Raw genomic sequence first — 141,002 nt, 5'->3', positions numbered from 1 at the left:
CCCAGCAGTTCTTCGTCTCCGGCTCGCGTCGAAAAAAATAAAATAAAAAATTAGTGTCCCGTTGTACCACTCTGGATATGCCGCGGCAGCCCCCAGATGTGACAGCAACATAGACGGCGTACCCAGCTTAATCATTCGTCTGCTTTTCGACATTTCCCCTCACAGAGCCACACAGCAGGGACGTTTTAACTGCGTCTAATACCTGAAGCGTCAAAACTTGCTTCTACGGATGCGTAAGAATGCCTCGCCAGACCGGTCGTGATGTGCCCTGGCTACCATGGCTTCGCATCCGTCTCCGCGAAACGGCGGAAGTGGCTCTGTCACGTGAGCACATCTCGGGGCCGCTCCGACTTTTTTCTCGGAGCGCCTCAGAGCGCTCTGAGCTGGAGGCGGGCGCTCTGAAAGAACCAGCCGAATGTAGTCAGAGCGCTTGATTTCGACCAGCCGAACGTGCGGCTGCATCTCAGAGCGCTTTAGAGTGATCTGAAACGACCAGTCGAAGACACCATTAATTAACTAATCAATCTACAGTCATCATACTTGACTTCGAGATTCATTTTTTCCTGGCTTTCTTCTGTCTCTTTAGTTCCCGAGGCAAACGCGTGTGACACGCTTTTTTACGGTCATTAGAGGCGTTCGCCTTAAAATAACAGGATTGCACTTGTCTGTTTAAGAGCGGAAATTCGAGCCTTTCCCTGCACTTTTTTCAGAAGCGTTTGCGGGACGGCAGGCTGGAAACGCTGATTGGTCGATGGGATGCGCTTCTCCGTGACGTTTTTTGACTTCGCCCTCGTTCTCAACCGGACGTGGCGTCAACGCGCCTTTCTCGACCTCTCCCTAGAGCGCCTGGGGAATCGCTAGGTGCACCCGCCGCGCCGCGCGTGCGTGGTGAGCGGGCATGCCGCATTCGTTTCGTGATCCTCGGCGCGCTCGTTTCGAGGCGTGTGCAGCTATGGCGTTCGTGCGTGGTGCGCTCGGCGGCGACAGCCAGCTGAAATTTCTGTGCAGTTTTTGCTTGCGGCTTTCGCCGTTTCCCCAGGAGCACGTGGCTAGTGTCGTGCTCGTATTTAAAGTTTTTGCCGCGGCACTACAAGGATCCGCATCAGGCGCGCTTTGAGGACCGCCGTTTGACAGCTACGCTGACGCGCTTGTCGGGGGTGCGCATTCTCAACCCTGAGGTAAGGACTGAACTACATTGTCGCAAGTTTTCTCGTGCATTGAGGACTCACCAAATTGCGGTGCTTGTAACGAAACTTTTTTTTTTTTTTTTGCAGCGTCGTTCCCTGGATATGCTTCTCGGAAGCCGATGTCATTGTTCGCCGCGGACGCTGGGCCTACTGCTCGCCGCCACGCCGCTGTAGGTTGACGTTGAAGAGCTGCTCCAAACGGCCCTTTTCAGGGCCGCTTCATTGCTTCCTGGAAGATTGCGGGCATCAATCTCGCGGCCGTGTTCCCTCTCTTTGTCGAAATCGGCGCCAGACATCAGAACCCGCGCTAGGCCTCGTTGCAGGGTTAAACGAGTGCAGTGTGGCTTTAGAGAAGTTATGACTTGCGCTTAGTCTATCTATATCATTCATTCAGTGCAGTGTGCCTTTGCTTCTTTAGCGACTTCTCACGCCTTGTCGAAATCGGATTTAAAGCTCACGCCACGCCTCGTTGAATGGGTTAACCGAGTGCAGCGCCTAGCTTTGTTTTTGTGTTCTAACCTGTAAGCAGTGCACCTTTCTTCGCTCCTTACTTTTGTTCTTTTCAGTCGTTTCCTGAATCCGTCGAAAGAGCCAGGCTTGCCGGATGGTTGTTCGCCGTGAATGGAACCACGAGGCGATCGCATCTGCATACACAGCACGACTTTGTTCCCTCGTGTTTTTTTTTTACCAAGGATTGCTTCGACAGCTCGTGCAAAACGAGGGCTGCGCACGCCGTGTCGTCGCTGCTTAGTGAAGAGGCACAAAACGGATGTCGTCCTTACTAAAGGCCCTTCTCGGGGCCACCTCAGTGTTTCCTGGCAGACCACGCGCTTTCCGCCCTGTGCACATGTTCCCCTCATTTCCAATCATTTGTAAGTTGCATATCAATGAATTAATAAATCAGTCAATGCACTTTATTTACCAGAAAAATCTCGCTGGTCACCCTGGGCTAAAAGCTGTGCACACAGCTTGACAAGGCCCAGGGGACCATTAGATGACAGTTTTGAACGTAGGAAAAACAAGTTGGTACTTTAAAAGAACATGGAAAGTACACCAAACAATATAAGAGATAAACATTACAATCGCGCATTACAGTAAAGAAAAAGAAAACACTTTGACAGCAGACATACAGTATCAATATACACTATAATACATACAAGAATCACGACATTCAGCATTATGGCAAGAAATATAAGAACAGCACATAAAGCAAAAAAGAATGCAAGTTACAATAGTACAGATAGATTAGCTGTTTACATTTGCATATGCATAAAATTAGTCCTCGTCTCCTTGGGCCTCCTTCAAATCCTGCAGAAGGCTTGAATTTGCAACTGCTAATATCAAAGAAGATTGTACTTGAGAAAGTACTTGAGAAAACAAACAATAGCGCCTACAATGACACACACAGAAGAATAACTATGCAGCACAAGCGCTATCCTGCGCTCTACAGTATGAAACTGTGACTGAAAAATGAACCTTCACGTCAGTGAAATATGAGCCTTTAGGCTGTCTACAAATTGTTATTACAGAAAGAAAGAAATATTAGTGAATGTTGTGTGAGAGGCTTGCATATTACTCTATTTATTTATTTATTTACCCCTCAAGGCCAGTGGCATTACACAGATGTTAGGGTGGGCTTGTCTAAAAGGAAAGTAAAATAATAGAGCCCGGCCCGCACCGCTTAGAGCACAACGGGCTAGTGGCATTACACAGGGGGAATGGTAAATATACTAAAACTGAGAGAAAAATACAGTTGATTACATGAACATTAAACAGCGCCTGAATATACAATGTTAGCTAGTGCTACGCGGAACTGCTCGTAATTTTCAGTGCCGGCAACTTCTGCGGTAAGGTGGTTCCAGTCGCATGAGGTTCGCGGCAGGAATGACTGCGAGCAGCATTTTCTGTTGCATGACATACTTCCAACTTTGTGATCATGATCAATGCGGCGGGATACAGAAATTGTACGGGGGATGAGGTGATCACGAAGAGCGGGATGATGGTACAGCTTGTGGAACAGGGTGATACGAAACACTTTTCTACGCGATGTCAGTTATGGGAGGCAGATATTAGACTTCATAGCTGTGCGGTTGTAGTTAACAAGGATTAAACGCACAGAGTTATTTTGCACCACCTCAAGATCATTAATGAAGTCATGAGCAGGGTGCCATACACGTGTTGCATGCTCGAGTTTTTATCGTATTAGTGTTTGATAAAGCAGTAGTTTCAAATTGGAAGGAACGTTAAAGAAGTTGCGACGTAAGTAGCAAAGCATGCGATTAGCATTTTCAATTATGTTCTCGGTATGAAGAGACCAGTTAAGATAATAAGTAATGTGGACGCCGATGCACTTATATGATGAGGCTGATTCCAACGAAATGTTATCGATGTAGTAGTGAGGTGGGACGGAAGTTTTTCTAGATACACGCATGACTTTGCATTTGTTCATATATAGCTGCATTCACCATTCTTCGCACTGAAGTCAGTGGCGGTCTCGTCAAGTAGTCCCCTGCTTTGTACGTTCACCTTGTTAGCGGCTGTCTTATTTCACACAATTCCACGTTCTACACGTTGATAGGTATCGTGTTCCTGCCTTGGTGGTAGTGGTTTATTTTTTTTAAAAAAAGGAAGCAAAAGAGTGTTGCCGGCTGCGGCAATTGCTATCTAATATCTTAAGCACCCGAGCTGCAGCCGGCGGAAACGACAGGGAAAGGGAGAGGATAGTAAGGAGAAGTATAGAGGGGAGCGACAGCAAGAAAGGACAGGGGAGAGCTTTGTACACTATTTACAAAATACAAAAGTAATCAAGTTCCCGCCACCGTTGTCTTGCCATGCCGCCGGCGCGGCGGCGACGGCGGTGCCATTTACCTGCGGTTGCGGTGGCCAACAACCTCGTCGGCGGGAGGGGGGGGGGGGGGGGGAGGGGAGCCACCCATTCATGTCTTTATCCCACCAGGGACACAGCGACGCAAGCGAGGGGACCATCCCTTTCTGGCTTGACAAGGAGCGCCGACCAGCCGCCTTGGGGACTGAGGGCAGAACAAATTAAGCCACTTCCCAGAACTGATAAATGAAGGCCGCTAACCCCACTGGTGAAATGTCCGGGCAGGTGCTTTGACCTTAGTGGACATGTCGTGGCAATTATCTCAGACGTCGACTCGTTTCGCCTGGTATCGAAATGAATATTGCTCGCGTAAGCGTTAACATTCAAAGATTGAGTAATGGTATAACGTCTATACCTTTCGCCATTTATTTTTCAATAACAAAGCGCAAAAAAATTTTTGTGCAAATAAAATGAAAAATCGTTGTTTCATTTTTTCTTTTTTTATATACAGCAGTCTGTCCGCTCCCCCTAAAACCACTCTCTGTGACCGCCACTGACTGAAGTAATGTAAGGTTGTTAGTGTTGGTTATTTCTTTAAAAATGACGCAAACATCAGCGAATAGGTGAATATGAGAATCCATAAGAGAGCGGGGATCATTAATGTTAGATCAGGAACAGTAGCTAGGGTCCAAGAACTGAACCTTGTGGAACTCCGGAAGACACCTCTGTAAAACAGGTGTTATAACCGTAAGCAATAACTAATTGTGAGCGATTAAGTAGACATTCAATCCATTTCAATAAGTTACAGTCAATATTAAGATGTTTTAGTTTGTGAGCCAAAAGGTTGTGACATACATCGTCGAAAGCCTTTGAAAAATTCAGAAATATACAGCCAGTTAGTGATGATAGGTCTAGAATACAGTGCAATGCATGTGTAAACTATATTAACTGTGTTTCGCAAGAGTAAAGTTTTCGAAAACAATGTTGCGCTGACATAAAAAGTTGTTCAATGAAAGGAAGTTAACAAGGTTGGTGAATATTATATGTTTGAACATTTTGGGTCAAGTATTGGTAAGGGATATGGGACGATAATTAATAGGGGATGCTTTGCTGCCGGATTTGTAGACTGTAACCACCTTTCCGATCTTCCACTCAGTAGCAGCGTTGACTGGTCAATGCTGGAAAAGTTTGGTTAGTATAATGGGCGAATAAGCTGCAGTGCTTTTTAAGTAACGCAGTCATAACCCGGAGCGGAATGAACACTGAGTCCATCAATAAGCTTATTCACACCAGTAGGAGCAACAGTTATAGGTGGCATGAAAACATAGTTGAAGTGGTGAGTTGTAGGCATATGTATACATCAGATATGGGTGTAAAGTTGTCAGTGATTACGCGGTTAAGAATCGTGACGCGAACGTCGGAAGGGATGAGGTCGCCTAACGGGTCAGATAACGCAAAACTATCGTCGGTGGAAGGATTAATGACCCGCCAGAATTTTTGACATTGGTGGTTACATGTGAGTGGAAGTGCTTTTAGCGCTTTTGAGCGCCTGAACATACATGTTGGAAGCCGCTGAATACGAAGTCCGATCGCTCACTAGTTGGCGAGAACTTTGCGATGCGGTAGAGGCTTTCTTTTTGTTAGATAAACGTTTAATGTGATTATTACACTAGGGAGCTATTGAGTGGGTGGTAGCAGTGCGTTCAGGAGTGTATTGTTCTGTGAGTTGGGTGATTATAGCTGTGAACATGCTCCAGTTGGTTTGAATGCTGCGGACACCAAAGCTATGGGAAAGCATCGATAAAAAAAAATAGTTCATTATTTATCGCCTGAAAATTTGCTCCATTGTAGTCTCGTATTATTATTTTTTTTCTTTTTGTTAGTGTTCGGAGTGGCTAGATTAATGTCATAGTGCATTAGCAAGTGGTCGCTGATGCCTGGCAGGTATGTAATAGGTGAGACTGTGTCAGATCGATTTGTCAGGATTAAATCTAGCGTATTAGCCGCGTTGGCTGTTATAGTCCCTTGTGAGCACAAATGCACTAACGAGAATACTGAGCGCACATCTAAAAATTCGCGACTTCGAGACGAGAACGGGGACATTAAAGGGGAGTTGGTATCCCATGTTATCTTCGAAAAAATTAGATCGGCAAATAAAACAATACTGAAATAGATCATGGTGCTTTGTTTTTAAGTGTTTCCATAAAAAAGTATGGCAACAGATAAGGAAAGGCTTAGGTGATCGTGATCGAGGAGGTTAGACTGAATTATAGTGCAACAGCTTGAAACAGGTCTTCACATCATTCATATATACTTTTGCATCTGAGCCTTGTATTTATTGCTGTATTTTGTGTTACAACTTGTATTTAACATTTTTCAATTTTGCTAAACCTGTTCTTTTTTGCATATATTATGTATTCGCCCCTCCTGCTTGGGCCTACTGTAGGCCTGCAGTATGTTCTAAATAAAATAAAAATAAAAAGAACATTGCAGGAGCCCGGACAAAGCAAAATTACACAAATTACGTTTGAATAGAGATTATGGCAGGAAAGTGGATGAAATATAGCTAAAAGAAGAATTGTGAACCGAAGCAAAGTATGTAATGAGCCAGAAATATGCATATCAAAGAAGACACTGCACTGAGAAAATGGACAGCATGAAATAAATGAGCAGCACAAGTGCAGCGTACAGGCCTTTATCAAAGAATTTATTTTTTGTTTATTTACCACGTCCTGGTAGTGTTAGCTCCATAAAGCATTATCAAAATTATCACAATTTTCAGTTTTATTTGCTTAGGAGAACGTTAGAGCATTAAGAACTTGGCTCATAAATGCACCTCAAATATTGCCATAAATCATCGTACTCTTCGTCCTGGGCCACAAGAGCTGGGGCTTCATGAGATAATTATTACGGTGCATTAACGAAAATTTCAACATGCCGTCAGCATGCAAAGATTTTATACTGGCGCTGAAAAAACCGCATTTTTTTAATTTTCGCTGGCAGGAGGGAGTAACTTTCTTGACTGCGCTGCTTTCTTCCTAAGCAAATGAAAGACGTGTATGCCGAGCAAAAACAATTCGAAAATATGTAGCGTAAGATATAACACTAATGCACTGTGAAGCTTGATGCCTTATTGGTCCAGTAGAGTGGAGAGCTGGGCGAGTTAATTGGTTCACGATTGTAGAAAGAAAACCAGCGCAAAAGACGGGGACACAGAACTCGGAACACAGAATACAGGAACACAGAACACAGCGTCGTCCTGTGTTCCTGTTGTGCGTCTCCGTCCTTTGCCCTTGTTTTTTTTTTCCTTAATTGGCCATGCACTTGTGGCAATTTAAGTGCACTTCCTGTGAATTTTGCACAAAAGTAGTGTATTTTTGCATTCACCTTTTTTACACGCTGAGTTGTTTTATATTTTGGTCACTTCAGAAGGGAGGAGTTAGTATAGAAGTAATTTACTTGGAGAATACAAGGAAATATATCTTGCGATGAATTTTCTCATATTTTAATTCTGCCTGATGGGAATGCATTACGCGCCATACGGTGTTACTTGGAGAATACAAGGAAATATATCTTGCGATGAATTTTCTCATATTTTAATTCTGCCTGATGGGAATGCATTACGCGCCATACGGTGTTACTCACAACCAAACGCCCAAGGCTCTAAGTTGGGCAAAGCATGTATCATATATGTGGAAGTGCGAATATGGCTGTGGTGCGCTGGGCGTCTTGCATGCACAGCAGGAAGTGATTTGTGTCTAGACCATCCAGGAGGGCATGTACAAGGACGGGAAGATAGTACAAACGCTAAAAAAAAAAAAAGCTAGCTGGGGCTAGAAACGCATTTTTCGTTCTAGCAAGTACCAACGTTGGGGCAAAGCAACCAGTTTTGGGCGCCTTGTAAGAAGAAAGGATGGTTCTGGGAAGCGGAGGCAGGGCTGCGTACGGCGCACGCGAGGTCGCGGGGTCACGGAGTAGCGCTGCAGCAGCACATCGGGAAAAGGTTAAATTCTTCCACTCGCCACTCGCAGCGTACCGCAGAGCCGGCAGCCTTCTCTCTTGTCCGCCTACCCGGCAGGTTCCGGCCGGGGAGACGGACAATAGTCGCGGGCGAGAGCGAAGGAGGGGGGGGGGGGGGGGGGGGGGGGGCACCACATGAAAAGCATTAGAAGAATGTCACTGGCGCCTCCACTACGGCTCAGCTTGTACTATTCTGGCGCAGTGCTGCGTTTCGCCGTAATCGCTTGTCAGCAAAGTGAACACAGCACCGTGCCTTCCCGTGAATAGTACAAGCAGGGACGTCGCGGCCACATCGGCATTCGCGCCGCCCTGTCGCTTATTTGCTCGCTTATCCTCTAACAAGTCAAAAAGTCTTCCTGTTGTGGCACGCCATCCATGGCTTACGACACCACGTCTGTCATTCCCCTTCATACTTCAAGCGTTTCTCTTGCTATGGAAGTATTAGCCGTTGCGGCCACCAATTCAAGCAGCGAGAAAAATTTCAGCGCCGCAGGATTCGTAATGAAAGAGCGCCGCTCTTGTTTCGATCAAGCCATCATCAATGAACAACTTGCATATTTAGAGTGATAAATCTATACCTTTATGCGTTGTGTCTTGTGTATAATCCCAAACTGTGATCTGGAATGCGAGGTCAAAATTTGAATGTCATTGAAATAAACTCATTTTCCTGAAATTCTCTTTTTGTGTCGTCGCCGCTTTGCAGGTCGGGCCGAGCACGAGCGTGCTCAGGGTCCTTCAGTGTCGGGCCGGGCTTCCTGTCGGTAGGTTAAGTCCCGGGCCGGGCGCGGGTTCGAAATTGCGGCCCGTGCACAGCTCTATTCAGAAACCTAATCACATTTCCTTTTGTGAAAAAAGAGCTATGTGCAGAGTTTAAATGGTGCAAGTATGAAGCTACAATGAAGTCAATTACCAAACACATCGAAACATCAGTTGTGATGCCTGAAAAAAGATGTACTGCAACATATAAATACTCAAGTCTCGATAAGCAGGAATACTGAAGGGGAATAAAAACAGTTTTCTTTTGTTCGGGCTCACGCACCTGCTACAAACATATTCTTTATACATAGCAATAAAACTTGAAATAACTGTTTAAGAAGCCTTTTGGTCAAAGTATAGCTAAGTATGACTGAAAGGAGTCCGCAAGAAATGCACGGAAGCAGGCATGCAGTGTGACAGCGCAGCGCGACAGGTGCGCTTTTTAATCTCGCGCGCGCACTGAAGAACATGGGTTTATGGTTTATTGGGGTTTTAACGTCGCAAAACGAGTCAGGCTATGAGGGACGCCGTAGTGAAAGGGGTTCGGAAATTTCGACCACCTGGGGTTCTTTAACGTGCACTGACATCGCACAGTACACGGGCCTCTAGAATTTAGCCTCCATCGAAATTCGACCACCCCGACCGGGATCGAACCCGCGTCTTTCGGATCAGCGGCCGAGCGCCATAGCCACTGAGCCACCGCGGCGGGTCGAAAGACATGACGGGGACACGCCGAGGAGGCAACGCTGCAGTGCACGCTGCCTCCTCGCCTCTCGGCTCCTCGCGAGCAGCCCCGTCCGCTGACGAGCGGTGGCGGGGGAAAATCTAGGGAAAACATGCCTGTCCCCAACCGGACATGACGTCATTAAATATCACGTGACCTATGACGTCACGCGTATGACGTCATAATTTTTTGACCAATCAGCGTTTCCAGCCTGCCGTCCCGCAAACGCTTGTCTTTTTTCTCCCTCCATTTTTGTTTTCTTTTTTTTTTTTTAATTTTGAAAAACGTCCACATACTACACAAGCGTTTGCGGGACGGCAGGCTGGAAACGCTGATTGGTCAAAAAAATATGACGTCATACGCGTGACGTCATAGGTCACGTGATATTTAATGACGTCATGTCCGGTTGGGGACAGGCATGTTTTCCCTAGATTTTTCCCCGCCACCGCTCGTCAGCGGACGGGGCTGCTCGCGAGGAGCCGAGAGGCGAGGAGGCAGCGTGCACTGCAGCGTTGCCTCCTCGGCGTGTCCCCGTCATGTCTTTCGACCCGCCGCGGTGGCTCAGTGGCTATGGCGCTCGGCCGCTGATCCGAAAGACGCGGGTTCGATCCCGGTCGGGGTGGTCGAATTTCGATGGAGGCTAAATTCTAGAGGCCCGTGTACTGTGCGATGTCAGTGCACGTTAAAGAACCCCAGGTGGTCGAAATTTCCGAACCCCTTTCACTACGGCGTCCCTCATAGCCTGACTCGTTTTGCGACGTTAAAACCCCAATAAACCATAAACCCATGTTCTTCAGTGCGCGCGCGAGATTAAAAAGCGCACCTGTCGCGCTGCGCTGTCACACTGCATGCCTGCTTCCGTGCATTTCTTGCGGACTCCTTTCAGTCATACTTAGCTATACTTTGACCAAAAGGCTTCTTAAACAGTTATTTCAAGTTTTATTGCTATGTATAAAGAATATGTTTGTAGCAGGTGCGTGAGCCCGAACAAAAGAAAACTGTTTTTATTCCCCTTCAGTATTCCTGCTTATCGAGACTTAAGTATTTATATGTTGCAGTACATCTTTTTTCAGGCATCACAACTGATGTTTCGATGTGTTTGGTAATTGACTTCATTGTAGCTTCATACTTGCACCATTTAAACTCTGCACATAGCTATTTTTCACAAAAGGAAATGTGATTAGGTTTCTGAATAGAGCTGTGCACGGGCCGCAATTTCGAACCCGCGCCCGGCCCGGGACTTAACCTACCGAAAGGAAGCCCGGCCCGACACTGAAGGACCCTGAGCACGCTCGTGCTCGGCCCGACCTGCAAAGCGGCGACGACACAAAAAGAGAATTTCAGGAAAATGAGTTTATTTCAATGACATTCAAATTTTGACCTCGCATTCCAGATCACAGTTTGGGATTATACACAAGACACAACGCATAAAGGTATAGATTTATCACTCTAAATATGCAAGTTGTTCATTGATGATGGCTTGATCGAAACAAGAGCGGCGCTCTTTCATTACGAATCCTGCGGCGCTGAAATTTTTCTCGCTGCTTGAATTGGTGGCCGCAACGGCTAATACTTCCATAGCAAGAGAAACGCTTGAAGTATGAAGGGGAATGACAGACGTGGTGTCGTAAGCCATGGATGGCGTGCCACAACAGGAAGACTTTTTGACTTGTTAGAGGATAAGCGAGCAAATAAGCGACAGGGCGGCGCTATACTGCGAATGCCGATGTGGCCGCGACGTCCCTGCTTGTACTATTCACGGGAAGGCACGGTGCTGTGTTCACTTTGCTGACAAGCGATTACGGCGAAACGCAGCACTGCGCCAGAATAGTACAAGCTGAGCCGTAGTGGAGGCGCCAGTGACATTCTTCTAATGCCTTTCATGTGGTGGCCCCCCCCCCCTCCCCCCCTCCTTCGCTCTCGCCCGCGACTATTGTCCGTCTCCCCGGCCGGAACCTGCCGGGTAGGCGGACAAGAGAGAAGGCTGCCGGCTCTGCGGTGCGCTGCGAGTGGCGAGTGGAAGAATTTAACCTTTTCCCGATGTGCTGCTGCAGCGCTACTCCGTGACCCCGCGACCTCGAGTGCGCCGTACGCAGCCCTGCCTCCGCTTCCCAGAACCATCCTTTCTTCTTACAAGGCGCCCAAAACTGGTTGCTTTGCCCCAACGTTGGTACTTGCTAGAACGAAAAATGCGTTTCTAGCCCCAGCTAGCTTTTTTTTTTTTTAGCGTTTGTACTATCCTCCCGTCCTTGTACATGCCCTCCTGGATGGTCTAGACACAAATCACTTCCTGCTGTGCATGCAAGACGCCCAGCGCACCACAGCCATATTCGCACTTCCACATATATGATACATGCTTTGCCCAACTTAGAGCCTTGGGCGTTTGGTTGTGAGTAACACCGTATGGCGCGTAATGCATTCCCATCAGGCAGAATTAAAATATGAGAAAATTCATCGCAAGATATATTTCCTTGTATTCTCCAAGTAAATTACTTCTATACTAACTCCTCCCTTCTGAAGTGACCAAAAGATAAAACAACTCAGCGTGTAAAAAAGGTGAATGCAAAAATACACTACTTTTGTGCAAAATTCACAGGAAGTGCACTTAAATTGCCACAAGTGCATGGCCAATTAAGGAAAAAAAAAAAACAAGGGCAAAGGACGGAGACGCACAACAGGAACACAGGACGACGCTGTGTTCTGTGTTCCTGTATTCTGTGTTCCGAGTTCTGTGTCCCCGTCTTTTGCGCTGGTTTTCTTTCTACAATCGTGAACCAATTAACTCGCCCAGCTCTCCACTCTACTGGACCAATAAGGCATCAAGCTTCACAGTGCATTAGTGTTATATCTTACGCTACATATTTTCGAATTGTTTTTGCTCGGCATACACGTCTTTCATTTGCTTAGGAAGAAAGCAGCGCAGTCAAGAAAGTTACTCCCTCCTGCCAGCGAAAATTAAAAAAATGCGGGTTTTTCAGCGCCAGTATAAAATCTTTGCATGCTGACGGCATGTTGAAATTTTCGTTAATGCACCGTAATAATTATCTCATGAAGCCCCAGCTCTTGTGGCCCAGGACGAAGAGTACGATGATTTATGGCAATATTTGAGGTGCATTTATGAGCCAAGTTCTTATTGCTCTAACGTTCTCCTAAGCAAATAAAACTGAAAATTGTGATAATTTTGATAATGCTTTATGGAGCTAACACTACCAGGACGTGGTAAATAAACAAAAAATAAATTCTTTGATAAAGGCCTGTACGCTGCACTTGTGCTGCTCATTTATTTCATGCTGTCCATTTTCTCAGTGCAGTGTCTTCTTTGATATGCATATTTCTGGCTCATTACATACTTTGCTTCGGTTCACAATTCTTATTTTAGCTATATTTCATCCACTTTCCTGCCATAATCTCTATTCAAACGTAATTTGTGTAATTTTGCTTTGTCCGGGCTCCTGCAATGTTCTAGCATATATGAATGATGTGAAGACCTGTTTCAAGCTGTTGCACTATAATTCAGTCTAACCTCCTCGATCACGATCACCTAAGCCTTTCCTTATCTGTTGCCATACTTTTTTATGGAAACACTTAAAAACAAAGCACCATGATCTATTTCAGTATTGTTTTATTTGCCGATCTAATTTTTTCGAAGATAACATGGGATACCAACTCCCCTTTAATGTCCCCGTTCTCGTCTCGAAGTCGCGAATTTTTAGATGTGCGCTCAGTATTCTTGTTAGTGCATTTGTGCTCACAAGGGACTATAACAGCCAACGCGGCTAATACGCTAGATTTAATCCTGACAAATCGATCTGACATAGTCTCACCTATTACATACCTGCCAGGCATCAGCGACCACTTGCTAATGCACTATGACATTAATCTAGCCACTCCGAACACTAACAAAAAGAAAAAAAATAATAATACGAGACTACAATGGAGCAAATTTTTAGGCGATAAATAATGAACTATTTTTTTTTATCGATGCTTTCCCATAGCTTTGGTGTCCGCAGCATTCAAACCAACTGGAGCATGTTCACAGCTATAATCACCCAACTCACAGAACAATACACTCCTGAACGCACTGCTACCACCCACTCAATAGCTCCCTAGTGTAATAATCACATTAAACGTTTATCTAACAAAAAGAAAGCCTCTACCGCATCGCAAAGTTCTCGCCAACTAGTGAGCGATCGGACTTCGTATTCAGCGGCTTCCAACATGTATGTTCAGGCGCTCAAAAGCGCTAAAAGCACTTCCACTCACATGTAACCACCAATGTCAAAAATTCTGGCGGGTCATTAATCCTTCCACCGACGATAGTTTTGCGTTATCTGACCCGTTAGGCGACCTCATCCCTTCCGACGTTCGCGTCACGATTCTTAACCGCGTAATCACTGACAACTTTACACCCATATCTGATGTATACATATGCCTACAACTCACCACTTCAACTATGTTTTCATGCCACCTATAACTGTTGCTCCTACTGGTGTGAATAAGCTTATTGATGGACTCAGTGTTCATTCCGCTCCGGGTTATGACTGCGTTACTTAAAAAGCACTGCAGCTTATTCGCCCATTATACTAACCAAACTTTTCCAGCATTGACCAGTCAACGCTGCTACTGAGTGGAAGATCGGAAAGGTGGTTACAGTCTACAAATCCGGCAGCAAAGCATCCCCTATTAATTATCGTCCCATATCCCTTACCAATACTTGACCCAAAATGTTCAAACATATAATATTCACCAACCTTGTTAACTTCCTTTCATTGAACAACTTTTTATGTCAGCGCAACATTGTTTTCGAAAACTTTACTCTTGCGAAACACAGTTAATATAGTTTACACATGCATTGCACTGTATTCTAGACCTATCATCACTAACTGGCTGTATATTTCTGAATTTTTCAAAGGCTTTCGACGATGCATGTCACAACCTTTTGGCTCACAAACTAAAACATCTTAATATTGACTGTAACTTATTGAAATGGATTGAATGTCTACTTAATCGCTCACAATTAGTTATTGCTTACGGTTATAACACCTGTTTTACAGAGGTGTCTTCCGGAGTTCCACAAGGTTCAGTTCTTGGACCCTAGCTACTGTTCCTGATCTAACATTAATGATCCCCGCTCTCTTATGGATTCTCATATTCACCTATTCGCTGATGTTTGCGTCATTTTTAGAGAAATAACCAACACTAACAACCTTACATTACTTCAGTCAGTGGCGGTCACAGAGAGTGGTTTTAGGGGGAGCGGACAGACTGCTGTATATAAAAAAAGAAAAAATAGAAACAACGATTTTTCATTTTATTTGCACAAAATTTTTTTTGCGCTTTGTTATTGAAAAATAAATGGCGAAAGGTATAGACGTTATACCATTACTCAATCTTTGAATGTTAACGTTTACGCGAGCAATATTCATTTCGATACCAGGGGAAACGAGTCGACGTCTGAGATAATTGCCACGACATGTCCACTAAGGTCAAAGCACCTGCCCGGACATTTCACCAGTGGGGTTAGCGGCCTTCATTTATCAGTTCTGGGAAGTGGCTTAATTTGTTCTGCCCTCAGTCCCCAAGGCGGCTGGTCGGCGCTCCTTGTCAAGCCAGAAAGGGATGGTCCCCTCGCTTGCGTCGCTGTGTCCCTGGTGGGATAAAGACATGAATGGGTGGCTCCCCCCCCCCCCCCTCCCGCCGACGAGGTTGTTGGCCACCGCAACCGCAGGTAAATGGCACCGCCGTCGCCGCCGCGCCGGCGGCATGGCAAGACAACGGTGGCGGGAACTTGATTACTTTTGTATTTTGTAAATAGTGTACAAAGCTCTCCCCTGTCCTTTCTTGCTGTCGCTCCCCTCTATACTTCTCCTTACTATCCTCTCCCTTTCCCTGTCGTTTCCGCCGGCTGCAGCTCGGGTGCTTAAGATATTAGATAGCAATTGCCGCAGCCGGCAACACTCTTTTGCTTCCTTTTTTTTTTAAATAAACCACTACCACCAAGGCAGGAACACGATACCTATCAACGTGTAGAACATGGAATTGTGTGAAATAAGACAGCCGCTAACAAGGTGAACGTACAAAGCAGGGGACTACTTGACGAGACCGCCACTGACTTCAGTGCGAAGAATGGTGAATGCAGCTATATATGAACAAATGCAAAGTCATGCGTGTATCTAGAAAAACTTCCGTCCCACCTCACTACTACATCGATAACATTTCGTTGGAATCAGCCTCATCATATAAGTGCATCGGCGTCCACATTACTTATTATCTTAACTGGTCTCTTCATACCGAGAACATAATTGAAAATGCTAATCGCATGCTTTGCTACTTACGTCGCAACTTCTTTAACGTTCCTTCCAATTTGAAACTACTGCTTTATCAAACACTAATACGATAAAAACTCGAGCATGCAACACGTGTATGGCACCCTGCTCATGACTTCATTAATGATCTTGAGCTGGTGCAAAATAACTCTGTGCGTTTAATCCTTGTTAACTACAACCGCACAGCTATGAAGTCTAATATCTGCCTCCCATAACTGACATCGCGTAAAAAAGTGTTTCGTATCACCCTGTTCCACAAGCTGTACCATCATCCCGCTCTTCGTGATCACCTCATCCCCCGTACAATTTCTGTATCCCGCCGCATTGATCATGATCACAAAGTTGGAAGTATGTCATGCAACAGAAAATGCTGCTCGCAGTCATTCCTGCCGCGAACCTCATGCGACTGGAACCACCTTACCGCAGAAGTTGCCGGCACTGAAAATTACGAGCAGTTCCGCGTAGCACTAGCTAACATTCAGGCGCTGTTTAATGTTCATGTAATCAACTGTATTTTTCTCTCAGTTTTAGTATATTTACCATTCCCCCTGTGTAATGCCACTAGCCCGTTGTGCTCTAAGCGGTGCGGGCCGGGCTCTATTATTTTACTTTCCTTTAGACTAGCCCACCCTAACATCTGTGTAATGCCACTGGCCTTGAGGGGTAAATAAATAAATAAACAAACAGAGTAATATGCAAGCCTCTCACACAACATTCACTAATATTTCTTTCTTTCTGTAATAACAATTTGTAGACAGCCTAAAGGCTCATATTTCACTGACGTGAAGGTTCATTTTTCAGTCACAGTTCCATACTGTAGAGCGCAGGATAGCGCTTGTGCTGCATAGTTATTCTTCTGTGTGTGTCATTGTAGGCGCTATTGTTTGTTTTCTCAAGTACTATGCACCGTGTATCCCAAACTGAAGTTCTTCTAAATCTTCTTTGATATTAGCAGTTGCAAATTCAAGCCTTCTGCAGGATTTGAAGGAGGCCCAAGGAGACGAGGACTAATTTTATGCATATGCAAATGTAAACAGCTAATCTATCTGTACTATTGTAACTTGCATTCTCTTTTTTGCTTTATGTGCTGTTCTTATATTTCGTGCCATTATGCTGAATGTCGTGATTTTTGTATGTATTATAGTGTAAATTGATACTGTATGTCTGCTGTCAAAGTGTTTTCTTTTTCTTTACTGTAATGCGCGATTGTAATGTTTATCTCTTATATTGTTTGGTGTACTTTCCATGTTCTTTTAAAGTACCAACTTGTTTTTCCTACGTTCAAAACTGTCATCTAATGGTCCCCTGGGCCTTGTCAAGCTGTGTGCACAGCTTTTAGCCCAGGGTGACCAGCCAGATTTTTCTGGTAAATAAAGTGCATTGACTGATTTATTAATTCATTGATATGCAACTTACAAATGATTGGAAATGAGGGGAACATGTGCACAGGGCGGAAAGCGCGTGGTCTGCCAGGAAACACTGAGGTGGCCCCGAGAAGGGCCTTTAGTAAGGACGACATCCGTTTTGTGCCTCTTCACTAAGCAGCGACGACACGGCGTGCGCAGTCCTCGTTTTGCACGAGCTGTCGAAGCAATCCTTGGTAAAAAAAAACACGAGGGAACAAAGTCGTGCTGTGTATACAGATGCGATCGCCTCGTGGTTCCATTCACGGCGAACAACCATCCGGCAAGCCTGGCTCTTTCGACGGATTCAGGAAACGACTGAAAAGAACAAAAGTAAGGAGCGAAGAAAGGTGCACTGCTTACAGGTTAGAACACAAAAACAAAGCTAGGCGCTGCACTCGGTTAACCCATTCAACGAGGCGTGGCGTGAGCTTTAAATCCGATTTCGACAAGGCGTGAGAAGTCGCTAAAGAAGCAAAGGCACACTGCACTGAATGAATGATATAGATAGACTAAGCGCAAGTCATAACTTCTCTAAAGCCACACTGCACTCGTTTAACCCTGCAACGAGGCCTAGCGCGGGTTCTGATGTCTGGCGCCGATTTCGACAAAGAGAGGGAACACGGCCGCGAGATTGATGCCCGCAATCTTCCAGGAAGCAATGAAGCGGCCCTGAAAAGGGCCGTTTGGAGCAGCTCTTCAACGTCAACCTACAGCGGCGTGGCGGCGAGCAGTAGGCCCAGCGTCCGCGGCGAACAATGACATCGGCTTCCGAGAAGCATATCCAGGGAACGACGCTGCAAAAAAAAAAAAAAAAGTTTCGTTACAAGCACCGCAATTTGGTGAGTCCTCAATGCACGAGAAAACTTGCGACAATGTAGTTCAGTCCTTACCTCAGGGTTGAGAATGCGCACCCCCGACAAGCGCGTCAGCGTAGCTGTCAAACGGCGGTCCTCAAAGCGCGCCTGATGCGGATCCTTGTAGTGCCGCGGCAAAAACTTTAAATACGAGCACGACACTAGCCACGTGCTCCTGGGGAAACGGCGAAAGCCGCAAGCAAAAACTGCACAGAAATTTCAGCTGGCTGTCGCCGCCGAGCGCACCACGCACGAACGCCATAGCTGCACACGCCTCGAAACGAGCGCGCCGAGGATCACGAAACGAATGCGGCATGCCCGCTCACCACGCACGCGCGGCGCGGCGGGTGCACCTAGCGATTCCCCAGGCGCTCTAGGGAGAGGTCGAGAAAGGCGCGCTGACGCCACGTCCGGTTGAGAACGAGGGCGAAGTCAAAAAACGTCACGGAGAAGCGCATCCCATCGACCAATCAGCGTTTCCAGCCTGCCGTCCCGCAAACGCTTCTCATACTACATCGACGTCGTGGCTATTCTGACGTCCAACTGCTACATCAACGTCCATGGCATTATATGGCATTTAACATGGCCTCCATGACATTTAATTAATTACTCGACATCAACCAAATTTCGAATTTAGCGAGGTTTTTTCACCCGCTACCTATTGCAATCGAGCATTTTTTCATATACCTTTACAGGACGGCAAGAACGTGCAGACAAAATTTGCAGATACTTTTTGATGACGCGTATGTACATCTCTCGCATAAATGGAAAAAAAAAAAAACTTGCGCCACACTGCGCGTTATGTACCAACACAGCCTCACGCGTGGCTAACATGAGCGAATTTTGCGACCACACGTGATGGCTCCGTGACTGATCTTGCACCTTACCTCGGGCGTGCTGCGCTCGACAAGACATGCGCTCTGGGGGCGCTCGACAAGACATGCGCTTGGGGACTTCGTTTGACGCCCATTAGAGGCACAGGTGCGTGCAGAGACCACAGCGTTACTCATTGCAACTGCTGCTTGTATACGGTGCTACTTTAGCGCCTTATATACTCCCCCAGACTCAGCCGTCAATATATCTCGGTGACATGGTGGGCATTTTCGAAGTATTTTTTATAGCTACACGTTTAAACCAAACAGAATTTTCTCACATAATTTTAATTGTGTCGTCACACATAGCTGTTAGTTGAAAACATGTATTTATGACCGAATGCAATTTTGTTCGAGATTTTTACACGCACTTTTGTAGCAATTGTAAGTGGTGAGACCACTGGATGTCGTATTCCCGGTTTCCGATGCAGGCGCTAGTGAAGCCACCGGAAGTTGAACGGCATATCCCAAAAGTAAACGTCCGGTGTCTGCTACTAGGGGCCCTACTCCTGCGTCTTTCGCCCTTTCGTCCTGCTTTTTTTTTTCGCGTTGTTCTTGTATAATGTGTACTGTTTTATCAAAGGAATATGCAAGCTGAACGTAAGAAATGTGAGCATTGTTTGGAGAACCCTGTAATTTCAAAGAAACCGAAGAGAACAGGTTCTCACCCTGCGGCGGCAAAGGAGTACATAGTTCTCGTCTTCTGAGCATAGAGTTAATATAACCAACTCTTCTGAGCGTAAAATAGTGGCATGACGATGAGGCTAGGTAATCTTAAAACCGAATTTTCGCGTAGCAAGGAGAAGGCGAACGATGGCGCGAAAATCCTGACACTCGAAGAGTTTCAGTTTCGAGTTGCAGACCGCCGATGTCTCGTCTTATCGATGATGGGCGATGTATATCGCTTTAGGGTTTCATTTGCCTTCGAAACGTGCGTTTAACCTAACTCCATATCACAGCCATGTTTCAGCTGCACAGCTCGAGAGAAACAACTGACGAGAAAGGCGAATGCTGCAGCGCGCGGAGTCATGACTGCACCAACATCACGAACAAAAGTCCGTGGACTTTTGTTCGTACTGTACCAAATTATGCATGCATGCATAATTTGGTACAGTACGGAACAGTACTTGATAAACTCCGTAGAAAAAGCAGTACCATACCTTATGGACGCGCTAATGTGAACCAGCAGAATAGGCACCTAGCTCACAGGATACCCTCGCTCCGGTCGGTAGAAACATAATTCGGTGAAGTGGTCCGCACCGAATCATATGATTCGATAGTTGCGAGGCGAGCAAGCGCCGTCGGCTCAACGCGCGCAGCTGTGGCGAAGCATGGCGAGACGTCAGAGCCAAGCCTCCGCTCATGGTTTGAAGGTCGAATTTCATAGCCACATGACCTTCAGCTTTGCACGGGAAGAGTAGAACTTTCGCTTTAAAACCGCTCGGAGGTCCTATTTCGTGCGCTGCCAAACAATGTTACTCTAGTAATAACTTGTTCTATAATAGTAACATATATTGCTGCCAAAGGCTGACTGGCTGACTTCTGGCCTTCTGGGTCGAGGTCGCTTAATTACTTCCGATGGCTTCATTTTCGAGCGCCCGATGCACCATGCAGATAGTGGAGATCAGTGGCCAAGACTTCAAGTAGTCCGTTACAGTCCGGGAATGGGAAATCGAGTACGACCTGTGGGTGTTTGGTTACAATTGTTGCATGGATGACCGCTGAAGTAGCAACCGAAGAATGTGAGATGAAAGAATTCGTTCGTATTGTTATGTGACAGCAAATCGATGAAAACAGAACGACATGACAGATGGCAGTGGCATGATTTAATGGCTGTGGGCCTGATGCAAGCGCTCCGTCCCACACTACTGCCCGTACGTGTCATCTGGTTTGTGACCTGACCTCGGGCCCCCGGGTCATCATGATCATCCTGATCTCGCGAACTGGAAGAATGGCACTTCCGATGAAACGCAGCTTGTAACAGTGAGCATGACAGAATGTTTTGGCAGAGAAGCGAAGATGAAGGGCTTGCTGTCATGATGACAGAGATGAGCCGATGATAAGCGGATGAAGCCAGGTATACGAAAATTGAACAACCGTTCGCCGGAAGCCAACGCTGAAGCCCATGGACACACCCAATGACAGGGGCGAGGGTACTGTGTATTCATGTATGGCTGGTTAGTGGGGTCTCAGGTTAGTGGCGGCGATGTCGGATCAGGGGGGTCATAGTCATATTGTCATGTCCTCTGCATGGTTTCTGATGTGTGGGCTGTCAGTGGCGTTTCAGGTCAGTGGCGGCTGTGTTAGACCAGTGGAGTTGCAGTCACGTCATCGCGTCTTCTCTAGGTTTCTCATGTGTGAGCGGTCAGTGGAATTTCAGGTCAGTGGCATCGGTACGTATCAGGTTTGTGGGATCGTATGTTGTCGTGTATTCTGGTTGCTCATGTGTGGGCTGTCAGGTGGGTCTCAGGTCAGTGGCGGTGGTCTTGGACCTGTGGGGTTGTAATCATGTCATCATGTCTTCTAGCTGGACAGGGCTGGGGCGAGGTGGAGGAGAGCAGCGACGTCGGGTCATGCCTGGCAGACTGGTGTAAGGCCGGGAGGTGCGAAACCACGAGCACTGCACAGAAGACCTTTGTGGACAGCAAGCTGCGAAGCTTTGGGACGATGATGAAGGTACCCCCTGCACCTCACACCAAATGTTACATGTTGGCACATCAATGAAAACAGAACGCATGACAGATGGCGATGGCATGATTCGTTGTTGTTGTTGGTTTCTGGTGGAATGGCACATACCCACAATGGAGGATCGGCCAGGTTGCCTTGCACGTTCAAACAGTAGGAACACAACACATTTAAGTTTGACGTCGGTGAAATTTTGTGCGGAAGGAAAAAAATTAATGGCTGCAGGCCCGGTGCAAGCACTCTGTGCCACACCACTGCCCATGCAGTCTTCTAGTCTGTGACAACGTAAACATGCAATTGCCTGTCTTGTTTACCATTGTATCGACTTTGTAAAAAAGAAAGTGACATATACTACCAGCTGCAGCATTCCTAGGGTGGCCTACTATTTAGATATGCTTGCATGTACCTACCACAAAACATTGGTACAATGTACTGAAATATTCACTATAACATTGGCACACTTGCAAAGATTGTTCCCCTATTCTTGAGAGCATGTTTATAAGTAGGAAAAGCAAAGAAATATCGCACGAAAAATCATGAAATCAATGCAGATATGTAATCTTGGGGAAGCCTGAGTCAGTTCTGCGTCTATCACCCTCTCTGACAAAGAGCTGACCTATTTGCGCTTGCACTAGATGATCACCACGGCTCAAACAGAATGTGGAAGCATACACAATAAAACCAGTTGGAAGTTCAGCGCTGTCCTTTTCTTGTCTCTGTACTTTTTTGTGCTGCTGTCGCTTCACGCATAATTGGAGTTATATTCATATGCCATGTTCCACTGTGCTCGATGACACAACATTCACAGATCATTCATATAAACTGGTTCATTCAGTCCCATATAAAAGATCAGTGGGTTCATACACAAACCATGCACTCTATAGTGAGCTTTTTGCAGTGTTTTGTTGAACCCATTATATGCGCCCTTTTGTTTAATTATGTTGTCACAGGGTATCTGCGTGTCACGAGCGATATAGACCCCTACGTCGCTGTTGACACGCGTGTCACCATCCCTTGCCTATATTCTTTATGGCATATAACATGCCAGTTATAGCATATGCAAAAAAATAAGCAGTGAACACTGCCTTACTTTCTCGCATCAACAAATGGCAGAGTTGCATTCAAGAGCACATTGTCAGAAAGAAAATAATATGATACTATGTATAGGTTTAGGTTTATGGGGTTTAATGTCCCAAAGCGACTAAGGCTATGAGGGACGCCGTAGTGGAGGGCTCCTGAAATTTCGACCACCTGGTGATCTTTAATGTGCACTGACATCGCACAGTACTCGGGCCTCTAGAATTTCTCCTCCAAAGAAATTCAGCCGCCATGGCCGAGATCGAACCCGTGTCTTTCGGGTCAGCAGCCGAGCGCCATAACCACTGAGCCACCACGGCGGCTGATACTATGTATAGGTGCATCACATAACCGTACTGTTGGGAGAACATTGAAAGTATTCTTACTACACATATATGCTACATGGTCTGTGCATGTGCCATTGAAGCTTCGAGCATGCTAGCCAATCCCAAGATGCAAGAGAGCATGCCACCGTATGTGTTAAAATATAGGCTTCAAAAGTTTTTTTTCTCTTCAGACATATTGGTTGGAACTATAGGGGCTGAACTATAATTGTGATCAAGAAAGCAGTATCAGCCCAAAGTGTCTACCAAAACAATCAATGACTCTGCACGGTCATTGAGCATCTTTGCCCCGTTTCCCTGCTTCAGAGAGGACTATAAAGTAGGCATATGCATGTGTCGATGTAGTGGCGGTTGCCTCAAGGGTTACTTACGTGCACCTATAGCGACCTAAAGTAAGTCTCTCTCTATAGATGTTAAGTGAGATAAATTGATATCTTCAAATTGCCAGAAATGAATGCTTTACTGGTTAATGCCGCAGAAAGCAGCAAACATTGCAAAGTCGTGGCAACTTACTGCTGTCATTCACAAGCCACTGCGTTTACAATCATGATGTGTGTGTGCATGCAAACATTTCTTATGTGGTTATGTCCCAGTCTAAGGTGCTTAATTTAGTGGCAAGTGTTCATGCATGCTAAGTGTAATACACAGAGCAATATCAAAACACTAACCTTAATTATCATAAAATCATGAACTGCACCGTGTGCCTTAAGCCTAATCACCACAAATTGCGAATAAAAACTGAGCCTCGGTTGCAAGCAGTGTACCAGTACTGCCTTTAACTTAAAAGAAAAAGCAAACAATGTATGGAAATGGCATTCACTGCAAATGAATACAAGGGGAGCTCTTTACTTCCTCAAACAGTAGAGGAATGGAACAAATTAGAGATTGTTATATATCAACAGGCGAGATTGGTGTGAGAAAGGTTCAGATTGTGCAAAAAGGACAAGAAGATACGAGTGCCACAGAAGTTATAAGAAATTATTTCAAGCTGATTGTCTCCTTCCCCAAAAAACAGAAAAATCTGGCCTTAAAGTCATTCTAGAGCATGCAGCTTGAGGCTTTAAGCAAGATCGAGTTGAGAACTGCTCCAAAAGTGTTGTACTCGTTTCTTTGCCCCTTGCCCTCGGCCCATTTTTGCAGTCTTGACCTTTCTCAAACATGAACCAACTAGCCTGCAAGAACATAATTCTACTACAACGATCATGACAAGTTTGATCCTGTCTTTGATTGAGGTGTAAACTTTTTCAGGCTATGTTTGGTGACGAGTGTGAGAATTTTAACCTTTTTTTCTCTATGTCTGTATTCGCATATTTCTGGTTTTTATGTTTTGTATGCTTGTATATTCTAGCTTTTGCATTGGTTGGTTCATGGGGGTTTAACGTCCCAAAGCAACTCAGGCTATGAGGGATGCCGTAGTGAAGGGCTCCAGAAATTTCGACCACCTGGGGTTCTTTAACGTGCACTGACATCGCACAGTACACGGGCCTCTAGAAATTCATTTGTATGGCTTGTAAAGTTTGTATTGTGAGACAGGAGACAGAGCGCAGGATCGAGCGAGCTTTAATGGCACCCGCAAGTATGGCGACCAACCCGTCGAAGAAGAAGATGATCGATGATGATGGATATGTACAGATGAAGACGAAGGTCGCATGTTGTGCTTTGAGCGATGATGATGGATATGTACAGATGAAGACGAAGGTTGCATGTTGTGCTTACACTTTCTCTCCTCGCGTACGAAAGCGACCGGCCCGGGCGCAGATTAGAGCACAGTAGGGCGACGGGCAAAGGGTTTGAGGCGGGAAACATGAACAATCTCGGCACCTCGGCAACGACGATCATTAACAGGATGAACAGGGGCAACGCGATAGTTCACCGGGGACGTTTGTTCGAGTACAGTATACGGACCAATATAACGGCTCAAAAATTTTTCACACAATCCCGGGGTACGCACTGGAGTCCACAGCAGTACCTCATCACCAGGGTGAAAAAATATGGCACGGTGGGAGAGATCATAGGTGTTTTTCCGGGAGGCTTGGGAGGCGTCGGTATTCAGGCGGGCAATGGCACGGCAGTAGGTAAGACGAGAAGTAAACTGTTCGTGAGAGAGTCTGGAAGAGGTTGAGGGGGCGGAGAAGAAAGACGCTTCGAGGGTGAAGGCAGGTTGACGTCCATACACAAGGAAGAATGGGGAGAAGTTGGTGGTTCTTTGCACGGCACTATTGTATGCAAAGGTAACGAAGGGAAGCATGGTGTCCCAGTTGGTGTGGTCGGGCTGGATGTAGGTGGCTAGCATATCGGACAGCGTGCGATGAAAGCGCTCTGTGAGCCCATTGGTCTGAGGGTGATACGCTGAAGAGGTTTTGTGCACGGTTCTGGAGGCGTGAAGAACTTCGGCAAGGATGCTGGAGAGGAAGGACTTGCCGCGGTCACTAATAAGGACACGAGGAGCTCCATGGCGCAGAAGGATGGCGTTCAGGAAGAAGTGGGCGATCTCTGAAGCAGAGCCGGAAGGAACAGGGGCCGTTTCAGCGTATCTAGTTAAGTGGTCGATGGCAGTGACGATCCAACGGTTGCCCGTTGGTGTCAATGGTAAGGGACCGTAGAGGTCAATCCCAACGACTTCAAAAGGGGAGAAAGGACAGGGGAGAGGCTGTAGAAGGCCTGCAGGGGCAGACGTGCTGCGTTTACGACGTTGGCAAGAGATGCAAGACGCAATATATTTTCTAACAGCGGTTGAGAGGCCAGGCCAAAAGAAACGGCGCTTGATGCGGTCATAAGTTTTCTGAAAGCCTAAGTGGCCAGCCGGGGGGTCATCATGAAAGGCCTGCAAAACTTCTCGGCGAAGAGAACGGGGTACGACAGGCACCCATGAGTCACCGAAGGGGCTGTAATTGTGCCAAAGAAGGATGTTGTCGACTAGCTTGAAAGAGTTAAGTTGGCGACGTAGGCGGGCATTCGGGGGCCGCGTAGCACCGCTCAGACGGTCGATAAGAGTCCGGCAGTAAGGGTCGGCCCGCTGCGCTGAGGAGAGATCGCCAAGACTGGGAGCTGGCATCAAGTCAATGGGTGCGGCGGTCAAGGTTGAAATAGCCGTCGAAGGGGTAGTTTGGCAGTTTGAGGATGCGGAGGACACGGGTTGCGGATGCGGAGGTGGGGTTTGGGCGAGGGGACAACGAGATAGCGCATCGGCGTCCTGGTGTTTCTTGCCCGATTTATAGGTGACGGTAAAGTCATATTCCTGGAGACGGAGAATCCAGCGGCCGAGGCGGCCGGACAAGTTTTTCTGCGAGGACAACCAGCACAGGGCATGATGGTCAGTGACAACTGTGAACTGGCGGCCGTACAAATAAGGGCGAAATTTCTGAATGGCCCAGACAACAGCGAGACACTCTTTCTCAGTTATCGTGTAGTTCTGCTCCGCTGCAGTCAGTGTACGACTGGCGTAGGCGATGACTTGCTCGCACGAAGAGTGCTGCCGCTGCAGAAGAACTGCACCAATGCCGTGTCGCATGTTGTGCTTACAGTATATTTTTCAGTATGAATTCTTTGCTGTACAATTGTCTAAATGATCTCACTTTTTTGTATTACTTTTTTTCTTTCCATCTTGTCTTTGTCGATGCACTTTTCTACCCTGCAACATCCTATCTATGGTGTTAGCAGTATTACAAATAAATAAGCAAACGGCACCAGCAGCTGACAAAAGGGCCAGAAGAGAATGATCCCCAACAACAGGCATTTCCCAAACGTTCTTTAATGTGCAACAGAGAAAGGAGGCTCTTACAGAATGATTTATCTGCAAGTAACAGGTAACAGTTTGTGGGAACAGTAGCGTATATGAACAACTTTTATTACAAAAAGAAAAGAACCCAAATGCAGTCCAGTAACAATCGCATTTAAAGCGACTCAGAATAGGGACTTACCTCGGTGCTTGAGTTTGACAGTTTCAGAACTTTTACACAATGCTTGGTTCACAAATTGTAAGTGTGTGGATAGCATTTTTTTTTTTCAACACACTGAAACACTGACCAAGTACTTGCAATGCTAGATCATTTAAAATTAGGCCTCACAGCAAGTATCCACTTGAATTGTTATCCCATAGTATATACAAGTAATACGAAGGGTGAAAGCCTCACGGAATGTCTTTGAGTAAACATTCTTAACAGGAACCAGAAGCAATGTTGAAATTTGTCAAGACGATGCTGATAATTTGTGGCTCATTAAGCCTTCAACTTTGCGTTAGTGGACCTTGCCAAAGACGTACACTTCAGTTTGCACAACATTATATGGTTCCAGATGTGTCAATTGGAACAAACTGGAACTTGCTGTCTTGGAACAACAGACAGCCTGAAAGACAACTAACAGAGCTGGGGGCAGATGTAGACATACCAGCATGCATGTTTGTATCTAATGCCTGTCATTCACAACATTACAAAAGCCAGAATAATATTCCAACATATAAATTTGCTGAATTGACACGGCATTCTAAAATTTCAATAGTCGCACACCCTTGGATTATGCTGGTGCAATGCAGAAAAAAGACAGACAAAGGTGCAGTGCAAAAGTCACAAGTATGTGCCAGTAACATTAAGACCACAGCTACAGTTCCAAGCAGTAAAGGAAACCATCATGCTGCAAACACAGTGCAAACGTGGTCTTAATTTACCCGAGCAGGCCCTTTAGCTGAAAACGTCAGTAAACCTGGCACTGCCATCTGTGAGGTGAACAAGACTCGAAGCACCTGTATGTCCGCAGAGAGGAGATGCATGAAGATGCCATTCCACACAGTTGCACATGCCTTTCGACAGTGACAGCTTGTTCCCAACAAAATGTTTTGTTCTCGCCATAGACTGCACCTGCTGCACACTTTTCAGACACAGTCATAACCATGTTTATTCCAACTAACACTCTCCTCGATTATAACGCACACCCCATTCTCACAATTAAAGGCAACAGAGTAGAATAGTACCCCTTTTAACACCCACTCATCACATTAAGATGCTTTTGCTGAAAACAAGTTGATCAAAATGAGGTAAATACAGTATACATTTTGAATAACCATGCAAGCCTTCTCCAAAGTATGAAACAGTGCATGCACTCGTAATGCTTGATCAACTCACAAGTGTTAAAGGAACACTAAGGACATTTTCAAATCAGCCTGGACTAATGAATTCCTCCTTTTAAATAACGAAAGAGGCTACACGCACAAACATCTCTTGCAAGGAATAAAAAAAAGAACAAGAAGCGAAGTACAGCTGTTGCCACACTGGCCATTTTCACTAGTGCACTCTGATGACATGAAGTCAGATTTTCTGTTGAATATAACAGAAAGTGCAGAATTATGTGTCCAAAGATTGAAGTAGCTTTTGCATAGTTACCAGTAGTGCACTTTCATTGTACAAGGAAGACAAAATCAACAACGAAATGTAGAAAATTAAACGAAGCAAACCCACAACACTCAACATACCTATATCACATGTATGAACCAGCTTAACTCCATATTTCTCAGTAATGAAAGCATCTTTTCCAGCGAACCAAACATCATTAAATTGTTAATAAGAATAATTATTGGATTTAATAAAAAAATAAAAACACGACAAAGATGTCCTCAGTGTTCCTTGATTAAGTAGAAACATACCAAGCCAAAGGCAATGTTGCGCATTTACTGGAACATAATGCGAGTTTTTTACTAATACTTGAAGTGGAATGTCAGTCCTCAGCTTATAAATGAAATAACTGAGTGATTTTTTTTCCCGTCCCATGCCGGCAAAACCCAATGGGCACTGAAACTCGCTTGGACATCCTGTGGATGTCTATGGGACATCCAAGACGTCCATTGGGAAGTGGCCCTCACATTACAATGCAGTTGAACTCCTTTTGAGCAGATACGGTCCCCTGCAGTGCTATAAGAGCTGATTAACAACTTGGTGCAGGTCTTGCCTCTGAGAGTTGTATATCATGGAGAGTGGCTTGCATCTGTTTTTCCCCCTGACGCTGAATTTCCATGAGCCAGCTCGAACCTTTATCTCAGTTTCACAATGCTGTACATTCCCCGTACAAGCTTCCTCGTACTGTTCTGTAGAATGCAGCATCTTCAGGGAAAAAAGCTAACTTGGCACTTCTTAATAACTCCTTGAGAAATGGCTTGCTCGGTGCTGGCAGAAAATTCAAAACAGTGGTAAAAATATGTGGTGCACATAACCTGAGAAGAGGTTGACCAGGGAACAAGAGATTGTCACAAGTGATACCAGTACTGCTGCTTTTGCAAACTTGTTAAAGCCTTTCAAGCAGCAACATTCATGCATTGAGGACATATAAAGTTATTTCAGCCTAAAATTTACATGCTTAAATTCGAAAGGTGCTGAACGCAAACCCACATAATGTTTCGCAAAAAAAAAAGGAAAACACTGGCTATTCTATTCCAATGGGCTCAGATGTAAAATTAGGCAGGCTAAAAGAAGCTACCTTTATTAATGCTCATATGGTGAGTAAGTTGCAATGTATTGTCTGGTGCACTGGAAAAAAATCTGCAGGCAGGTATGTACTTATGATAAGGGAGCAATTACTCATTACCATCCACCCAAGTGTAGCCATGCGGCTGCAAGTAAAGTCATATTTTTTTTTTTCAACTATGAAGTTTTTGTGGAAGCTGCATAGCTTTCCTTTATAGCCATATTTCTATAGGTGTGTGTTTATATGTGTTTATAACGGTGTGATGTGTGTGCCTGCTTTGACAAACAGCCTTTGCCGAAAGAACCAGGCAACAGGGTTTGTTTCTTAACCCTGTAGCACTTATGGGACCCCTTAAGCTCTAAATCTCTGTAACATGAGCGGAACGCTTCTCCTTGCCTTGCGAGACCTTTGGTGTTTAGGGCCGCAGTAAAGGCTCCACTGTATGGCTGAGAAGCAAACCTCTTTGCCTGGTTACTGTTGAACAAGGTTGTACGTGCCCCGCTGCTAGAGCGAATTCATTTTAGACAAAAATTGGTAACAAAAATACGTACCAATACATCCGCAAAATTCTGTGGATGAAAATTGTGAACGGAATTTGTGGACAAAAAAATGTGTCAGTGCAGCTATTAAACCAAGATTTACCTTGAAACTACATGAAATCAGTCACACACTGTGTAAATCACCCTAAATCTAGTTTTGTGCTGTGTGTTACATTGATTCTTGTATTTCATTTGTGCTTGGCATGCGGCCAAAACAAAGCATTAAATATTCACAAACGTGTGTTAACAAAAAGACCATAACAGAAGCCCTGCTGCCTGTAGTAATAGAGCACCTCATTTCCACAAAAATGTAAGCACTGCAACAGGTCACAGTAACTTCATCGCAAAATTAAGTGCTGACATCCAAATTAAAACAGCTACGCCTATGGCTGGTTTGCAAGGTAAAACCCATCATCGACAGAAGCTTTGACTTCGTACACGCAAGTACAGCTGCAGACAAGTACTAAGAATTACAAAGTGAAGATTGTGCACCACTGCTCATGAAATGAATTCATTGATTTAAACACCATAGCATTCCGTGGAATGCTCTGGCTCTCAATGTATGGTGACCCAAGCCATCAGATCACCAGATCATCAGCCGACAAACAACACCTTTACGCAATATACAGCCAGAATGCACAACACAAGATAAAACATAGAACACCTGCTGGTTCAATATGAACCACATTGCATACTCAAGCTCTGCCTCATGCTTCCATGAATCAAAGCTTGCAACATGCACCCAGATCTTGCAGGGCATTGAGAGGACAGAGCTCAAGCTTGGAAAATAAAAACAGACGTGGCTGTCAACAACATGTTTGCAAAATATAGACGTGTGTCACAAGGCCCTACAGTGGGACAACAGGCAAAAAAAAAAAAAAGGCTCCACACTCCCATAGGGACAACCAGCAGCAATGCTGAGCATCTCGACCCAAAGGTGAGACAAAGGTACTGCGTCCACGGTCGGCACATCTCTCGATTCGAAAAACTGTGCCTGGGGACCAAAGATTTTCACACGCAAGAGATGCATGCGCGCACATGTATGCACACGGGACACTTAGTGCCTGGAAAGAGGCAAGGGTACAATGTAGCTACAGGTATATCACAACAAACTACACGGAATGCTAGCCTGGAGTGTCTACCGATTCCACGGCAAGCAACGCAGAACTCTCTAACATCACACTTGTTCATAATATTTATATGTTATGCACTCAAACGATGGCGTTCTGTTTGCACCTAACATTTTCAAAACAATTCACTCTACAACTCTTTCTTGCTTTTTTACTCACTACTGCTCTTTACTCAAACTCTTTGATCTATGTCTGGGCAGTAACTGGCATTCTTTGACAAATATTTTTTTTCTATAACAGGGTCCTTCAACTAGCGTTCACATTGAAACTCGCCTGTTCGACAGGTCAGCACTAAATAAAAAAAGAAATGCCAAAACTTGACATGAACAGGGCTACGATATGACAGACATCCATTAAGAAAAAACAAACCTGATGCCCGCCCATTGAGAACACTATGTTTTGGCCTACAGCCCAGAATGCACACCACACAAGTATGCAGCAAACGATGACACAGGAACGAAGCACATTGTGGAATAAGAGAAAGAAAAAGAAAACGGGTGAACACCTCTAAACTCTATCGCAGCAGAAATGTGTCACTGCTATGTACTGCACAAATTGCAGCCTCCATATTCACACAGCGAGAACACAGACATTTTGCATACAAACCTTAAAAGGAAACATCACTTTGCACACGTACGGAAAATGTGTACCACGTGTACCTGGAAGGCTCTTACCATCTCTGAGCACAGATATGTCTGAGTATACTTGCCTGCAGGGAGCATGCCCACGTGAACTTTCATATCCCTCTGAAAAGTGCTTTGGCTTATTTAGATGACGCATGGCCAACTGTACAAACATTAATGACAAAAAACACACATTGTGTCTACATAGTAGCTTGACAAGCTCGTTTTGCAAAAAAATCGGATACCTCAAAGCACTGATGCCATAGTGCAAAAGGTCCCGACCGATCTGCCTTGGTGGTATATCAACAACGTCAGCAGCGATCTTTACAGCCCTTCATTTTGGTGCGAGCATAAAAATGTAACAGTTTTCTAAAGCTAAAGGCAAAGAAAGTGGTGACATACATCTGTGTCATCTCAGTTCTTAGCCCTGGTTGTTTTAGTTAGAAACAATGTGAGCAGCAATCTTTACAGCCCTTCATTTTGGTGCGAGCATAAAAATGTAACAGTTTTCTAAAGCTAAAGGCAAAGAAAGTAGTGACATACATCTGTGTCATCTCAGTTCTTAGCCCTGGTTGTTTTAGTTAGAAACAATGTCAGCAGCAATCTTTACAGCCATTCATTTTGATGCGAGCATAAAAATGTAACAGTTTTCTGTGTCAGCTACAAAGCCAAAGGCAAAGAAAGTGCTGACATAAATCTGTGTCATTTCAATTCCTAGCCCTGGTTGTTTTATTTAGACAGTAAAAAAAAAAAGCAAAGAGAGCTGTCGTTTAGAAAATCTGCATAAAATACTTCATTCCAGTCTGTCTGTGACTAGTAAAAAAAGGAAAATTACAGTCAATGACACATTTTGCAAACTCCTTGCAAGAGGAGTGCATGGCTTGAACATGGAGGGGAAGGTTGGGAGAAAGCAAAATTTCTTCCGCTGCCAGGGAAGAGCCCAAAAACATATTGCCTTCAGTGCATGTAAAGGTATTGTGCACCTCCAATACGTTCAGGGGCAGGTGCTGAGAAGGCCTTCCCACCTTGATGCTACTGACTAGACTCTGCAGAACTTGTCCTTCTCTTCAGCGTCGGAAGTGAAGTTGTCCTGTGGACAGTCTCAGCTTGCTAGCTGTCCAGTAGCACATGCCATCTGCACATCTGGTTGGACAAGCAAACATACTGATTAAATACATCGTCATGTCGCATGCGACGTAACGCAACTAAAGTTGGATACAACTCATGTCTGCACTGAAGTTCCGTCCGCATTCAGGACCTCCCACAAAATTCCTCCATGACGAAAAGTATTGTTGTTGAAGCTTTTCTTGTTACCTACACAAGAAGCAAAATTATCATGAAACAAAATTATTAGCGCAAGAATTTTGATGCCTCTGGCTTGTTTGATAGTCAAACATTAAAAAATTGGTTCTGTTCACTGTTGTAATTGGTCAGCAGAAGGACGCCGCAAACCATGGCCAGTGTTATCAACCACTGTTTTTTTTAAGTTGTGTCCTATTACAGTGCTCCTTATCGTTCATCCTTATCATTCAGGCTCATTCCTTCGGTCACCAAGTGGGTAGAAGTACAACATGCATGTCATCTCTCGGAGACAACGAATGTAGAAAGAGAGAAGACTGATCAGGTCAAAGGCATTGGCATCGTCTCTCCCTAATTCTACTCCGTTCCTCTTTTTTCAGTGTTCCCCACCTGAGTGTGCACCACCGTCTGACTCACAACAGTCTCAAAATCTACTGCACATCTTCTTTTAGTGCTGAGTATCATTAAAATACACGAAGCACTAAAAATGTAATTTCAATACCGATCCCCCATTACTTTCATTTTTTGGCAAGCGATACAATACCGACACTACTCAAAATGCATCGAAAGATAAAAGTTTGGTTTGGTTTATTAGGGTTTGACATCCCAAAACGACTCAGGCTATGAGGGACGCCGTAGTGAAGGGCTATGGAAATTTCGACCACCTGGGGTTCTTTAACGTGCACTGACATCGCACAGTACACACGGGCCTCTAGAGTTTTGCCTCCATCGAAATTCGACCGCCGCGGTTGGGATCGAACAGCAGCCGAGCGCCGTAGCCACTGAGCCACCGCGGCGGGTGAAAAATAAAAGTGAAGATACATGTATATTCATTACTGCTCATGTCTGGTATAAAACAATGTGTATCACCATGGACTGTAAAAAAAGAAGCAATGGAAATTAGTAGCTCTCAATAGTTACAACGAATGACAATGCTCTTTTGTACTGCTCAGTACATACTCAAGGCACAGTAATGGCATGCCACAGTATTATGACACACATCATGACAACAGCACTGACCCTCACTCTGACCCTGACAAGGACATTTTTGAGCAACACTTGTTGTTGGGCTAGTTGGTAATACATACTTCTGAAGGAACCAGCGCACAAAACACAACGGACAGCGCTCCTGTCCGTCGTGTTCCACCTTTTTCTTGTCCGTTGTGTTTTGTGCGCTGGTTCCTTCAGAAAAGGACATTTTTGACACTTCAGGTTCGTATGCCGACAGAATGTGTGCATGCAGGCCTCAAAACCCACCTGTTCTCCTTTGCTCTCGCGCATGTCATTCCAGTGGGAGAGTTCCTCTTCGCCGGAACTGTTCAAGCCCAGGGAGAACCAACCAATCATCTCCTTTCGCTTCATGGACCGCTTGTAGTAGACAGAGACCATTAACGTCACGTCCGGCAGCTGGAAGAGGGCGACCTGCATGGGACGAAAATTCCAGAACGTTAACCTGTTTCTTGGCCTTTGCTTTTAACAGTGCAGTTTGCATGCACTTTGTTTGGAGACAATACAATTTCTGAGCACCAGAATGAGTGCAAAATATGCGCTTGATTTACAGCGCTCAAAAGGGAGTTTTCAGCTGCGACATCTGATGGTGAAACTTTTACACCCAGGAACCAGTCCCCTATACAGTTATTGGTGCAGAACATGGGAACTCTGTGTGGTGAAAACTCCAGATTTGCATAAAATCATACAGGAGTCTACCAATGTGCCAGATTTCATTCATAATCACAGTGTTTTGACAGCATAGTGCTCTACTGTTGCAAGTCAGCACTAACTGCAAGGGAGAACAGCACAACTAAAAAAAAAGCACGTACCTGAAATACGAAGGTCTCCTTGAAGAGAGGGTTCGGCTGGCCCCGCCGAACAGATGTTTTACTTCGTGTTATTTCCTGGCCACTCGATGACATCAGTGTCAATTTCACAAATGTGTCTGCACAAAGAGAAAGAGAAGAAATGAAGTTTCACAGCTATGATAAATATGAGCTTAGGATCACATTAACAAGCATGCAGTTATGTGTATACGTCTTAATTAGGACTCTAAAGCCCACAAATGAACACTGCATTTAAGACAGTCGTGCTGTTTACTTGCTTGAAGAACATTTGTTGTTAATGTTAATTAATGCTAAGCGCACACATGCCACAAAGTAACAGCTGCATGCAACCCATAAAAGAATCCTACAGAACCCAAGAACCCCAACTACTTTGAGCTAGACCCCAGTGCCTCCAGGTACCCCATGGCGATAAAATGTGCTCAGGTCTTCCCCTGGCCTGGTGCTCAGCTTCTGTTGGGTGAAATGATCAGAAAGCGGGCCTTTGACTCCGCCTTGAGCTAAGAAAAATACCTTAAGCCATGGCGCTCTTTGGCCAAAGCTGCCGTTGGGCCATTAAAACTCAACTTCATCATCATGCTTTGAGCTAGACAAGGAAGGTGATGTCTTCATTAAAGGTGCAGTGAAGAGGAACCTGAACTCGCACGTCTTTTTGCCGCGGAACTCAATCTACACGTTCTGAGCATTCTTAGAAACCTCGATTTATTGCCCTGCGTGGCCGATTTCCCTAATTAAATCGGATTAACGTCCGGCTCCCGCCTTTTCTTTTCGAATTCTCCCTCGTACGGTGGGCGGAGTCGACCAACGTGTGGAGTGCCTTTCAGCCAGCTCCGTGGAGGCTTGCCGCTCTGCCATTGGGGGAGCAATACGTAGTAACCCGTAGTAGCAAATAGTCCGCGCCTATTTTTATGTCTGCGGGCTTATTTTGCGGCTACATTATCTGTGAATGAAACTATTTAATCACGGAAACCTAAAAAATCAAAATAAAGCAAAAGCAAAGCCTCCACGGAGCTGGCTGAAAGGCACTCCACGCGTTGGCCGACTCCGCCCATCGTACGGTGAGAATTAAAAAAAAAAGGGTGGGAGCAGGACGTTAATCCGATTAAATTAGGGAAATCGGCCACACAGGGCAATAAGTCGAAGTTCCTAAGAATGCTCGGAACGTGTAGATCGAGTTCCTGCGGCAAAAAGACGAGTTCAGATTCCTCTTCACTGCAGCTTTAAGATTATTTCATTTATTATATTATTTTATTTTATTATTATTATTTTATTTTTTTATTTTTTGCCGCCGCGGTGGCTCAGTGGTTATGGTGCTCGGCTACTGACCCGAAAGACGCGGGTTCGATCCCGGCCGCGGCGGTTGAATTTCTTTGGAGGAGAAATTCTAGAGGCCCGTGTACTGTGCGATGTCAGTGCACGTTAAAGAACCCCAGGTGGTCGAAATTTCCGAAGCCCTCCACTACGGCGTCTCTCATAGCCTCAGTCGCTTTGGGACGTTAAACCCCATAAACCAAACCAAACCAAACCTTTTTTTTTTGTTTTTATATTTTTTTTGCCCCCATAAGGATATTGTGTATAAGTATACCACAAGCTGGAAATGGCTTCACTTGACATTCCAGTGGTGTGTTGTGTCTTTATCTGCATGTTTTTCATGTTTTTGTCTCAATATGATTGAGATATGCGGTTTGAGTGAGACCGAGCTAATGGCTAATGGTCAGGTGAGATGTTCATGACCGCTAAGCATGCTGCACTCAATACACGACGGCATATGTGGTACGCACCTGGTGCCCTGTTCATGGTGACGTTGCGGAAGTGGCTGCCTTTTATGACCTCGGCAGCCAGGCGGCCGGTTGTGCCATTGTAGGCAAGGCCCAGCAGCAGCTCCGGCAGGCCTCCATGCTGCATCGACTGCGCTGAGCTTGTCGAGTCTGATCGGGCCAAGCTTGAAATTTCACACTTTGAGTCCCAGTGCTGCGATACGGGTGGAGTGGAGGAGAATTCGTAATTTCTGATTATATTCATTAGAATACTTCGAAAAGCAAAAATGCAGTGTGGATTTTTTTTTTTTATTCACATACCCTAAAGGCCCTTTACAAGCATTACATAGGGGGTTAAAGAAAAACAATAAAGCAATCGTATTACATAACGCAGTGAAAAATATCACAAAGCACAAACAAATAGGGAAGACAACAGGATAAATAAAGTATTTGAAAACATGCACACACGTGGACCACATTGTTCAAGACAATCTAAATAAGAGTACACTTCTGATAATATTCCATTAAGGGCCAGCAAAGAGTAAGCTCTTCAGTTTGTTAAGAAATGCGTCGTAAATGCTTTCAGAAACGATTTCTGCAGGTAGTTTATTCCAGTGATAGATGGCAAGGAACAATGGCAAATGACGCATAAGTTCAGTGTGCGCTATCTTGGGTTGCACTTTGAAGCAGTGGTCTAATCGGGGGAAAATGCGATGTGCTGGTTTGATATGAGAATCTGTGAATGGCGAGTGATTGTGATAGATCTTGTGAAAGTGACATAGCAGGGTGACAAGTCTTCGCTTTCCAAGAGAGCTTAAATTTAGAGATGATTTAATATCTGCGATGCTGGAGTAGCGCGTGTATTTCCTAGTGATAAACACAAGGATTGAATCAAACTGCAAAGACTATGTGCAAACTATGAAAAAAATTTTAAATGTTTGAAAAGGAACAGCACGACTTTTGACAGGGACCAAAGGAGAGAGAGAGCTGAATGGAAAGGCAGGAAGGTTAACTAGGCGATGCCCAGCATGCTACCCTACACGTGGGAAAGGGAACGAAGAGAGAGATAGAAAGGGGAGCGAGGAAAGGAAAACTTTTCCGCGTGTCCGTTCGCCATTACTTACAGGGTACAGAGGGCGCACGCTGAAAGTTCACAACCTTGCACTCAGTCCCAAGTCCTTCAAGAATTTGAAAAGGAAAGATACACAAGGACAGGCGTGTCCTTGTGTGTCTTTCCTTTGGTCCCTGTCAAAAGTCACGCTGTTCTAGTTTGAAATGGCATACCGATTCGCCTAAGCATCAGTTAAATAGTTATCCACCCCTACTAGTAATGCAAGTCAACGTAAGGAGAGAATTTTTTATGAGAAACAAGAAACCACAGCATTCTAAGCAGCTCAGTGCAAGAATATCGGCTGCGTTATGGTAATCAAATCATGTAAAATTGAAATTTCTGTCTAATTGAGAGGTAATGGAAGAGTGCTAGTCATGTCATGTTTGTACACAAAATCAAATCAAGATTATCTGGTTGGTGGCAACTAAAGTGACAGAATTCCTTGCAATTCACATGCAGTAGATCAGCATAATGGTGCAGTGCAAAGGACCAAGGCGTGCAGGTTTTAATGTCAGATGAGCGCGAGTTGAAGCATGAGGAGGTGAGAGCCTTACAGCCAGGTTAGACCTTGGCTCGAGCATGAGCCACATGGTGGAAGGCTGGTCAAGAGCCAAGCACTGGAAAGGCAGCACAGTCTCGCCAACCAGATGTTCTCGACGCATGCGTTCACATCCGTACAATCGCACACGCAAGCCCATGGTGTTCACCTCCTCTGTGAAGAGCAAGAATAGAGCATGCAAGTTATGCATTATTGAAGAGGAAGCATTTTCTTCTTTCACTCTTTGAAAGCATTTGTTATAAGGGATTTTCTGTGGATGCTGTATAACTTTCCTTTATAGCCGTTTGGATGAGCTTGGGTGCATGCTAATGAGTGATTACTCCCTTGATTATTACAAATCAACTCCTTGGGGGATACCCCCAAAGCATTGGACCAAAACTTATGTTATACAAGTATGACTGCTTGTCTAGTTAGTAGTCATGCACAGTAGCCACATTCAAGCATACTTCACTAAGAAATATATCATAATTGTAATAATCAACAGGAAAGACACTTCCTTCAGTACCAGCTAACATCACTGCAAATGCAGCTAATACATGTGCACAGGTTTGTGTTAGTTTCTTTTAGTTCTAAACTGTCTTACCAGGACTGATGCGTGTGAAAGCGAAGGTTTCATTGAAGGTCATGTCTTCACCAGCTTGCTTAATTTTTGTTCTAAACTTCTGCCGCTTGTGAGGCAGCAGCAAAAGCCGCACCTTGAATAAAAGCCAGAAATCAAGCCAGAAATCAGAAATCACAGCACGTACACCATCAAAGCTAAAGAAAAATGTGACATTCAAATCTGGTGGCAGTGTGCAGTCATATATAATACCATATTCATATACTATACTATAATCATACATACCATATTCATATATAGTCATATATACCATACTACCATATTTATCGCACAAGGAAAAGAAAAGCCTCCCACATGCCTAAACACAACCAGTGAATGGCTGCACTATGAGCAGTGCGCATGAAATATTTTTAAGCTCAAAATGAATAATTCGAACTCTAAATGGATAGTAAATACAGCTAACCTTGCTGATACTTGTAAAAAAAAGAAATGGGGGGGAAATTTGGGGAAAGAAAAGTATTATCTGGAAAAATGTATGATCCAAAAGCCTAATAGCGAAGTAGCCGTTGCATTTCTCCCGCATATGTCCCTGAGGGAATAGCCTGCTCGAATATTAGCGCACCTTTGTCATTCTTGATGTTTCGCCTCATAGCATGCAAGCACTGCAGAGAACATACCGCGGCGGAACGTATTTTGCTGTTATAGGTTATCGAAACCTTCAACGATATTTCCGGGAAATCGTATTATACGGGAAGACATTAGGATGAAAAAAAAAAAAAAACTATGCAACTCTAAGGGACATTTTTATTGCGCGCGATTTTGAACATATGAACCGGGAACGCACCAACGAGGCTCTATATTTTTCAAATTATGTGCAGTGCAAATTAATATACTTACAAATTATGTGCAAATTAATATACTTAATGATAGGACAAAAATGTCAATTTGAATAAACAGGATGTTAAAATTAGGCGAATTCAAATTAATGAAAAACACCCTAATAATTTTAAAACTTAAAATAACTTTTAGGCTAAAAATTGACTGAACAATAATTGGACGCACCTGAAGCTTCATGTGGAAAAAGGCTCCACAATTCTTTGTCACACGGCCACAGGTTCTTCCAAATAATTGTTTTTAATTCAGCAACTGGCACAGCTTACCTGAACGCTATTAGCTCCTCCACGGTCTCGACTGGGCAGGTCATGAGCTCTCAGGACAGTGACCATGACCTTACGAGCCGGCTCATTGTACTCAAACATGAGCTCCAGAGCGCCACAGCGAGTGGTCTGCTCTGAGGGACCAGGGCCACGCAGACCAGACGCTTCCGCCACACAGCGCAGCTCTTCTTCAGCCAGGTCCAACAGCATTGGCTCCTATGAACACCACACCAACAGGAAGGTCAGGCACACACACAGAGAGAGAGAAATAACATGGCACTATACTACTCTGAAAGCCAAGTGGCAAGACTGGCACCAAAGCACCAAGAGGCATGCAACATGAATAACGCTGAACTGTGCATGAATGTATAACTATGCATCTGTCCAAGAAACGAGAAAACATACATGATGTTTTATGTGAAAAAGCTGCATCCATGCTATGAGGGATACCGTTGCAAGAGGCGGGCTCCAAGGTTGATTTTGGGCACCTGAGGTTCTTAAATATTCCCTGACATTACACTTGCATTTCGCATAGATCGAAATTTGGCTTCTGCAGCTGGGGTTTGATCCCATGGTCATAGGCTTAGATGCCATGTTCCACGGCCACAGAGCCACCAAGCTGGGTGTGTTCAGAAACAGTTTCTTCACTACACATGGGTCTAACTTTGCACCTGTCCCTCATTCGAGCCATTCACATGCATGCTTTCATCGTTCCTTTCCAAGAAGTACTTCATACTTCTTCTATGTCTTGAAATTTTGGGCAGAAAACGAAGAAAAGGAGCTGAATTACCACATGCACAACATTCCTAGATAAGGCTTCAGGAACTGCACGACGACAGTCCACGAGTTTTTAGGACCCTCACGGATCTGCTGATGTGACAGGTTCTTTACCATTTTTTTCAGTGTTTGCCACAGTTCAGACACAAAGAATGACTTGACATTGCCAACCTGCTTTGCTCTGTAGCAGGGAGACGCACTGAAAGTGATTTTATAAGCCCAGTGCTGCCCCCAGGTGACCATGCATGGGCACCAACATTCACAACATGCAACTTGAAGACTATGGGAACCAGGTCACAGGCTCACACCATTGTTGCGTTCATTGTTGCGTTGCTCTGTGGCCTTCCCTGCTACCTCTTTTCTCCTTTTACTCTTCCAAACACTTCTCCAATGAACTTCTCTGCACATTTTGCACAAGAGCTCCCAAAAGTAGGTCTGGCCTAGGCCTCTTTCAAAAGGCCAAAGGCTGCAGTACCCATGTACCTACATAAAGCACTTACATCAGTGCCGCCGCACGCTGCTAGAGAAAGTGGGGAGTCCTCGGCCTTCAGGAAAGCACCATTCTCGTACTGCAAAGCAGTGCGGACAGTCGCGGTGCTCTGCGTTGCCTTCGAAGAAGCTTTGCTTGTGTCTGCTCTCTCAGCTGTCTCTGCTCCAGCGGATACAGCGTGCCCATTCTCGGCAAGGGAAACCAGATCCGGTTGTGTCAGATGCCCATTGCCTGCAACAAGGTTCACAATATGGGAAAGCAGTCAATTACAATCAAAGCTCAATAATCGAAACTCAAAGAGGGCCGAAATTTTTCATAATTGGGTACGGTTCAAATTAAGCACAGCTTTTTCAGTATCTACGCGGGAAATAATTTCACGAAAAAACAGGACCAACCAGCCCAAGTAGCCACTCTTCTCATTTTCAATATACTTGATGCTGAAAAACTAAAGCTTCAATTCAATTCATTCAGTTCAATTCAAGCTCGAATAGAGTAAGAACAAAAATCTACTGTAAACTGTGAAAAATGAGGGTACCATTTAAATGAACTGCTACAGAACAGGGTCAGTTCAGTCTTCATTAAAAGTATGACTCAGGTTAGGTTAGGTTAGGTTAGGTTAGGTAAGGTATGGTGTAGTTTTACAGAAACAGCGTCAACATCCACAGGATGAGAAATGAAGAAGTCACCACTGCCTCCAATTCATGCTTGCCTTAAGAAAAAATTGGCAAATGGTTTATGCAAGTACAACTTTTATGCACTTCGTGGTTACCATGTGCTTGATCTGTGGAGTGGCCCATGCTTGACACTTTTCTCGCTGTGGTGCTGTTGAGGAAACCGCCTTGCAGGCTGGCTGAATGGTGGAGTTGCTGAATTACTTCTTCATCACTATCTGTCGATGACTCAACATCTTCATAGGCATATGCTGCACCTATGTATAGCATTGACAAACGAGATGTCTTATTAATGTGATCTTTGCCTAAGCTGGTAATACATGCATGACTATTCAGAGGTGTATGGGACAGAAAAGATTGAGTGTATGCTAAAAAAATTGCTTCACTCGACTGTCAATGTGCAAACTATAAATTTTGCTCCCTTGCATGGGGATAAAATTTTCACCAAATAGTGCCATACTAGGAATGCTGGCAGGGTAAATACTATACGGTGTTAAAAGGAGTTTCATCTCTGCAGCAAGCATTTGCACACAATACTCATGCTTTACTTTGAGGCTACATTAGTTAAACTTCTCCAAAACTGCAGCGACACAGATTAGTCTAAACCTTGCAAAGGCCCCACAATAAACAAATTGCGATGTTCTATAGCTGTTGCATGCAACTGCAACACGCGTACATGTCATGCGATTGCGATGCCTTAATATAACACTGTGGCTATCTGCACGATGAAAATATAGCGCTTCAAAAATTAAAGTGTATGCGAGTTATCAGACACAGCATGTAACCAATGCACTCGAAATTCTAACGAACGGAACGTACACGGATCAATTACGGAGTGCGGCTATGCCACGCTGCACGGTTCTAATGCCGTGAAGCCGACTTTACGTGCGCGAAGCAGGCCTTACCCAAGTTCCTGGCGATCACCTGTCGCTCCCGTTCGCGAGAAGACACAGAGCCGTCGCAGCATGGAAAGCCTCCTATCGTGGTGAAGCAAACCTTTTTGCTCAGGTAGAGGTAGAAGACTCCGAGCATCACCAAAATTACGCCCACAGCTCCGAGGTAGACGGTCGTCTCGACCGGCACTGCGATCAAAAGATGCGGGGAAGGAGCGCGAAGTTGCTCGTCAGCTATGCAGTTCACTGATCGCACATTTAAAGATCGCAAGCACGTTATCGAGTATGCATGCGTTGTTTACGGATATCCTCCAGGCGCACAAATGCTGCGCAAGCGAGATAACATACGCATCTGCGGAGGATGCCCGAAGGATGCAGCTGCAGGAGTACGACGAGAATGCGCTCGCGGACGGAGAGCTTGGAGAGACTACGGCGAGCATTCGCAGTCTTCCGGGGACTTTTCGCAACGCACCCGAAGCCCGCTAACTGCTCGTCGTCGTCCCTGCTTTAGGTTTCGCAACGTGCTTTTTATTTACGAGCAAAACCTAAGCCTAACGCGCCCTACTTTCCGCGCGCCCGTAACCGCCGATATCTGGCAGCGGACGCTTGCAACGAATGCAGGAGGATGTCGCCAAAGCGGGTTCACTTGCCTGTTAGCATTTGCATCTTGGGAGAAAGCGGTAGCGCCGCAGGCAGAGACGAGCGTGTGCAGTGACAGTTGTGCTAAACCAACATAAACAGAAGCACAAGGCTCATGAACGAACTGGGGTGTCGCTGACGGCGCCGAGCCGGTCAGCGATTGGCTGTCCCCATTTTTTTTCCGAGTACTCCTAGACGCGCTGCTGACGTTCACGGCGTGTTGAATGAGGCAGTGGCGATGCGATGAGCCCACGGCCAGCAAGTCTCTCAGGAAAAAAAAAATAATACATAAGGTGCGATATGTTCGTTGGCAATGTTTGCGCTCTCGTCGAGTACTTCAAGCACGCAATTTAAGTGTGTTTGACGAGGCCAAATTTCCGATGCGAGAGTGTCGGCTTCACGGCAGTAAATGTCGCTATGAGGCGGAGCCGAACTGCAGTGATAACGAAAAATTTTCTTTACAGCAGCGCTTCGCAACCATTTGTTTACAAACTCTGCCGTGTCCATACGAACAGAAGAAATGATCGTCGCTGCTTAAGGTGTAGTTTTGTGAACAAGCACCTAAGATATTGCATCGTTACTATAAGCAAAAAACATTGCACGTCACTATGCGAGCCACTCAAAACCACGACAGCGCTCTAAACACGTGCGGTACATGGAGTGCACTGGCACAATTTTTTATTTACCCGAGAGGCTTCATAGAAACCTCACAGACCGCGTTTACATTCCTATTCCTATACAGTATAACGTGCGGCGACCACAACCGCCTCCTTAAAAGTACATGGATGCCTTGGCCAGTTATCCATGTTGACTGAATTGTACTTCACACATCGCTCAAGTGAACTTAAGGTAGACAGAAAATTAGTTTTATCAATCCATGATCGATTACAACCACAAGAGGTTTGGTTTATTGGGGTTTACCGTCCCAAAGCGACTCAGGCTAGCGAAGGGCTGTAGTGAAGGGCTCCGGAAATTTTGACCACCTGGGGTTCTTTAACGTGCACTGACTTCGCACAGTACACGGGCCTCCAGAATTTCATTTTCATCGAAATCCGGCCGCCGCGGCCGGGATCGAACCCGCGCCTTTCGGGTCAGTAGCCGAGCGCCGTAACCACCGAACCACCGCGGCGGGTACAACCACAAGAGAGGACGGACACCAAAAATGAACTTGCAGCCAACACTTCACCTTCTTTACAACAGACGACGTATGATTTACCAGGCACAAGGAAATATTCCAGATATAAACTGCTCCTTCAGAAAAAGTGTCCCCAAAAATGCATCAGCCCATTCATTATATTATGATCAAGGCACCTGTATAGGAGTCGAAATTATCTTTTTTTTGTGCAATCTTTAGAGAGATTTTTTTTTTTTTACCGATCACAATAAACCTTTCAGCTTTCTTGAATGCATGCACCCCCGACTAAAGTATCCAACACAGCAGTACAAGCAAATGAGAAGTACCCAAAGCAGGTTCACAAGATTATTCCAATTACTAAAGCATAGCAGACACCAAGAAAAACTTCCTTGAAAAATTTCACACCTTCAAAATTGACAGCGAAATGACGTGCTGTATGGTATAGCACTTCACACATCATACCCAGTGATAAAAGCCCCAGTCACATACTGATAATGTTCAGCAACAATATCACCTGTCTCTGCAGAGGAACAGCAGTCTTCAGTAAACACAGTTAATCTATGGGGTTTAATGTCCCATAGTGACTCAGGCTATTAGGGTCACCTTAGTGAAGGGCTACAGAAATTTCGACCACCTGGGTTTTTTTTAACGTCCACTGACATTGCACAGTACACGGACCTCTAGCATATCGCCTCCATGAAATTCGACTTACTGCCGCGGCTGGGATCGAACCTGTTATTTGGGTCATCAGCAGAGCACCATAACCCCCGAGCCACCGCAGCATCAGCTGGGTCATGTAATTTCTGGAGATGGTACAAAGGTCATCGAATTACACATGCCCAGTAAATGTCACACTATTCCTGGCAGTCAAGTTCGGCGCTAAAATGAAGTGCTGAGACACGTCAGAAAAGACATTTGAAATTCACCTTACAGGAATGACGCGATAACATTAATGGGCTAGTGCCCATTAATGTGGAATTGGTCATTCCCAACTTTACATGCATACATCCCTGAGAGTCCTGCTTCCACGACCAGTCATTAACTGCCACTTGCCATGCTGGTCAGTTTGCTTATGATCCATTAGGCAGGTTGTGATGACTCCATGACGTCACACGACTTAGCTGGCCCACCCAGGTTGTTTCTTCGGGAACTTTTCGCTCACACGCCGCCATGATGACGCTGGATTTTCTGCGGGAAGGGAGCCTAAACACTATTGCGGTAACAAAGTTTTGCTGCGAATGCACATTACGAGTATGTAACTGTGTAAAAAGAAGGAACATAGTCGCTCATGTCAGACATTTTATTGAATATTCCAGAAGAGGCAGTTCTCGTTGCTGCCAAAGCCAGCTAAGAAGCAAGCGGCCTTGGACTGTACATTAGAGGGAGAAAAAAAAGTGCGCGCATTCAGACTTTCCCCGCACAATGGAAGTGTATGCGTCCCAATGGCCATGAACGACGATGACAGAAAATTTGCACCCCTGTGGTAAGAGAGATGGGCTCCATTCCCCAGTGAAAAGTGTTGTCACCCCCCCCCCCCCCCCCCCCATCCCCACCCCCCCTTTCTAAAAAGGTGTGTGGCCCGTCTTGTTCTTGCCGCTTGATCAGTCCTCAAACTCCAGCAGGTAGCGGAGACACACCTGGGCTGGCTTGTAGACTACATACTCATTGTAATTCAGGGGGCTCTGATGAGGCTCTGCCTTGTTACTGGGACCCAAAGGCACAGTGGAACCTGCACACAGGTGAAAGAGTACAAGTGCACGTGTCAGAGGTTACAAGCAAAAGCACAGCAAATCAAACCTGACAGGTATGTAGCACATACTATGCTGAATGATCTAGGATGGGTGGTCAGTTGCAAAAAAGTCAGAAAGGTCCATTACAATAAAAATTACACTCAATACTTATAATCACCACAACATCATGGCACCAATGATGTTCAGCTGTGCACCAGTTTCCATCTATGGCAGTAGCAACAACTGCGCAAACTGCACTCACTGTGCCACGTGACTGTGCCCAGGATGTGTGGCTGCCAACGACCGAGCACTCGTGTGCTCTCGTGACTTCCAGGCGAGCCTGGCTCCGTGTTGCCTGAGGGGCCCAGGTCCAGGTCTCGACATCGACCGAGCGCAACCTGAAAGAACAAAGGCAGGGGAGTGAGCTCAGGATGCTGCCAACACCAGCTACATTGTGCACAGGAGATGGAAAGAAAAGGGAGAGGCCACAGCAACATGTGCAACCCAGCTTTTTCTAATGCTAGAAGAGTTACAGGGCGAGCGAGGAAAAGAGAATGAGAGAGAATGGGAACTGAATGTGTAAAGAGCGGACAGGACAAAAGAACAAGTGGGGGGGGTGGCCAGAGCGGCGAAGGCCGGAGGGGGGCAGGAGTTAGTGCCGTGTGTGCTTCTGCCACGTCTAAACATCTATGCTGTGGACACAATAGATAGTGCACAAGGACTGTGGCTGTTCATGGGTGGCAAGATGAAAGGTTCCGCGATAAATGAACCCTGTGTGTGTCATGAAACCGTGTCATACTCATGCATTCCCATCATATCGAACCACCGATTGACCAATTTATTTTTTTTCAAACATGGCTTCTGCATATCAAAGCTATCCAATTTTTCACCAGTGAAAGATCAACCCTTCCCGAGTGCTCCAAAATATAAAAACATGCATGCACACAGAAATACACGCACAACCGTGAGGTGAAAAAGAAGCAGCAAAATATCCAAGCGAACTAAATGGTTTGATACTAAAATACCAGCTCCTGCCAACCAGTTAAAAGTTACGGCCAAATACGCAGTACATTTGCATATATCGCGACTGAATTCAACGATAAACAGTGGTCGGCAAGTCAACAGAGGTAGACAGTCCGAGAATGACAGCATGCGTTAAAATCCCAAGAGGCAAATGAAGGTGTATACAAAAATGCATGAAAGCTGCTCACCTCACACAGCAGCATGTATTTGGGACCAGGGGTCATAGATCCCGACTGGCATAGCCGACGAGCTTGCTCAAAGCGGTCAGCCAGGCAGATGCCCTGTACAGAGCCAACAAAATCCACAACGCGATGCTAAGTACGTGCAGACCACTCCTTACTCTCAACACCAATTTTCGCTCACTTCCTGCCATCAGTAAGCCATGGTTGTACGGCTACAAGCTTTTCAGCAACAGAAAGCTTCTTGGACACACAGTACAACTGGTCTACACAGTAAGGGTAAGCCAAGAGCATTCATGTTCATATTCATAGCATATTCAAGGAGATCAGCATCAACCAGGCATTTGGCAATTCAGTAAAAGAGAAAAAGAAACTAAAATGTGCAATTCATTTCATTATGATGCTGAACAGGCAATGACCGGGTTCATATAATGCCGTCTCCGAAGTACACGGGTGCCATTCAATGCTCTAGAAATAAAACGAGGACCAGTCAATTGGTAATCAAACGCTTAAGTTATCGCACACAAAACACATTACAGAAGTAAGATAATTGGTACTGTTGTTCTACCCGCACAACCTTGGCCGCATTGTCTGCCACAGTAAAAATATTGAAGTACAGTAAAACCTCGTTAATTTGAAGTCACCAGGACTGCAAAACTATTCAAATTAACCAGGTTTTGAAATTAACTGAGCACAAAAAAAAGAAATTGGATCAGCCAAAAAATTTGCTCAGGAAACACGCTACCTTTATAGGATGAACTTTGCGACTACCGACTCTGTCTTGGTTCTGCGGCATCGTTCACATAACATAAACGACAAACAATGAGAGACAACAAGGGGAGAGTGGCCATTCTCTGCGGGTTGGCACAAACAAATCTTTGTGCCCTTTGTGCCTCTTGGTAGAGAGGCGCCACTCCGTGCTGCAGTGTAAAAGCTTTTCAGTGAACAGCGCATTCATCGCCCAAAACAGCAGACACTGTATCTCGCGTTCCACAGGCGTGAAAAATGGTATTGTAATTTTTTTCAACGGCTGACAAGGAAGCCTTATACAAAAGTGCACACCTTGGCCTGGTGGTCACCCATCCAGTGGCTGACCAGGGGCCGCGGTTCGAGCCCCGAGGCTAGGATGCCCAACAGGCTGTATGGCTGAGCTGCGTGCCATAGCAGCCAGTGGTTGTCTACTCCGCACGAGGCCAGGCGCTGGGGCTCGCCATCACGTGTCACTCGGAACATCCTCAACACCTTTGGCGGCGTCTCCGCTGCAGGCAGAACCCAAGAGGAGGCGAGTGAAGACAACGTGCAGACTAATGATTCCAGGAGTCACTTCAATCCTCAGCAAAGCAAATTTTTGTTCTATTTACAGTGCTATTTTTCATCCATTTCCAAGTCCGTTACCTTCATGGCAATGAAATAAAAATGCGGTGATGACGGTCTCAATTTTTTTTCTCCGTCACTCAACGTACATTGGTGAAACTTAGCATGCCGGTAGTACATCACTGAATTCCAACATCAAATATGCATTTATATTTATATTATCTCATGTCGTTACTTATATTATCTCAGGACATTAAACCCCTGAAGGTTTCATTTCAGTAACCTCCTCAGATAAAACGTCTGGAGCAATTCTTGAAAACTCATAAAAACTCACTGCCAGCCTCTACGAAAACTAATATCCCCTACAAACCTTGATAATGCTGCTGCAGCAGCTGCTGATACCAGAGAACAAACAAGTACCAAAATGTGGTTGGAAAACAAAGCACAGAAGGACTTTAGTCCAATGGTCACGGGCAAAAAAAAAAACGGTTACAAATTTTATTAGGAACACCACGCAAACAAGAAAACTCACAAGAGTTGTGTACGTATTGCATCATGGTCTGGACTTCGGGGCACTCTTCTGACATGAGCTGTATCTTGCAGTGAAGACTGAGGTACACATAGTCCAGGGGGTGCATCTCTGCATGAGAAGGGAAATGCACTGCCTGAGAATGGCCGGCTGGTTTCATTTCACTTTCACAGGCACTTGCAGCACGTTCATGACCATCTTTCTCTATGTGTGCCATTTTCCTAATGAAGGAAAAGAAAGATGGACTTAACACCCTCCAAAAAGCACCATCTCAAGATAATTTCGTCCGTCCGGTCTCCTCTTATGTGGCAAGTGTACACGGCTAAAAAATCGCGTTTGCCGCTATGAAAGATATGCAATCGAACAGCCTTTGTCGAAGACACATGAATATGCGAGTTGGCTATGTAAGAGCGCCCTTGTACCACCCTTGCAACTCCCAAGCTATGGAAAGGAGTAAGGGTGACAGATCCCGTCAACCTAAGAAGATGTGAAACGTTGGTGATGCAAGACGAGCTACACTGCACACTCTGGGTGTACTATCAGCGTCAAATGAAACGCGAACAAAACACCTGAAACGCGAGCACAAAAAATCAAGCATATTAGAGGCTGGAGATGAAATGCAGGCGTGGGCTGTTAACATTTCAGAAGAGCGATCTTTTCGGCTTCGATGGGAATATCAACTGCTCATGTATTTTGCCTCCCTAGTATAATATCTGCGAGTTGTGCTGTTCGCGTTTCAATTGACGCTGATAGTACACATGTTTGCCTGCTTATTTTATATGAAGGCTGTGCAGTGACTGCTAACGCCACTGTCGATAGTCTGCAGTAGATCACACTAGCTGGGCATGTTCCAAATTAAATTTCAACCCTCAGAGCGCTGAAGCAAGCAGTGTTAAAGATGGCACCCTCCCCCTTTATGCAAGGGATAGGACAAAATGCTGCTCAAGCAGGACAAGTAATCCAATATTGGAAATGTACTGGCAAAGGCTCAGCCTACAAAGGACTGCGGTGAAACCATCCATTTCCAACATTGGGCCGATTACCTGTCCTACTTGTGTGCCATTCTGCCATGGGCCTTGTGCCTTCAGCTGAAACGCACTACGTACCTGCAGCCCTGAGCTGTGCCCCCGTGAGCAGCTGGTGGGCGAGGTGGAGGTGGACCAGGGCGTGCACCAGGTCCGTATGACGCGAAACCCCCCGCTCCTCGAACAGGGGCTCCAGCCGCTCGAAGCGGCGACCCCGCACGGGGATCAGGCAGTACAGCTCCTCACTCTTCTCCACAAGCCGGGACAGCAGCTCCTGCAGCTTGCCCTCCTGCAAGAGGAAGAAAAGACAAGAGGCACACAACATGAAGGCCCACCACCGTACACTGCCAATCATAGGCTGACCCCAAAACTTGTGACCCTCTCTCGGAAATATAAAGTGGCTCTGAATATAGGTCAACACTGCCTCATCCTGCAGCCCTAGTTCGCCAATAAGGTTCCCAGAAGACCGAGTCATGCAGAGAAACTTATTTATCCACGAAGCATCTGTTCAGACTCGTTGTCGCAAACGCCGCACAGACTATGTCGGTTGGCAGCCCATACCAGACATCACTGAACCACTGTGCCATGTCATTCAAAGAAGCCCTCTTCAGCCGCCCTCTTGGTGTCTCTGGATTTTCCTGCTGGAGCCGTTCACTGTGGAACATACTGATGTGGTCTTTGAATGGCTTGATCAGCGCCACGTCCAGAGGGAAGAAAAGTAGGTGTCAGCCTGCCCGGAACGACTCCGCGTAAAGGTAGACTCCGACTGCAAGTTGACCCCCCAACTTTGGATGGCCACTTTTAAATATATGGCAATTCTCTGTTCAATTTCAACTTTCATTCATTCTAAATGACCCTGCAGTAGTAGTAGCAGTAGTTTTGGCTATTGACACAGCAGTAACTGAGGCCATATTGTGCCAAACATAAGGTAACAGAACTAATAGTGGTTAATAACTGTTACCGTCTAAAACACAAATCTAAAATGTTTTGTACCTGTGCAAGAATGACTACGATGGCTTAGGTTTGGCTTTGACGGTGATGGCTAGCCAATGTTGGTTAATTTCCAGGAAACAGATGGTATGCACAACTGGATGTCATCGGAGGAAGGTTGCAGGTATACAGTATCTCCATGCCTTCTTCCCAATAAACCTTAAGCCACAACTTGGTGCTGTTTTTGTCTCTTCTCCATTGTTCTGTCCAATGTGCTGTCCACTTACTTCACAGCGGACTAGACTATACAGCTGCTCAGAGAAGTATTTGGAATCGGGCAGTTACGGAAGAGCCACATTTCTCCGAACACACTAATCGAGAAGGCAGGAGGTTACAGTTCAGGTGCCACCCCCACCTGGTGCTCGGAGTGCTCCAGGGACTCCTGGAGGGAGGCCTTCTCGCGCACCAGCTGGTGGATGTCCTCGAGCAGGGCCAGTGCGGTGGACAGAGACTCCCCGCTGAGCAGCTCCAGGGCCACCTGCCCCTGGGCACCCAGCTGCAGAGGGGCCCCCACCAGCATCTCCGGGTTGGCCTGCGTTCATCATTCACAGCGTGCCTGTAGCACACCACCACAAGGCACGCTCCAACGACTGGCGTCACACGGGCAGTCTCAAACAAAGGCTGCAAGAGTAGAGAAAGTACAGGCCACCCCCTCACAACCCTGGTGCCCCTGGCGTCACACGGGCAGTCTCAAACAAAGGCTGCTAGAGTAGAGTAAAGTACAGGGCACCCCCTCACAACCCTGGTGCCCCTGGCGTCACACGGGCAGTCTCAAACAAAGGCTGCAAGAGTAAAGTACAGGCCACCCCCTCACAACCCTGGTGCCCCTGGCGTCACACGGGCAGTCTCAAACAAAGGCTGCTAGAGTAGAGTAAAGTACAGGGCACCCCCTCACAACCCTGGTGCCCCTGGCGTCACACGGGCAGTCTCAAACAAAGGCTGCAAGAGTAAAGTACAGGCCACCCCCTCACAACCCTGGTGCCCCTGGCGTCACACGGGCAGTCTCAAACAAAGGCTGCTAGAGTAGAGTAAAGTACAGGGCACCCCCTCACAACCCTGGTGCCCCTGGCGTCACACGGGCAGTCTCAAACAAAGGCTGCAAGAGTAAAGTACAGGCCACCCCCTCACAACCCTGGTGCCCCTGACAGCAAGGGAAGGAGAAAAAGAAGAGAGGCAGGACTGGTGGAGAGAGTTCTGCCTCTACATGCACACCACCCACCATCTTGCGAAGCAGGTCCAGCACTGGAGGCGGAATCATCGACTTGCACGGGTCACCGAGGCTGATGGGGATCTTGCTGGGTGGTGGACTTCGGCGTTTCTCCCACTGCACTGCCCGGAACTTGCGAGGCTGGGCCTTGAAACTGGGAAGGAGAGGGGGCAGCGCTCGCAAGTTCAGCAAACACGACGCCGCTGTAGTGCGAACATGCACCATCCGTAGGCCCCATGCAAACATGCATCATGCTACTGCAATACTTTTTTTTTTGGTTTTATGAAGGTTTAACGTCCCAAAGCGATTCTGGCTATGAGGGATGCCGTAGTGAAGTGCTCCGGAAATTTCGACCACCTGGGGTTCTTTAACGAGCACTGACATCACACAGTACACGGGCCTCTAGAATTTTGCCTCCATCGAAATTGGACCGCCGCGGCCAGGATCGAACCCCCATCCTTTGGGTCAGCAGCCGAGCGCTATAACCACTGAGCCACCGCGGCGGCTTGCTACTGCAATAGCTACTGCCGATTAAAAAAAAAGAAGACTTGGATGCTTGCTTCCTGCCAGGATGTGAACAAAGCTTCTGACAAGTGCATAAAAGTGGGGTTGGTAGAAATTAGAGTTGCCTTTTTTTCTAGCTACAGACAAGACAGACTGTGAGTGCCACTTTAATGAAGAACTCCGAATAAATTTCGACTACCAGGGATTCCTCCAAATACTCCACAGCCTTACTACACAAACATGCTTGCATTTTTGTTACAAATCAATCAGGCGACTACTTGTTTCTGCACCACAATATATAGCCACGCACCTAAAGAATTCACCACATATGAACAAAGACTCGGAGCTTGACAGCCCGGTGAAACTGGCCATTCCGTTCGACCCACCTTTGCTGGTCCTCCCAACCGTTTCCAGTCTTTGAGCGGAAGAGGCGCGCAAATTCACGAGTTGCCTCGGGAACAGCAGCGAAACTGGTCTTGGACCACTTGCCAGAGTCGCCAACGCGGCCCCAGCGACAGAATAGCACCACCAGCCCTCCTCGTTGAATAAGCTGAGACAGAGAGGGCGCAAGCAGTGAGAATGTATTCGCACCAGCACTCCACGTGCCTCGCAATTATAGTAGCCGACCGATTTTTCGGACTCCAATAATTCGGACTAGCACGATATTTCGGACTTCGCTGAGGAACTGTCGCGCCCCTCATAGGAACGTGTACATTTTCACAACCGATATTTCAGACTTTGTGGAGTAAATGTTCGAATTTTCGGACTAAAATAGACGCCAACAATATTGTGGTGACCGTTTTTCAACCGAAAGTTCGTTATATTGGCCTAATATAGATGTGACCGGGCATCGCTGTCACAACCAACCCGTTCCCCGCCACCATGAGAGGCGCCATCTTGGATTTAAACGGAATCGGCTCGGCGGGCACAATCGGACTGGCTTGGATAGGCTTGGCCATTTGTTCTCCATTGTTGCCCTTCGAGATAATGAGATGCTCTCAATTGTCATCGAGATGGACAACAAAGAAGAGCTCGCGATCGCATTGAAAACGGGACAATGAGACAGCGGGTAGCTGCAGCGTCCACCCGCGGCGTGGACGACGCACCCCGCGGTGCAGGGCAGCAAACGCGGTAGAGAGGGGGAGGGGGGGGGGCTGCACTCGGAGGCGTTTGCTTCCGCTCGCGTCTTCCCATGGGTTACCTCTTGGTCTTTGCAAATGTCATTGCCCCATGCAAACTGACAGTTCTTGCTTTGTACCGTGAGTGCATTCATTCGCGGCATGACTGCGGCCGCCTCGCACTGTCGGGTATCATGATGTGATAAGGTGCGGACATGAAGAAAGCATGGCTACGACTCAGATAGCGTCTAATATTATCGCTTGTAGGCGGAACATAGAAAGCGGCGATTCCCACGATTTTGAAAGCCAGCTTTTGTTTGTTTGTTTATTGTTTCACAGATTCTCTCCGTGCAGGGGGCAGAGGTAAAGGCAAAATGCCTGACAGAGCCTCTGCGCCCCCACAGTTCAAGGCAGAATGACATGTCATTTACACAAATATTTGCTAAACGTATTTTTAACACACAACAGAAAGCAATAAAAATTCAATTATTCAGATCACATGTTTTCAAAGCATTAGTTTTTCTTGAACATGATAGATTTTTTATTTTTCTTTATGTTCACGGATTTTTCGGACTGTTCGGTTATTCGGACCATTTTTTGGGTCCCACCGAGTCCGAAAAATCGGTCGGCGACTGTACAAATGTTGCGCATGCGTGCAGCGAGTGCTCACCTGCATCTTGTAGAAACTGTACAGACCGAACTGGCCATAGCTCAGGTCCACCATGGTGAGAAGTGCATCATATGGCACGTTGTGAGCTTTGTCCATGACCACCTCCCTGCAAGCAAAAAGGAAAAGTGCGGTGCCCTGAAGTGATACCTAAAATGCTTTCTCACTCAGACAGATTACTGGACGACAATAATCACAAAGAGACCAAAGCATATCAGCAAATATACAATAGGCTCCCTTCGAGAACCCTTTTAAGACAAAAGAGAGAAAGGAATTTTAATGAGAGGTAAGCACTATGGTTTGGCGAGCTTTGTTTCATGCTACAAGGGCACAGTGGAGAAAAGAAAAATCTGGTTAACACTGACCATCCAACAGCAACAAGCAAATACGATACCTCACAGACATTCCCTCCCTGCAACTCTGAACATTAGCATGAAGCTACATGCGCATCTATTTTGTTATGCAGCTGGTGGTCGATGTGCAAAAGACGAAATGTGGGTTGAGTGCTCAAGAACACAAGACTTTACTCCTTTTTGCTACCATACAACTTCAGGTAAGCTTGAGATAAGCTTGAAGATCAGAGAAAAGAGCTCTTTCAACGCGGCATGCAAGCTGGAGGTGCCGAAAGTCACTCACCCATCATCCATGCTAGCGAAAGGGTCGGGGACCGCCTCGTGAGAGTCCCTCTGGTTGGGCGAAACATCGGCAGTGGCCTTCTCCAAGAATGCCTTCGAATCCTCGACGAAGTTGTGAGTGAAGGTGATTTCAGTGAGCTCCTTGGGGTGCATAGCCGGAGGCAGCGAGTGCACAGCAACCTTCGGCACCTGGTCGTGGGATAGCTGCATGGCGCTCTGGAGGAAGAGGGCAAAGAAGACAGCGGTACATCCATCACTGGCCCTCACAAAGTGTGATGCTAGCACTGCTATGTGTATCGTTGGTGGCAAAAATTGGGGGGCACTTTGACGATTTAAAGTGCACGAGGCAAAAGCCTTTCCCTGCAACTTTGGCTGCTACTGTGAGTTGGATCGGCCAGTTAGTCATGTCACATGACAAACTAGTCATGATTAGTTAATGACTAACTAGCAGTGACTAACTAGTCATGACACATGGCTAACTAGTCATCATTAGTCAATGGTTAACTAGTCATGACTAAATAGTTGATGACTAGTTAGTCATGACTAATTATATGATGACTAGTTAGTCATGACTAGATAATGACTAACTAGTCATGACTGGTTAATGACTAGCTACGCACTTTCACTTCCGATGTAACGGACGGACAGACAGTCATGGCTGCGAGTATGAGCATTAAAAGGCTTTCTCCTTAATACCTGAAGGGCATGGGTGATGGTGGCGACGCCGCGGGCAGCGGCCAGCTGTAGCGGGGTGACGCCGTTGCTGTCGGGTGCGTCCAGCGGGGTGCCCACGTGCACCAGCAGCTGCAGCATGGCGGGGCAGCAGAAGGTGTAGTTGGCCAGCGGCGCCACCACGTGGTGCATCACGTTCCAGCCGTACATGTCCTGGTGCGTCAGGTCTACGGGGCTAGTCTTCTTGAAGCCCGTGCGCCGCACGTCCCCGTATGGGTCGGGGTCCCGCTCGGGGTCATAGCTGCCGTTCAGCAGCAGTTTGGCCATGCGGATGTCGTTCTGCGAGGCGCACACGTGCCATGCATTGAACGCCAAAGGTCAGGAGGGCGGAATCCGAAGAAGGTCGCATGCTAGAAACATGTCTACAAACACTTTGATGTCAGTCCACCACTCACCTCAACCCGATAAAGAACTGGCAGTCAGCCTTTCGATGAGCACATTTGCATCACTTTTCGCACCAAATTGCACATGATGTGTGAATACATTTTACTTGGACAAACTTTTGCTTCATTTCTCTTTTTTTTTTTTTTTCCTGGCTGCTTCGGTTTGACTCAGTGCTTCTTTACCTATTTCTGGCCTGCATTTTACCCCTTCACGGCTCCTGAACTGCAGTCACTCAAAACGATCACTAAAGTTGGCACTGATCCAAAGGTTCGGGTTAAATCAGAAAGCATGAGCAAAGCTTTACATGCTGACAAATCTTCTTACACCAAATCAACAGTGTTAGTCCTACACAAGAGTGTGAAGTTGGGAGAACATTTTGCAGCCAAAAATTACCACTGCGAATGTTTGAAAATACAAGAACCGGCAGGACCATTTGGAAGCCGCAGCATTTCCACACCTTCAAAGCGGCTCCACACCTTCAATGCTCCCAACCTGTTTTTATGCGAAGCATACTACTTTAGCTACCACTTCAGCCCTTCACCGTGGTTATGCGCCTCCAAATCACGTGATACATGACGTCACACCACGTGACACGATGACGTCACGACAGTGGAGAAACGGGGGCCCACCTCGCGCCGTCGCTGTGGTTGTGCGCCTCCAAATTACGCGACACGATGATGCCACACCACGTGACACGATGACGTCACGACAGATCGCCGTCATGTGCTGGGAGAGGGAGAACGATGACATCGCACAGACGCCGGAATGTCCTCGAGCGGCATTCCCGCGCATTTCGAACGCGCGTTCACACTCAGTGTAGGTGAAACGCTCGCTCCACCGGGCAGGCGGATGCGGCTTCCGTGGCAATCCAGGCGCTCACCCAACGCGCGTCTCGGGGTTAGTCGGCGTTCCGCTGTAGCCATGCCGTTGTCTTCCCCCACGACGAAGGCTTCTAGTGGTTGTATTAAAATGACCAAGTATGCAACCAAGGAAAGCCATGTATTACCAAGCCTAGCCATCAATATGCTTCGCATCTGACTAGGCTTAACCTTAGCTAAGCCTCAGCCATTTTTTCGTTTCCAGGCAATAAATCACAGCTTTTCCCTGATGTTTTAGGCATCAATGGCAAGTACTCTGCATTCAAGTGACCCAGCATCATACAGCTGTGAGGAACAATGCGCAAGGCTCACACAATGGCTAAGTGAACTATCACAGGTGCAATCGAAAACAAAATGCTCTTCTCTGCCGCGGTTAAGGTCCTACGCCTTACTGTTTTGTGCGCAAACCAAACTACAAGTTTAAGGGAACACAGAACAGCCGTTCCTTGCTGGAAGGCACGCACCAGTCTGACGGCATACATGAGGGCTGTGCGCTGCTGGCCATCCCGGAAATTGATGTTGGCTCCCGCTCGAAGCAGCATTTTAACAACCGCGTAGTTGCGTTTGCACACGGCCAAGATCAGGGGTGACAGGCGGGCAGCTGTTGGAGATGCCGTGTGGATGCGCGTCTCGTCTGTCAGGCATGCTGTGCCCGGGAACTCCAGGTTCTGGAGCGGGAAGCAGGTCAGCAGGTCCGCAGATGCACCAGCCTCAAGCAGCGAGAGGCACCACGTCCTGCGCGCACACACACAGCATGCCTTCATGTAGGCAGCCCCCACTTAAACCAACCAGCTGCCACCAACAGAGGTGGAAAAGGTTGGAACAGGTTCAGGTCATCAAAGGTGCTCCATAAGCCTGCATCTATCCAGTGATCATAAGAATGAATAACAGGTTTATGGGGGTGTAGCGTCCCAAAGCGACTCAGTCTATGAGGGACGCCGTAGTGAAGGTCTCCAGAAATTTCGACCACCTGGGGTTCTTTAACGTGCACTGACATCACACAGTACACAGGCCTCTAGAATTTCACCTCTATCGAAATTCGACCACTGCGACTTTCGGGTCAAGAACAATGCTGATGAGCAAATATGCGCCAGTGATGTTTTCATTAGCTTTCCGACTACCACAGCAGCAAGCAATGATGCGAAATGCTAGTTTCCATCAACTGCAACCAGACATTTGTGGATGCACTGATAAGCTGTGAAAAAGGTAAACAGAATCTCACAATTCCCAACCACAAGAACGACTTGGCTCCCAACGCTTTGCTCAAGAATCTGCCCTGCTTTGTTGACAGCATGCATAAAACAGCCCCCATGCGAAGCAAGTGTGTGCCTCACTGCATATCCTCTGGCAGGCGGTCGCTCTGCAGCTTCCAGAACGCAGCTGTGAAGGGGGTGCGCAAGGAGCGGTCCTGGTCGGCACAGGCCGCTGCCACCATGCCCATCTTGTCCAGGAAAAACTGGCACAGGGTGTAGTTCCAGTTCATGGCCGCATACGTCAGCACCGAGGAGCCGTGCTCATCTCGCGACATCACCGGTACCCCCTTGTCAATCAGGGCTTGCGCAACCTGCAAGGAGCCCAGTGGACAAATATGAACGACAGCAAGGGAGAAAAATGCGGCCAGACAACGGAAAGCAGCGAAGTACTAACCTGCAACCAAAATTTAAGCTCTAAAGGCCGGAATACATGGAGCGTTTTACCGCGGCGAGTCGTCGATTTTCGCCCGACGGCGCAGATTTGACGCCCGGCGTCGAGAAAAACGCCCGCCGCCGCCGATCAGGACCGACTAGATTTTTACGGGTGGCGTCCGGTGAGACCGGAAGCGGCGGCTGAAGCGAGCCAATAGCAGCGCAGAAAGCCCGCTCTTCCGGTCCTCTGCCTGCCGTCGCCAACATGGCCGCCATGGCCGTCGAGCTACGCCGTGTTTTTGGCACGAAAATGTTTTTGTCGTGAAAATCAACGCTTCGTCAGACTTGAAATGTCGCTTTTTTTGGAGAACACGGCCGAATCTTGGATCGGATTACCTACGCTCCCTCGCTGAAGCGAATGTGTCGAAGAAAACCGCAGCCGCTGGTGTCCGCGGCTGAGCGGGTGTCAAAAGGTACGCGACGGCATGCATTCGAGCACGCAAATCTTTATACAGTGAAAGCTCGTTAATTCAAAACTCGATAATTCGAATTTTCGGATAATTCGAACTACACTACTTGGTCCGGCCAAGCTCCATAGAGATCTGTGTATAAAAAAGCCCGTTAATTCGAAAGCGAGTTGGTTCCGTTATGGATAATTCGAACTACGCGCCACCGCGTCTGGGTGGCTTGGCGCACAGCATGTGGCCAAAAAAAAAAAAGCACCTCCTCCGCATAGTTAGAGGCTGCGTACGTCCTAAACGGGGACAGAAGATGGAACTAGATAAAACCTTGGAAGAGTGGGTAAAGCTTAAATGGCGCCATCACCGGCGCAATGGCCGGCGGCACCGGAGGGTAGGGGTTGGCGACCGCGCTGGCGGCTGCCTACCCTCTTTTCCGCGCAACCTCCGGAACTCGCAACTAAATACTCGTTAATTCGAGCCCTGTTAATTCGAAAATACGGATAAGCACTGTCAGCGCAATCCCAGCCAACGCCCGTGAAGGCTATGACTTCGGACGGGCGCTACAAATTAGGAGCGAAAAACTTTTTTTTTTCTTTGCGAGTGTCGTCTGTGCTTCCACCCATCGGTCGGTCGCCTACGGAAGCGCACGCTCAGCCGCGAACGAGACGCCGGCTTTCGAGTGGCAATAGACGGCTTCAGCCCCAATCGCTGATGGCCCGATAAGGCGAACGTACTGAAAACGAGGCTTGCACAGCCGGACAAGCGCTGGCACTCTGCCAAAGTTCGCTTCCCCCTTGCTGGAGCTAACGTCAAAAGTGATGTTATCATTGCGCAGCATCTTGGCGCGCCGCCAAGAAATGCGTTGAGGGCCGTGACGGTGCCAAACGGAGGGAAGCGTTAACGACTGACGTTTTTTGTTTTTTTTTTCATTTTCAGATTCTTAGGCAAAAATCGGGGGTGGGTGGGTTCATTATGTGAGTGGGTTCGTTACGCGAGTAAATACCCTACATATGCCGTAATGCAAATGGTTCTTGTCGGTTTTTTCGCGGCCATTCGATAATTCGAACATCGGATAATTCGAACGTTTTTCCCGGTCCCGTGAAGTGCGAATTAACGAGCTTTTACTGTAGATACTTAAGCGCGCGTGCTAAAATTTGTACAGTGGTGTCGAAGTGAAACTTTCCTGATTTTAACAGAATGGTCAGCGTCGCTGTTCTCACAGACCTCCTTGCACAGTTGGTGTTTGCCACTTGTTGATCACATTTGCTTTCGCGTCGAGGGTTGCGCGGCGGCACGCCGCCGCTTCAACGCTCCATGTATCTCCAGCCGGGCGTCGCGCCGCCGCGACGTTTTCTGCCGCGCGAATGTCGTCGAAAAAAACGTCGCATGTATCCCGGCCTTAAAGGGGCAAATTTATCCAGACTTTAAGGGACATAGTGAAACAACTCCACTGGGATCCTGTTCTCAGCAAAAACTGATAGCTGGGTCTTTTGCGACTCCTGACACGGCAAAAGACACTTTCGTTGGAGAGAAATTATGAGACGTGAAGTTGGAATGTTTTTTCCTGCACCATTTTCATTCGCACGTGATATTAATGATGACATCAAGGGTCATTTGCTTGCCTTGTTTCCTTTTCCATGTCAAAAGTAACCAGGCTCCATGGTTTGCTTTTCATTCGTATAACAGAGTCCTCACCGCTTCCCTAAACATCAAAAAGTTCTTTGAAGGTGAGAAGAGGGGTTTCTCTTACCATACAGTGATTTACAGCTTGAGGGCTGGCATAATACCTTTAATATACAACTTAGAAGAAAAAATGTGCAGCCTGGTTACTATTGACAAAGACTGTACATTTTTTCTTTTTGTCACCACTGTGTGACAGAAAAGCATAAGCAGTTGCAAAATTAATTCCTTATAAGGCACAAGCTCTGCGCATGTAACATGCATGCAAATGGTAAAACTGCACTCATAATGTCTCTAGGAATTGAATGACCTCGCTTTCAAGGAGTTTCAACCCCTGGTTTGGTTGAAAAAAAAAACAAAAAACAAAAATTACCGACGATTACGTTACTTCCTAATGCGAAATTTGAGCGCAGCAAAAAGCTGTTTCACCTTTTCGATAGATTGAGGCAAAGAAATCGAGCAACACATGTATGCGCTATCACAGAGTTTTTTTTTATTTTTCACACGTATTCCTTTAACAAAGATTTCACTAACAGTTCTTGACAGTCATGAAGGAAGCTTTGTGGTCGGAGAAATAGACTGATATATGTTCGACTTGGTACACCAATGCTTGATTCTCAAAGACGAGATCTATACAAGTGCCTCGCGAGGTTGTCACAGCCGTGGGACGCGTTACGAGCGAGAGGAACGGGATGTTCTCCCGCATAAGTGTTAGGAAATTGCTGTTTGTCTTTATGTCAACATTAAAGTCCCCCACTACTAACATCGGTGTGGATCGATGGACGGTTAATGCGAGTTGCAGGAAGTGCACGACGTCTTTCGTGAGTGCGGTAGGGGCGAAGTAGGCAGCTACTACCAGCAAGCCGTTGGGCAACTTTGCGGCGCACAGTTCGCCAACTTCATGTGACGTGCCAAACATTTCGACTGGTATTGCAGAGAGACCTGTGCGCAAGTAGATAGCGACTCCCGCCGCTCTGTTGTGGTCTCTGCGAGCACCACAGCAGTATAGGAAATCTATGATTTCGAGAGGCTCTTCGGGATCCATCCAGGTTTCAGCAAAGCAAAGTACAGAGGAATGGCGCAGAATGTGATCGTGGTGTACGTCCTTGGCATGTGCGGCAAGGGAGCGTACGTTAACAATGTGGTTGTGAATGATGAATCAAGTGCTGCCAGCGAATGACGCGTCCATTGGCTGTCTGCGTGTGTTACTGATGTGTGGTTAACATGTTAAGCTTCGCCTGTGAGAGTGGAACGCGACAGCGTCTTGCAACGCTGCCAGGGAGTCCACAGAACGCCATCGCCAATTCGGCTGTACGCCTTGCTGGACGGTAAATTTATTTTTTGAGGAAAGGAAGTGTATCTCTCTGGCATATCTGGGTGGACACCTGCACCTCGCCGTAAGGGGAAGGGGGAAGATGGGAGTGAACGAAGACGCCCTATTAGCTAGACGCGCCTTTGTTCATTCCAAACCATTCAGCTGGCATTACGGAGTGGCTAGCGTGCTCGTATCGCACTCCGGAGACCCTGGTTCGATTCCCCAACTCGACCAATTTCGTTCTCGGTTTTATAGATTTATGCGGTCTAACTAGAAAGGTTAATTAGGCTATTTCATATTTACATTATTGCATTTCTATCCATCGTGTTCTGTCATTAACCTGTCAATTGTTGGAACTGTCTAGGATGTTCGACACAACGTATATGAAACGAGCAACGTCTTACTGAGTGGGGAAGTGCGTGGTGGTGAAGGGAACGCGGCTTCGTACTTATCTGTTTTTTTTTTTTTCAGCAGCGTCTCCTTCCGCGGACGCTGTTGTCGCTGCGGTGCGCGTCTTTCTTTTCTTTTCTTCTGACCTCTTCATTCTCCTCTATATTAATTAGGCTAATTGATTAATTAAGCAATTAACTAAACTCAGTCCAACTTAGTTGCAGCATCACTATACGATCCCTTTGATTGGTTGCATGGTTACTAGCCAAAGTACAATTGGCCCCATTTGAAATTCGCGCACTGTGACGTCACGAGCATTTCGACCAATTGAAAAGCATGACATTGGGGGCGGAGCTGGTTACGAGGCCGACGCCGACGCGAAACCCAGGAACGGACGCCAAAGAGCTGCGCTCTAAAAAAGTAGAAACTTGTACCAATGACTTCATAAAAGAAACCTCAAAAGTGGCCTGCGTCCGTGCATCGACCTTTTGGACGTATAAGACAACTTGCAATGGAAATGAAAACTGCTTCAAGAGCATTATGAGGCAGTTGCCAGATGGAAAGGCCCTTAAAAGCTCAATTTTTCATCCCCCCCACAGACTTCTACAACAAAAATTTAAATTGATTTAGTGTAGTCTGGCACTCTTGAGCAACAACGCACAGCAAAATACATTACTGATTTGTTATTGATAACTGATTGTTATCACGGGTTGGTATTAAGAGGAAACTGCACAGGTTTCAGAAATCAACAAGCTTAAGAGGGTAGAATGTGTGAAACTTGCAGGTAAAGCATGCGAAGCACTTGAAATAGTGAAGTAATCGCCTATTAAAATCCAGACGCCCTTCAAGCTTCTCCGCAGCGCACAAATATAAGTAGGGGGGCGCATGATGACGTCATCGAAGGTATCGGTACATTTCCAACGCACAAACGCCTGCTTTGAAGGAAAAAAGCCAACGCCACTGAAGGCAAACCCTGCTGAGAGTTGTCTGGCAGCGTCTAACGAGTCAGGGCAGGGTGTGGCTGACGAAAGCGCCAATTTGAAATCATACCTTCCGTGACGTCAAGCTGAGTTTCCCTGCACTCCTCCGGTGCATTGAGGAGAAGCGCAAAGTTCAATTGTCGATTACGTCACTATTTTAAATGCTAGTGCAAAGACACTTGGCATGTTTTACCTACAGCCTATGTAAATTTGAATCCTTGAATATCGCGAAATTCTGAAGTGCTGCAGTTGCCCTTTAAAAGGCCCCTCACTTTTCTCATCCCCGATTCTGCCAGGACGTACCTTGATTTGCAGTTCCAGCTGTGCATCACGGGGGGCCTCTCGAGCAAGCACGTGCAGCATGGTCTGCTTGTCACTGTACAGGGTCCAGCTCTGCTTCACCTTGCCAATCAGCCTCAGTGCAAGATCATAGGAGCAGGTCTTCAGGGCCGCCTGCCGACGGAGCACAGAGATACACTCACAACACTGCCATCAGACAAATCGTTTTGACCCCCCGAGTTCTCTGGCAGGAGGCCTCTAGGGACAAACGTGAAGCCAAACTTTCTCAAGAGTCTGAAGAAGCCGCAGCTTGCCACATGAGCTCATGTTAGGTTTTCACACCTGATAAAGCTCATTTCACTTGATCCACCAGTTAAGGGGGGCGAGGATCTTAAAACTAACTTTTTTATTTCTTGCTAGAATCTCATGAAATTTTGCACACAGACACGTTTTTCTCTTCTGATTCCAAAAGTGTAGTCATAACTGAGCTGGTGCTATTAAATCTTACAAAGTCTAGAATGTAATTAGGTAACTTCTTACACAGCTTTAATGAACTTTCTCATTGCATTTTGTTGCTTTTATTCACATGAATTGATAGCCAGAGAATTCCCCACCTGGTGACATTCTTTATTCTTCTCTAAACGCATGTCATCCCGATATACTATGCCGAGTAAAAGGCCGCAGTATTTGACACTGCAACTCGTTAAGCTAATTGTAAATTGCTATCTATACGTGGCCTAAACAAAAAAAAATAAGAATGTCATTGGACATGGGAATTTGCTGGCTATCAATTCATGTAAATAAAAGCAACAAAATGCAGTGAGAAAGTTCATTAAAGCTGCGCAAGAAATTACCTAATTACACTTTAGAATTTAACATAACTTTTGATCCAAGACCACGAGCTCAATTACGACTACATTTTTGGAATCAGAAGAGAAAAACGCATGTGTGCAAAATTTGATGAGATTCTAGCCATAAATAAAAAGGTCAGTGTCAAGACCCTCGTCCCCCCTCAAAATCAAATGATACCTTTCCTGCACATGTACAGAACCCTGCACACACCCGTGTGCATTTAAAACGCATGGCAGGGTGAAAAAACACCGAGAAACAGCCGATGGAACACAGACGAGCTCACTTGTAATCTACCAAAACAAATTTCAGTGAGACGAAAGCCTAGTCTGCATGCCAATGCACAGGTGGACCTCATTCGTTGCATCTAAAAATGAACCGAGTTTGAAGATATGAGGCGATTCCGTGCACTTTGCTTCAGGTCAACGAGCTTGGTGCACAAAGATGAGCAGCCAGATATTACGTGCAGCATCACAGAAGTGACTTTAGACAACCAAAGTGACAGACCTTCCTTTCATGCGGCTACGGCAGTGCAATGAGCTTACTGCCCAAGATTTCGAGTTTCGATGCTAGGCTTAGCTCACGACTGTGGCTACAATGTTCCACTGCCAATGTTTCTATTCTCCCGCAACTGCCGGCCGGCTCCCTGATCTGTTCCTGCACTTTCCTTCTTGCTATGCTTAATATTAAACCAGGTGGGCCCCTTGTGAGAACAATCTTACTAGCAAAGAAGGAAAACACATGAAATATTCGCGAGAGGTCCAGTAAACATCTCAAGTCTACACACCTCTACAGCCAGAGCCAAGGCCTTGCCACCGGTCTCGAGATTTTCAAGTATGTGCTGCAAGATGCCTTGCCATGACCGCCTCACGATCTCCTGCAAAGACGAAAAAGCCAGTCATGTGCACTGAATCAAAGGGCAAAAGATTTTCAGTACAGTTCTCGTGAAGACAACAATCAAGGTTCACGAACCGCAACAGCCTTTCTTCTTGGCGGGACACACTTGTAAGCTTGCACAAGCTTACAAATGCAAACACGACTATGCCATGATAAATGTGATTATGATGAGACACTGCTAATCCCTTCTAGGGCAATTTTGTCGAATCGAGACAAGCGTCGATGGATGGATGGATGGATGGATGGATAGGAGCGCCCCCTTTGAAGCGGGGTGGTGGCAATTGCCACCATGCTCAGCTTTTCTTTCTTTACTATTTTTTTTTGTTTACTGTGTTGGCAATTCTCATTAAGATTCGCCATCACCTTTGCCTACGGTTTCCTACAATTCTAACCTTATGCCACATCTCTGCTTTTCAGCCACCAATCCTCCAATCGCTTTTTGCTGACTTCCACTGCAGATTTATTTACATGACCATTGTTATCTTTAAACCCTAGGGCCTCAGGAAGAGTGACTGTGCCTGCATCGACATCCGGATGGATACCATCACATTCGATTATGAGGTGTTCAATTGTTTCCACAGATCTACCACACACTGCACATGTGTCATCTTCTTCGTTAAATTTCTTTTTGTAGCTGCGCGTTCTAAGACACCCTGATCTAGCTTCAAAAAGTAGGGCACTGCCTCTTGAGTTATCATAGAAAAATTCTTTCCTGATCTGCCTTTTCCAGAATCGATATAGTTCTACACTGTTTCAATGTCCTGCAACGATGCCGTCAATGTCCTGCAACGATGCCACCTAGTGACTACCACTTACCAGACTATCCGCGTGACACCACCACAACAAGACCCTGCTGAACAGCTTGTAAACTGGCTGTAAAACCCTTAGGGGGGTTGTGAGAGGATGGCAGGTGAAAATTTTTTATTTTTTCGCGTGGAGAAATGAAACTTCACATGCTTAGTGGGAAATCCACTGAACGCTTAAATACAAAATTTCCCAAAATATCTTAAGTAGGTTTGACATCGTAAATTTTTGTGCGCTTCACTGCTATACCAAACTTGCAGAAAGTTTGGCGTGACGACAAAACATGGTAGGAGTCTGCAGTTACGCGTCAAGTTTTACCATAACAAAAGAATGGTTGATGCAGTGACACTCCAAATATATTTTAGCTGCCTGCAATTTTTTTTTTACACAAAATGTTCTACCCACGCTGGCAAAACGCATTCATTATTGTCATGCCAAATTAGTGACAGCGAAAAAATGAGAAAGTACAGTAGAACCCCGTTCATACGTTTTTCACTGGACCGGGAAAAAAAAACGTAACAGCCGGGAAAACGCAACAGTGAGGAAAGCACCGAAAATTAATGAAAACAGTGCAGCTTTGACTTGAAACAATTCATTTCCGCAAATTGACCCTAGGACTTTAAAAAATCGAGAATGGTGGATTGCAGTTTCTTTCGCTCGCTGGAAAGAACAACGCGTTTCTCAATAGCAAAGGCCTCATTGCTGTCAGCGTCGCTTTGCGGTGCGGCCACACCGCACACAGCAGTGCTGTGCAGTTCACGCGCTCACTGCAGCCCACGCTGAAGCGACGTTGTGCACAGCGTCAAGCACTGAAATGTTGGTAGGCTGCTCGCCGCGCTGCTCCGCGTAGGCCGCCCTGACTGCCTGTCGACTGCGTTTAGTACGTCCAGCTTTTCCTCAAGGGGAAGCGCCTTCCGCTTACGCAACGCTATCACACCATCAAAGCACGATAAATATGTTGTTGCGACTGAGAGAAGGACGAAAAGGAAATTGCACGGGCCTCTCCAGCCGAGCCACCACCGCTGTCACTTGCAGACAGGGGAGAGTTAAAAGATAAAAAGAAAGAGTGAAAGAAAAGAAAAGACGCGCGTCGCAACAACTGGGTCCGCCGAAGCGGACGCTAGCTGAGAAAATCAGATAAGCGACCGCAGCCGCGCGCCTCCTCGTCACCACCTCCCACAATAAAGATCGCGGCATTCGGCGTTCGCGAGGCAGATAGCCATCTAGTGGCGGCCTCTCCAACTCGCGTGCGGCTTCTCGTAGCCAGTTCCGTAGCCAAGCCCGGCCAAGACTCGTCAAAAATCAAAATGCCGGTTGGCGCGCATTGCCCGGGCGGGTTTGGGGAGCCCGGTTGCGACGCATCATGCGGGATCGTTTCCTCGGCTACGACGTAACAGCGGGGTTCCCAATACATTGGATCCTATGGAAGCTATGCCGGGACCCGAAGAAAACGACGTAACAGCCAGGAAAACGCAGCAGTGAGGAACGTAACAGCGGGGTTCTACTGTAATTAAAAATATAGAAACATCATTGCATAAAGAATTTATCAACGAACACAATGCAACAAACAGCATGAAATTCCGTGAAGCCACTGCATTTAGCTTCGTGCAAGCAGGGCAGCCAGGTCAAAAAACAATCGACAAAACTGGCACTGAAATTGTACTGGTTCACGGCTTCACCGTTTAGTGTCTTCGGCTATGGGGGCCCTGTGGACGTGCAATTTCGATGGGAGCGGAACTGTGGTGACATCGACCTTGCTGCGAGCGGCAGACCAAAAGCTGGGCTATTGCGCTTGACAATCAATCATTTTCGCGACATTTTCAGCCACTTTCTTGCTACCTACGGTCATAAAAATATATTTTTTTTTTAAAGTCACTTCTGGGCTGTTATGGGGGAGAATTTTTTGGAACGTAATTAAAGAGACCTCACCGATACTAAATCTGATGTTTTCTAAAATTCAATCTTTTTCGAGGACTCTGCACTCTGATCCCCGAGTCCCCCAACAAGGGCGACAAGGGCGCCCGGTCAGTGGTGCGATCTATGGCTCCCTGTGGCGCCATCTATGGAGGAGTCGAGCAGACAGCCTCGGCCATTGCAGAGTGAGCACTGGGGCCCAAAGCACCTACCTGCAGGATGGGTACGTGCAGCGGGGGTCGGCTCCTCTTGCGCACGTACAGCCAGCGCAGGCACTGCAGGGGTGGCTCTTCCCGTCGCACCACCAGGTCCAACGTCGGGGAGGCGTTTCTCAGGACGAGCAGCATGGCACACCTGCGAGCAAGGCGACGCACAGCACTCCCTTCAGAACGAAGCTGTTCACAACCTGCAGGACCGGCCTACTAGTCACGTTCGACAGCATTCTCAATGAAAGAGGTGGTCCCTTACGTGGCATGACCATTAAGCACCGCCAAGCCCAGGGGGGTGTTGCCGCTCTTGTCTTTGATGTCCACCGGCTTCACCTTCTGCAGGACGGGGGGGGGGAAAGCTGTTACCCGCACTGCAGACTCGTCAGACTGGCACGGAATCATACTGTGACTTTATTGTGCTCGTCAATTTAGTTTCATTTCTGTGCCACCTCAAAACTTGCTTCCCAAAAATGTGCATTCTCCAGCTTTAAATCGTGCAATGTTTAGACAAGGGAAAAAAGCATATAGCTTCTGCAACAATAAACTGGCAAAAAGCAAAGTGCAATGTCCATTATTATCCATAACAGGCAGGAGTATTAATTGTTTCGACAGGGTAGCTTAGTTGTCATCTGACCCTGCGCAAAAGAACACTGGCATGCTACACCTGACAACGACGCTACGCTCTTGAAGCTACATGGCTCAGGTACCTAGCTCTAATGCATGTCTCAAGAAATCCCAACTTTATGAATTCTATGAATACAATGACAAAATCTTCGAATCTAAGCCGAACCAAGAGTTTCATATCTCACGTTTTATAGAAACTATCGGCCTAGGTTTGAATAATTACGTTACGTGTACTGGTGCTCCAGTCAAAAACAAACACGTGGTGCTGTTACTGGCGACGGTACTTTCGTTCACTAGGCACGGCCGGTCAGGAGAGGAGTTTGCGGCGCTCCCCTTGCACTCCTCCCTTGCGCTCTGTTACCCCTTCAACAGCGACGCGGCTCAACTCACGAACAGGTACGCAAGAGCTGCGCTCTAAAAGCATGCCACGGCAAGCAGATCCGACTAGCAGGGCAAAGCCAGCACGCAGCCCACAGCGCAAGGAGCTTCTGCTTACCTGGGCAAAACTGTGCATGCAGGTGGAAGACCCCCGGATGGCAGCGTAGTGCACCGGCGTCATGCCAAACTCATCCTGCGACTCGAGCAGGGGCAGCTGGGACACTTGTAACAAACTGGCAAGTTCCACCGGATCACAAGGAGAGTTGTCCCAATGTCTGCACACAAGCCAGGAGGAACACAAAATCCATGCACAATGTATCTCAGTTGGGTAACCAATATAGAGGGACAACATGCAGGCATGTCTTCCACATATGAACCAAACATCATCATCATCATCAGCCTGACTACACCCACTGCAGGGCAAAGGCCTCTCCCATCTCTCTCCAATTAACCCTGTCCTTTGTCAGTTGCCGCCACTTTATCCCCGCAACCTTCTTAATCTCATCCGCCCACCTAACTTTCTGCCGTCCCCTGCTACGTTTGCTTTCTCTTGGAATCCACTCAGTTACCCTTAAGGACCAGCGCTTATCTTGCCTTCGCATTACATGCCCTGCCCAAGCCCATTTCTTCCTCTTGATTTCAACTAGGATGTCATTAACCCGCGTTTGTTCCCTCACCCAAACATAGCACCTTTTTTTTTGTTTACTGTGAGAGCAGTACCAGTGTCACAATGTGAAAATGCCGGCATCTGTCTGCCTGTAGCCTTAGAGGGTGAAGCCTTCAGAAGCAACTCCCGTCCGCAAACGTCAGTAGCCCTAACCATCTCATAACAGCAGCAGCACACTAGTGAAATGCAGGTCAAGCAGTGTGGTCTTAGGGCTGAAACCATGAGACGGTTCCAAAACGAACCGCCTTGTGGATTCGGCCCCCAGATAGGGCAGAAATACCGTATAAACGTGTGTAAGGGCCGCACTTTTTTTTCCAGATTCGGGGGCCAATTTTCGGGGTGCGGCCCATACACGCGACGTACGAAAAAAAAAAACTTTTTTTAAGCAAAAACACATCACCAGGGAATGAGCGGCATTTATTCTACGTTCAGTCGTCACTCACGGAGTATTTCGACTCTGAGCTGGTGCTGTGCTCTGGTGCACGCTCATCCCAAAGAAGCCGCGCAGCATGTCCGCTGTCAACGCGTAGCTGTTGTTCCGCATTTCCATCACATAGCAGAGCAGCTCTTCCAGTTCAGGAAACTCACACAGCTCGCCTCGGAAAGCGCGCTTTTTGCAGCTTGTTTTTCTCAGCGCACGCTTTTGATTGCACGATCATCAGACGCACTTCTCGGCCACGTCGAATTCCCCGTCCGCCGCACGCTTGCCGCATTCAAGAGCTAACTCCCAGCCGTGTAACTGATAAGGTGCTTGCCTATCGTGCTAAAACTGCATTACCCGGCGGCAGCACGCGAAAGCCACAACTACGGTGAACGCGCTAACACGCCATAAAAGGCTGGAGCTGGCGATACTGATGCCAATGTAGATAACGCATGGAGGAAGGAAAGATAACTGGAAGTCGCAGGGGAGAAAAAATTGCCGATGATGGCTGCGGCCTCGGGCGCCATCCATGGACGGTTTTTGGAACCTCTTGTGCACGTGCTTGGCCTCCGCGATCAAGCGCTCCGCGATCGAGCGCACCGTTTTCCACAGCCGGAGCCGATCGCGGAGGCCACGGCGCGAGCATTTAGAAGGCTATTCCCGCCTGGGTCATGGAAAGTTCGGGTGCGGCCCTTACACGGATTTATTTTTTTTTAAAGATTTCCTTCGGGAAAACGGGGTGCGGCCCATACATGGGTGCGGCCCTTACACGCGTTTATACGGTACATGGCACTGCAAAATAAAGATGAAGGAATGAGAGAAAAAAGGTGCGAACCTATGAATTTTGACAAAGGCGTAGTGCAAGGGAACACGCCCTCGGCAGTCCTTGGTGTCGGCCCTGGCCCCCTTCTGCAGCAGCAGCTCTTCGAGGGCTGCCGAGCATTCAGCACTGCCGTTGTGGGCGTTGGCCGCCAGATGTAAAGCCGAGCGTCCCTTGGCGTTCACAGCATTGGCGTCAATCCCAGCGTCAAGGAGCGCACGCACAGTCTCCAGCAGATCTGCCACATGAAAAAGCACAGAGCTCCGAGTAAGCAAACCACACCTGGTGTCGAGAATTTCCATAAGCACCGCTCTGAAAACGGGCTTCCAGCAAGTTAACAATGAAAACGGGCTTCCAGCAAGTTAACAAATAAGGACAGATGCCCAGTTGTTAAGGTAAAAGCTAGTTGGCATCATAAAAGACCACCCCCTCTGGCCTACCACTGGAGTAAATTGTGTCTAAGAAGTGGGTCTAAACTTTCACTGCATGGTCACATACACAATGAACTCAAAGCCTATTAAAAGCTCGTTTGCATTCTACCATGCATACGTAACTATAGCCAGGTAAATGGTTTTCCTCAAAAAATGCAGCTGTCATGCTATAAACATGACCATCACAATAGCAATAACGACTTCTCCCAAATGTGTTAATTACTCCCCGTTTACTCCCCCCCCCCCTTTATCGCATCTCCTCACCACCAGAGGCTTCCCTTACCAACCTTGCACCACTGGAAGCCAGTGGCACCCATTAATAGTATATAACTTTCTGACTTCAGATTCCCCCCAAAAATGGAGGAAATCAAGTATTACTGGCATAACACAGGATCAGGTTTAAGCAAAAAGTGAAAATCCCCACACGACACTGACCTGGATTGCTTCTGTGCGAGACCACGTAATGTAGGGCATTATTGCCAGTGACCGGGTGGGTGGCCTTTGCCGAGGCCTTGTGTTTCAGCAGGAGCTGGATCAGCTCACCAGGGAGATTGTTCCTATCGAAAGAAAGAAAAGCTCAATTTCACAAACACCTCAATGCACGCACACTTGTTATGCAAGTCAAGGTCACATCTGCCCTAAGCATTACCTTCGTACACTGCGCACCACAGCAACATGGCTAATGCCTCACTCAACCGATCCTGGAACTAGTTATCCATATCTTTTGTTTCTGCCCCAAGTTTCACATTATGGCTACAGCTGTGCACAAAATGGCATCAAATTCACCAATAAGTGACTTTTTAGTGAGGCCACTAAAACCAAATTAAAGGGGCCCAGAAACACAATCTTAGTTAACTGTTTTGCCTGTTGATTGCATACAGTGAGTTATAATGGTGCTATTAGCGTCGGTAATACCGCGTATATTCCGTTTTTTAATATTTTAATGTCCTCCCAAAAACAACTTCATGGCTCTGATGGTGTCGCCACACAGTGGCGGGTTTTTAGCAGCGGATATGACATCACCTGGCGCGAGCTTGATGACCGGACAAACAGTAAATATACTGCAAATTGTGTGAATAAATAGAGACACATTTTGTCACCTGTCTGCGTTTTATATTAGATCAACAAAAACAACTTGTTTGTCTTAGATAAAAGCCCTGCAAAGCAAGTAAAATAAAAATACACCACCAGGGGCGCTCTGGCCTGGAAACGACGCGACGACGCTGCCAGTCTCAGCAAGAACGAGTTACAGAGAGCAGGCAACCATGGAGTACAAACTTCCGCGACGTGCTCTGGCTGGCTGTTTTGATTGGTTGCGCCAGGTGCCGTCATTGGGAGAGCGAAATAGGAGTGGGAAGCCCCGGCAAAATCGAGTTGAGGGCAGCGTTTTGTTTGCTTGTATTTTCAAATTTCTTCACTGAATAACTCCCGTTCCTGTGCATCGATTCCTGTAATTCTTTTTAAGTCAGCATCTGTGTGACATAAAGAACCCACCTGAAGTATAGCTGGTATCCCCCCAAGCAGTGTTTCGCAGCCCCTTTAAGTCCATGACAGTTGACCCCTGTGCGAAATCTGCAAACAGCTGACCCTGGGTTCGGTTTTGTTTGACAAAGGCATAAAAAGTCGAGGAGGCGTGATGCATACATCATTAGGCAAATATGCCTAAGCAAGCGCGGGTGCCAGCCACTAGTGATGCGACGACAAGTCGCACAAAGTGGAGGAGACCGCGGGAGAGCGCCACTCACATCGCAGCATAGACCAACAGGTTCACAGGGTAGGGTCCATCACGCAAGTCCACGTTGACACTGGCACCGGCAGCAACCTGCAATGGGCAGCACAATGCACCAGCCATGATGGAAATCATGTCACGGAATGCAACCTTGGTTCAGGGTTAAACTTTCGAAAAGAACTTCAAACAAAGTCACTGAGAACATCAAAACAGGTGCTTTTAATCTGATAAAAAATTTGCTCTGTACTGAAAACAGCACACATGTACAAGGCAGAGCTCAATAGCGCCACTACTTCAGAACTGTGTTTCAGAACTGTGTTTCAGAACTACGCTGCTTCAGAACTACGCTTCAGAACTACACTGCTTCAGAATCAGAACTACGTTTCAGAACTACGCTTCAGAACTCAGAACTACGCTTCAGAACTATGTTTCAGAACTACGTGTTTCAGAACTATGTTTCAGAACTACGTTCCAGAACTATACTTGAGAACTATACTTCAGAACTACATGTCGTGATAACACATCACAGGCACACTCACGAGGGAATGCACAGCCGCGCTGTTCCCGCTGGCCAGGGCCCGAGCCAGAGGGGTCAGGCCGTCCTGGTCAGGGGTCTCCAGCAGGGGCTTGTGCTGCAGCAGCAGGTCCACTGCTGCTGCACCGGGGCACCGGGCGGCCAGGTGCAGAGCGGAGGGGCCCCGACCCCCCCGCACCGCCGCAGCTGCGTCCGCACCCAGCTCTTCCAGCAGGAAGCGCAGCAGCGCGTGCATCCGCGCGCTCTGCTCCTCCGTGGGCGAGCGCAGTTCACCGAGTGTTCGCAGAGTCACCAGGAGAGGGGTGAAACCCTCGCGGTCATGCCCGTTGGCCGCCATGCGGAGGATGTCACGCACCGAGCGCGGCTCCTCCGATTTCCCGCTCCCTTCAGGGCACGGGGGCGGGGGCTGCACATAAAGACAGAATGGGGTGCAAACAGTCAGGGTCATGAAACTGATTGCAAACACGGTAAAGTAAAATTTTAACTGAGGCAATAAGAGAGCACAAGCGGTAAAGTGACTACTTGAACACGTAGACCACTACTCAAATGCGGTAGCTTGAAATTGAAACCACATGCAAAAGTTCTCGGGACAACTGCTGAACTACATGGTGAATTCATGAGTATGCAAGTTAGTGGCGCTACTATTGCTACTATTACAATTTATCCAAAATTCAGTCCAAATTGAAGCTTTGCTCACATGCCCCTAATAAGAACTGCACTGCCAAACTACACAGCATGTCGCACGCATCCACACCTCTCTCTTTACAAGTGCTATGCACACACAATGCCGTTTGAATGTTCCCTCCCTGCGATTTGCGCAGCATCTAGAACATTGTCCAACTTAAATTTGAAATGTAGGGTTTAACATCCTGAAGCAGCACACAGGCTACCGTATTTACTCGCATAATAGGCGCACTTTTTTTCCAGAAAATCCGGCTCAAAGTTCGGGGTGCGCCTATTACGCGGGGTAAAATTTCCGGAAATTTTTCGACTCGCAAAATTGAACACACCGCGTAAACGCACTCGTGTACGGGCCGCACCCCGTTTTCGCGAAGAAAATGTTAAAAAAAAAAAAAGATCCGTGTAAGGGCCGCACCGAAACTTTCCACGACACACGCGGGAATAGCCTTCGGAATGCACGCGCCGAGGCCTCCGCGATCGGCTCCGGCTGCGCGCAACGGGCGCTTGATCGCGGAGGCCACACACGCGCGCAGGAGCTTCCAGACGCCGCCCACGGAGGGCGCCCAAGGCCAAGCTCATCATCATCATCATCATCATGTTCCTCCGTCGCGAGCTCCATGGCCGCGAGCTTTCCCTATCTATATCGCCATCAGCATCTCCAGCTCGTTTTTTTTTTTTGTTGTTGTTGCTTTCAAGTGCCGGGATTTGCGGTAGCGCGATAGTTATCGTGGTTTATGGCTTTGCCGCGGAGCGTTGATGTTTTAGCTCGACGGGCAAGCACCTTAACAGCTACACGGCTGGGAGTTTGCTCTCGAACGCGGCAAGCGTGCGGCAGGTCGGAAAATACGACGTGGCGGAGAAGTGCGGCAGTTGCGACTGCGGCGTCCCTAAATTTTCGTACGCGACTCCAAGCGCAGAGTTTTTCGTGGGCCTAAGTCGGGAACGTTTCCGGCTGGAGATGAAGCTTTCCAAACAGACGTTTAAAGTGAGCATCCCTGAAAACTGTGCGGCTGTTCTACGCGATGTCGTTGTACGTGCTGTGGGTCCGCAGCAGCTGCGACGGCAGCAGCACTAGTAGGGACTAGTAGTCAGTTCAGCAAAAACTTTGTTAAAATAAAGATTGGGAAACGGGGGGTGGCGAAGCGTCGGCTTGCAATCGTGTAAATACAGTACTGATCACAGTGTCAAGTTCGGGGTGCGCCTATTATGCGAGTGCGCCTATTACGCGAGTAAATACGGTATTAGGGATGAAGTAGTTGAGGGCTCCCGGTTAATTTAGACCACGTGAGCTTCTTTAAAAAGCACAGCACACTGACGTTTTTGTATTTCGCCTCCATCGAAATATGGCCACTGCAACTGGGTCCGAACCCGTGACCTGGGGATCAGCAGCCAAAGCCAGTAAGCCGCTGTAAAGAGTGATTACCCACCTTAAGAAGGGCATTGAGCAGGGGCAGGACGTCTCTCCGCCTAGCCCACAGGGCAGCCTGGCGGAGCAGATCCGGACAGGCCTCCAGGACAGCCGGATCAGGCTGATTGCCAGCCTCCACCAGCAGTTGCACCAGCAGAAGGCTCCCCTGCACCAGGGAGTGACACGGCAGTGTGACACACACCGTGAGAATCACGAGAAACTGTTCCACACCAGAGAATGGCCTCGATTGCCCTCAATGCAGCCTTGCAGACATGTACTAGTCGCGTGAAAACTAAACGGAACATGCATGCATGGCCTAACCCCACTAGCATCCCCAGTACGAAAATTCAGAAGTGCACAGTAAAATCTCATTATTTCGACCCCCGTTAATTTGGAAACCCTGGTAATTCAGGCTGCCGGAGCATTGCCGGAGAACGTCTGTTAACGTCCATGGCATTGGGCGCTCGTCAATTTGGGCATGCTCATGAGCCGTGGACACTTATTTACCAGTGGGCAGAAAATACTAGCCTATGGGTGTTTCACATTTCAAAACAAACCAACTGGAATTCTTTTATTTTATTTTTAATTTTATGAACTGCAGCATATATTTTGTTAAGTAGCTGAGACAGAAAAAAAGGCGAGCACACCTTGTGGAGAGCAAGAGACAGGGGGCTCAGCTGCTCCTTGTTGACGGAAGAAGGGCTGCAGCCATTCGAGAGAAGAAGCCACTCGAGCTGCTCCAGCCAGCGCTCATGCTCCTTGCGCTCCTGTAAACAACAACAACAAGAAGGCAACGTGTGCACTTCACCCTTCTGCGTCTGAAACAGGACGATTTCTCAAGGAAAGTTCACTGACGCTTACACCCACCTTTTCCAGCCGAGCTTGCATAGCTTCTATGTGAGCAACGTCCAGTGATGGTTTTTTCTGAAAGTTCAAAAAAAAAAAAAACACAAGGGTCGTCATTCGACGCACCAATGCCAGCATGCTTTGGCGGATCTGGTTGAAGCAGCAGCACTCACCAGCTCTAGTTCTTCCAGGCTTTGTGCGTGTCGGAACTCGCTGTCAGCCAGGGCAAGATGGTGCAGCTGCAGAGCAGTGACGATAACCAATGTCACAAAAGCACATTTATGTAATGTCACTGCATCCAGAAAGTTTCAGTTTCAAGTACGTGAGTACAATGAAATGCAGAGTGCGATAATGAGAGGAAAGTACGGGAAAACCTCATTAACTTGAGCACATTTCGAAATATCTGTTAAGTAGGAATGAGCAATATTCAAAATTCTGAATACGAATCGAATATGTTTGCTATAAAGTTCATATTCGAGTGCGCGCTGCCGGAGACAGACCTCCCTTCCCCTGGCCACCCTACCTCCACTCAAGCTGTGGTGATGAACAGCGGTTCACTCGGGCCAGGAGATCTTGAGGGGAGTGCGCTCCCCTCACTCACCTTCTCTCCCTACCCGGGCGCTCGGTTACGTCTTCGACGGCAACGCAGCGCAACCCAAGAACGGGCGCCCAAGAGCTGCGCTCCAAAACTATACAAATGCATCCTCTTTGCTTACTTCTCCAGCATATATCGCGTGGACCAATCACATTCGGACACTGCTAGGCTCAACTCTGTGCGGAATTCAAGGGGGCTTTCCCACAGATGATCTGATGTGAACAAGAAGGCTGACCAGCCACTTGAAACAATCACGAGAAAGTGACCTGATCTTATTCTGATCCTTCCGTAATTTGTTACATGCTCAGTACACACACGCACCCACGGCATTAGTCCCGTCTCTTTCATAACTCTCCTAGATTGAGCTCCTCCATCTCAATCTGGTCAAGTCGGTCAAGCCAGTGGACTCGAGTGACGTCTACAACGAAAAGGTCCGGTGGTTGCCACTGCACTGAAGTGAAAGGCGATGTAGCCTAGACTCTGGGGCTAGAGTACGAAAAACAGCGCTGACGCAGCGCAGTTCCCTTGCGAAATCGGCCAGTTATGGCGACACCTGTATTTCATTATTGTGTTAACAATATTTCAGCGCATGCAAGAGCCACGCACGCTAAAACTGGGAAACAGCGCATGTAACGCGAGCGTATGGTAAGGCTTGATTTGAAATAGCATTTGTCGCGTGTACATTATGAAACACACTATTTTTTTTTTAGCGTACGCTATCCCAGTATGCCCATTTTATACAGGCACTACATTCTGCAGTGTCGGAACATCACCTCTGCACTTCTTCACAGCTTTGGTAAAGCCACAAGGAACTACCGAGATGGAGTATAGAGAGCAGACATGTGGGAAGAAGTGGACACCTCTGACCCCTCACCCGTAGCTCGCCAGTGTTGGTGGTGTCGAAGGCATTCTGTACCTAAGCCTGGACACCACCACACTAGACTACATCTGACAGCTATGCAGCCCTTCAACGGGACAGTCAGGAACCAAGGCTCACAGCATTGTTGCCATCCTGGTCCACTCGGCTAATGTCCGAGCTTTGCCGTTCAAGCAGGAACTGCAGCCGAGCATAGATGGAGCTGCTCAGCTGCGAGCGCAGCGCCCGCATGGCCAGGGTCCGACCCGTGGTGCCGGCATCCGAGGGGCTGTCAGCACCCAGCTCCACACCTGGCTGGTCCAGCAGGTAGTCCACTATGCCCATGTGGCCCTTGAGGAAGGCCACCAGCACAGGTGTGGCCTACAAGACCAAACAGCATGAAATGTTATTATGTTAACACTTTTCTTCAACACTGTTGTATTTTTGCCAGCACAGCTTTCAAAGTCCTGTTGGGCAATTTGATAGCATACACCGCTAACACAAGCCCGGAGCATAAGTCCAGATTCCATGCAGCATGCAAGCATGCTAGTTGCACTCCTAACCATGATAACCATAACTAGGCACCAAGCCATGCATTCCTGTGCTGCCAACTAAACAGCCACACGGCACCAACTACAAAACACCAGCCACTGAGCACAGATTCCCCGCCCATCTACAGCCGGACCCTACAACATCTAACTCGGTTAGATCGAATAATTTCTGAGCACTGTAAAGCTACAACGTGATTGTATAGGAAAATGTACTGCTACACTGTACAAAAATCAGCCGTCACATCCGATTGACTGAACACTCTGGCATCGTTGCTCATGGAAACAGGTTCTTAGTCTGCGTGGCGCGCACATTCGTTTCCGGCAAGACCTACCGCCGTGTTGCACTCTGTGGTATCGCGACCTAGAGCAACTCTATTATGACATGAAGTGGTGCGGACATGACAAAAGCATAACTGTAGCTCAGATAAAGTCTAATATTACCACTTGCAAGCAGAACATGGGGAGCAGTGAAGTTCCCGATTTTTAAAGGAGGTTTCTCTCAGAACGACTTTTTTTTCAACTTCACAAATTTTTCTGGCTGTTAAATCAATCGGACCATTTGCAGGGTCCCACCAAGTCCGAAAAATCGATTGATGACTGCGTGCGGGTTCGACTGCATTTACCTTGGAGCTGTTCGTCTTGTGAGGCGCTGCCCCGGCTTCGACGAGCAAGCGGAGGCAATTCAGCCATCCGTACGCGGCTGCATAATGCACCAACGTGTTGCCTCCCACGTCAGCTCGGTTGGGGTTTGAGCCTAGTCGCAGCAACTTGGCACACACTGCTGTCTGGCCATTCAGCACGGCATGACTCAGTGCTGTGCGGCCACATTCATCTGCAACGCAACGTGTGGACTGCATCAGTCAATGGCAATTGATCAAACACCTAGCCCAATGACCTGCGCTGAAAATTTATGAAGACATTTTCAAACCTGATCTGCTCATCAAGACCAGGGACATTTATACCTTTTCATGCTCTCAAAGTACAAATTTGAAGAAATGGAAGTCAATCCAGTATATATATATTTTTTTATACTCATGCATGCATAATCCACAACCAACGCTCTTTCAAACCATCATGAGAAAAATTTACAATACCCAGGCATAACATGTTAGCACCTGACAGAAGTTTCAAGATTAATTACTTGGAAGACGTTTATCCTGTTAAGCGCTATGGTTTGGTCTGGTTTATAAGGGCTCAAAATCCGAAAGTAACTCAGGCTACGAGAGATGTCGTAGTGAAGGGCTCCGGAAATTTCTACCACTTGTGGTTCTTTAAAGGGACACTGAGGAGAGCTCTATTTAAAGCATTTTTTAAAGCAAAATCCGATAGTTCGGCATTTCATGGCTTTGTTGCCACTTGGCTGGCAGCGAAAGATGCATTTATTTCTAAGAAATTCGGATTCGAAGTTGAAAAAATTTTTCCCGCCACTCTGATCCAAACTTGGGACTCTCTTATGACGACACATGACTAAGTGACGTGAAACATGACGTGCACGTGACGCAACGCATACTCAGTGATTTCTGGTGGCCAGCAGTGCGGCCTAGCAGCAGCCAAAAAAGAAAACTACCGCCGGCCGCCCGTTGAAGGCATCTATCTGTTATTGCGGCCGTCGCTACTGTCACTTCCTTTACGTTTGCACTGGAGTTTTGCCAGCGTTACGATGTATCCCGTTCTCGAAGTCGTCAACGAAGTTCTCACAAATAGACACCTTTAGCATACCGTGTACCTTGTTACCTGGCGGCCAGCAGGAATACCGGGAGCCCGCCTACCGCCAGTGAGCAGGCGCTGATTGGTCCCGATGCTGCAGGCGCGCGTAGCTGCCGGGTACGTGGCGCCATCTGGCGACGTCAAGGAGATTTGCGCATGCATTGGCTGCGCCTCAGTGATTTGTGGCTTCTCGTGTCCCAGTGTTGCTAGAACTATTGGTTCTAGCAACACTGTTTTGTCCTATGACGTCATCACGCTTGTACTTGAGAGTTTGGCCTGTGGCGGCGATACCTGTACTTTGGTTCTTGCTCTTTTCTACGTTACAAGAGCTTTGTTGTCACTATGAGTGGCGTGTTTGTAATCAGGAGCTGGTATTCTGTCGATACAAGCCAACTTCAATTTCTCCTCAGTGTCCCTTTAACGTGCACCAACATCACACAAAACATGGGCCTCTAGCATTTCACCTCCATCGAAATGCGACCGCCGCCGCCCGGATCGAACCCACGTCTTTTGGGTCAGGAGCCGAGGCTGTTCAGCTCTATGACACAAGACAAAATCAGCCCCGTGAGAGCATGTGACAAGACAGGCACCTAAGAGCTCCACGGAGGCCCCAGCGCTGACCAGCATGTGCACCATGTCGCAGTTGCCCTGCTGCGCTGTGCACATCAGGGGGCTGATCTGGCTGAACGGAGCACCGGGGGTGCGGTTCACATCTGCCTTGTAGCGAATCAGCACCTGGGCAGCCTCCTGTATGCACGAAGAGCAACAGGCACACTTCTCAGAGACAGGCCGAGAGAGCCCGAATCGAAGATGCCCCAGGATGCAGTGGGTGAGTTTTAACTACCGTCACCGACCCAACCTGCAAAATGCTGGAGTTTCTAATGCCACTATGCAGCATGCATTTACAAAAACATCTCCCCGCGGCAACTAAATACAGTTGAACCTCGGTATAACGAAGTTAACGGGGCCCGAAGATTACTTCGTTATAGCCGTAGCTTCGTTATAGCCAGTGTCGACCGAGCTTCCAAGGGGAATAGTCATACCTTCGTTATATCCATTATTTCGTTATAAATTGTTTCGTTATAACGAGGTTCGACTGTAGTAACCCTAGAGGGAGGAAACCTAAGGGTCACAATCACAGACATGAAGTAGTGTGGGCAGATAAAGAAATAAAAACAATATTGCCCAGCCCACACCGCCTAAGCCAATCACAGACAGAAGCTTGGTTCTCTAAGCGATAATGACCGACCCGTTTGGCAAACTTGTTAGCCATTTTCAACCCAAGAGGTCACTGCAGGCAATGCAACTAGGAACTATGGTACGTGAACGATCGCATTACGACCCAGAAGTCCCATATTCGCATAAAAACTACTTTCAGATTTGTCCCCAGCAATAGCAGCACATGTGCGAGAAGCAGACAACACAGTACACTCTTTGCCTGGCAAATAAATCTCACGTGACTCAGTGAGCAAGGCCCAGATGAAGTGAGCAGGCAGCACTTCCTGTATGTCGAGTTTGCGTTTTAACACTAACAGAGAGCCAACGATGCAGCCACGATGTTAGTTGTATGGCCACCATGATAAGCTTTGCTCCAGCTTGACAGAAATCGCAGCGTGTCCCGAGTCCAACTCACCAGATGGCCATTCTTGGCAGCCAGGTGCAGAGGAGTCCAGCCTTCCTTGTTGGGTCTGTCCACACCACGGAATGGACCCCCTTTCTCAGCCGCTGCAACGAACACAGCAACCAACAAAGTTGACTCCCACGTCTGAAGCACATGCCTCAAGGTTAACATATCGCAGTTCCCTCATCCTCCTAGCACTGCAATGCGAAGACAGTGCACTGCAAAGCAAGAGGATGGCACACAGCTACTCATGCACAGCAACATTAGCTCAGGTTTCGGAGACACACAACAGCAATGACTAAGCTACCGGCAGCATGCTCCTCAAATGCACAACTGCTGTCACTTAGAAAGAGATCTGGCAAAAAACTAAAAATCAGCACCTGAGGCAAAACGAAGCAGCACTTCCAGGTTGCTCGAGCGGCCTGCACAAGCTGCCTTGTGCAGTGGAGTGTCACCGTTTTGGTCAACAGCGTACACCGAGGTCCCTCTGAGTCGAGAGAGAGAGAGAGAGAAAAAAACGGCACATCATGACTACTCCGAAGGCAGCAAATCGCACTTATCAGGTATATTCTTTCTTTGCATTCAAAACCTCACAAGCAGTAAAATATGCACCTGTGGACACCATCAGGAACTGGACAAATGACATGTGAATGGATTTGTTATCAAATCACTTACAAACACCATGAATAAGCTGGACAAAGTCTCACTATATATATATATATATATACAGTCAAACCCACTTATAACAATACCGGTTATAACAATCTATTGGATATAACAATGGTCAGTTGCGGCACCGTCAACTTTTGCATGTGTTCTATGGTATTTTTGGCACAACCCTGTTATAACAATTATTGGTTATAACAATGATATTTCCATGGCACTTCAGTATTGTTATAAGTGGATTTGACTGTATATATATATATATATATATATATATAATGTGTGCTACCACTGACGGACGTTCGAATGGCTCATAGCTGATACAGCAGCTTTTGCAGCTCAAACCACAGATAAAGGAACTAACAAGCTGAAGCCAAAGCTACCTGCAAGCAATGAGGCATCAAGTAGAGTAGGCATCTGGATTATTTCCACCCTAGGGCTAACATATATCAAAATCTCGGCACACAGGTGTCATTTCCTTTTTTTTTGTCACTGAAATGTTGCCTTGGTGGCTGTGAATTGAAAATGCCAATGGTGCTCATAAGCAGGATGGACTCAATTTTTTGAGCTTCCACCAAGTACTGGAAATTACACAAAACGCAAAATAGTCTATCGAACTCAAAAGGGACCACGAAATTTGATACATTTGATACATCAAATATGACAATAGATATGCTTATCTGTAACCTAGAAGCAAGGATATAGTGCACCCAATTTGGCAAGCGCTTCTTGAAGAGACGTGCCGTCCGCCAGCGTACTGGCAGATGCATGTGGCAGGTCAGCCCTGGATATGCAATGCCCCTTCCCCCCTCCTGTGGTAATATGTGACCAGTTATTTTACCAGTGAGGACTGACAGGCAAATAAACAGAGCCCCCACACTACCCGTGATTGCACTCAAAACGGTTTGCACGGTTATGGTTCTTTTTTCCTTTGATACAGCCCCATTGAAAAAGTGCGGTGAACAAACATCCCCTACGCGCTCCCATCTTGCCACTGCTGGGACAATCAAGCGACCAACAATGTTTCTGCATCCCCCAACCTGGCGAGCAGCAGTTCCAGGGGTGCTGTGCATGTCGCCACAGCTGCGTAGTGCAGTGGCCGCCACCCGTGCCCGTCCTGGGCCTCCAGCTGGGGCACGCTGCTCAGCAAGTGGGCCAAGTAGCTGTGCTCAGGGTTCACCGCAGCACAGTGCAGGGCAGTGACCTGCAGGCAGCATTTCGTGCCGCGACATGAGTGACGAGGGCAATCAAAACAGCACAGAGAACCCGTGCTCGGTGTCAGTGTCCCACGTAACACTGCACCTTTCTCAAATGTGGACTGTGGTTTATGTGGGCCTAAGAGATAGATACAGAGAGAGGGGAAAGGCAGGGATGTTAACCAGAAAGGATTCCGCTTGGCTACCCTGCACTGGGGAAGGGAATGAGGGGATTAAAGAGGGAAGAGAGAAGGAACGGGAAACAAGTCACAATCTGTCAATCAAGGCAGTCTTTCTCAAAAAACAAAACATTGCCTTGTAAGCCTTGATGGCAGTCGACTGTTGTGGCCACAGACCGAGGATCTTGGCCTCTGTGAAAGGGCGAGGATCAAGGCAGTCCAGAACACAACGCAGCTTACGTCTTTCGGTCGCAAAGACAGGGCACTCACACAAGAGATGAGTCCCAAAGTGACTCAGGCTATGAGGGACGCCGTAGTGAAGGGCTCCGGAAATTTCGACAAACTGGGATTTTTTAACATGCACTGACATCGGCCAGTACACGAGCCTCTAGAATTTCGCCTCCATCGAAATTTCACCGCCGCGGCCGGGATCGAACCCGCTTCTTTCAGGTCAGCAGCCGAGCGCCACAACCACTGAGCTACCGCGGCGGCCACCTTTGTCGGCCAGCAATGCCTGCCAGTCAGACAGTCAAAACACGGAGGTTGTCAGCTGCCCGAGCACGTCACACTATGGGGAGAATACTGCACAGTCGCCAGATTGCGAAGGGTCACCCTGCTAGCACATTTGAAGCAGCAAAAGCAGCAAAACAGACCAGCTAGTCATAATCATCATCGTCAATGTTGTGCCCAATGCAGGACAAGGGTTCCTCCCCTCCTGACCTCAAATTAGCCCAGCCCCGCACCAGCTGGGGTCATCACCACAGATGGTTCTCAACCCACTAGGAGGTGATTAAACGGACTGTCAAGCACAACACTGAGCATGAAACAAATCGGCAGCTATGCTTCACATTCACCCGTGTGCAGTGTTTCTAACACAATTACTTCTTTCTGCATGGGTTCGGTCCCCCTAAAATGCACTCGTCTCAACAAAATGATAAACCGCGACTATCAGCGCAGAGATGTTCTATCCGGGATGTCATCATTAAAGGTGCACTGAAGAGGATTCTGAACTTGTCTTTTTGCCGCGGGAACTCGATCTACACGTTCCGAGCATTCTTAGAAACTGCGACTTATTGCCCTCTGTGGCAGATTTCCATAATTAAATCGAATTAACGTCCGGCTCCCGCCTTTATTTTTTTAATTCTCCGCATACGGTGGGCGGAGTCGACCAACGCGTGAAGTGCCTTTCGGCCAGCTCCGTGGAGGCTTTGCTTTCGGTTTATTTTGTTTTTTAGGTTTCCATGAATAAACAGTTTCATTCGCAGATAATATAGCCGCAAAATAAGCCCGCAGAAATAAAAATACGCGCGGACTATTTGCTACTACAGGCTACTACGTATTACTCCGCCGATGGCAGAGCGGCAAGCCGCCACGGGACTGGGTGAAAGGCGCTCCACGCGTTGGTCGACTCCGCCCACCGTACGCGGGAGAATTAAAAAAAAAAGGTGCGAGCCGGACGTTAATTCGATTTAATTATGGAAATCGGCCACACAGGGCAATAAATCAAAGTTTCTAAGAAAGCTCGGAACGTGTAGATTGATTTCCCGCGGCAAAAAGACAAGTTCAGATTCCTCTTCAGTGCACCTTTAATGGCCCCTGTTCACCGAGATGCTGTGAAAAACAGCGAAAGAAAAAAGAGACTGAGAATTTTATATTTTCCACCACAGAGAACTGCTTGCTTTTCAAAGCACATTTCATGGTCTATAGCAAAAATCTTGAGCACTTGTACTGACCCGGTATACAGTGTTGGTGAAGATGACGAGGAGGGGGACGAGAAATAAAAGACATATGAGTTACGAGTTGGAGATGATAAAATATGTGAGGTTCAGAGCAAGGTAGCCTTGGTCTTTTATATTATACATCTGTGATACACAGTCTACAGCAGTGCTCGAGTTGGGGTGAACACACTGCACATTTTCAACATTGGGGTGCCTATACATAGCAGATTTAGAACTCATGGTTCGAACGAAAGAAAGACAGTCCCCTTACAGCCCTCTCACCCAGAAGAAAGTTCACAGCAATTCATTAGCAGACTCAATACTTTCAAACTAGAAATAGCAGTCAGCAGCACGAATTGCATCCTGCCATCAATGTGAGACCTGATCAAGCACAATGCTTTCTAAGCAATAATGAAATTCACTGCAAACTATCGCACACTTGTTTTTGGATGCTAGTGCACAACACAATAAGTAAACGGAGGGCTTTGCTTTTAAAATGCAATGACTACAAATACTTACGCGGAGAAATTTCCCAATGCTGAAAATAAATAAGTCAATTCATGATTTCCTGCTTTTTCACTACTGCTCGCAGCAAAGTATTCGCAGTAACCGTGCTAAAATTTCCTGGCATGCAAATGCAAAATGGCATCAGCACGAAAGTAAAATTTTTCAAGAATCCCTTGTGAAGTGTAAATGCACCTATGTTAGTCAGATCGTCTGAATGACTGAACTTAGAGCCGATGTTACAGCTACATAAGCGCCTCACTGAAATTTTTTTTTTTCTAGCCATGGTCTTAATTCAAGTTTCCCAGCTAAATAATAATAAAAAAAAACGCAAAACACTCTTCTGCTGGCATCAGCAATGTGATTAGCAGAGGTCACTTGGGAGCAGCCAAAAGTGCCTTTGGTACAGAAAAGTAAGCATTTCGCCGCAGATGCAAACCGTATTTTTCAATGTATAAGAAGAGTTTTTTTTGTCGGCGTAACTCGTATGTGGCGAAAAATGACGTGCCACCACGCACCATCTTTTGCCCCTCCTAGTGACTATGTTTGAAAAGAAAATCGATGTCTAAAAGAGAACCCAACTATGCCTACGTAACAGCCGCTGTGTGCTCCTCAAGGCCATCAACGCATGCATGGATAGCTCACTGCGGATCGCACTAGGCTAAAGCTGTTTTTAGAATGTTATCCTATGAGTTAAATCACATAATCTCGCAACAACCAGACTAAACACAGCAGTGGCACGCACGCCGCCACTGCCGCCACATCCAACCCCGTCACATTCTTGAAAGTTTCGATTTCAGCGTTGCATCCGTACCGCTTCGTGTGTGTCGTGAGCTTTTTTGCTCAACTTGAACGCGCCTGCAAGGCAAAGAAGCTACCCTGCAAAAATGAAGCCGTTGACGGGAACCGTGCAGCAGGAAGACAGTTCGACGCAAGTAGAAAAAAATTATTTCGGACAACCTGCTTCTTTTTGACAGGGCAACAAGGCGAACCCCAAAATCGATGCCCACCGAGAACTTCACCGCAGCGTGCAGTTTACCCACCTCGGCCGAGCAAGATCAGCAGCGCGGCGCCATTTGTGAATGTCTTGTGTGCCTTTCCAGCGTGCCTTCCACACCACGGGATGCACCGAGTAAATCCCAGTGCTGCAGGCCTATTTCGCTTCTCTGTTTTCATTACACGAGGTGATAACGGGTCCAGGCAGCATGATATGCACCATCAATAAGTTCACGAAGAACAACTTGCATTGCCTGAGAATTTCGTTCTTAAGCAAATATAGAGTTTTGGCACAGGCTTGGTGCAATTGGTGCAGCAATCACATCACTGCAGCATTCTCTGTACACCGGCTGAATAGGGTATCAGCCTTACCTCGTAAGGGCCCATAGTCTTTTGAAGCACTGCAGATGGCTGGAATTCCAGAAGCGGCTGCTGACGGTTCAACAACACCTGGAGGAATGAAAAAGCGTCAACAGAACCCTGCAACAAATCTGAACTCAAAAAGGTTCACAAAAGGAACTCTTTTCAGAACAGCCTTAACTGTACTGACTCAATAGATGCCAACAAGTGATAGAGGCAAAGAAAGACACAAGAGTTTACAGGAGGCCAGCCGGGTTGGCATTCCATTGATGTCACCTTTTAAAAAACATGTCTACTTTGCTCTGAGCCAGTTGGCACAGACCGAAGTAGACATGTCTAAAAAGGCGACACCCACAGAATATGATCCCAGAATACACCTCCCGAACACTACATGTGTCTTTTACTACACAAAATACCAGGTGTTACTCCCCACCCCCTGTATGTACTCACTTTCCCATTTTTCACTACCATACAAGCATACCACACTAATGTCAACAGGGAGCTACCATTAAACTTGTAAATGTGATAATTTGAGACATTTTTGCCTCTAGAAATAAAACTCACAAGAAACTTGTAAACATCAAACCTATCGCATCACACATTTTAGTAGCATACTTGCTCCCTAGTGTGCATTAATGAACTCTCTGGACCTGTGTAAAGCTCGAGTGGTTGACCTACAAGTCATTGCGGCTAACGGCTGGTCCAGTAGAAAACAGGCCATTGGTACAGATATTTTTGTACACATTTCCTGAATAAATTTCCCTAGACTTCTTGGTTTAATAATTTATTGATTGATTGATATAAAGGCATCATAGTCCGCAAGTAACCCTTGCACACAATTGTCCAAGTGCGCTAACACCAATAGCAGCAGCAAAGCACAGACACCAAAGTAGATAACAGCTACTAGTGCCCGAACACAACTAGCATTATTCCTTCAACCCCTCAGAAATGATAATGGGAGCATGCATGGCTGAACAGAACATAGTACCTGGCGGAACACTGGGGGCAGTGGTGCCAAGCCATGCTTCTCAGCGAGAAGCACCAGCGACCCTGCCAACTCTATTTCACCGTGACGCAGGGCTTCCACAGCGTGGCTCCACAGTTCTTCCGACGACTCCTGCAAGCAGAATTGCATCCCTCATTACCGCACAACAAGCTCACGTTTTAGAAGCTTTCTCTAGATATTTAAAATTCCAAGAACTCCTCTCAGAAAAACCAACAGATTAGCAAGCCCATGCAGGTTTCTACTTAAAAACGCTGACTGAGCAAAGGATTCAATGCTGACACAGAGAGAAATACACGGATCTCATTCATTATCATCATCATCAGCCTGACTATGCCCAGTGCAGAGCAAAGGCCTCTCCCATGTCTCTCCAGTTAACCCTGTCCTTTGCCGGTTGCGGCCACTGTATCCCCGCAAACTTCTTTATCTCATCCGTCCACCTAACTTTCTGCCGCCCCCTGCTACGCTTGCTTGCCTTCTCTTGGAATCCACTCTGTTACCCTTAAGGACCAACGGTTATCTTGCCTTCGCATTACATGCCCTGCCCAAGCCCACTTCTTCCTCTTGATTTCAACTAGGATATCATTAATGCGCGTTTGTTCTCTCACCCACTCCGCCCACTTCCGATCTCTTAACGTTACACCTATCATTTTTCTTTCCATAGCTCGCTGTGTTGTCCTCAACCTAAGCTGAACCCTCTTTGTTCTCGCTAGTAATGCAAAATTAAAGCATTTACTGCTGTCACATTTGGAGGAGAAGGATATGCTTCCCTCCCCAAGAAGTCCGCATTGTTGTGTCATTGGCATGCACTGAAGATGCCTTCCACAAGGGGCACGGTGGTTTAGACAACACAAGACACCGGCCTTGAAAACAAGCGGCCGTAATGCTGGCACGCACTAAAGTCTAAATCCATAATGGGCAGCCATTTCTCACCACCCTGACAAACTGAAAGTTGATATGGCAATGTCGCCGGCTCATAGCCATGCGATCTGCACAAAGTTATCCAGAGTCACCACAGAGTACGGGCAGAGCCCGATGGGTCTTGGTCTAACAAAAGCGCCCGTCAGCCATAAGTGCAAGCACCTACCTGCCCTGTGAGCAGCTGGTTCACAGTCTCAAATGATACACCGTGCTTGATGCCGAGCTGCACGGCACGCCTCCGGTCTACCCCATACTTCTGGACATACTGGTCACTGTCCTGAAAGGCCAAAACGGAAATACTCCGTGCTGCAGGCGACGACTCTCCGCTCAGCAGGCGACAAGCAAGCAATAATTCAGGAGCAACACTAACAGAAAGAATCATAGCTATGGCCGTGCGAATAATTTTCGAATACTAATCGAATATGAATGTGAAGAAGACAAGCCTTTGAATATGAAATGTGCATTCATAATGAAAAAAAAAAAAATAGGCAAATGTAGTTTTTTTTTTCTTTTCAAACGAACGCATGGTCTTTGCAAAAAAATAAACAAACCTAGACTGACCCGGCACCATGCAAAATAATAATAATAAAAATAAAAAGAGACATGCAGATATATATATGCCTTAATTAGACAGTATAACAGTATGCAACCTGTAATGCAGTCATCCAAACTGCGAGAACAGTAAAACCTCGATCATAAGGACCCCACGGAGTCGCAAAATATTTATATCATTCAAAACAAGCAAAATTCGCAAGGAGAATTTACACAAGTCTGTTTACAGCTGACAAGGTTTATTCACAGCAGCGCGCCACCACTGAATCGCGTGGGTGTTAAGTAAGCAGCATATTACGGAAGGATAAAACAGGAAACGGCAGGTATTCAAGCTGCGATTGTCTGAAGCAGGTAATCGGCCACCTTGTTCTCATCAAGTGCCATGTGTGGGAAAGCCCACTTGTGAAATTTTGCGCGAGGTCCAAGCCTAACAGCACTTGAATGTGACCAGTCCACACGATAAACAACAGAAGAGAACCAAGATGACGCCTTTGTTTACATGACAATTTGCACCTTCGAATAGTTCTCGAATATCTGGAAATTCTTGAATATTGTGACAGACTAGAAGACGACGATGCGGGCAGTGGCATGGGTAGGAGCGCTCGCGCTAGGCTCGCAGCCATTAAACCATATACCATTGCCATCGGTCATAGTCCTGTCTTCATCGCTTGCTGTCACGTAACAATATGAACAGAATAACAAATATAGAATTCAATTCACATTCGAAATTTCGAATATTTGTAAAGCCTAGTCATAGCACGTTTTCTCGGCAGAAGCATGAAAGAACTGACAATGGTAGCATTTTCCACTGTGCAGTGTGACAGTGCTTGACACTCCTGACAGCTAAGCATGCATCCTAGGTGGTGTGCTGTCCTGCAGCTGCTTTTAAGGTCACAGCACTACAAGTGAAAAGGAAGCACAGCTTTAGGTGAAAAATAAAGATGGCAAGGCAGGCCTGTACTTACGACGAGTAAAGCACAATTTCCGTTCTTGGCCACCTCCGTTCTCACCAGCGGTGGCTGCCACGGGGAACCACACTCAGCTGCCAACCATCTGCACAAGAAAAGTGACGAGATCGTTTAATATTTTTACAAATACGCTTTCAAGACATTCGTACAGAAATGACTGCTCAAAATGACGTGAGCAAAGTACTGCATTCAAAGCTTCGATCAGCTGCCTCAAAAGAGAACTGTGCTGGCCCAAAACCTGCCTCAACAACACTGAACGAACAAACACAGTACTCATATATAGGGCAACCTACAACAACACACAATAACCAACACGCTTCGGCTGCCCACACAAAGACTTTTAGAAACATGTTCCATGTTACCCAACATTATACCTTAGGCGTCTAAAGGCTACCACAGGCTGCTACAAAATTCACAGTAAGGTTAGTAGAGCGCAAGCGATACAGAGCAACTCCTACAGTATACAGCAGTCAACTCTTGATTTTGAGACCGCTGCTTATATGCACTTGATTAAATCAGGAACTCCTAGACTCGAGTATTTTGTGTTCAATCTGTCAAAGAATAAGTACATTCAGAGTAAAACCTAGTCCTTTGTAACACATAACCAGTGGCTCACAAAGAGTACTCAGAAGCTGAGGCCTCACTCAAAAAGCTTTCAATGCTGCTTAAAAAAGATCCAACAATAATAATAAAAGCTTCAACTCAAGCCTGCACACAGCAGTAAAACTACACCAGCCTAAAAAAAAAATCTTTTCGCTTTCATGCCCTACAACCACTACAAATGTAGATGTACACATGTGTTGTCATGCCGTAATGATGCCACCTAACAAGTTTAGTTTCCCACAGCCCTCTCTTAGCTCTTCCTGCTTGTGACTGTTCCAAGCAAGCCAGATGGGATCAGCTTAAGCAGCAGTGCACACTACTTCAAACAAGAGGGGGGAAGCCAGTCACCTGTAGTGGTCGGGGCCCTTCTCACACAGCAGGATGTTGGTGGGGGGAGGCGCCAGCCGCTCCGGGGTGGCGTCCAGCAGCAGGCGCATGGAGTGGTAGTCCTCGCGAACCACGCTGTAGTCTAGGGCACTGAGCCTCACATCCACACTGCGGACCAGCCCCAACTGCAGACCACACAAGTAAGGATATGCTGCATTTACCCGTGTAATGAATAACTTTTTTTTTTTTGCAGGAAAAAAATGTTTTTTTTTTGTTTTTTTTTTGCTGGAATCCAAATTTCATACCATACGCCTGCCTGTACACTCACCCGTCTGTCCATCCATCCATCATCAACAAAAGCACATGGCTAGCCTCGTTCGTGTCGCTGGTGCTTAGCATATCTATCGTTTGCTCCAAAAGCTTTGACGATTTTGCGACAGTCGACGGCGCCGGCCAATCGCAACGAGATAAGTTGAACATCCTCAACACCGGCACTGAAGGCCAATTGTACATTTTTTTTTTTTTACACGAGGTTAAAAAAAAAAATCTCGCAGGATGGTTACCAGTGCGTAATGCAAATGTCTAAGTGTTAGCTGTAGTGCGAGAAGGGTCAAGGCAATTTTGCTCCCAACCTTGAGCTGGCCAACTGCTCGGGGGTCTGAAGATATAATTTTTTTTTTTTGGCGAGGATGTTTCATGGCGTCCTGGTTTAAACTGCTAAGCACCTCTCCGATGCTTGAGCGCTCGCTGTCTTTCTAACATACAAGCGCAGCTGGGTGAGCAGCATCATGTGGAGCAAGCCACCGGTTCCACAGAACTCCTTTCAATGGCAAACAGCATCTTGGCGCTGTGACAAGTTCGCAGAGCATGCAGGAGCTTTATCTTTCGTCTAAAGATAATGATCAGAGCTGTTATCAGCATGCTAACAAAAGCTAACACTACAAAAAAAAAGAGTAAATTCTCAACAAAAGCGAGGGGAATTGGTGTAATCTTGCTCATCCATCTGTTTAACTGTTTTAGGATTTCATTCCTAAATAAATGCTAACACCTTGATCTGAGCACACTCCGCCTGTTCTCCCAACCAAAAAAAATTTAGCGGATTACGCCTAGATTATTCCACTGCAGGAATGCATGCGTGCTGACCCATGTTCTGTTGCCATAAACAAAGCACAGCTTCAGTGCATAACACTTCTAGCAGCAATCACGGATTTCCCTGATGGCAGTCCAAAGCCTGGGCGGGTGGCAGTCCCAAGCCTGGGCCCACTTACACCTCTCTCAGTTTTGAGAAAAGGAAAGGCCCACAGGCATCCAAAGTGAACTAGCTATGCGCCTATCCTTCTCTCAAAACCAGGAGGTTTTACACCCAATAAGATTACACTAGGTTTTGAGTAAAGGCAAGGCGGATAGCTACGCCACTAAAACCTTGGTAACTACCGACAAAGTGAACTAGCTGTGGGCCCTTCCTTTTCCGTAACCTTCATGCAACTGAAAATGAAAACGCAGCCCTTAAATGCCGTTCTGCACTAAAGAAAAGGAAAGACACATAGCTAGTTTGTCTGTGGACACCTCAAGTGCACATGAACATCGATAACTCCTTTTTCAGTCCTGTTCCTGGCCCACTTGAGGCAGGCATCCACCACAAAGTGAGCGAACTAGCTACAGTGGAACCTCGATTATACGACGTTCAGGGGACCGCGCGAAACCGTCGTATAATCCGGGCGTTGTATAATCGAAAATCAAGCGTGATATTTTTTAACGTCTGACCTTCATCGTCATTTTTTTTTTTTTTTTCGGAACACAAATGCACCACATTTTGTCGGCAGAGGGCTAGTCTTCAACAAACAAGATAAAATGGCCGTTGAGGCTGCCGTGAGCAGCGGGGCAGCGGCTCGCGCGGTTTTCTTGATAGGTGGAAAGATTAAGGTGCACCGGTTATCGACTGGCTAAAGTGTGCCTACCGTATTTACTCGATTCTAAGCACCCCCTTTTTTTCACGATCACGATGCCCAAAGTGAGAGGGGGTGCTTAGATTCGAAAAATCTAAACTGTAGCCTTAGTGGATGGACAATGGTAGTTGGAAAGGTAGCCCTTAAATGCATTCCTACATTAATAACTGTGAGACTGAACTTAGGTGCACTCCCATTCTTTTTCAAAACAAGCTCCTTTCCCATTCGATTAGCCCACAGGCCAACTAGAAGCCACAGCTTTAGCTATATACTAGGGCAAGCTCCCCCACCCCCCGAACACTCACCGAGCATATGCGGTCCTGGTCCGCCAAGAAGCTCTTGAGCAGAGTATGGTCGCCCAGAAGCACTGCTCGGATGAGAAGCTTGCTGTCTGCCAAAGTGGACACCGACACTGGTTCAGGGCTGCCAAACAAGTGAGGGACACACAGTGATGACTAGCATGCAAAGGACACGTTCCACACACTGTGAAAGGCTGTGCTCTTGCAGAGACAAACACATACTGAAGCCAGTAGCTGCAGTCACTCTCAGCTTTCAACTTCAGTCAAAGTGAATGGAATGCAACAGTCAACACGGGAAAAAACCACATAATTCGATATCAGCTAGTTCCAAATGCCAATCAACGTCCAGGTCTTGGCGGTATCAAAATTTGTAATTGTAATGCAAATTATACCGGATCCTCCACGCAGTGCTGCTTTGTTTGCTAAATTTAAAAACTTTTGCTGCGACTTCACAAACTTTCAACACAGGCCAGCTTTGTGTTGCCATACACCACAGAGATGCACTGCCTTTATGGGGGACAAGGATCCTTAAGGGCCGAAAATTCGCGAAAATATCGATTTTTCAATTTCACACTCGGACTCGCGAGGTTCTTTTCCGCCGACACGCGCAGTTTTGGAGCCCGTGATTCGCGTAGTCTTTGAGAAATAGTCCGATAAATGCGAGGTCACGGTGCAGGAGAATGCATCAAAATATGCCCGTTTTCGCGTAGTCTTTGAGAAATAGTCCGATAAATGCGAGGTCACGGTGCAGGAGAATGCATCAAAATATGCCCGTTTTCGCGTAGTCTTTGAGAAATAGTCCGATAAATGCGAGGTCACGGTGCAGGAGAATGCATCAAAATATGCCCGTTTTCTATGCCTGTGCATTTCAAAACCAGAAGCACTCCCTTTGGTCTCGCTTGATAGTGCAGCTCTCCGGCTTTCTTTCATGCCAATGCGGCGCCCGCAGAGCCTATTCAAAACCGAGAAAAAGCGCGCCCAGAACAAAAACGGAGACGCGGCCTCGCGATTGGCTCCCTTGCGGCACGTGACGAAACTGGCGCTTTTAATTGGCTAGTTTGAATTTCCCGCGAAGCGCTTCGATGCCGCCATCTTGAAAAATTTATCGGCGTGAGCAAATCGCGTCGCTAAGTCGAAGCAGGGAGCCTGCGACGTCCGACAAATGCGCGAAAAATAGGCAGCAGAGCGGAAAACTACGATCTGCAGTCGTCGGCGCCGATGACAACGGGAGATAAGCGTAGCGTGGCGACAGAGACCGCGAACCGCCGCGTCGGCGCGCAGTCGGCGCGCAGTCACGCAGCTTTCATCAGCGTCATTTACCGCGAGCGGTTAGAGAGAAAAAGCTGACTGGAAGGCCGCCAGTTCCTCGGCGGCATCTGCGCGGACATGACGCTTCCGATCGCGCGCGACGCCTCGGGTCGAGTGAAGCTGGCTGACAGCGGCTGTTGATAGCAGCTGATGCTATCAACAGCCAAGCTATCTTAGAAGGACGCGAGGCGGACTTTGAACAGAGATGCCTGCGATTACAATGTGGGTTTGGTCTGGTTTATGGGGTTTAACGTCCCAAAACGACTCAGGCTGTGAGGGGCGCCGTGTGAAGGACCTCCGAAATTTCGATTTCGACAACGTGGGGGTTCTTTTACATGCACTGACATCGCCCAGCACACGGGCCTCCAGAATTTCGCCCGCATCGAAATTCGACCGCCGCGGCCGGGATCGAACTCGCGTCTTTTGGGTCAGCAGTTGAGCTCCACAACCACCACTCAGCCATCGCGGAGGCCGCGATTAGAATATTGGCGTCGCGGTTGAATTAATCGTTTTTTTCCGGACAAAGCCCGAGTAGCTTTGGGACGTTAAATCCCCCTAAACCATTTTATCCCATGAATTTGTTAATTTATCTGAAAACTACCAGCATATTTGAAATCACTTCGAAAAACTTGATGAGAGGACTGCAGTTTCATCAAGATTTGGTTAACCAAAAACAAGAAAGTTAATGTAGTCATGAAAAGGACTTTCGCTGAAGCAAGGTGTCAATACACAGGTGTGCATCTCAAAGCAGGCAGCAGGAGTGGAGAAAGGGCCATGCGGGTGAAGAACGTCAGTCAGATTAGATGCCCGAGGCTTGTTAGCCATTTCCAAGTGCAAACTTGTCAATATTTTTCACTTTCTTCCCTGAAATTTAGTTTTCGTAGTTTTTTGTCACTTTTTCAAAATGTTAATTTTGGGCTCCTGACAAGTTTGTGAACTCAATATCTCAACATCTATTGAAGACTGAGCAATAATTATTTTGCAGCATGAGGCCAAATATGTGGAGCACACAATGTTGCCAGCAGATTTCTTAATTTTTGCTTTGAAGTTTTCTAGAAAGGCACTCTGTTGTATTACTACTGCGTTGCCATGTCTTTGACACTGAAATTCAATGTGCAATAACATAAAAAATAATCACCCAATCAAAATAGTGATTGCAACGTTTTGTTCCTTAACTTTCTGGTATATAACAAGGCATTAATAAACAGGTTTTTGTTAATGGGTTATTTTCCTATTGTTTGTGCAAACTTTAAAGCACTGTAATTATCTTAAGAACTAAACACCTTTATCAGCCTGACTGCAGGGCAAAGGCCTCTCCCATGTCTCTCCAATTAACCCTGTTCTTTGCCACCGTACTCCCACAAACTTCTTAATCTCATCCAACCACCTAACTTTCTGCTGCCCCCTGCTATGCTTGCCTTCTCTTGGAATCCACTCGTTAACCTTTTAAGGACCAGCGGTTATTTTGCCTTGGCATTACATGCCCTGCCCAAGCCCATTTCTTCCTCTCGATTTCGACTAGGATGTCATTAAACAGCGTTAATTTGTCGAGGTGGAAGTCAAAATTCTGTTTTTACCTCCCCAAATGTGGTACCCCATCAACGGCTAATAATGGAACTATTGGTTTCATTAACAGAGTATGTGGTCCAGAGACTTTTTTCCCTTGACTACTTGTCCAACTATGCGTCCAAGCACACAGACAGAGCAATAAAAAAACCGAACAGAGTTGCATGGCTGGTTACATACACTCCATATCTAGTCCAGCTTTGGTGCTTGTTAGCCATGCACGACTAGGTTGGCTCTGAATGGGACTGCTGTTACACATTATTACCCAATGTGTAGCGCGACACACTTCTGCAGCTGGTTGGTGAACACACACTTTGCCTGACCTTTTAATAGCAACCTGAATCATGCTAGCTACTCACTAAAGCTGAATAAGAAAAGCCACAGCTCAGGTTTGATTCTCACCCGACGGTACAGTACTAGATTCACACACATGCTTGCAGGTACACGCTTTGGTCACACAGTATCTATCACAGGTGCAGATACGCTCTGGAGCGTTACCTGGGTGTTTCAAAGAAGGGGTCCTTCTCAAGGAGTGCCACCTTGGGGTTCGGCCTCAAGGCTTCGACGGCTGCCGCGCTCGAGCCCCACTTTGGAGATGAGGCTGTCTTCGCCGCTGATGGCAGAAAACAGACACGAACGCCATAAGCAACCACACCCACCAGAAGAAGGCATTTTAATGATTGCAGGAGCGGTACGCCTGGTAGCTGACCTGGCATGCCGCAATTTGAAGCAAACTTGTTACCACAGACGCAGTCGACTCACCTCTTTTTCCCTTCAGCTTCACACGTGTGCCTACAGGTCGGCCCTTGGCACCTTTGGAGCGCCTCCCGGTGTCTTGAACCAAACAGCAAGAAAAGCCAGTAAACCACAGTGTGCAACTTTTTTTCTTTTTTTACAAGAGACAAGGCAATTTCGTAACACCACCTATCCCATCAGCCCCAATATGAGATAAAGTGAACAAGCATCTGCCAAAACAACGCGCCGTAAGGTTTAGCAAACCCCAGTTTCGAGATTTTAGCCTCCTTGGCAGGTGCTACTGTCACTGCAAGAGAGGTGGTGGTACTATATGGTGCTTGATGCCCCGAAGCGGCAATGTGGTAGTTCCAGCACTGCCGTAGTAATGCGCTCCAGACTAATTTAGACCAACAGGGCTTCTTTAACCCTTTCACTGTCACGGACGTACCGGTACGTTTTCGCGCTTCCCCCCCCACAGTGTCACTGACGTACCAGTACGTTCTCTATCGTGCGTTCAAAATTTCGCGCTTGAGCGCAAAGCTGACGCTCTTGGACTACCTGCGCCATCTGTTGAATCTTTCTACAAGTTCGTATTTTCGCCCCTTACTGTTTTGGTACGTGTATTGAAGAGTACGGAGCGACTGCCATCCCACCCCTCCCTCTTTGCTGAGTGGCGCGTTCGCCGGATCATGACATGCGCGTGTGGTCATGGGTCCAAGGGTTGTTCTGCCATCTGCCGCTGTTTTGCAGGTTTTTATTTTTCTTCTGTCGGCGTGTGAGCTACGGCGCTTCAAGTTCAAGGGCGTGCGCCATTGCCACTCCGAGAGTCAAAGAGACTGACACATGACTCGATCGCTGCTTTCGCTCTCTCATCGCACCCTCGCCTGCGGCTGGCAGCAGCAAAAGCAAAGCCCCTCAACTTTGTTTTAGCCTTTTTCCATCTCCCTCTCTCATCTTTATCACACAGCGTCCCATTTCTCTCAGTTTTGCGGGCCACTGAAAGCACACCCCCTCTGCGCGCGGTTACTTTCGGATGTGGCTGACCGCGCTGGACCTTCCTCTGCGCATTGGAGCGGTGGCTCTTCAGATTCTAAATACGAGCCGAGCTCGGATTCGGACTCTGACAGCGTCTCATCCGAGGAAGAGGCGAATTCCGCATCGTCAGATTCTGACGTTGAAACGGCGGGACCATCATCCCGGAAGTGTGCGACACTGGGGGTGCGTCACGGGCAGAAACACCAGACAGCGAAAGGGTTAACATGCACTGACATTGCACAGCACATATGGGCTTCTTGCATTTCGCTTCGATCAAAACACGTCTGCCACAGACATGATTCGATCACGTGACCTTCGGCTCGGTAGCCAAAGCGCCATGAGCCATCGTGAAGTATTCAAAGCGTCCCGCACACAAAGAGAAGGAGTGGTGGCGTGAGCAACATCTCTCCTTTGGCAGCAAGGTCGAATTTTCGCCTGGTTTCTAAAAGCAAACATTGGCTCACTTCAGATTCCTGCATATTGTTTCCCGTGTTTTGCATGCCACCACTTCCCTTCTGCCATTTCTTAACAACTGTAGTATTCCTAACGCTGTGCACACTTTACAGTGTGCCACATAACAATGGGTTTATCTGACTAGCACCTAGACCAAAGAAATGCATACCCTGGCCTCATCCTCCTCGTGTTAGCTGCACATTAAAGCCTTCACATATTGGTCTTCTGCATGCATCGAAATGAGTGCTCTAATCACAACCACTCTAAATGACTATTCAAGACTCAGCGTGGATTCTGCATCCTTCTCTCACAAAGCAACTTCTGCACAGGCAATTAAATGGCACAAGGCTTTATGAATATTTTGAGTTGATAGCTAGATGTAGTTTTACAGCTGCCCTTCTTCACTTCAACTGATAACTGAAACTCGTGAGTAAAGCAACTTTAAAGTGGAAGAAGAAAAATTGAACAGGAAAGTATAAAACCGAATGTGGGTTGCGTAGTTGAAGGTCGTGGTTTTTTGACGTGCTGTCGCAAAATACTGGAAAAACCTTTGAGCATGCACAGAATGGTGAAACTAGCACCGTAAGAAATGACCCTGTTCAAGAAATGTCTACAATGACTGAAAACAAGTCTGAAAAAGATTTTTTTTTTTTTTTCACTCTGCACCAGAGAGAGGTAATGCTTGTTCAAATGAACAAGCCTTGTGAAAACTCCCAGAGTTGCCCTCTACAGGGTCAAACTTGCCCCCTGTGGAATGCGCTCCATTCCAAGTGCAAAAGAGTGATTCCCAGCAAAGCTGCGGCCAATTGGGCCAGCCCAGAGCTCCCGAGACTGACCCGAGTCCGAGTCTTCGTCGTCCTCCTCTTCCTCCATGTCCATGTCTTCCTTCTGGCTGGTCCTCCGACGACCGCGGAAGTTTGTGGTCGGAGGCGTGGCCTCCGAGAGCTCTTCCTCCTCTTCCTTGCCAACGAAGGACACATCCACTGTTCCAGCCGAGACGGTGGCCGGACGGAGCGAGGAGGGAAACGAGAGCACCACAGCATCTCAAACACAAAACAGCACACAGGCACCCACACACACACATCACATCACTTTCCTTCAGACCCCTTGCGGGGTGTTACATAAGGGGTGGGTTTTTACGAAGTATAGACGTAATTTTTCTATAACTACGAAGTTCCTGATAAAGCTGTATAGCTTTCCTTTGTAGCCGTATGGCTGCGCTCGGGTGGATGTCAATGAGTACATGATTAAACTGTGCGAAGAAAACACGGACAGAGACAGAAAACACGTACACACACTAAGCAATCTGCGCTCAGTGTGTGTACGTGTTTTCTGTCTCTGCCCGTGTTTTCTTCACGCAGTTTAATCATGAACGAAAAGCACCAACTAGCCCGCCAGAAAACTCGTCAATGAGTAATTACTCCCTTATTACAAAATCTACTCCACCTTGGCGGATTTCCCCTAAACATTTGTCCAACACAGTACAAACTTCGAGTTATTGATCACTTCGCTCTCGACCGACCATAAGCTCGCTGTCGCAGTTAGCTCATTTGGTAGAGCAACTTCTCCAGAGAAGCAGTGGTCCCGGGTTCAAACCACGGACCAGGACAAATTTTTCTTTAACGACGAAGTTTCCGAGAAAGCTCTATAGCTTCCCTTTGTAGCCGGATGGCTGCGCTCGGGTGGATGTCAATGAGCAATTACTCCCTTATTACATTATTAACGTCTAGCTGTTCCACTTAACCTGATGCTTTGAAAACAAGGCTACATGTAACAGGGGTCAGGCGTCATGAGTGCCGAGTAATGTGTGTATAGAAAAAAAAGGGAGGGGGGGGAACGACTACTCTACATAGGACCAATTATATTCACAACAGAATACATTAACCACAGAACATTCCCCGCATTCAAAGGGAGTTCAGGGCCCCTTTAAGCAATCTAACTTCTTTTTCCACCAAGCATTTGTGTTGTCTTGAATGCTGACTTTAGATCAGCCCTTTCTTTCCTGCAGTCAGGCATTAGTTGCAGAGATTTTTGTTTTCCAATATTCAGAGAGCAAACTTGCTCTCGTGAACTTCCACTGCAAGAACGATGAGGCATTTTTGAATCAACTGATCTGGCACCCTAAAGACTTCCAACGCTTCCACATTTTGCCTCAAATAAAGATGTGGTGCATGAGAGAATGATGCGAGCAAAGTTGACATTACAAGGACAAGATGAGAGTTCAAACATATCCTGTCACTTAGGTTGACAAGTTCCTTTACCTGAACCACTGACAAAAATATGTATAGCACTAAGTGAGCTAGCTGGTTTGTCACAGATCCAGCTAAAAAACAGCACAGGGGAACAAGAATGGTTGAATACACAAGAAGACTTTATCACAACATCAAAAGACTTCATTTATTTATTTGAAATACTTTACAGGCCCGTAGGGCATTGTGTAAGGGGGGGGGGGGGGGGGGGGGTCGAATTTCAAACAGAGCAAATTTGTAAGTCATCACTGTCCTTGTTCTCCCGAGATGTTTTTCAACTGTCAGTTTTCTCATTTCTCAAGCATCACACAGAAAGCTCAAAAAAAGTTCACACTAAAGTAGGCAGCAGTGCAGGAAGGAAAAAAAAAAAAAAAATATCACTAAGAGAAACTTGGGCAAAGCACCCACCAATAAGTCACTAGAGAACCACAACTGCAGCCAAGAGCCATGCACTACATAAGAGGAACAAAATGCAAGGGAGGCTTTCACACCGACCTATTACTAGTCACTCAAAAACAAGCTCATCGGCATGTTATCCTTCCTATGCAAGACTAACAGTCATCAAAGAAACATTGACAAGGCAGGAAAAAGAAAAACAACATCAGCATGCATTACCACTGGCATCGTACTGTTGACTGCAAACTTTTACAAAGGAGCTTTGAAACATCGATTTCCTTGCAACCTAGGCCTGCAGCCTGTAACTGATTGCTGAATACATTTGTTTTTACGCTGCACGCATAGGTCCCGAGGTAATTCAGGTTTTTTAGCAGCCACAATGCTCCATAAACTTTTGCAGCCAACAGAACACAAGCAACAGCCTTTGTTACGGCGTTAACCACTTCGGGTTGGTAGTTACAAATACGCCTGCCACAATTCGCAGCCACTGTGGGCTCAGTGGTGCCGAGACTTGGGAGTTAGTAAAAGTAGTGAGTGAGAGTAACTCGTGTGGCTTTCCTTAAACTAACTTGTGTAACACACAGCCAACCCTGCTCAGTAAACACTGTCCACCCAACAGAAGAGAAGTGTGTGTGACCTCTGGAAAAAGCCAGCAGACTGCCACAAAGCCTGGAACAGAAGGAGATAAAAAAAAAATATAACTGGACAGCCTTCCCAAATGTTGACATCCAACTTCACACCACCGGGGGGTGCCCAGACCACACCAGGTTGCAAACAGGACAAGTGCCTTGACCTCTGACCCATGTCGCTGCACTCGCCAATCGAAACATGCATCACAAGGTTCCTGGAGAGCCTGCGCTCTTTCCAACAAGGCGAACGGACACCTCAATACCGCTGGTCGAACAGCACAGAAGCAAAATTGGACGAGAAGTGAAGTACAAATGAAATAACTTTTTCCTTCGAGCCCAAGTGCTCCAAAGAAACCTCTTCACATGTCCCCATAAAACATTTGCAGATCGTCACACATTGCAGCAAAGACAATCATACACTTCAGCTGTATAGAGGAAAACCCTACAACATGGAGGCAAAAAATCTGTACATTCCCCAAAACAGCGGAGAGAAAGACCTGCCAAGGAGCTGTTGTAAGCAAGAAGCAAGACTGTCTCAAAAGCTTGCTTACTTCAAAACAGCTGCACGTGCCAATTCTGTTAGCAGCATGAAAGAGGCATTTTTCAGGATTTCAGTTTGCTTGTATGGATGTTGTAACTATTCCTAGCTGGTTTCGATGCACGCAATTTTCCAGCGAATCACACTAACAAGACACCGAGTGCCAATGACTGACAAAGGCATGCAAGATTTTATCAGAGCCATTTTTTTCTCCCAATGTGAAAATCCAAATGACATGCCCACCTCACCATTTCCAGTCTAATAATCAGGCAAGACACACCAACACCCCCAGTACGAGGAAACGACCCTACACTAACAAAACAACAAAGAACCTTCCAGCTGTTCAAACGGAGCACAGGGTGACTGTAATGGACGCGCTAAAGAGAAACAGGAGAAAGCAACGACTCAAGTATTTATTTCTGAACAACACACCGATGTCATGCCACATATTCATGCGAGATCTTTCAAGGTCACAGTATATCCGCAATTCTTTCGGACTGCAGCCAAAAGGTATAAGCATATCGCTTAGTACTAGCAAATTTTTTTCGAGCATGTTATCCAAGTTCGGTAGGCACACTACAGTTGTGTTAAAAAATTGCTCTTCACACAAAAGAACTACATTTTGCAACCCCTTCCCAAAAACTCCTTCACTGAAAACCGGAGTGGCACAATGCTGAAGGGAGCTGCAGTTATTCCCCAAGCACAGGTAATTGGCCCAACATTGGAAATGTATCAGCAAAGGCTGGCCCTACAAATGGCGAGTGGGAAACCATCTTTTTCGAATATTGGGCCAATTACATGTGCTGCTTGGGTCCTTCACCGTCCATACGTTAGCAGGTAGACCAGCGACTGGAGCCAACAATCAGTTACGAGGTGCCACACGGATTCCTTCCCCGTGTCTGTCAAAACTGTTCCCGTCGCTGACCAAAAACGAGGTCGGAGCGTTGCTTTACTCCACTAACCAAGGTTGCCGACGAAGAAAGACGGGCGGACGCGCCGCCGCTACTTTTGGCTGCAGCCCCGAAAGAATCCGGCACAGGTGTTCACAGATACTCGGGGTTGGGGGATCCACCACAAGCGGGATGAACACAAAGCAACGGCACACAACCCTAGGGGGAGCAGAGGACCATGGTGCACCCAAGGCAGAGGAGAAGGCCAGCTAAGGGGGTGCGCAGCGGCAGCAGCGGGAAGTGCCAGGTAGGCGTCTCCAAACACGAATCAATCAGGAGGAAGGGAAGGGAGAGGAGGAAGGGAAGGGAGAGGAGGAAGGGAAGGGAGAGGAGGAAACCACAGGACACACGCACACCACACCACATCACACGGGGAACCAGCAGGAGGAGGAGAGGAGGGAGGAAGAGGAGGAGGGAAGAAGCAGCTTGGAAGAAGGAACGGGTGGACCAGTGTACCGAGAATACAAACCTCCGTCCATGGTTAGTTGCCGAGGATCTGGAATATCCATACCATTCTCGACATTGAGGGCCCTCTGCAGGATATTGAGCGTGCGCTTGCGTTCCTCGTCCGGCAAGAGGTAGCGGCCCCGGTCCACGCGCCGCATCCGCAGGTTGGTCAGCACGCACTCAAAATCTGCACACGGCAGCCCAAGGGGAGGAAAGAATTTCGGGGTCGGTTTGCGGCAGCACGCCGAGCGTTGAAGTCTCCCCATTCACACAAAGTTAAGACGAGAGCTCTCCGATCATGCAAATGTGCCCCCGACGAATCACAGAAAAAAGCTCACACTGCAAATCTGCCCACCCTATCTGCGGCCCGCCATCATTATTGCCAGGCTGGAAGAATGTATGTTCAAATAAGTTCTATTATCATCCTCAAAAGCATGGTTACCCCCCCCCCCCTCTCACACACACACACACGCATGCAAGCACGCACGTCTGCACGCATGCACAAAGGAAAAGAAACAAGGGTTATGAAACAATACAAGACTTCCAGATCAGCTGAGTGAACTCTGAACCGTTGGCGAATGCACCTGCGAGAGAACGAGCAATATGTTCAAAGACACAGAACAGCCTGTGTGTGAGAAGCATCATTTTACGAGCTGCCAGCTAGTTTGTATGTGAGGAATGCTAGAAAAGAGTGGCTTTCGTTAGCAAACTGCCTTGCGCATCACTAGACATGACAAGTTTCCCCGTTTTGTTTTTATTGCGTAAGCAATATTACGACAGGTTTCAGCCCGTCGCGGCCGCGAGGCACGTTTGACCTTGAAGGGCGGCGCGCCACTGCCGAGTGGAGGGCCGCGCTCTCGCCAGCTGCGGAGTGTGGAGAGGAGGCTGGAGAACGGGGGGGGAGGTATAAAATGCGTTCGCTCGCTTGCCGGCTCCGTCGTTATGCCGCCTGATAAACAGAAAGGGAGGCTACGTCGGCTTGACGAAGCCACGAAACGACAATGGGCTTCGGAGACAGATCAAGAACGCGAACAGTGCCTTGCTAACAGGCGCGCTCAAGCCGCTGCTTGACGGGTGCACCGCGCCTCTATCAAAACCGAATCGTCTACATCCGGTGATGATCCCGAATGAAACGCTATGGATGCTTACACAACCTACCAGGTTTAACCAAAGCTAAACCCCCAGCAAATTTTTTATTTTTTCTTCTTTGTGGTGTAGCACAAAGCATTATTAAACATTGATAAACATGTGCAATTTGCCTGCACCCAGTAAATAACTTACAATTATATTTATTTATGAATGTAATAATTTCGGTTTCAGCATCCGAACAGTAGTTACAATGCCACGGTAAGGCGGTTGTTATGTGAAACATACAAAACCGGCAACACATTAGCTGTTAACTCACTGTCACTCCAGCTTTTGGGCCAGGCAGGCATAGGAGTTGGAGTGGATTAAAACGATGAGGCAGTAACCGCACTACTGTTTCTGTATGCTCTCGACAGCACTGACCCTATGTGCAATGTCACAGCCAAAAACTCAGCTGCAGTACCGGAAAACAAAACTAGAGGAAAAAAAAACGTCATTACAAACCATTCACCGGGGTCAGGCGAATTCCACATGTCAGCCTACATCTGCTAATGCACTGTGCGACGTTCGAAAGAAAAAAAGCCCACCCTTGTAAGACGCCAAGGAAGCTCACCCGTGTTATCGTAGAAGTCAGGAGCGTAAATATCTGGCTCGTTTTCATTGTTCAGCCACTGGATCTTGAAGCGCTTGCTGCTCTTGTAGACGTTCTGTGCTGTGCGGCACACGTAGAAGCTCCCTGCAGGGAAACGGTAGAACGTCCTTTCGAATGCCCCACACGAAAGCTAGCACAACACGCGAATGAGAAGAGCACCGTCAAGGCAGTGTTAGCCCCAAACGAAAACTTAACTGAAGAGTTTGCTCTCCAGGCGAATTCTGCACCAAGATAATTGTTACAACACTAAGGTTTGGTGCAGGCGAGGTGAAATTCAGTACACGTTGCACACAACTGAACAAATTACAGCCAAAGAGAGACAGAGTCGCTTCTCTTAGAATAATGTATGAACAACAGAATGCAAAGCAACAAAATACTGAAATTCCCAGGTAATGTCATCCTGAGTAGCCAGTCAGACCAACCGTGGTGCCTGAATTCATGGTGCCTGAATTCATGGTGCGAGTCATTTAAGGGGGGACACTCGTCTTGCAAAGAAAATTTTATTAATTTAGTCATAGTTATGAAATTTTCAGAGCACATGTATTTTTGTGCGCTGATCCTAGATACGTCATTTAATTTCATGTAAAACAATTCCTTGAGCACTTATGCACTTTTTATGCAAGTAATTTGCGGAGAATTTTGAAGAAAATTTGCTGCAGGAAACTCACTGAAATATATGCCATTGGATTCTCTTGACACCAAGGAATACAATAAGGGTGAAATTACCATCCTGGCTCTCATAGAACTTAATAATAGGGTACTGAAGGTGCCATTTCAGAAACAGGAATACACACTTTCCTTCTCATTTCTGAAGTGAAAACTTCAGAACTCTAGAAGACAATTTCACCCTTATTGTATTCCTTGGTGTCAAGAGAACCCAATGGCATATATTTCAGCGAGTTTCCTGCAGGAAATTTTCTTCAGGACTCTCCGCAAAATACTAGCATAAAATGTGCACAAGTGCTCAAGGAATTGTTTTACATGAAATTAAATGACATATTTAGAATCAGCGCACAAAGATACATGTGCCCTGAAAATTTCGTAACTGTGACTTCATTAATAAATATTTTTTTTTTCAAGACCAGTGTCCCCCCTTAACTGCGAGTTCCTCATACAACTAAAAGGTTTCTACTCCCGACTGAACGGCGACACAACTGCAAGAGGCCACTGCACAAAAGCTCAAGGGGCCAAGTCCATCTGGATGAGTGTCCAGTGGCACCCTTTCCCGTGCACTGTATGAATATTTAAAAGAGTTTCTCCATCGACACTCCAAATGATGTGCATCCTGTCTTCTTGAGACCGATCCAACAGCGGTTGCTCCTGTCTGCCACCAGTTCCCTGCTGGGTGACAGCAACTCCCACGGCCTTGTCATGGACGAGGGGGGTGGATGCCAAGTGCTTCCTTTCAAAATGCGGCGACTATAGCCTAGTCGCACTACAGTCTACTATATATCTACTATACATCTACTATAGTCTACAACTACTACTATATATCCACTATAGTCTAGTCTAGTCGCATGGGGTGACTAGACATTTTTTCTATATATATATTTTCCCAATCTTTCAACCTTGAAAAGTAAACACAAGATGAACGTTTCGACAAGAGGACTTGTCTTCAGCCATCTTCCTCCCGCCACTTGTTCGTGTTTTTCAAGAAGCCTAGCTTCCCTATGTCTCTCAACCAGGTAGACCTTACTATCTTGAAATTCACCCTTCTTCAAAAATCAGATTTCACCGACTTTTAGCTACATCGACGATTCTGAATCCCGGCTTTGTATCTTTATGTCACTGCCCTGCTTTTAAGCCACCAATCCTCCAGGTGTTTCTTACTACAATGTCTGCCACGAACGCGTACCGAGGGCGTCAGGTCAGTCCCACGTCCTTCCTGCACCACCGCACCTCGCCACTTGGTCCCACTCACCCGTTTCGTTGCGCACTGCGAGGAACTCCCCCTTGTGGAAGACGACCACCTTGTCTTCCTGCTGGGGAGCCTTGGACGACGAACCCCCCGAACGCAGCACCAGCGTGGGAAGCGTCCCCGGCGACTGGAACGGCTGGTACTGCAGCCGCATGCGTTTGCTCGCCCGCCCCGACCCACCCGTGTCCGAAGAGGAGCCCGGCGAGCGGGGGCTCTCTCGCTTGCGGGCCCTCCGAGCTGGGGGTGTGGACTCTGTCTCCTTCGCGGCTCTGCAGAGGGTGACAAGTGGAGCAGATGTTGACTACCTGTTAGTAAAGCTATTAACAATATAACTTAACATAAATGATCAACAAAGCACCTTTTATAATGCACGTCAAGCCTGTCGCACAGATCACTGCAACTACTAACCCCCCCCCCCCCCCCGCCCCCTCCTTCGCCAATGAATTAACATTATACTGTGAGGCATGGAAACAATTCAAGCCAAACCAAGTCAAGCCAGAAGAGAGCCAACAGACATTTAATCAATCTGGGCACCAAAAAGTATGCTGCCTACAGTATCCTGCTGAAAATACCCAATGATGAAAATACCCAAGATGCAGACTGCCAACCCACAACCTTAGAGTGAAAAAAAAAAAAAAAAAAAGAAGAATAAATTGTGGGGTTTTGTGCCTTGAAGCAACACAGAGGCTATGATGGACACCTTAGTGGAGGGCTCCGAATTTAGACCACATGGCGTTTTTTTAACACACGCAGACATCGCATAGCATACAAGCAGAAAATTACCATTTAAACAAAAATACTTTTTATATTGGTTCTACATACCAAGAGATTAAAGGCCCCAATAAGCGCTATTTAAGTCATAAAATAAAATGAGAGCTGTAGACATCTTTTATGTAAAGCTTACGTATACTACAGATTATACAGAGTGATCCAGATGTCACAGAAAAAGTAAAAATTCATTCATTCGAAAAGTAGACCACACGGTATGATGCAGTTTTCACAGAAAGACATGGCACTTTTTTTAATAATACTGCAAAACTGTACTGTCACATTTGTGACCTGCTAATGGTGTTATGGCCCACTGCACAAACTACTGAATCAACTCAAGTGCCACCTCTTGGAGGCAGGTGTTACAGTAGCCGACCGATATTTCGGACTACAATAATTCGGACTTGCGCGATATTTCCAACTTTGCTGAGGAACCGTCGCGCACCTCATAGAAACGTGTACATTTTCACGACTGATATTTCGGACTAAAATAGACGCCAACAATATTGTGATGATCGTTTTTCAACTGAAAGTTGGTTATTTCGGCCTAATATAAACGCGAGAGGGCATCGCTGTCACAACCAACCAGTTTGCCGCCACCTTGGATTTAAATGGAACCGGCTCGGCGGGTGCAATCGGACTGGCTTGAATAGGCTTGGCTATTTGCTCTCCATCGTTGCCATTCCAGATAATGAGATGCTCTCCATAGCCATCGAGATGGCCTACAAAGGGCGCGCAATCGCATTGAAAACGGTACAGCGGGACACCTGCAGCGTCCACCGCGGCTTTAGGTCTCTTCGATTTGGCAGCACCAGCTGCACCAGTTCAAGGGGTGCAGCACCGTCGTCCTCGTTTTTCTGGTGCCGCGCGCGCCCTCTGCACTTTTCTCCTCGTTTTGTCAAGGTGCAGGCCTGGTTCTGCACGAGTTCTTCGCCGCCTTGCACTCGGTCTGAAGGTAGTGCTGGAAGTAGTGCAGCATGGCGCGGCTGCACTTGCGCCTTCGTTTTGCCAATGGCCGGTGCGCGCTAGTGTACGGGCTGTATCTGCACTTGATGAACTGGCGCTGCACGCTCACGTGACCGCTTGGCACCGCTGCAGAACTAGCACAGCCAGTGCAAGCCAAATCGAAGAGACCTGCGCCCCCCCGCGGTGCGCGGTAGAGGGAGGGGGGGGGGACTGCATTCGGAGGCGCTCGCTTCTGCTCACATCTTCCCGCATCTTCGTTTGTGTTTGTTGTGTATGCACCCCCTCCCCCCCACCAATGTAAATTATATATACATTCGGTAAAACAGCAGAAATTGCAGATATAATGATTGATTGGGGCTACTCACGCTGGTGGAGAGCTTGAAGGAGCGCTGTCTGTGCTGGGAGCAGCATTGGCTGCCGTCACTGCTGCAGATGCAGCAGCCGTGGAACCACCACCACCACGCCTGGCGGAGGATTCTCGCGGAGGTGGCTTGGCCGGGGTGCGCCCTCCAGCTGCGGCGGGGCTGGGGGCGCAGTTGCGTGGTGTTCGGCGGCTTCCCGCAGCGGGTGCGGCTTCCGCATTGCTCGCGGTGACCGGTGCCGCGGATGGCGCCGCCTTGTTCGCTGTCGACGCCGTGGATGAGGAGGACGACGCGCCACTCTTTGCCGATGCTTTGCTGCAAGGTCAAAATGGCGACAGCAGCCGATCAATGGTGCAGACTGCCAGATGAGAGATGCTACCAGCGTTGGACTCTTGTGGAAGAAAATAGAGAACCCCCGAAAGAAGAAGAAGAAGAAGAATAAACAAGAAAGCTGCTTGATGTTACAGCTCACTCAAAAGAGAAGCAACTTACAAGTGTCTTACATTCGCCACCCACTGCAGCAATGTTACTTCCTTCATCCTTCAAAACTGAAAAAGTCAAACCAAGCTACCTATAATCTTCAGAAAAAAAGCCTGCACCTAGGTGCATATGGCACACAGCAATGAGTTTTGCCATTCAGATAGCGTCGTTCCCACAAACTGCATTTCTCTGCATTGCAACGAGGTTTAAAATACGCAGATGTGCAGAACAGCTATTACAATATGCTGCAATTCGAGTTTCAAATGTGCGAGCTGCATGTGAATTATCGTTCAGCTTCAAGGGTAATCAGGAAAAGGTGTCAATGCTGTAAAATAAATGCCATGCGTCAACAGGCTGCTGTGCAGCCACCATATCTGACAGCCACCAATTTAAACTTTTTACTGCCTAGCTAACAGCTCAGTGATGGGATTCAGTGAGCATAAGAGATTGGACTACACAGCTATGGACCTTGTGGAGTAAAATTTCCCATTAAGAAAACTTTTCACTCTCAAGGAATATCAAGAACTGAAACTGTGTCACATTTTTCAAGGCAACAGAGTTTTCAAGCTGTTGTAGGAAAAAAAGTGCCTGAAATAGCAATCTTCTGGTCTAACTGAATGGGATTTTTGGTTTTGGTATGGAACATCACTGTCTACACAGCTGCCATATGTACTGAATGAAACAATATCACACAAAAAAAGGATAATCAGCACTTGCAGCATTACATTAGCCTAATTTCTGAGCATTTTCTGGCACCACTCAGCCTTCAGCAAATTGATCAAATATTTTAGCATCTGCACTCTGCTACAGGAACATCAGATTATATTTGCCATCCACACCACCTCACTGTGCGTTACAAATGATAATTTCATCCAAATAAGTTAATACACACAAACAAACTTTCCAACCTGACAAATCAAGTTTACAAAAAGAGCCAGTTTCAACCTAGCAAAAAAATTCTTTCCTGGTTGAATTAATAAAAAAAAACTTTCTGAAAGTGCACACTGAGAAAACAGCCAACCTTCAATGGAAGTGAAGGAAACAAACTTTATGTGATGCTAAAACAAAAAGAAGTGTTGCAAACATTTTATGCAGAGTAAATTGACAACCTGAGCTTTGTATTACCTAAGACAAAAAATGTAAAGTGGTGCCTATGAGAAATGTATGCAAAATAATGCACCAGTTTGTGCCGGCTTATCACACAAGGAACTGCTCCGCATGCTACAGTGCTTCATGAAAGCAGCATGCACGGTTGCTTCAGCAGTATTATTTAACAGGTACACCGGGATATACAGTGTATAAATAAAGGCAGCCATTACGTGCCGTTAAGAACACAGTTGTGTCCCTGTTCCACCCAATGCATGGCAAGCTTGGCGAGACCGCAGTGTAGTAATGTGCAGTTTTGCAGCACCAAACAAGGATAGGGTTTTGTCACAGTTCTACCCAATGCATGACAAAATTGGCCAAGTTTGTGGCAACCTGTAGCTTTGCACCACTGAACAAAGCTAGAGACAAAGAAAAGATAGGAGGTGACCACCTATTCTTTGCTCCCATCTAAGCATGTTAGGTGCTGAAAAACTACGGCCTCAATGCATAGCGTTACAGCCAATCTGCTGACTGCAAAGTAACCTTAAAATGTAATTCAGAAAGAAACAAAAATATGACTGCAAAGGTGAGCTCACCTATTAATATTGGCATGGCGAGCTGCCCGTGGGGTCACCGCAGGCGTGTCCTGGGTCACAGCAGCCTTCCCGGCATGCTTCTCTGGCGACTTCTTTTCCTGGAACATATTAGTGAAGATGAGTTAATGAAAAAACTTCAGCATGCCTGGTGCAGTCATAAGGTGCTTTAATTAAAGGGGCAGATGCAAGGTATTAGCCAAATGTAATCATAACTGTCTGTATTTGCCGCTGGCCACCAAGGAGGTTGTCAAAAATATTATAGACGATCAATGCGATTGATGCGGCAGAGTATGCTTTAAGCATTAGAGTCCCCCCCTTGGGAACAGTTCAGGAAGTGCAACTGGTTGCCGTGAGCCAGTCTTAATCCCCGTCTAACATGCCATACACCCGCTCCACTCTTCCCATTCCAATCCAGCAATCACAGTGGGACAAGCCGTACTCCCTCTCCCCACTCCCTCCCCCTCCATCCATTGCCTCCCACCCTCTCTTGCTCTTCCCCTCCTAGAAGGGGATTTCCCCCTCTTTTTACTACCTGCCAACCGAGGCTTCAGGCGGATGGACAGAGGTATTTTCCAACAAGGAGGTTCTAATGGTAATGCATTAAAAAAAGAAGAAGACAAAAAAGAAAGCCCTTGAAGCAAGTTTTGAATAATCTGACTTCTATTTGTCTCTCCCCTTTTCCCTCTCTCCTTGGCATCGTTCCAGTGTGCTGGTTGGAACAGGGGTACAACACAAACAGTGCTACCCATATTCAACCCACCATAGGTTATAATGCAGCATCTCACAACTTTGTTAAATCAGTGACTGTGCTGCCCTCTTTCATATGAAAAGAAAGCAAACAACAGTGACATTTTTCTTTCTTTCCTCCTCATTTGCGGTATTACAAGAAAAGCCACAGCGATGCAAGAGCTGGCAAGGGACTGAAGAAACACAAAAATGACAGTCCAATGCATTTAGGGGAAACTCCCAAGGCGCAGTAGGTTTCAATTAGGGAGGAATTACTCATTAACGTCTCCCTTATCACAGCCATATGGGTACAAATTCGTCACGGGACCAGGATGAATATATTCTACCTGTGAAGCGTTCAAGAAAGCTGTATGCTCACAGGGATGCCAATGAGTAATTACTCCCCAAGCAAAGAAAGCTGACAAATGTTTCAAAACAAAAAAAAATGTGCATGAAACCACCCCCTTCCTTTGGTTGCTACTTCTACTACATGCAATGCTGATTTCAGCGGTGAGCAGTTTCAGAAACACATCAGCATGGGTGTTCATGGCAAGCACTCGCTGTTACTCAGTCAACTTTGCGCCACTTTGCCAGCACTGTAAAACACCTGCTGCTGTTGCACAAGAATCTCAGTACAGCAGTGTGCCTTTGCAACTGCAGGCTGTAAAAGTAAGATAAGCCACATAGCTGCAGCATGCAACTGCAATGCGTGCTGTACCTTTTGAAGCCCGAAAATCGCGAAAACAGCCATCCACATAAAAACTGTGCTAAGGAGACCACACATTACTCTCCTGGTGACACCATGTCATTCAGATAACTGAAACGAAGATGCACAAACTAAACCTTTTATTTCCTGACAACTACCTGCATTACAAATGTGTAAATGAGTATGACGCAAGTACCATTGCTAGCCCCGTTGATGCAGCTAGAAACTACATTCGAACCACACTGAAGTAAATGCCAGAGGTAACTTTACTGGATGAGGGGAGAGTATTCCCATGAAATGTGGATGAATTAAGGAATCTTACAAATTCAAATGAACTTTAGAAAAGATGCTTGCAGTGCAACTGGGATTTATGGCAAACTGTAGGCGAAGCATGCATAAACCAAGACACATTCAGTGCAATTTGGTAGTGATATCAGATATGTTATGCACATTTCATGAGACATTAAAACGTATAACAAAAGCATAAAACTGACCTCTCTACACAGAATGCCACCTTTATATTATCACGTCGGTAGAAACTATTCATACCATCAACTCTTTCCTACACTGAAACAAGTTTATTGTATAAACCCATGAAAAGCAACACCACCTAACGATAAGCATATGCAACGCTAAGGCAACCTGTATGACTAAACAAGTTTATAGTATAAACCCATGAAAAGCAACACCACCTAACGATAAGCATATGCAATGCCAAAGCAACCTGTACAGTAACATTAATGTTCTACCAAGTGACATGTCCTCCAAGGGCAAGTAGGACCGGATGCATGAAGATGCTTGTTTTGTTAGTCATGCACTATGTGCTTGCAGTTAACATGCAACCACCCTTACTCAATGCCCTAGTGAGCCTGTAAGGTTTGGTTTGGTTTATGGGGTTTAACGTCCCAAAGCGACTAAGGCTAGGAGAGACGCCGTAGTGGAGGGCTCCGGAAATTTCGACCACCTGGGGTTCTTTAACGTGCACCGACATCGCACAGTACACGGGCCTCTAGAATTTCTCCTCCAGAGAAATTCAACCGCCGCGGCCGGGATCGAACCCGCGTCTTTCGGTTCAGCAGCCGTAAGGTATAATAAATATGTGTATGGTGGTCAAGACGCCAAGGGTACAGACACAGTTGTGGACACACAAAACATTAAATTCACATCTTTCGCAGCCACAATCTGACGCATAACTGCAGCACAAGGAATGCTAAAGCACTATTTCTTCAAGTTTCGGGAGCTGGCTGCAGGTACCAGCATAGGCCACTGACCTGTTGCTGCGTTCCCTCGGAATGGTTCTGGACGAGGAGTGGAGTCGGGCCATCTTTGCAACCGTTTGTAGCCGGCTCCATGCTTTCTTGGCTTCAGCTGCCGATTACTGCACCCTGCCAATCACAGTGCAAAAGGAGACTGGTTGGACGCAGATCCTCTAGGTTACGTATCTCCACACACTGACCTTTGTTGCACAACATGTTATCTTAGTTAACAGTACTACTCTCTCCTCTTGCATAATTTTCTTGTAGACTGGGCTCAAGTTCAGATATACCACTTGCAATCACACTCGATGGCGCAGTTAACGGTACTCGCACCGTGATCACGCCCGAAACGCTATATTAATGAGATGTTTTAATTCAGAGAACTGAAACTTTTCTATCGTCGTCGTTGCACGTTTTAGCGTACAAACAGCTCACTAAACACAAGTGAAAAATCAAACAACAGCATAAAAAGTAGAAAGGCGGCGCAAGAAGAAGTGAACAGCGTCGCTACTTTTACGAGCTTGTTACCATTCGTTAAAACGGCCGAACAAAAAAAAAAACGGCGAGTAAATGGATCGCGTGCCGTAGGCAAAGCGCGGACATGTGCTTGCTACCTTCGTGTTTACATACCGATTGCTGCTCGAGGCGCGCACGAAGCGGAAAAACATTTCCACACACGGTCAGGACACCGAGTGACCGCGAAGAATGTTAATGACTGCTAACAGGACGAGCCACCATCGCAGTCCCGTTGCGAGCGCTGTACCCTGCCCAAAACTGAGACGCCGCGGAAACGGCAAGGCGCGCTTCGAATTAACGGTACCCAAAAGATACTGCTTGGAAGCCCCCCTTGGGATGAGAATTTCGGGCGGGCAACTCGAAACGCGGGGGGTCTCTCGCCGACGGGGCAACGCTCTTAACACACGCACACAACGCTACAAAACCCGCGATCCGCACGAGACGCTCTTCAAAGACGAGCGCCGAGCTCTGCTTGCGCTTTCCACAGCGTGAGACGTTGCTGCTCTTCGACACGCCTCGGCAAAACTCCTGAAAAAGCTTTAAACATTGCGGCTAGGCCTAAGCGTTGGGCGCGCTTTGCGAAGCGGCGGCGTTCGACTGGCTCGACATCCGCTCCTTTACTTTTCAGTATTTTTTTTTTCCTTCCACGGCAGTCTACGCGGCAAAGTACACTCATGTATACTTGCACGCGCTGAGCACAAGTTTCTCCGGCGCTAGCGAAAGGTACTCGCAGCTACGGTCAAGGGTCACTCGAGCGGCGTCTGCTGTGGGGACGGCAGACCCGCGAAAATTTTGTCAACGCGTCGGTCCGTACCGGCGCTGGCTCTCCGGGGTGCTTCAGTGCTCCCACTTCAGAGCACACCGTCGCTCTCGTCTTCCGCGCTGCGGAAGCACCGAACACTGAGCGTCGCGGAAAACGGGCCACTTACCACACACTTTAGCCGCGCAGAGAGCAACGAAGTGGCGTTCAGAGGCCGACTCGAGCCTCTACCGCGCTCAGGATCGCTGCCTGGTTATCCGTCATGTCGGCCATGTTAGGAGAGCGGCGGCGGTGGCGGCTATGTTTGCGAGAGAAGCCGGTTCTCCTCATTCAGAGCGCAGGCACTCGCGTGCGCCACGCCAGGCGTTGAACGGCGTCGACGCACTGGGGAAAGTCATCGAGGACACTTATCTCAATCGGCGGGCCCGTTATACGGGCTTTCATCAGGATTTGCGGTCACCGCCAAATATCACACGCTCATGCACGAACACCAAACAAATGGGAGATGGCTTCGCAGTCATTGATTGGCTGGAGCAGTCGGAATCATCTTTTGTGACTAGCGACATCTACACTGCACCGTAGCAGCGTGGTAGGCAACAGAGGCGGGGGCTAAAAAGTAATGGGTGTGCGCTGTGAACGAAGAGCTTCGGTTGTGCAGATTCATTGTCGCTGGATTTCATTCGCGACGCTGAAATAAATCTGCAAAGCGGGAACTTGCGCAGAGAATTCGCTTCATGCAACACGATGCGCGGCCTTGAGAACTTGTATGAGCGCCAAAAATGTGATTTTTAAGCGCAAATGGCGAGAACAGTCGTGGCAACTTAAAACATATTCGACTTTTTTTTTTTTTCCAGCGCAAATTAAAACGTCATTGAGTGGCCCCTCAAATCGAAGGTTCTAGCTGAGGCTGCGGACCCGCTTCGTTCAAAATGAGACGCGCGCTTTCCACTGCCATAGCAACGTCGCGTACACAACATGTCACTCGAAGGCGTATGAGCGCTCCTGCGGTGAATGAACGATGGACAATTACAAGGCGCTGGGATGGATCGGCGAAGGTGCGCACGGCGTGGTTTTAAAGGCGCAATGTTCTCTGACTGGAAGGACTGTGGCTGTGAAGAAAATTCCGCACAGAGCAGCTGACAACAGCCTCCCGTGCGCAACTCTCAGGTAGCGTGACCCGTGCTCTTGCGCCTTTGCAATTCCAATACATCTCTATTTGACCTACTTCATTCATTTATTGCCTGTGCACATTTAGGGAAATCAAGGCCATACAGCATTTGGAGCACGAAAACGTACGTATATGTCTCAGCAGTTTTTTCAATACTAATCGCCAAATTCTGCTCACCTTCATAAGTTAACTTCAAAAAATGTATTTCGCAACTGGCAAGGTATAATATTGTTATTTCATGCAAGTCCGTTTTTCCACGGAGAGATGGGCATTACGTACGCAATGCCGCAATGCATCAACTATCACGTGTCGAGCCAAGCAAATCACTGGCAATGGCATGAGTGGCAATTTGTAACTGTAACCGTGTCTTTGTACAAAGATTACGACTGACAGTGGGCAGTACCAAAGATCATTTACGGCTTGATTCACAGCAGTGATTTTGATTTCTGTAGTTGCTGGAAACATGCAGGTGGTCACGTTGCTTGAGGTCATCGCCAGCAGCAGTGGCGTCCTGCTGATCTTGGAGTTGCTCTGTTGCAACCTCTCCACGCTGATTCACAACCCCGAACGCCCACTGACCGAGTCGCATGTCAAGTGCTGCATGCGGATGCTGCTCTGCGGCCTGGACCACTGCCACGCCATGGGAATTCTGCACAGGGTATGGGCGATCGACCTTGCAGTACAGTGGAGCTCAAGGGCAGCGGAAACTTCTTATTGTAGCGTGAGCTACATTTGCCAGTTTCGCGTGCTCCCTCCGTCGACCGTACTGCGCATGCGCGAGTGACATCACTGCGCACAGCTGGCGCGTCCCGCTGCGCGCCCCGCTGCCGCTGCTTCCGCCGTCGCACACCCACGTGAGCTAAGCCTCAAGGGCAGCGGAAACGTTTTATTTTCGCTGTAACCAGTACTTCGCTTTAGCTGTGAATGTGCATTTACAGGGTAGCGGTATCCCGTGATATTTCATTGTTGTTTGAGATGTAAAGCTGAACAAACTGCACATGTGCTACTCCGCGCAGGTTGGGGGTTCATGAAGGAAGGACACCATGCAGAAAGAATGAGAAATATAAAAATTAAAAAAAAATGGCCGATGATTACGCTTCTCGGAAATGCGATTTTTTAGCGCAGCTGCTGCGTGCTATGAAGTGTAGGCGACTGCGTACGTTGTGTTCACAGCCCGTATTCTCACTTGAAGGTGTATGAGCGCTCCCGCTGCAAATGAACGATGGAAATGGCGCTCAGATGGATCGCGAAGGTGCGCAAGGCGCAAAGTCATCAAATGAGCGACTCAAGCCAGCAGTTGCCGACAGGCAACTGTAAGGCTAATCCGACCTGAACATTAGCACCACCACCACCGACACCGGCTGCGTAGTACTTTACTGGGCGACAGCTCGGATGCTTTCTGGCTGCGCTCATGCGGGTGCTCGCTTTCTGTAGAGCCACTGCTGACGTCACTTGGCGCGTCACTTATCACGCCGGTAACACTGCGGCTGCACGCAACACACGGTTCAACGATTCTAAACGAATGTTTTGCCTTCTGTACGAAAGTGCAAATCACAGCACCTCCCTGCTAAATGGAGATTACCAACTTCCGGCCGGAGCGGTGCCAAATGATCATGACCACGAGGAGGGTGGACGAAAGGCTGCTCATCGAGTCACTCTGTTTTCTTTAGGCCTTAATAAAGTTTACATTTCCAGGGAACATATCGGTCCTTCGTCGTCGTCATTTATCTAGCCGTCAAAACCATAATAGAGGATAATGATAAGGATATAAAGACAGCATGCACGGAATTTTTTTAGAGCATCACGTACAGCCTTTGTCAAAAGTTTGGAGCCCAGCGGGTTTTCTTCTGAGCCTCACTGTGTGGTTCGTGATGCATCTCCAGCGCTCCAAATTTCCTCTGGGTAAGAAGATTTCTGGTTCTGCCTCCTTCAATGAGTAGGACTCCCCAGAATGCTTCAGGAGTCCCACAGCAAGGCTAAGAAGTAAACCCCCAGGGCTCTAAACTTTTGACGAAGACTGTACCTTTCCTTCAAGCAGGGGACAGACAAACGGATAGGTTTGACTGGCATATTGTTTTTAGAGCGCAGCTCTTTGGCGTCCGTTCCTGGGTTTCGCGTCGTCGTCGGCGTTGTCGTCGGCCTCGTAACCAGCTCCGCCCCCCTTTCATCCCCCCAGCGCTAGCAGCGACCGACTGATACCGCTGGATGCCGCTGACGCCGCTAGAGAGTCAAGATAACGTGACTGCATAGAACACCGTCGCCGCCATGCAGAAAGAGGAGGAAAGGGTCCCCCCCTCCCCCCCTGTTCTTGTGTGGCGGATAGGGTGCTCTTCAGTTGCCGACGCGCCGGTTATTTCACGTAGGCCCCGGCACGTCGACGAATACGTGACCACCTTCCCACGGCTAGACCTGGTTCTTAGCGCTGCGGAAGCGAGGGTATCATATTGTTTGTGTCGGCATCGGCGGCGTTGTCCCTGAAACCAACTCCGCAGCTGGGGTTGACTCACTATCGAAAAGGTGAAACAGCTTATTTGCTGCGCTCAAATTTCGCATTAGGAAGTAACGTAATCGTCGGTAATTTTTTTATTTGCTTACTTACTAATTCTATGCAGGACCTGAAACCAACAAACGTGCTGGTGAACAGCGAAGGCATCTTGAAGCTGGCCGACTTTGGGCTCGCTTGTCTCGACACGCGAGACCGGGAGCACAGCTCTTGCGTAGCCACTAGGTAAGACGAAGTTTCGGAACCCCATTGATGTCATTATATCGAAAACATGAGTCCTGATGCTTTCCCCTTTCAAAAAGGGTTTTAGTCTATAGAGTGTCTATAGACTTCTGTCTATAAAGTCTATAGACAAATCCGAGAGAACAGTCTATAGGCAATACAAATGCCATAGACAGTCTATAGACAATCTATAGACTTATGGCCATACACTTTTAGTAGACTTGTCTATAGACAATTTATAGACTATGAATGGACAAAAAGCAATATCTGTAAGAAGTCAATAGAGTCAATAAGAAGTCTATAGACTGTCTATACACCATTTTTATAAGGGTTGAGTTCCTTTTCTCTACCGTCATTCTCAGCAGTTTGATATAGCCATGGTATGTCAGTCACAAAGTGGACAAGGGAGGGGAAAGCCTCGGGGTGCTCTCTACCTCTCTCTACCAACCTCTCTCTACTATGGTATGTTAGATTTAACGTTCCTAAGCTGTGCCTGGAGACTATGAGGTACGCCCTAGTGGAGGGCTTCGGATTAATTTCGCTCACCTGGGGTTTCTTAACGTGCGATTGACATCGAACAGCACACAGGCGTTTTTGCTTTTCGCCAGGCCTCTGTGACCCTGGTTCGGTCCCGAGGTTGCTAGTTGTATGCATCACGGTGGGGCATGCAGTGCTCGATAGTCGGTGTTTTTTTTTAACGGTAAAGAGTAAATATTGTAAGGAAAGGGTACCGTCGTCACGGCGAGCAAAAGGTCAGGGTAAGGTGCTGAATTGAACCCCCTGTCTACACGGCGAGTTCGATTTGGTATCGTCAGATCCGATGCGCATTCGAAGTTTTCTGCAATATCGATGGCGGATGTCTTTCTCTCGCATGTAGCTGAAAGTGGCTCTGAAACACCTTCCGGGGAGATCACATCAACTCGCTCAGTCACTGCATTGTGTTGTCATGAACGCCTGAGCCAAACAATAGAGCTCTACGCGCAGCAAAGAACCCATAATCACGCACGAAAGCCCATTCCGGCTACTTTTTCATGCTCGCACCCTCCTCCGTCGGAGCCCTCCTGTGTATGCCAGTTCAGAGATGGCTATTGGTTAGATCCTTTCAGACGATGGCCGCGGCCAATAAGCGGCGTAGCTCCGGCGCGTCAGGAAGCTCCGCCCCCGGCGGTGGGGCCGGCGGAGGAGCACCATCCTTTCAGCGTGAAAACAAGTGACGAGAGGAGAGCGAAAGGCGCGAAGAGTTCAAATTTTGAGCGCAGATAACTCAGTTTCTACAAAGCGCATAAAAAAAAATTGCTGGGGGATACTCGTGGAACACCGTTCTTTAACACCACAGGCATACCGAAACTTTATAGAGCCCATTTAAGTTGTATCCGAACAAAGCGTGTCACGCAGGTGCCTGCCGGAAGTAAGCAGATGTCCCTAGCGTTCCTGTTTCCTCTCCCTAAATAGGGATACTAACGTCAAGAATCGTTAGGCATGCCTTTGCTGAATTCTGGCCAGGCTTGACGAAACAGCAGAAACTGGGCGAATGCGCGATGCCCTCCAGTCAATATCAGGACTGGATTCTCGCGTCGTGCTTCAGAGATCGTGAACCTAGTGCGAATGAGCACAGGAGTCAGGCAACATAAGCATAAGTCCTACACAGCACCAGAAGCGCTCAGATCGTCCGCTCTACCAACGTCATGAGAGGTAATGAAGTCTATTTGAGAATTATATGCCCGGTAACAAATGCGTCTTGCAAAACGCGCTCACTGAGTGAGTGTCAGTAAAGAATATAAATTACACACCTTTAGCATGCCATGTACAGTGTTACATTAACCGAATTACCGGGAGCCCGCTCACCGCCAGTGCGCACGCATTGATTGGATTCCGATGCGGCAGGCGTCCGCGCAGCTACCACGTACTTGGCACCATCTGGCGCCCTCATGGCGAACTGCGAATGCACAGTGACGGCGCGCGGGCTCCCGGTACTCCGGTAACAGTATACGTTAAACTTGCTCCGAACACCAGTAACCAAAAAAAAAAAAAAGAGAGAGAGAGAGAGAGGAAAATCCACGCAACTGTGCTAGACCACTCGCACGAGCCATAGTGTGAAAATGTTTCTGCAGCGAATGTGGAGAGTCGAAAGTATAATGGGCTGTCTTCATCAAAAACGTATACGCTATCAATCCTCGCGCATGGCGGTGCTGTCAGCTGGCACGTGTGCTGAGCTTCGCGCCGCACACGCATTCTTGCGTTACATCAGTGTGCGCGTCGAGGCATTTCGGTTGATCAGGGCTTCTCAGGTTAGCACCTGATAGGTGGCAAGCACGCCCGATGCAGAATACATAGCTCGGCATATACGACCACTCATTCCTCTTAACAACAGAAGCATCATCGTTAGCCTGGTAAACCTCGACTGCAAGGCAAAAGATTCACAAGTACATCTAATTGCTTTATTAATTTCCTAATTGCCTTACTTCACTTTCGGTATGATGACGTCACTTCTCTCCAGCCAATAAAAATTATCCGGTCTGGTCACGTCAGCTCCCTCCAGCCAAAGGGCGAATTTTATGTCCGACGACACAATTCAAAGCGATAGCGCTTATAAGAGCTCGGGTTGTAGAAAATCCGGCGTCGTCGCCATCGTTGACAGTGAGCGAAAAATCAACGAAAAATTCCCAGATGAGCAACCTAGAAGGCAGATGGGCTACCCAGGTCACGTGACCTTGCGGCCTCATCACAGCCTGCCCACTGTGGCAGGTGACAGATAAATTAACGATCGGTCTCTGGGGAAGAGGAACCTGGTTCGCGCAAGTCCCACCAGTGGCAGCACCTGCCATTGCAGGGCAGTGGCGCATCTCTTAAAGGGCAACAGCAGCACTTTTTTGAGAATTTCGCGATATTCAAGAATTCACATCTATATAGGTTGTAGGTGAAGCATGCCAAGTGTTTTTGCACTAGCATTTAAAATAGTGACGTGATCGACGACTGAATTTTGCGCTTCTCCTCAGTGCACCCGAGGAGTGCAGGGAAATTCAGCGTGACGTCACGGAAGGTATGATTTGAAGTTACCGCTGTCGTCAGCCACACCCTGCCCTGACTCGTTCGACGCTGCCAAACAACTCTCGGCAGGGTTTGCCTTCGGTGGCGTTGTATTTTTCCCTCCAAAACAGGTGTTTGTGCGTTGGAAATGTGCCGAAACCTTCGATGACGTCATCATGCGCCCCCCACTTGGCGTTGTGCGCTGCGGAGAAGCTTGAAGGGCGTCCGGATTTTAATCGGCAATTACTCCACTATTTCAAGTGCTAGCCCAAAAAGACTTCGCATGCTTTACCTGCAAGTTTCACACATTCGACCCTCTAAAGCTCATTGATTTCTAAGACCTATGCAGTTTCCCTTTAACCGCTGCACCACTATGCCAGGAGTGGGTATGAGGACTCACATGGATCTATGTAAAACAGAGATTGACCAATTGCACATATATGGGAATTTACTTATTTTACCTATCACGCTATCGCGTCGTACCCTACAAGGCCGGAGTGTACTCTCCCCATTTCTTTTCCCGGTGAGGCTTATTTTAATGCTATCGCAATTAAACGTATCCAACACACCTCCATTTAGTCATGTTCTGTTGTTGTTGTTGTGTTGTTGTGACTGAGAGAAGGATGAAAAGGAAATTGCACGGGCCTGCCTACTGGCTCGAGCCAAGCCACCACCGCTGCCACGTGCAGATAGAGGAAAATACTGTAAGATAATAGAACTAATGTAAAATTGCACCAATAAAAAAATAATGCTCTGTAAGATAATATAACCAATGTAAAATATAAACTAATAATACTGCAAGTGTTCTGGACCAGCCGCAGTCATCCTATATACGTATACCGAGAAAATTCCTCTGATCTCATCTCCCCGTGGGCCTCTATCTGCTGGTCCTCTGTTGCCATCAAAGACCACCGAACATCTGTTCTGCGCATTACGTACTGCCGCTGCGACTCAGTGGTTTTGGCGTTCGGCTGCTGAGCACGAAGTTGCGAGATTGAATCCTGCAGTCGCGAAGGCCGCGTTTTGATGAAGCCGAAATGCATGAGCCGACTATGTGTTGCGTGATGTCTGTGCACGATAAAGAAGGACTAGTGATCGAAATTGTTCCGAAGCTGACCCTTCACCGTGGCGACTCTCCCTCTCTCTGTCCCTTCTTTCACTCGCTCTATTATCATTTGGCTTACGGAGCGTGCTTTGTGCTAGAAAGGACTAAAAGGGGTGCAGGGTTTAGTCCCTTTGGAGACTGTAGATATGTTTCCAGGACCATATAGTAACTCGAAGTGCTTAAGTTTATCTAACCCTTACAAAATTTTTTTAGACAGTCTATAGACTGTTTATAGATTTCTGTCTATGAAGTCTATAGCTTCTCTGTAGTCACATCCTAGAGAACAGTCATAGGCAATACAAATGCCATAGACAGTCTACAGACAATCTATAGACTTATGGCCATAAACTTTTAGTAGATTTTTGTCTACAAACAGCCTGTAGACTATGAATAGACACCCGGCCGCGGCGGCAGAATTTCGATGAAGGCGAAATTCTAGAGGCCCGTGTACTGTGCGATGTCAGTGCATGTTAAAAAACCCCAGGTGGTCGAAATTTCCGGAGCCCTTCACTACGACGTCCCTCATAGCCTGAGTTGCTTTGGGACGTTAAACTCCAATAAACAAATAAACCAAACTATGAATAGACAAAAGGAAATATCTATAGGAAGGAAATAGAGGCTATAAGAAGTTTTTAGACTCTCTATAGACCATTTTTATATGGGTGGAGGTGCATCAGCTGTAGTCAGATTCCCTACCAAATTAACTCTTCGTCGCGACTACTAAACGGTGCAGTCTTGCCTCACCTATTTTTGCTCAGCGTGTGATCCACCTGTGCCAAAGAGACATATCCCTTACAAAAAAAGTTTTAGGCAGTCTATAGAGTGTTTATAGACTTCTGTCTATAAAGTCTATAGACTGTCTCTAGACATATCATGGAGAACGGTCTATAGGCAATACAAATGCGAGAGACAGTCTATAGACAATCTATAGATTTATGGCCATACACTTTTAGTAGACTTTTGTCTATAGGCAGTCTATAGACTATGAATAGACAAAAATCAATATCTGTAGGAAGCCTATAGAGTCGATAAGAAGTCTATAGACTGTCTATAGACCATTTTTATATGGAATGCACTATAGACATAGAGGTTCGGTGATTGCAGGTGGTTGTGGGTGCAGGAAATGCCTCGCTAACAGGGCCTTTCCTTTCTTTCCATTAACGCCGTTACACGACCCCTCGTAAGTCCATTGCCCCCCTTTTAATTTCAGCTGCACAGAAGGTGTGCGTTACGCATGAGGAGGTTCTCGAACGCGACGCCTGATCCGTCGTCTCCCGGCTCGCAGGTGGTACCGGGCGCCGGAGTTGCTGTACGGAGCGCAACGCTACGGGCCCGGCATTGATCTCTGGCAAGGAGGACACCTCTCTCCCCCACTCCGCGTATCTTTACTCAGTTCCATTTCTTTCTTTCTTCCTTTTTAATTTCAACGGGAATCGTGCGAGGGCTGAGGAGGCGCGCGCGTGCTCTAAAATCAATATTCAGTTTCCGGCGCACCGTGGCAGCGCCGAGAGCGCCCCCTGGCGGTGGGCTTAGGAAAAAAAAAGAAAAAGAAAAGAGGCGAAAAAAAAGAAAAAATGAAGACAGAGGAGAAATTTGAGAAACTGCAGTCGGTGCGCGGCGCTGCTTTTTAGGTATAAAAAAATAGAAGCAGAAATATAGAAATGGATGTCTTGCTGCTGCGGCCGGTAAATAATGAAGTGTTCTCCGCAACGGTTCGATATGTGAAGAAAAAGCAAGCTAACGCATAAGGGACGCCATTAAAAGCGTAAAGAGAATAGAGAGGCTTAGCCAGTCGCCACCAACGCATGCCCAGTTGCTGTCGGCAGCCGGCAGTACAGCGGTGTACGGTAACGCTACGGTTATAAACTCTAAAGCGTGGTAAGAGAAAAACAGATGTAAAGACTAGAACTGGTTGAGCGTGGTTAAGGTAGCGAATTGCTTTTAATTCAGCGCCATAATCACAATATTGAAAGTATCTCAACGAATCGGTAGGTAACAAGTCGTTACTCGGAGGCTAGAACAAGGGGCGCAAAAATGAAAGCATTTACTAGGCAGAAAAAAAAATAAAAAGAAGCAGAGATCGAAAAACTAGAAGGCGGCTCTTTTCATCGCACCGAAACGCATGTAGCGTTCACTTTGTCAGTTATATGCGTTCGGCCACCGTATCGTAGTGGAGGAAGCAATTTGTTAGGAACACGAACTTCAGATTAAAGGGCCAAACTTTACTTCTGCACCATGAATCGAGATTATCGGTATAGTGAAAGCACGAGTCTTACTTTAAGCATGATTAATTGCATGATTAATGAGGTATTCCCTTTTCCTCTCATATTGTTTTTGCCTGTAAACTTAAAAATTTTAAAGCCTGTTTTGATGCCTGTAAACGGCGGCGTGAAAAGCAGTAGTTGTTTATTTGAAATATCGCACTCTGAAAATTCTTGTCATTCCCACATTGACTGCCGTGCCTTGGAGATTAAGTACCTATGCCGAGTGATCACTTCTAGAGGCCCATGTGCTGTGCGATGTCAGTGCACGTTAACGAACCCAGGTGGTCGAAATCTCCGGAGCCCTTCACACTGCGGCGTCCCTCATAGCCTCAGTCGCTTTGGACGTTAAACCCCCATGAACGAAACGAATGAACGAAAAAAAAAATGGTGGAAGTTTAGGTTGAAGCTGCTGTGAGCAGCTTGAACGTCCTCAACCCCAATTCAGTAGGGTTCAGCACTGTCGCATTTAAAAAGCATTGGTCACCCGCCGCGGTGGATCAGTGGTTATGATGCTCGGCTGCTGACCTGAAAGACGCGGGTTCGATCCCGGCCTCGGTGGTTGAATTTCGATGGAGGCGAAATTCTAGAGGCCCGTGTGCTGTGCGATGTCAGTGCACGTTAAAGAACCCCAGGGGGTGGAAATTTCCAGAGCCCTTCACTACGGCGTCTCTCGTAGCCTGAGTCGCTTTGGGACGTTAAACCCCCATAAACCAAACCAAACCAAAAGCATTGGTCACGCGCCCTTCAGGAGTTGGTTCAACGCAAGCCCGTTTTGCGGATACAAACTCAAACAAATATTTCATGCACTCACGCGTTTATGGGGAATAACAGAAAAGCTGCTGTTAAGCAGCGTGACAGTTCTCTCACTGCCCTTTTGAAGATGGGCACACGAGACGGCCGTCTGCCGCAGGTGTGTAAAGGTCGTTTCGCACGGAAGATTCCGAGGACGGACCCCGGCCGCGTGAGAGAGGTTGCGGGAAAGACCGCCAGAGCGCGGGATAGTCACCCCAGTACAACGCGGAAGGCGTGCTCACAATGGATGGGAAGTCAGTCGCTATCATCCCGCTCCCATCTGACGTGTAGGCAACGCAGCTGTACGTCGCTCAGGATGTATTGTGTCCCACTGGTATTCGCAGCACGCGGAAGTAAGCTGTCTGCCACTCGAAATCCAAGTGGACTGGCGCGGTCTACAAAACAATGTCGCTCAATGTTGTCATCTTCGTGCGGTGTGATTCGGAACTGCAGTGGGGCTGGTCACAGTATTAACAGTATTAAAGCTGGATGTTGGGCTAGTTGTTGCTCAGTAAAATGTGAAAAGCTTGGCGGGAGTTCGGCCAGTTGTTACGCGGTCGACTGTGCAGAACACCCGGTGCACAAAAACACGTATTAGAGATAAGAGAAACGATACGGGCATGCGCTGTGTTTTCCACGTTTTGTGCCAACTCCGACATATTTTCTGCCTCCTCCGATTTTACTGAAACTTTCGCGGTACGTTCTCCGCATTTTTCTGGTATTTTGTGCCAAGTTTCGCTGCGGGGTGGTGTTTTGCTGCCTCAAAAACGAATTTTAAATTTTCGTGGCCTCAGTCGGGTAGATTTCTACGGGCAACCTTGCGTTTGTGACGTCATTGGACGCACAACCGTCGATGTTCGCTGTGCGTTTGCTGCGAAACGAACTTCTGAGCTGGCTTTTGGTCATTTCAGATAAAAACGTAGAGATGACTGCAGAAACTGCATTACAGAAATGCGAAAACTTTAGCGCTTGTAGCGACTTTTTGGTGGCTCCTACTCGACGCCTTTCCACACCTGCTTACCCACTCTTAAGATCCGACCGCCACTCGTCAATCTCCGATGCTACTACTCGACGATGTGCACTTGTTGTTGCTGTACTCTGATTGGGTGTAGGCTTGACGTCATCAGATGTATGGATGACATCACACTCTTATGACGCCGCACGGTCTCACTGATTGACCGCATTAATCAACGCAAGCAATCACCCAATTTAATTATAATTAATTGATGACGTTAATTAACGTCATTAACCACTGTCATTAATTGTGATCAGTAATTAATACAATTAATTAATGACTGATGTTAATGACTCGTGCCTAAGGACTGACTAGATATTGTTTAATCATTGATTTTATGTACTTCATCCACCACTCTTCAGACCATGGTTGATGAGGTCACCGGCATCACATCCGGCGGCACATTTTGCGGACACGTTTTGCGGACGCAACATACACTAGCAACATCGTAGTCGAAATTTCCTTAAACCCCCCTAAGCCATAAACGATAAACCATCTTTTCGTTCTTTCTTCCTTGTGTCGCCTTGTTCTCAAACCAAATAATAATAAAATGTTGATTGTGATCACTGCGGCAAAACCAACACTTACGTAGACATCGATCGTGCCAAAGGATCCGCAAAGTCACGTGTTCCTTGTGGGTTTCTAAGTGGACACAGGCCACCACCCACCGCGGGTTCGAGCTTCGCGCGAGCCAAGGGCCCCGATCAGCCGTCACCACACACACACTGGGACACCGATGCAGTGCACTCAGCCTCCGCTGGGAGGAGAGCGATTCGCCGCAAAGAAATAGGCCTCCAAGTTCACAAAGGAGACGTTTATTCACGTCGTCCTTCAGCAGTACACACACACTCAATCGTCACCCCGTCCCGGGGGCGCGCGAGGAGCAAGGCTCCGCTGCGCGCACGAAGCGACTCGAGCAATGCGCACCGCTAGCACGCCGCTGCAGGAGAATGTCCCCGCGGCAGTGCTGTGATCTCTCTCTCGTGTCGACCGTTGGGCCGGTTGCGAGAGAGAGTGGGCATTCAACGCAAGGTACGCCTGTCAGAGGTCGCTGGACCCCGCTGGACAGGCTCGAGCCGCTGCAGGTCAGAGGACACGTGCGGGCGAACTCGAGTAAGCACTGGTCCGAACGGCAAAGGCCGGCACGGACAAACAGTAACGTACGCACCTTACGCTGTCTCGGAGGGATCTCTCTCTCTGGGCCCCGCTCGGACGGTCGCGGGATCCGCGGCCGCCAAAACGGGTCCCGGATTCCCGCCAAAAGGCGCCAATGGCAAAGGCCCTTGGGGAGCCGGGGCGGAGCTGTGGCTAAATGACAGTGATTAGTCACCCAGCCGCCTCTCCACCGCCTGAGGCGGGAGCAAGGGAAAGAGGAGAAACAACGCGGGCGGCCGGCACAGCCGCGCAAAGGCGACGGCGGAAAGCCAGATTCCCACATCCTTACAACAAGGTTTGGGGAGGAAGACGAAGATCTAGTGGTTGGATACGTGTCTGCTTCTAGATCTGTGTTTTTTTTTATTCGAGATGTTTGCCATTAGGCATAATGAAAAAGGGAGAGAAAGTTATAAGAAGGAGTGTAAACAAGCCTCGCTTAAAAAGTGGCAAAAGTTCTCGATAAAGCGATTATCATGAGTCCACTTGCGATAGTCGCCTGCAACGTCCCATCGCAGGCCTACCTTTCTTAGGAAGCGTCGTCTCGCGAAAGCTGTAGCCGGGCAAGTCCACAGCAAGTGTTTTTCGTCACACTGATCTGGCGCAGCACCACAATGGGGACACTTGTCAGTCACTTTGAAACGTTTGTCACGCCACCGATGACGCACAGAAGGAGTCAGAGCCACTCCTGCCCGAATCCGGCGTACAGATACCTCCTCCTCCCCAGTGAGACTCCGGGGGAGAGGGTCACCTTGTTTTGCCCGGTTTCTCACGTTTTGCGTGGGTGGGACAGTGCCCTCCGTGAGAACGAATGCCGAAGACGACCCTGTGGAGAGATTCCGGGCAAGGTGGGCTGATTCCCAAGTGAAAAAACCCAGCCGAAACCCTAAGGCGCAAGCTAGGCTTAGATTTTAGATTGGCGCTGCCGAGAGATTATGATGAAGTAACTTTATTTCCGCCAGAAGAAGACCCGTGCCCCTCCGGGTCCGCACGCAGGCGTCCGGGAAGGGGCAGCGTCGCAGCTGGAAGACTAGCAACGATATAGTCGCGCAGCTTCTGCTGGCATGGCGGGTAGCGTATCGTTGTATGCTAAGGTCGGCACTTCTGAGTATGGTCTCCCATTCCTCTGCATTATTAATTCTGCCATATCATGGGGCACTGGGGCATCTCCATAGTATGTGTTCGAGTGTATCGGTATGCCCGCAGAACTCGCACACCTCCGCATCCTCCCTCGTGTCACCTCCTGTCCAGCTCCTCCAGAGCGGGGATGCGAAGTTTCTAGCCTGGAGTCTTCTCCAGTCATACGCCTCAGCCGAGCTAAGCGATCTATCCGGAGGAGGATAGATCCTTTTGCTCTTTTTCTGATTGTCTGTGATGCTATTAAAGGTATTGGTTTCCTCTTTAGTGCTGAATTCATATGAGGTGTCCACGGCTCCCCGGGGTAAAGAGGAGCGGGCGAGCCTGTGGGCGGCCTCGTTTCCAACCAGACCCGAGTGGGCTGGGGTCCAGATGATTAGAATACTGTGGGCTGGGATGAAGTCTTTTTAGATATTTAGCCGCCATTTCGTGGATGCGTCCCTTACTGTAATTTCTAATTGCGGCTTTGCAGTCGCTTACTACGTATTTGGTACCTGGTTGGGTTATAGCGATCTCTATTGCAACCTCCTCCGCCACAACGGGTTTTAAGTCAAGGTGTCTTACAACGCCTAACGTTCTGCCTGTGTCTCCGACGGCTACGGAGACGGTGTCTTCTAGCGTGCCTACCGCGGCATCAGTGTAGGCCACGGTTCCCAGTGGCATCTTGCCTAGCTTAGCAGCCAGCTGTGCGACCCTGCTTTTCCTTCTGCCTGTGTCGTGGATGGGATGCATGTTTCTGGGTATGGGAGCGATAGTGAGATGCTCTCTTATTTCTCTTCCCAGATCTGTTCTAGTGTTCACTGTATTATCTACGATTACCCATTTCGCTAGCTCTAGATATTTCCTTCCTGCGGGTGTGGAAGTTAGCCTTTCGATTTGCGATGTTCTAACTGCTTCAGTTAGTTCTCTCCAATTGTTATGCAGGCCCATTTTCTCCAGTATATCATTGGACGTGGAAATGGGCAGCCCTAGCGCTGCTAACGATAAAGGCCTGCGTGAGTCTTAGTTTGCTGGACTCTGAGAGTCCTTCTAGATGCCTTTCTGAAGGCTCTGACGACAAGTTCAGCTTGCGCTTTGAGCTTGTCCAGCGTAGTTTTATTTTCCCTTTTCTGTTAATATACATGCCTTGGATTCTTATTTCCTCGACATTTGGTATCGCTCTATTTTCAAGTGTAACCTCTATTGCCGGTATCCTTTGACTGTGCTTGCTCATTGCTACAAAAAGCTCCGACTTTTGCGGAGAGCAGCTGAGACCCGCGCATTTCGCATGCTCGTTAATGATATCCGCTGCCTTCTGTACCTTTTCTTTCATTTCTGATTCACCTCCTTTGTTTAGCCAGACATTTACATCATCTGCGTAGAGGCTGATGTTTAAGCCTTCTAGCTCTCTAAGCTTGCGGGGAAGGTTCTGTCGTGTTCGTCGACCCTGAGCTGTTGATAGGCCTGGTAGAGGTCAAGCGTTGAGAAGATGGTGCCACCCCGCAACTTTGCGAATACCTCCGCGGTTGTCGGTAGCGGGTACGCCGTCTTCTTGACCACTGCGTTTACCGTGCTCCTGTAGTCGCCGCAAACGCGAAATGTGCCGTCCCTTTTGCGCACCCACACTAAAGGTGTGGCCATCACGGCATGCTGCGTCGGCTCCAAGATGCCTTGCTTTTGCAGACGGTCGAGCTCTTCCTCCATTGGCTCTTGGTAGGCTAGAGGTACTGGACGTGCCTTACAGAACTTTGGCTTTGCGCCTTCTTCCAAGTCCAAATGAACCAAAGGTCCCACGTAGCCGTCGATGTCTTGTTTGAATACATCAGGATGTCGTGCGAGAACCTCCCGGAGCTTTTCACTTGGCTCAGCTAGCTGGTTAATTCCCTGCACGCAGATGTGCAGCGCCGAAAACCAGTCACGTCCTAGCAAGTTGCAGCCAGTTCCTTTCATCACCAGCAGGGGTAGCACACATTCCTTTGATTTAAATCGCACACGAACTTGTGCTGATCCGAGGGTGCGAAGTTCCTCTCCCGACCAAGTGCGTAGGTCAAGGGGTTCTCTCGAAAGCTTCGGGGCGTTCGTTGGCCATGTTTGGTGGTAAACAGCCTCGCTGATCAGAGAACATGAGTCTCGCGGTGGTTTATGGCGTGAGCCACTTTCACCAGTATATCGCTGGCCGGCACGTGACCGTATTAACGGATCACCAACCGCTCCTGGGCATCATGGGAGAAAAGAAACAGTTACCTCAGGTGCTCTCACCTAGGATGACCCGATGGTGTTTAAAGCTAGCCACGTACGACTACGATTTGGTGTACAGGCCTGGACGCCTGCACCAAAATGCTGACGCACTCAGCAGGCTGCCACTGCCCGCCCAGGTAGATGAACCATGCCCACCTGGAGATGTGCTCATGCTGGCTTCCACGCCAAGCTTCGAATTGTCCCCACGTCAACTCGCGGAAATGACCCAGGAAGACCCGTTACTATCCCGCGTAGTGAGAGCTGTCGCTATTGGAGAGCTGCACAGGTTGCCAAAACAGGAATTTTCGTCGTTCACTAAGCTTGGACCTGAGCTTTCGCTACAAGAAGGTTGCCTTCTTAGAGGTATCAGACTAGTCGTTCCGGCGAAAGCGAGGAAAGACGTGCTCGGCGCGGCACACTCTGGTCACAGGGGCATAGTTGCTATGAAGGCATGCGCTCGAAGCTATTTCTGGTGGCCCGGTGTCGACAAAGACATCGAGAACCTGGTCAAAAGGTGTTCGGCTTGCTGCCAGCATCAAAGAGCGCCACCCAAGGCACCACCTCCCGATTGGAAGCGCGCGACAGCACCATGGCACACAATCCACGCTGACTTCGCGGGCCCCGTGGAAGGAAGGATGCTGCTAATTGTTGTCGACGCGTACAGCAAATGGCTCCAAGTGCACTGCATGCGAAACATACAGTCATCGACTTTGATCGAGGAACTACGAAACCTGTTCGCGACGTTCGGCCTTCCCGAGAGGCTGGTAACAGACAACGGCCCGTACTTTGTTTCTACGGAAATGGAAAATTTCCTAAAGAAGAACGGGGTGACGCACATTACGAGTGCGCCCTATCATCCAGCCACTAATGGGCAAGCCGAAAGAATGGTTTTCGAGACGAAGCAGGCTTTGGCCAAGGACCAGTCTGGAACATTCGCGTGCAGACTGGCTCGATTTCTGCTCAAGCAGCACACAACGATTTCAGCGACGACGGGCAGAACGCCAGCCGCACTCATGTTCGGTCGCGAGCTCACAACGGCACTCACACGCATTCAGCCACGACCTGCTGAGGAAGCGACCTCTGACCACAGCGTGGCTAATTCGCCGAGAGGAGTGCACGTAGGACAACCGGTCTTTATCCGCAACTTCACAGGAAGCCCTGCTTGGATTGAAGGAACCGTATTAAAGAGGCTCGGACATCCATCTTGGCTAATCAAGTCTAAAAACGGAACGGTTCGTCGGCACCTGGATCACATTAAGCCAGGTGCAGCAGCCTACCCGACGGATGATCCGCCGCCAGACCATCGGACGAACGGACCAGCAGCAAGCGAACAATACACTGTGCCAGCTCCGTACGTGATCCCGCTGCCAGCGGAAACTTCGCCTGTGTTCGATCGGCCTACAGCGCCCCCCTCCGAACATGGAGAACCGGCGGCCAGTCTGGACGACCGTGCGACGCAACCTTGCGGAGACCAACCCAACGGGTCCACGCAACAGCAAGCGCTACGACCCCAGCGTGAACGGCGCCCGCCCGACCGATACGGTGACCACAACTAAGGAGGAAGGGATGTCGTGTTCGTCGACCAAGCGACGCCAGGCCGCGCCAACAGCCCTTGCCTCCTCCGCGCAGACTCGCCGCCCGCTTCCAAGAAACAAGCGCGGGCCGGCCGCTCCCACAAAAGCAGGCATGCGTCTGTCTCCCCCGACGACATCGGATCCCCACAGCCCGTCGACTGACGCATTCCACAGCAGCGGAAGTGCTTCTTGTACACTCGCTCTCTCTCTCTCTCTCTCTCTCTCTCTCTCTCTCTCTCTCTCTCTCCCTCTACGGTAATAAACCCCCAGTCTACACCCAGCAACCGCCTTGAGAGGTTCCTCGCATGCGGGGCTCCCCCACGCCCCGAACTAACACAACCATTAACAGGTTCCTCATTACCAGATTAAAGAGAAATGGGGAGAGGACAGCCCCTTGCGGGGTTCCTCTACATCCCATGGGGAACTCATCGCATGTGATGCCCTGAAAGGTAATGATAGCAGTCCTGTCCCTTAGGAACATAGAGTTTCTTACTATTACCTAGAGGGAAAGCTGGCGGACCGTCTATGGGAGTTTGCATGGCGACCCCTCGAGACCACTTCAGCCACCATGGGCGCTCAAAGCATCATGGGGCGGTGAGCTACTTGTTGCGGAACTGCAACTTTTGGCCAAAAAATAATGCAAAAATGAAGCTGTTTGATAACTACAAACGTCCTAACATTGAAAATCTTGTCTAATGATTGCGACAAACGAGCAGAAACGCATTTAAGTGCAAAGTTTGCCCAAAATAAGAGACGACTCGCTCTCCTATTGGCCTAGTAATGAACACTATAAAAACTAATATTTCGTACTTAACAGGCGCACTTTTAAAAGTAAATATGTTTTCAAAAAAGATGTTGCTGCTTAGATACTATAAGAGGTTTTCTAATGGCATTTCGGAAAACTGAAACCTTTTATTGGCGTCGTGTGTCGTCGCGTTTTCACTACTATGGGTTTTGCACACTGCGTTCGCGTGAAAGTCGTCTGCGCACACACGAACAGCGTTTTCGGAATGAAACATCTTAGTAGTACCACTCCATGTTCCTGAAAAATTACGACTGTGCTGCAACAAGTAGCTCACCGCCCCATGATGCTTTGAGCGTCCATGGTGGCTGAAGTGCAGCGCCGCCAGCTTTCCCTCTAGGTAGTAGTAAGAAACTCTATGCTTAGGAACGATCGGATGTAGTTGTAGGTGTTTTTTCCTACGGCTATCTCATTTAGCCCATCAAGGATGGCGTCATGGCTGACATTGTCAAAGGCGAGGGCACAGCTAAGCGGGCGCCCGCTGTATAGCCACCTAACGCAGCCTCCACGTCCACGCCCAGCGACGGCCCATATTAGGAAACGGCTCCTCAGTGAGGTGGAACCGCGAAGGAGACTATGTGCAATGGACTATGAACAATCAGTTCACCAGCAGCCTATGCGACTACCTCGCAGAAACTGGTCTCCACCCCTTCTTTTAACTTTCTATATCCTACATTCCACTCCCCCTTTCTCAACTTATGCCTCATGGCAGACTTCTCGAATAAAAACAAAACAAAACAAGGTTTGCTCTCGCTGCTTCAAGAGTGAGCGGAAGAAATGAATGGATGGATGAATGAATGAATGAATGAATGAATGAATGAATGAATGAATGAATTCTCGCAGGGCCCTTGGTTGCGTCTTCGCCGAGATGCTAAACGGGTCTCCCCTTTTTCGCGTGAGTCTGAAAAAAAAACCTTCTTTTGTCATTACATTTCCTTTTTTTATCGCTTCAAAAACCAGTTTTCCCGATTTCCTGTCAGGGTGAAAGCGACATTGAGCAACTGTGCCTCGTCATCAAGGCCCTGGGCACACCAAATGAACAGGTTTGGCCGGTGAGTATCGGAGCACATCTCTTGTGTGTCTATTCCTTTATGTCTCTCTTTTATTGCGAAAGCAATACTACGCTCATGAACGGCCTTTCGCGTAGCGGCGGCCGGTAGCCACGTTTGACCTTTAGAATGACCTATGACGTCATACCAGGGTGAGAGATGGGCTACCAAGTCGAGTCGTCGCGCAGCGGCGGCCGGGGTTCCTGGGTTCTTTAACGTGCACTGAAAGCGACGGTCCTGCCGCCTGGTGGAGCGCGGCTGAAATGATTGCTATGGCAACGGCGCTCCATCTGTTTGACCTCGCTGCACCGCCGGGAACTACGCGACGGCTCGAAACCTGGCGCAACATTGCTTACGCAATAAAACAAGTCAGGACTTGGGACGCACTGTTCAGCGAAATGTTGATACCTGATCCGTTGCCACGCGACTTCGTCGTCCGATCAGGGACTGAAAGACCTGCCGGACTATCACAAGATCAGCTTCTCGGAAAGCGGCGGTGTGCCCTGGCGGACGCTTCTGCCCGACGTCAGCAAGCAGGCCAGGGATCTCGTCAGGGCCTTTGTGTGCTACGACCCTGAGAGGCGGATCCCTTGCTCACAGGCGAGTATGGATATCTTAAAAAGATACGAACGTTGCGACAGCAGTACACAACACGCGGATGGGATGTTAGCTCATCCTTTCGTCTGCTTCGCTACAAGTCGCGCCGTGAATGCGATAGCGTATATCTGGTAAACATCCGACCCATACACAGCGGCCTATCAGCTTTTCTTCTTCTGCTGGATAGTATATGAAAGGTGATATGAATGTTGACGCTAATCTATCTTCCTTTTGGTCTCAAGCAAAAAGGTATTGTCCGCGTAAGAGGTAATTAACTGTGCTGAAAATGTCGTGATGCAAATGCACTTTTTTAGTACGCAGCTCCACTACAAGATGACGCTACGTGCACAGAAAGCACAGAAAGCACATGGAGGCTCCCTAGGTTACAGTAAAGAACAATCGTTTAGAAAATTGCAGCCGCCGCCGTTGCTGTGACCAATCAACGGGTATCCGTCACTTTGGCGGTGAGTGGCAGGCAGCACAGGTATTCTGCCCAGTATTGGAGATGGGTGGTTTCACTCTGGTCTTTTGCAGGGGCGGCCTTTGCCAATTCATTTCCAATACAGGGCTGCCGGCGTTTTTCGTACAGAGGTGCTCGTGTTCATATGAACAGGGGCGGATTGCCTATGGGCCACTCTTGAAGGTGGAGGTCCCATTTCCATCACTCATTTCCTGGATTTCCTAAGTCGAAAAAAAAAAATGAGGTCCAGCGTGATTGTCCTATGTAGAATTTCCAGCTTGGAGGGGAATGACTGCCCCCTTAAAGGGACCATGAAAAGAATTAAAAGCCGCTTGTAAATGTTAGAAGTTACGCTCAGAAGCACTCACACCAAGTATGAGTCTTCGGAACTGAGCCGGCAATTTATTATGGTTTTTTAAAAATCACGTTTTTTAAAATTCGCGGGCCGTTTGGTGTCCTCGTAGGGAGCCATTTTGGAACCAAAACCGGGAAAACAGACGTCACTATAATCCCATGACGTCGGTAGGCCACCACACGCTGTCATTCGCTCGAGCCGCGGCAGCTACGACGTCACGGGCACACTTCCGGTAGCGGTGAAAATCGTCTGCTCGAGGCGCCGCGCGACCCCCTCGGGCAAGCGCGGGCCAGGGCATTGCCTTCACGCATATGTTTTCAATTTACCTCTGCCGCCTCTTTCTGCCGGGAGTTCGGGAGCAAAGAAAGCGCCCAGACCGGAGAGACGCTGCCGACGCACGCTGGTCCTCGGGAGTGCGACAACCGGAAGTCGTAAACGGAACGTCAGCGAATGCCGTATTCATGGGCGGAGCCCAGTCCCGGAGCTGTTTTCTTTATTTTTTCTTGGTGCTCCGCGTGTATGAGTTGAGGGGGGAGAGGAGGAGTATGATTTTTAATCGTCTATAACTTCGTTGTTATTCATGCTAGCTCGAAAATTCTTTCGCTGGGGTGACGAGTGATGGATTGCCTATCTTTACGTAATCTCAATTAATTTGTTTCATAGTCCCTTTAAAAGACTGTAGACACCAAACTTTTGCTTGGATGCTTTCTTCTTTCGAATGATGCAATAGACATTAATGTACCTTAATCACCACGTGGTATTCGCCTACAACCGCTAAATAATTTATAACTGAAGTTTTTCTTGACGCTATTTCGGTTTCATCAACCGAACGATGGCTGTGACGTGTATTTTATATTTAGGTCACGTGAGGCACGAAAAAAACCGGAAATATAACTACTGATACGTCGTTTGTTGCAATTATAGCTATTGAAGCAGTCTGGTTTGAGTGCCGTAGTGAATTAATATTATGTATCAACATTTATATTGCTGTTTCTTTCGTGCGTCACTTGACCTAAATAAACATCAACTACACGTCACAGTTATCGTTCGGTTATGAAACCGAAACAGCATGAAGGAAGAAATTCGAATATGTACTATTTAGCGGTCGTACTCGAAAACCGCGCGGTGATCCATGTATTCTAGTGTTTAAAGCATCATTTTAAAGTAGAAGACACCGAATAAAATTAGGTGTCTATTGTCCTTTAAATCCGCTTCTGCACTGAGGCGGCTCGCACACTCGCCACACTCGCTTTGTTGTCTAAAACGCTGGCTTTTTAATGCGCACCATCTGTCTTTCAACGTTGCGCAACGTTACGCTCGTATAAGAAAGCAATGTCATTGGTTGCACCATGACAGGCCCTGCTGCACGGGTTCTTCTGGAGCGAGCCCCTGCCGTGCCGGCCGTACGAGCTGCCCGTGCCGCAGGACAAGGCACCGCAGTTCGACATGGACGCCTGCTTCGGAACCACGGCTAGCCAAGAGGCAGCGGCGGCGTGCCTGTAGCGACAGGCACGTGACATCAACACCGACGCAGGCGCCTTCGACTTGAACTTACCCTTAGCGCTGTACATAAGTGCGAACAACATGGAGGCGAAACACAGAAGGCGCCAGTGCTTTCTCCTTTCCCTTACGGCGCGTTTCAGGTGCCCACCGAGATATTTAAGACAGATAACTGCGCCATTTCCTTTCCTCAAAAAACCAATTTACCATTTACCTAACCGGACTTCCGAAGCACGGCGGCAATGACCTCTGGCATTTAGGGCCTCTTTGGATGCCTTCCTGGTGCTCGCCCTCAACTTTACAACTATATACAGCTCTTGAATTAAAGGTGTTTACTTTCTTCTTCATTCATCAAAATAATTATCATCACTACGTCTATTGCAGTGCAAAGGCATCTCTCATGTCACCCAATAACCCTGTCCTTCGCCAGCTCCGGCCACCGTATCCCCGCAAACCACGTAACTTTTGTTGCGAAAGCAACACTACGCTAGTCGCCGAGCCATTTCGCGGAGCTCTGTAAAGGCTAAGCTGCGCATGTTCGAGGAGTGGGTGACGTCACGGGGCGCACAGCTGGCGCGCCGGGGGCCGCCGCCGGAGCCGCCGCCGCGCGCTCTCCATCGCCTCGCCGACAGTCTCCCTCTCTGATGCGTAGTAACGATTGCGCATCGGCGTCTGCGTGGTTTGTGGGGAAATTGGCGCTGGCTTAGCTCTGCCACGGCCGCTTGATGCAAAGCAGAAAGCGGCCGTGGCTCTGCTA

The 141,002-nt window shown here is 47.5% G+C and overlaps 3 protein-coding genes across 6 annotated transcripts; 1 reads left to right on the top strand and 2 right to left on the bottom strand.

The window, feature by feature from the left end:
* Positions 1 to 26,809: 26,809 nt before the first annotated feature.
* On the bottom strand, positions 26,810 to 43,938 carry Syt14 (Synaptotagmin 14). Its single transcript, XM_089557291.1, has 11 exons — positions 43,576 to 43,938; positions 42,938 to 43,114; positions 42,131 to 42,289; positions 41,372 to 41,592; positions 40,098 to 40,310; positions 38,962 to 39,073; positions 38,374 to 38,531; positions 36,733 to 36,922; positions 34,937 to 35,052; positions 34,374 to 34,538; positions 26,810 to 32,960 (listed from the first exon to the last, which is right to left on the bottom strand). Exons 1-11 carry the CDS (start codon positions 43,589 to 43,591, stop codon positions 32,928 to 32,930), a joined length of 1,560 nt encoding a protein of 519 aa, XP_089413417.1. The 5' UTR covers positions 43,592 to 43,938; the 3' UTR covers positions 26,810 to 32,927.
* Positions 43,939 to 46,252: 2,314 nt separating this feature from the next.
* LOC149332379 (poly [ADP-ribose] polymerase tankyrase-like) lies at positions 46,253 to 117,828 on the bottom strand. Of its 4 annotated transcripts, none has more exons than XM_089557287.1 (49): positions 117,476 to 117,828; positions 116,046 to 116,159; positions 113,343 to 113,440; positions 111,184 to 111,495; positions 109,088 to 109,353; positions 107,128 to 107,250; positions 105,451 to 105,615; positions 101,056 to 101,202; positions 98,759 to 98,830; positions 98,495 to 98,609; positions 95,129 to 95,246; positions 92,899 to 93,062; positions 91,945 to 92,032; positions 90,594 to 90,704; positions 89,492 to 89,620; positions 88,516 to 88,593; positions 84,591 to 84,754; positions 83,268 to 83,374; positions 82,900 to 82,991; positions 81,857 to 82,013; positions 80,183 to 80,391; positions 79,150 to 79,389; positions 77,731 to 77,796; positions 77,579 to 77,635; positions 77,359 to 77,478; positions 76,731 to 76,877; positions 74,627 to 75,028; positions 74,104 to 74,180; positions 72,794 to 72,915; positions 71,943 to 72,165; positions 70,138 to 70,294; positions 69,277 to 69,353; positions 69,021 to 69,162; positions 65,981 to 66,070; positions 64,369 to 64,518; positions 58,949 to 59,178; positions 58,079 to 58,349; positions 56,317 to 56,631; positions 55,622 to 55,836; positions 54,989 to 55,094; positions 53,587 to 53,750; positions 52,709 to 52,850; positions 51,845 to 52,021; positions 50,581 to 50,788; positions 49,478 to 49,585; positions 48,694 to 48,890; positions 47,641 to 47,733; positions 46,692 to 46,827; positions 46,253 to 46,428 (listed from the first exon to the last, which is right to left on the bottom strand). In XM_089557287.1, exons 2-49 carry the CDS (start codon positions 116,124 to 116,126, stop codon positions 46,301 to 46,303), a joined length of 7,356 nt encoding a protein of 2,451 aa, XP_089413413.1. In that variant the 5' UTR covers positions 116,127 to 116,159; positions 117,476 to 117,828; the 3' UTR covers positions 46,253 to 46,300. The 4 variants fall into 4 exon arrangements, with proteins under 4 accessions (XP_089413413.1, XP_089413416.1, XP_089413414.1 ...); XM_089557290.1 differs by having other exon boundaries at positions 105,493 to 105,615; XM_089557288.1 differs by lacking the exon at positions 117,476 to 117,828 and adding an exon at positions 116,661 to 117,100.
* A 325-nt stretch (positions 117,829 to 118,153) lies between these two features.
* LOC149332378 (cyclin-dependent kinase 20-like) lies at positions 118,154 to 140,592 on the top strand. The gene is made up of 9 exons (XM_089555737.1): positions 118,154 to 118,473; positions 118,562 to 118,598; positions 118,944 to 119,132; positions 121,087 to 121,202; positions 126,617 to 126,679; positions 137,128 to 137,179; positions 137,265 to 137,336; positions 137,778 to 137,933; positions 140,102 to 140,592. Exons 1-9 carry the CDS (start codon positions 118,325 to 118,327, stop codon positions 140,246 to 140,248), a joined length of 981 nt encoding a protein of 326 aa, XP_089411863.1. The 5' UTR covers positions 118,154 to 118,324; the 3' UTR covers positions 140,249 to 140,592.
* Positions 140,593 to 141,002: the final 410 nt, after the last annotated feature.

This window comes from Amblyomma mixtum, chromosome 8 (assembly GCF_055824585.1).
Source record: "Amblyomma mixtum isolate Tamu chromosome 8, ASM5582458v1, whole genome shotgun sequence".
Taxonomy (NCBI): domain Eukaryota; kingdom Metazoa; phylum Arthropoda; class Arachnida; order Ixodida; family Ixodidae; genus Amblyomma; species Amblyomma mixtum.
Note: the sequence above shows the minus strand (reverse complement) of the source record. Positions and strands in the feature narration are given on the sequence as shown.

What these genes read in the sequence shown, in the direction of transcription:
- Syt14 (XM_089557291.1), bottom strand. An exon ending in CAGCGTGCGGCGGCACTGAT is followed by an intron (nt 40,311 to 41,371) that starts GTAAGTGCTTTA and finishes TGGTGTTCATAG; the next exon opens with GAGCCAATGCTGTTGGACCT. An exon ending in AGCCAAGGTCTAACCTGGCT is followed by an intron (nt 36,923 to 38,373) that starts GTAAGGCTCTCA and finishes CCCGTATCGCAG; the next exon opens with CACTGGGACTCAAAGTGTGA.
- LOC149332379 (XM_089557287.1), bottom strand. Translation starts at nt 116,126, where the DNA reads ATGGAGCCGGCTACAAACGGTTGCAAAGATGGCCCGACTCCACTCCTC. An exon ending in ACAAGACGAACAGCTCCAAG is followed by an intron (nt 79,390 to 80,182) that starts GTAAATGCAGTC and finishes TTGGTCTTGTAG; the next exon opens with GCCACACCTGTGCTGGTGGC. An exon ending in TGTCTCTTGCTCTCCACAAG is followed by an intron (nt 76,878 to 77,358) that starts GTGTGCTCGCCT and finishes TCCCTGGTGCAG; the next exon opens with GGGAGCCTTCTGCTGGTGCA.
- LOC149332378 (XM_089555737.1), top strand. Translation starts at nt 118,325, where the DNA reads ATGGACAATTACAAGGCGCTGGGATGGATCGGCGAAGGTGCGCACGGC. An exon ending in CTCCCGTGCGCAACTCTCAG is followed by an intron (nt 118,474 to 118,561) that starts GTAGCGTGACCC and finishes GTGCACATTTAG; the next exon opens with GGAAATCAAGGCCATACAGC. An exon ending in AGCTCTTGCGTAGCCACTAG is followed by an intron (nt 121,203 to 126,616) that starts GTAAGACGAAGT and finishes CCCGGCTCGCAG; the next exon opens with GTGGTACCGGGCGCCGGAGT.